Source organism: Lethenteron reissneri, chromosome 10 (assembly GCF_015708825.2).
Source record: "Lethenteron reissneri isolate LAM-NWPU_2019-01 chromosome 10, ASM1570882v1, whole genome shotgun sequence".
Lineage (NCBI taxonomy): Eukaryota > Metazoa > Chordata > Hyperoartia > Petromyzontiformes > Petromyzontidae > Lethenteron > Lethenteron reissneri.
Window position 1 is genome coordinate 8,292,650 of NC_083788.1, and position 124,344 is coordinate 8,416,993.

Consider the following 124,344-nt stretch of genomic DNA (forward strand, 5'->3'; position numbering starts at 1 on the left):
GCGACCCTTCCTATTGCGAGCCCTAATGCGCTTCTATCGCGACATGAAACCCTAAAGGAATTTCCGCTCCGATGATTTTGTGAACATCTCGCGTGCCTAATGTGTACAAATCCAGCGTAACTCCCCCCCCACCACCCACCAAAAGAAATATACAAGTCAGGGTTTCGAATTTAAAAAACTCGTTTAACGTCAAAACGATTTCAGTCACAAGACACGCACATAATTTACAAAGCTGCGTGATTAAAATAAACTGCGAAGATTCGATTGTGGGACCGGCGCAAAACGATGCGCCCGTGTAAACAGGCGTCACGTTCACAGCGTGGTCACGTCAACCGCGCCAGAACCTGCTGGAGCGCGTCAAGCGTCCTCTTGCGTTCCTCCTCGAGCAGTTGGCGCAAGCGGAGGATTCTCGCCGTGCCCAGAGCGCTCCGACTCCTGCAGCGACGAGGAGCCGCGAGGCGCTCGACGACAGCCGGCTGGCGCCCTCGTCCCGCAGAGAGCGCTCCTGGGGTCGCGCGCAAAGCGAAACAGGGTACTGTCTGACTGTCTGTCGGTGGGTAGTTATGAAAACTACTGGAGGACAAAGCAATCCAGGATCAGAATCGTTATTTATACTGGAGGAATCCGATGAGCTATGAAGCTCTTTTTTCACGCAGATGTCCAGTAGGTTGCACGGGGTCAGAAACTTACAACAACAAACAATGAAAAAACACATAGGGAGTGCAAAGTGAGGAAACATAAGCAAATCACGAAAACTAATTAAAATAAATGTCATTTTTTTATTTTACCAGGTAGAGCCCACGGAGCTATTTAGCTCTTTTTCAGAAGCAACCTGGCAATTACATAGCTCAAGGAATTGGCTTATCATCACGTGTAAATGTATAATAGGAGCCAAATACTCTACACGCACGTTCATTCTAAATGTGGAGGCAAAAACCAGAGGACCCGTAAAAAAATCCAAACGACCACGGGGAGAGAAACACGCAAACTCCACATATACAGGTGTCAGGGTCGGGATCGAACCCACGACCTCCTGCATACCAGGCGAAGGAGCTAACATCTTGTCACCACTGGCAATATTTCGATTTAAAGCTTTCGTGACTGCAGGGATTCATCTAAAACAATAGAAATAAAACATAATAAAATATTATTTTATTATGTTTTATTTTTATTATTTCATTATTTACCTTCTACGTGACTTTACCGAAAGAACCAAGAAGAAGAAACACTGGCAAGACGTTAATAGGTGATGGTTGGGGGGGGGGGTTCTCGGCATGACGTACAAGAGCACCGCTGGCTGTGGGGGTCATGACAAGGTCAACGTTGAATAAACGTTACATGGGGGGGTGGGGGGGGTGTTAAACACAAAAAGAAAACGAGCTAGCGATGCGATCTCCTCACCAGCTCCAGGCAGCGGCTGAGCTCCAGCGTCTGGGCGCGCAGCGCAGCGTTGTCAGCGCGCGAGGGCGGCGCAGTCCTCCGTGGCCTTGGCTCGGATCAGGCGCTCCTGCTCGCCGGAGAGCTCCCGCTCACGCAGCTGCTGCCTCAGTGTCCGCGCCTCCTCCCTGGCACGCGCCCCCCCCCCCCACCACCACCACACGTGAGCAACGTGAAGAGACGGACGAGTAAAATAGCCCCCCCCCCCCCCCCCAATCGTCGCCAATGCTCAGTTACCGGTGTCGAGGCGGCTGCTGTCCAGAGATATCTCTTGACTCTTTGGCTCTTTCGGTAAAGTGACGTATAAAGATAAAATTATGAATTAAATACTAGCATACGACGTTTCGATTGCAACACGAGCAATCGTCATCAGGTATAAATGAAATAGAAACACAAATCTAGTATGCTTAGAAATGTAATGTAATATAACAGAGAGTCGGATAACATAACAGTCAACATTGCTTGTGTTGCAATCGAAACGTCGTATGCTAGTATTTAATTTATTATTTTATCTTTATACGTGACTTTACCGAAAGAACCAAAGAGTAATTCCTGCAGTCACGAAAGCTCCAAATTAAGTTTGATATCTCTTGAGTCTTAGTGGAGGAGTCAAAAGGACCGGTTTGTGTCGGTTGTGTAAATTATCGCGTCACTTTCGAGAATGCATTTCACGCTTTAGGTTTTGACGGCAAAAGAGAATCGGTGCCAGAAAGATGTGGCACTACCTGAGCATACTGTCACAAGGCTGATGAGAGTGGAAACAAATGACGAAATGTGCAGTGGACACCAACGAGCTATCTGCCCACGGATAGTGATGAAGGTGATGATCTACGCTCAGTTCTCCGAAATATCTTGGTTTGTTGTGCCTCAGGGGTGACAAACCCCTTCTCGGCATTGTCGACGGTCATTGCCGAATGAAATGTGCATACAGACACGGGCCAGGGGTAAGTTTCATATTTCAATTCTTTAGGATTTTAGGATCAATTCCATTCCATACGAATACAAGTTTAAATGTTTTACGCCTGCTAACAATACTGACGTCACCCGATGCTACTGTGACACCACGTATTGGGGGGGAAAACCCAAAAGTTATCATGTCAGCGGCTTAGCTCCAGTGACCGGGCGCGAAAGACCCAAAGAATATGAATTCCTGCAGTAACGAAAGCTTTAAGCCAAGAATTATCATGTCAAATTTGATTCAACATTTTTTCATTAATCCAAAAAGCAGGAACATATCCCTAGCATGGGCGTGCTTCCTGTATCTCAACTCGGCAAACCCCACACATTACATGATATCTGCGTTTTGCACACAAATCGACATCGTATCTTTCAACAATTTAACTGCATTCGATTTCTGACCGCTGCGAGTCCATGCCCAGTGGAGTTGTAGTTGTACCTACCTCTGCCGATGGTGGCAAGCGGGCGGGCGAGGGAGCGAGCAAGCGGTAAAAACTAACGACAAAGGTCCCCCGTATAGCTGTTAACAGACTCTCGAGGCAAGTGCTGTTTGCAAGTAGCGCTTATGAAGGCTGCAACAGTACTCGAGGGGGTGAGTGGCCAGCATCACGCCTTTGTCTTCCCAGTGGCGATGTTTGCACACACTGCACCAGGTACTCGTTTGAGGCTGAGTCGACCTAGGGGTAGGCCCAGGACCGATTCAGATAATCATCGCCGATGTTTGTGGCCGTGAGCCGGAATCAAACTCGGGTCTCTGTCGGGTTCTTAGCACAGCGTGCTAACCGCTACACTGGTACGTAAACATAAAGACAAACGACCCCACCGTGTCGCTTACGTACCTCCGATGAGCACTGTTGACTAGGCACGGCGCGAAAGAAGTTCAACGTACGTACATGCATGTGCAGACGGATGGGGCAAGTGCTGTTAGCGGGGCACCTTCGAAGGCGGTGTGGCAGGAATCTAACTGGGGTCCCTGCCGGATTTGTGGCGCACCTGTATTCACGGGCGATCTGCTCCTGGAGCACCGCGCTACTGCTCAGAAAGTGCTCCTGGGCGGTGCCGAGCGCCGCTTGTGAACGCAGCAGCTGGGCCCGCCGCTCGCTCAGCTCGGCCTCCGTGGCTCGCTGCTGCTCGCCCCGCTGAGCCAACTGCGGCGATCACGGCGACACAAACGCACGAGTTGATTAGGGTTGTTGTTCCAATAAAAATGTTAAAACAGCAATACCCCATCTTCTTGGTTCTTTCCGTAAAGTCACATAGAAGAGAAATAATAAAATAATAAAAATAAAACGTAATAAAATACAATTCAGACGCTGTCTTTCCGACAGACCTGTTCATCACCTGAGGACGGCTGCTTGCGTTGTGGCTGAAACGTCGTGAGAATTTTATTTTATTTTGTTTTATTTTTATTATTTTATTATTTCCCTTCTACGTGACTTTACCGAAAGAACCAAGAATATGAATCCCTGCAGTCACGAAAGCTTTAAATAGCAATACCCCGATTTACGTCTCCTCCCTTCTACATCGTTTTGCAAATACGTTGTCACTTTGTTAATGCCGCGACCTGATTTTCGTGTGGCCTCAACCCACACTGACGTCGCCGAGAGCATCATCCATCCTTTCTATGACCAAAATTGAATCATTGTAACTGTGACGTCTGCCGACCTCTGTTGTATCCCATTATTTTTATATTTGAAGGTGCCCCATCTAAGTGTTGGTTCGCATTTAAAAGAATTATTAAAAAATCTCAAAGTACGTACAGCATAACATTTCTCTACGTGACAATCCCCCTTCTCAGCCCTGACTGCACACAATGCAGCCTTCCGTGTGGTGCCCTCTACTGACCGAGGTGCGACATTAACTTCGCACTCAGAGCAAGGGACATTCTACAAACTCAACTTTTTCATTTTACCAGGTAAGGCCCACTGAGCTATATATATTTCTTTCAGAAGAGATCTGGCCACAAATTATAGCTAAACGGGAGTGGCTTATCATATGGAAAATTCATAGCAGCCAAATAATCGAAACGCATGTTGGTTATAAATGTGGAGGGGAAAATCGGAGGACCTGGAGAAAATTTCACTCAAAACCAGGAAGAGAGAACATGCAAACTCTGAATATACAAGCAGGCATCAGGATCGGGATCGAACACATGACCTCCTGTATACCAGGCAAGGTAGTTAACATGTTGCCACCGTGGCATCCAATTGCGTATTTAAAATTTCCCACATTAGTGCAAAGAGGTTGGGGTGGGAGTAATTTGCACACCACCTCTAGACACGCATGGTGTGAGATTAACGCGGGGACTTCAGGGGCCGTGCAGCCTGGGACCTTGCATTTTGACGTGACCTTCAAAAACGATATACTGTACAGTAGATACACTACTTTATAGTGTTTGAAACACAATACAGGGCTGGAGCACAATTAACAAAAACGAATTCATTCGTCAATAGCCTTACGAGGAAAAAAAATAATCGATGACGTTTTGTGCGATGGCCCTTCTCGATAGTGCAGTGTTCCTCACTAATCTTTTGCCGATAAGATATCATCAGCGTGAGGGCCGTCACACATTTTAAACCACTGAGGTTTGACAACATGATGATCGGGGGGGGGGGGGGGTGTGGGGGGGGGTGTTTTCACATTTGTGTATTGTTGGCGGGCCACACGTCAGGGGGCCGCACTAAAGGCCACCAACGGGACCTCGCCAGTGGAGAACACTGCGACAGTACACCAGAGGTGCAACGGGGCCCTGTGATGGACGGGCGGGCGTGCGTGCGGACGGGCATCATCCCCTTAACTTGCCTGAGTCTCCAGCATGCGGACGCTGTGCTCGGCGCTGCGCAGCGACGCCAGCGCGGCCTCCTGCTCCTGGCGGGCGCGCGACACCTCCGCCTCCTTGAAGGTCGCCTCGCGGTCCCCCAGCTCTCGCCGCTGACGCTCGGCCACGAGCTCGGCCAGGAGTGCGCGCTTGTCGGCCGCTCGCGCGTCTACCGTGGCGAACACCGCAACGATAGCCTGACAAACAACAACCGCAACTCCGTATCTGCGGGGAACCTTTTTTTTGTTGTTGCCAGTATTAAAATGATGGGGGGAAAGATAAGAATAGGCTTTACCCTCTCCGGCAATAAAAGAGGGTGTTAAGATGTTCAAACACCAAATAAACACCTATTGCAAGACATCAAGTCTGCATGAACGACACGAGCTTGTGGTAAAACGTGCAAACAAACGTGATTTTTATGCCTGTTTACGAGTTTCTCATCGTTGAGAGAAAGCGTTCGCGATCGGTTTCATAGGGACCTAGCTTCTTCAGCGGGAGCGTGCGAGGAGGGTGCAGCACGGTGAGGTCATGGCGTCGTGGGGTTGTAGGGTCGTGGGGTTATGTGGGGTCATGTGGGGTCGTGGGGTCATGTGGGGTCATATGGGTTGTGGGATCATGTGGGGTCGGTTTACCATACCTTGTTCGGCTCGCAGCTGGCGGCTCAGCAGCTCGTTCTCGGAGCGCAGGGAGGAGACGCTCGCCTCCATCCGCCGCAGCTCCAGATGAATCCCCTGGGCCTCCACCTCCATTCCCTGACGGACGCGCATCACACGCAACATCTCAAATCATCGCCATCATCATCATCAGTCGGACACTGGTGGCTGAGTACACTCGCAAGCGAGCAATTATGATTGCAAGGTTTCGTGGGTCACACACGTTCCTGAAACTTCGTGCATAACCGTGGGCGCCAAGGTCTCCCGGCTTGCCAGGGTACGATGACAGCAGGGGCGGTTTCTTCATTAGGGCGATTGGGCGACGCACCACCAATGTCATTCAACCACAGAGTCACGCTAGCCGTCACTGTGCCTCTGGATATAGTCCAATCAGCGTCATGTCACGTTCTGTGGAGTACCGCCTCTTTTTGGGCGATTTCACTCCGGCTGAGAATCGCCCCGAGTGGCCCCATAGACTTACATTCAAAGATGTTTTTTTTCGACCGGGGGGCGCTCCAATGCATTCTCTATGACTTCCGGGAGGGCTCGCCCTAACGTGCTTACGTCATCATACGTAAGCACGTTTCATCCAACAATATAATTTGTCGCCACCTAGTGGAATCTTTAATAAAAGAAACTTGAGTAGATTCTATTAATAGTGAGTATAGAAACAAACAAGGAGATGTATTGTAAGAGTCACTTTATTTTTCATTAATATTAAAGAAGTGAAGTTGCCTTTACATGCTTAAGCTGTTAATGTATCCATTGCATGGGTGGACCTTATCCTTATCAATCATCCAGACATTTGCCCCCCCTGAGAGATTTTGCAGGAGCCGCCACTGGATGACAGTACAGGTGGATTAATTCCCATCTGTATTCCATCTGTACGGGGATTGAGTCTTACCCACTTACTCACCCTTGCACACGTGGGTTTATTTCTGTGCAGTCTGTACTCTTCTCACACGTATACGCACTCATTAATGGAGTTGATAAAACATGCCAACGTAGAATCACAGAGTTTTGGCAATTGTTGTGCTGGTTCTGGCTGCCCTCCCACTCCTCTATGGTTTCCTGCGTACATTACACAGGGATTTCGGAAGCAATTCATATCAATTATGCTGTATATAAAAAAATATATATTAATTTCAATGTATTATTACTAAGTATTCTAAAATAGCAGCTCACACAAGTATAAACAAATATTGGTCAAATACGTGGGCTGAGCTGGGTATCTTGCTTCAACAAGAAATATCCCTCGATTTTTATCAAATGAAAGATAAAGGGGAAGCCCTGCAACTTCTTTCTCACACCACTGCTGGTGGAAAGGCCTCGGCCTAGAGAGAGAGAGAGCTCTCAAGAGATGGGAGCGCCCACACTTTACCCCACCCCACGCGTGCGACCTGTCCCGGTTGACTAACCGCGGGGTGGACACAACAACAACAAAAAGTGTCTCCCGGACGACGAACGGCGTTGTGTGCACTGCGGCAGCGTGTAATCAAACTCAGAGAGTTCCTGTCGAGTGACATCATCCTACGCAAGTCACTCAAGGGTCATTGACGTGCACAGGCATTGCCTTGAGAGTGCCCAAAGTAGACTAGTGCATATGTACGTGTCAATCCACTGCTGGATGAGAGCTTTTCTATGAAACATGCCATAATTGTTTATTTAGATGGGCGGACGATTGATAGCGATGGATGTTCGCTGATGGATAGTCATGTAGATGATGGTGATGATGCAATGGCTGTGATATGAACAATTCAATGATTACAATTCGGCTTCATAAAGCATCTCGGCACAAATTGTATCCGGGCAAAACTTAAGCCACGTTTTCACTGGATATATGCCGGAAAGGGTTGTGGTGTCCCATGGATGAGGCTGATTATGGAATGGCAGCCGAAGAATACAGCAAAACTATGAAACTAAACTATATTTATATTACCAGGTAGACCCATTGAGCTGTATAGCTCTCTTTCAGAAGCGATTTGGCCATCACAAACGAAAGGTCAACGGAGTGGTTTATCGTGTAGAAATTTCGAGCAGCCAAATGCTCAACGGACATCGATTCTAAATGTGTAGGGTTAAAAGCAGAGGGCACGGAGAAACATCCACGCGACCACGGGGAGAACATGTAAACTCCAAATATACAGCAGGTGTCAGGGTCGGGATCGAACCCACGACCTCCTGTAGACCAGGCGAGGTAGTTAACATCTCGCCACTGTGAGGATGACCATCGCGGAGGTGGAGGGGATGAGAACCGCACACCACTCTGTTTTCGCAGCGGTCGTCCTCTCGGATGAGTGAAGCAAATTGGTTGCGAGCGGCAGGGGAGGAGTGGGAAGGAGGAGCAGCAGGGCACAAGGAAGAGGCTTCCTCACCCGCATCTTGTGTAGCATTCGCTCCGCCTCGGACGTCATCTTGGGCTGCAGCTCCGAAGCCTTCTTGGCTTGCTCACGGGTTCCACGAGACGTCAAGGAGCCGACACGCCAACTTGATCACTCACTCGCTCGCCCGCTCGTTCACTCAGCCTCTCGCTCGCTCGTTCACTCACCCTCTCGCTCGCTCATTCACTCATTCACTCACCCTCTCGCCCGCTCGTTCACTCAGCCTCTCGCTCGCTCATTCACTCACCCTCTCGCCTGCTTGTTCACTCACCATCACTCTGATTCACTCAGCCTCTCGCTCGCTCATTCACTCACCCTCTCGCCTGCTTGTTCACTCACCATCACTCCGATTCACTCACCCTCTCGCCTGATTGTTCACTCACCATCACTCTGATTCACTCACCCTCTCGCTTACTCGCTCGCACGTATGCTCACATATACGCTCACTCACTTGCAGTCACCCACCCACCCGCCCCTACTGGACGTGTGAAAAAGAGCTTCATAGCTCATCGGATTCCTCCAATATAAATAAAGATTCTGATTCACTTGCTCACTCGTCCACCCACTCGAACATTGCTCGCTCATTCACCCGCTCACCCATTCACCCACTTGCTCACTCAATTAATTGATCACTTGTTCACTTGGCCGCATGCTCAAATGCAGGCTCACTCACTCACCTCGCAGCCACCCTGCTCACTCAACCACTCGCTCACTTACTCGTCCACCCACCCGTCTACTTGCTCACTCATTCACCGGCTCACTCACCCACACGCTTACACACCTGCTCCCTCACGCACTGACCAGCGTGATGAAGTATGGTCAAAATAACGCCCACCACTCAAAGAGTGTGGGGAGGCCCTCATCCAGCAGTGGATTGACAAAGGGTGTGTAAATGTACATGTGACTTAGGTCACAATAAGCACGTCAGGACGGTGATAGCAATTAAAGGCTCTGTTGGACGTAAACTGAGAATTCCCTTTCTCTAAAGATGATTGTTACACTACCTGCATGTACGTAAATACTGTAAGTAAAGCAAATGCACACCGATTATGAATTGTACTTCTATTGTTGCATCTGTTGTGTGCATTATATCAGCACAATTCTCCAATTTGGCGTTTTCAAAGCGCGAACTCTGAACACAATATACGACCTTTACAGCCACAACGAAAACTCTGTTGCTTAACAACAGCTTATTTGCCAATGCACGCAGGTGAATATTTTTGAACGCGTGTCCCTATTTTCTAGACGTACAACTCCACGGTGTTGTCACATGCCGTGTAAATGTATGCAACCCACTGTTTACACAGGTGACGATGAGTAGAGATCGGTGGAAGGGTGACTCAAAGGAGGTGGAAACGGATGGAGCGAGTTCATTTTAAAAGGAAATATCTGGTCGAGAATAAAGTAATTTGGAAAAGTAACAAAACATTTTGATTAGGAATTCGTTTCCAGTAGTAAAAAAAAATAGTTTTTGGGAATACGTGGCAGGGTAGTTCAATACTCGGAATACTGAGATCCTGGGTTTCAATTCGAGTTCCTGCCGCCCGCGTTATCTTAAGTGCAGTGAGTTTACGGTCTAAGGCCAGTCAGCAATGATGCCGTTAAGAAAAAGAAGAATCTCACTTAGTTTGGAAAAATTCCAACAACAACAAAAATAGTTGAACCCCTTAAGTTTGGCAGAATTCCAGCCCTGAAAATAAAGCCACAAAAGAGGTGATGTGGGGGGATGGAAGGGTGGGAGGGAGGGAGGGGTGCGGCAAGGGAATAAATTCAGGAGCTCAGTCCTGGACAGCTCCAGCTATTCAGAAAGAGGCACCCCAACCCCAGGCTGCTGCTCAGTCGAACATTTCCCGCGACGCCTTGACGGCCTTCGAGGGCTCACAACGACGGGGATATAGGAAGTCCGTCTCCATCTCCAGCAGGTAGACTTGCTCCTGCAGGTTCCCGATGTACTCCGTCTCGATCCCCGCCAGCGAATCAGCGGCCACCTTGCTGTTGCCAGGCACACGCACGAAACACGAGCATGGCCCACAACACGCGTTCCCCAGGAGACGTCACTTGAGGCTTGCAGACACTGGGGCGGTGCTGACCGCACTTGAAACAACAGGACACACACACACGCACGGCTCCCCCTGCCTCTGTCTTTTAGCTGCAGCAATTTAACGGAGGCGCGCACACACACACACGGCTCCCTGCCTCTTGCCGGTCAGCTCTCTGTGCCTCTGTCTTGGAGCTGCAGTACTTTAAAGGAGACACACACACGTGCTGTCTGCATTTGTCTGTTAGCTGCGGAACTTTAAACTGAGAAACACACTGCTGTTTGCCCGTTAGCTGCAGTGTTAAAGAGACACAATGCGGTCTGCCTGTTGGTTGTATCACTACTGAGACACAGACACCGCTGTCTGCCTCTTAACTACACCATTACTGACAGATACACATAATGCTGACTGCCTGTTGGCTACAGCAACGACCGAGACCACACACACTCCTGTCTGCCTGTCATCTCCAGTGATGTCCTGGGACACATCTCCTGATGGCTCGTGCTGCAGATTGGATTCTGCATCGCCTATGACGAAGGAGAGAGGGCCGCGGAGTGAGGAGTTCTGTAGTAAATATGAAACTTTATGCAGGGCGATCCATTTAGAGATACCCCACCGATTTGCTGCAGTTTCCCCCACCCCACTTCGCTTCAATCTGGACGGGTGATTGAATGTGGTGAAAGCGATTCTGGCTTCGTACCTTACAGAGCAGCACAGAAGGAAGAGGACGGGTTGGTATAGCGTGCGTTAGGATAGCGTTCATATACAGTATGTATTGAGTGTTGAGATTGTGCGTGGAAAATCTAGAGGCTTGGGCCAACTTTGGGCCAAAGTTGACATGGTTTACCGGGTAGAGTTGTTTCTCGATTATTGTTATTTCTATTAACTATGATCGATGAGCAGTTGTATCTATGAATGGATCGCCCTGCAGACTCGACGTTTCGTGTGGATGGCTCGCGAATAAACGGGAGCACACACGTATTCGACAAAATATTTACATCGGACACAAAAGACGTTGTAAAAAAAATAACGCGCATGACAAAAAGGATTGAGAGTCACCAAGGCAATCGACACACACACACAAAGATCCCCCGTGTAGCCTGAACAGTCTGTTGGGGCAAGTCCTGTTGGGGCAAGCGAGCACCCGGCACACGAGTGGGGGTGGGTGGCCAGCAGCACCACGCCCGGCCGCCTTTGTCTCCCCAGTGGCGGTGTTTACTACACACCGCACCAGGCTACTACATTGTGAGGCTGAGTCGACCGACCTCGAGGAGGACCGATTCAGATCATCGTCATTCATCATCCAGCCCGTTCATTCTTAATTCTAGATTTGAAGCTTTCGTGACTGCAAGGATTCATATTCTTAGTTTTTTTTCGGTAAAGTCACGTAGGTAATCTCGAGAAGCTGTGACTTCGTATCTCGTTGTCTGTTAAAAACTCTAACAGATAGGTGGAATTCCTCCCCGTAGAGGGTATTAATTCTAGATTTGAAGCTTTCGTGACTGCAAGGATTCGGTAAAGTCACGTAGGTACCTAAACGTGACTTTACCGAAAAAACCTAAGAATAAGAATATCATTCTTAATTATCCACAGGCCCGTTCATTTCCCTGGGCACATGTCTTCGTGTGCTGCGATGCTCACGTTGTCCATCGAATACGGCGCAGATACAGCGGATTATAAGACGTTGCACTTTTGTTTGTTGTATTTTTTAAAGCTAAAAAGTTTAGGGATGGGTGGGTGTTTGGGTGCGAGACAAGATCTGTGTAAGACGTTTGAGATGCCGCGTAACGATCAGGAGCGTCTTATGATCCGGAGAATGTGAACTTGATAGTTTCAACTCGCCTGCTGCGATAAGAGTGCACACGTTTAAAAAAAAAAACGGAAAACGCATCTTTAAAAACACAAGTCGGGATGCACTCGACATGAGAACGCCGTGGCACTAAGGCGTGCACCTTAGTGACACGCAGTATATAGGGTATCGTTGTTTACGTCGAAACAAACAATACAAACAAGCCACGGTGAACATCAGTGGCGAAAAGATGCCTGCATCGGTCTTGTATGTATGTTGAACGTCTTTCGCGCCGTACGTAGCAAACCTTTGCTAATCGGAGGTGAAACCCCACCCCCACCCCACTGGTTAAATCTAGCTTAATGATTATAGTTTGAGTTCGTTTTTTTATCTATTTATTACACGGATGACTCCGTTTATCCAGATTTTACAAGGGAGAGGGATCCGTGGTGCGTGCTTGGAGAAACAAAAATACCCCCCCCAAAAAAAACCCCATCGATGTTGCAGAGACAGAGCACACAAATTGTTCATGAATATCACGACGACGACAACTCACGGTATTATCACTTTGACTGTCGGAGGAGAAGAAGAAGCACAACGCATGCATTGAAACCGACTTGTGTACGAATGACCTCTTGTGTTTTTTTGTAAACTTTTAACGCACCGCATGCGCTTTGAGGACTGTACCTGAAAGTCGGAGCGAGGCTGACTTTCGTCGCTTGACTCTTGGCAGCTTTACTCCCTGAACACAAAACACAGTGGCGCGTTCACACACCGCAACAGACACTGTGCGTAACAGGCGCTATAGGCTGCGAGACCACGCTGTGGACAGCGTCTATGCCCCCCCCCCCAACCCACGGGCAAAACCGCAGCCGGTCCGCATTGACCAACAGGGTGAAGTATGGTCACATAACCACCCAACCCCTCCATAACCCACACGGTGTGGCGAGATCCTCGTCATCCAGCAGCGGAGAGACAATGGAGGTTCCACGCACAGTCTGCTGTACCACACACACTAGCGCACATTGTACTTTGCAATGCACTTTACGCAGTGGTCAAAGACAAAACTGATCCCCCTCGTGTCGCCTTTAATAGACTGCTGGGGCCAGTGCCGTCAGCGAGCTCCGGCGAAGGCTGTGACGGCATGCGAGAGGGGTGGCCAGCTTGTACGCCAGGCCGCCTTTGTCTCCCCAGCGTTGATATGTACACACCGCAGCAGGGCCACTGTTGTTGTTGTTGGTCGTGCAGTGGTATCGAACTCGGAACGTCGGCCTTGTAACTCAAGTGTTGCTCATCGCCGCGGGACCGCATTCCAGCCCCCCCCCCAAAAGACAGTGTTTGTGCTTTCGTTACGTTGTCCCCACCTGATGAAGGCCGCTTGTGTTGCGCCCGAAACGTCGTGATTTAATTTAGTTGTTTTCATTTATTGAATTTCATTTAATTTTTTACCTACGTGACTTTACCGAAAAAAACAAAGAGTACAAATTCCCCCGTATCGCCCTGACAGACGGCACACTTTTACCCCGTAGGAAGATTTAAAAAACACAAATTGGGAGGACGTCTTATCATTAATCCGGTAAACGTGTGTCGGGGTGGGGGGCGAGGTAATTTTTGCAGTCGCATGTTTTGGGTGCCGCGTTTCACTTCGCGGAGCCGTCTTACAATCCGAAGAATCTGGTAGACAGAACAATTTGCTTTAAACGACGACCATGAATTAGACTCCATTGCTCGACTCCGACCACACAAGCGGCAGTGGAGCGCAGTGATTGTGCGTGTAGATATGAGCCGATAGATTGCGCACGGTTATGCTCCGTAAACTTACACGTGTGTGCGTGTGTATATGTGTGTGTATGTGTGTGTGTAACGCGGCTAAAACTACAACACATCTTTCTAGTCCAACATCAGAGCGCCAGTTACCCGTTCGGTGATGGGAGAAGTTTAAGTAGCGCTTTGCACGAATGAGAAATCACGCATCCTTACCCGACATTGCGACGACGACGATGATAATGTTGGTCGCGTTGAAGATTGCAAAAGCACAGAGTCAGCCGTGACGTTTGATGGTGAGCGCGCGTGTGATTTGTGTGTACACACGGGGGTGGGGGGTGGCGTCATAGAAGCTGCTTTGTTAGAATACAACGCATCGAGTCTGAAAACACAGTGCCGATGACTTCCAAGTGAACGGATTTCGCCACCACGCGAACCAACAGGGAAATTACTTTGGCGTCTCTTCGATGCAATTGTGACTTTTGGACTGCGTGCCCACGTGGGAGCCACGCTGGATGTCTTTGTACGTAGTGGGGAGCGGTGGCGTAGTGGTTAGCGCACCGCGCTACGAACCCGGCCACCCGAGTTCGATTCCCGATCACGGCCAACACCGATTATCTGAACCGGTGCTGGGCCTCCCCGAGGTCGACTCGGCCTCAAAACGAGTACCTGGTGCGGTGCGTAAACATCGCCACTGAGGAGACAAAGGCGGGCGTGGTGCTGGCCACTCATCCATCGTATACCGTTCCGGCCTTCACAGGTGCTCGCTAGCAGCACTTGTCCCTAGTCAGTTGAGGCTATACGGGGGGGGGGGGGGTCTTTGTCTATGTACGAAGCGGCAAATCATTACCCGAAAAGTCGCCTGTATTATGTTTTCTTCCCATTTTAAGGCCAGTTGAGTTGTTTTCATATTGTGCTGAGGCACCGCTGGACACAGCAGGCAACGTCGCCAAATAATTTGGATAGTAACTTTTTTTATTTAAAATAAAAAATAACTTTTTTTTTTTCACCTACGTGACTTTACCGAAAGAACCAAAGAGTATGGATCCTTGCAGACACGAAAACTTCAAATCTATAATTTGGATCGTGTTTGCCCGACTTGTATTGCCGCTCAGCAGTTTTGTCAATGCGCTGCTGGATAAATTCCTTATTGCCACGCCGTCTCGGTCGTGTTTGACGATACTTAAGGGGCCGTCCATAAGTGACGTCACGTGATTTTGGACGCTTTTTGACCCCCCCCCCCCTTCGTCACACGACGTCACAAAAAGTCAGACCACCCCCCTCAAATATTACGTCACAAAGCTCTGCCCCCCCAAAATAAAAATGCTTCAAATCGCTTTAAACTATTGCCATTGTAGTGCGTATTTAATGTGGCACTGCACTCTGATGTTGGAGAAAACATTTATTAAAAAGTCTATTTAATTAAGTAGAACGTGTTGTCTAAATTTATTGAAAATTGCGCATTTTTTATGTGACGTCACATTTCTCACCCCACCCCCCTAGGTGCGTGACGTCATTTATGGACGGCCCCTAACCACGCTAGGCAGTGCTTGTTGATGAAGGGGCCGAGAGGAGAGGGAAAAGAGGACCGGTTCAGACATCGATAGCCACTCCTGGTAGCCTTGGCCGGGAATCTAACTCGGGTCTATTTATGAATGAAGCAGTGCGATAACGAAATACTCCACTCCCAAAATTAAGCGTAAATGTTCTCGTATGCGTCTATATTGAACAAACTCACATCCGTCAATAACGCTGTCTTAATATGCACTATAATAGACGACGTTTTGGACAATGGGCCTATTTCATGGCACGTCGAAATATTACAATGATCCTAAATGCGATATTGAATTTAATGCGACGGAGCGCTGCCTGCACCCTTTCATCGCAGGCCACTCCTGCAATTGAGACTCCCCCGTCACCTGGCTAAACAAAGACTTTCATGAAGCTTTTTAGTTGTTGTTGTTGCGGAATCCGATAGATCACACTTGAGTCGAAAAGAAGGGGCCGGTGAGCTCACACCGACAAGAACAACATTTTATTAAACCATATGCAGTTACATTAACGTAACTAAGAAGACAAAAAAACACTCAATGGGCTTTGCATATCACTTAGTGCCGATGTCCACCACTGGTAAAATCCACAACAATATTCAATCCACCGTCGTGGAAGTTGCTCCACACCGCCAAATATATATATATTTTCCTCGTGCACGTGTGCTGTGTAAAAAAAAAATTAGGTTTGCGAATTGGGTAATCTACAAGCCGTGAGTGCGGTGTTCGTTGTTGGTCAAAAGCGTTTCACTCGGTTCGAAGTGGTGAAAAATGAACCCAATCGACGGTGGCGTCATGAAATTTGGACAACTTCAAACGCACTGCAACACCGCGATGACGCCGTGGGGCTTCATGAAGACCGCGTTCGTGAAGAGTTCAAACCACCATCGCCTTGACCACTCTTCGCTTTATTTAAAAAAAAACCCAATGGAAACTAGAAAGCATGAGCGGTTAATGGTTGGAAGTAACTGTCAATACCTCATTCACGATTACTTCTTTAAACACTGCGTCGAATTTGTAACTATGAAACAACATATGTCCGATAATAAATGCATCGTCTTTGAAACAGATTGGCGTCCTCTGGTCTAACACCGTTTTGAGACTGGGCTCAAAAGCAAGCTGTCTTTGGTGTGGACCAATCAGTTTCAAAGACAATGCATTTATTATGAGAGTATGTTTTTGGTTTGCATTCTGACCACAAGTATTGTGGTATAAGCAGACATGATTCCTATTCTCATGGTTTGCCGTTTTATTTTAAGCTGGGAGAGTAGACAAATAAAGGATGTTAAATATTTAATTGAGAAAAGTTGGTGGGTGGGGGGGATGCGGAGAGGGGGCAGGACACGCTGTTCGAAAAGGAAGATGGCCATTGGGTCGAGCCCAACGGACTGGCAGTCAAAGGAGAATGTCCAACCGCAGTTCGGATCGATACATTCAAGCGACTCGCGCACGCCCATGTGTGTGGCCTGATGGGCGTGTGGACCCAGTAGTCTTGACTGGGACGCCCCCCCCCCCATACTACCAAAACAACCGCAAACCACCGAGTTCAATGCAACACGTGGCTACTAGTCCGCTCAATATGGAATCGAAAAGCACAATTGACGAGACTTGGTTTTGAATGGATAAACCTTCGTGAATTATGCATACGTGCTTATCCAGATAAATTGAGTGCTGGACTAGTTTCGAAATAGCGGCAATTTACATGAATGCTTCATGATTTGGTAGGAAAATGGGAACTCTGTATTTGTATCGGGTTAATAAAAGTTAACGTACACCCCTTTTGTGATTCTACTCCAGGACGAAGACCTATATCCACGCCGTGTTGGTGAAAGAGGCCGTTGGTTGGATCATGCTTCATTTGCACTGGACAATGCGGGGTTAACGAAGGGAAGCGGGCAGGACCAGTTCGTGTAAGACTCGCCACTGCTCCACCCTATCACTTCGCACTGTACAACGCTCCTTAAAAGCCTTGCCAATAAGCCCAAGTGTCAACTTTTGAATTGTATCCACAGCTCGAAATTAACTTTATTCAGTTTTAGTGAACATGCATGCAACCACTAGGTGTAGGTACAGTATTCCCATTTGAAATTATATACGTACAACCAAAATGATGCAGGTAAATGTAAACACGACTTAATATTTTTCGATTTAAAGCTTTCGTGACTGCAGGGATTCATCTTCTTGGTTCTTTCGGTAAAGTCACGTAGAATGGAAATAATAAAATAATAAAAATAAAACGCCACAACGCAAGCAGCCGTCCGCAGGTGAAGAATAGGTCTGTCGATAAGGTCTGCCACAACGCAAGCAGCCGTCCTCAGGTGAATAATAGGTCTGTCAAGACAGACCTATTATTCACCTGAGGTCTGTCGATAAGGTCTGCCACAACGCAAGCAGCCGTCCTCAGGTGAATAATAGGTCTGTCAAGACAGACCTATTATTCACCTGAGGTCTGTCTTGACAGACCTATTATTCACCTGAGGACGGCTGCTTGCGTTGTGGCAGACCTTATCGACAGACCTATTCTTCACCTGCGGACGGCTGCTAATAGGTCTGTCAAGACAGACCTATTCTTCACCTGAGGACGGCTGCTTGCGTTGTGGCCGAAACGTCGTGAGAATTATTGTCGTATTTTTATTATTTTATTATTTCCATTCTACGTCACTTTACCGAAAGAACCAAGAAGACGACTTAATATGGCTACAAATCTCAACCAAGACTGGTCCAACTCGTATATAATGGGAGTAATTACCACTGGGTTGCCATTCTGTATGTAACGTATTGTAAACGTCAGGGGTGGCCAAACCATAGCTCGTGAGTCACACGCGGATCCCAGCTTAAGGCGCAGCTCGGCTCGACGAGTCATAGCTATTTGGCTATTTGTGTAGCTATTTCTCGTCTCAATATTTATTCTATTTGTAGCAAGAAGAATCGGGAAAAGTGGGAGCAGCCGGGGAACACGCGCGGCCCCTGACAGTGAAGCCAGACATGACTACCCCTCGGGGCTCTCCCCACAGATTTCTTAACTCAAATCTCTGCAGCCAATGAATGTGAGCGAGCCAGCCTGAGCGCTTGTGGCTTTCGGCTGTATGAAGATTTTCGGTTTGTGGCTCCGTTGGCCCAGAAAGTTCAGCCACCCCTGGTATATGCATTGTCACAAACCAATCGAAGACTATTTTGCATGAAATCGAATATAAAGTTATAGTGTAGTATTTATAGGAGAGCCTGGGAAAAGTGAATGTCAATCCTGTGGTTGTACATACTGCGTTAACAGCACACACACACATATGTTGGACCTGCCATAAATTTCAGAGTAGATAAATGTGAAAAGTGGAATAGTATCATGACAGTGATCAGACGGCCAGGGCATATTCCCTTCTGAACACGCTTCAAGGGAAAATGCATTCTTACAGCGATGCATGGTTTAGATCGTGATCAAGGCCATTCGTTTGCACGAGACATCTGGATGGTGACCAAGGGTTCAAGGACTGACATTTTTAACCACTGGCCCGTGAGGGCAAGTGCACCAATCTCACTTTAAGACTCGTGGGTTTTTAGTCCCTATCTCAACTAAATTCGAGGCAACCCTTAAATTTAAGAGCATCACCCAAATGCTGGCATGTTTACTGAAACTATAGCTATTTGAAAGAAGCAAGATACATTGTGCTACTGTCAAAGCTAAACGGGTACTATATAATTGTTGACTAAGAGTGGGACACGTAACGCGTAGCTCAGTTAAACCCAATGAAGCCACGGTCACTGCGAAGGCCTCTGAAAAGCAGGCGGATATAGGGTACGAAGCTAAGGAGCCCTAGCTTCTGCAGCCGTGGTTCTAAACTTCACCCTACGATTACATCGGGACCTCGTTCCGACTTGTCGTGTCAGCCTTTGGACAAACATCAAGCGTACACTGGGTATTTCTTGCAACATCTGACACCTGCTGACAGTTAACACATTGGTTGTTGTATGAACTTCTTTCGCACTGTACGTAGCCAACAGTGCTAAATCGAGGTGCAGGGGAAGGACAACTAAACGCATAGTTTGAACGTTGGGAGGAGAGGTCCGATAAATATTGCTCTAAAGTATGCACACCAGCTTGAATTCTTAGCAGCTGCACGGTGGACCTACTCAGCCGCCATAAAGTTTGCACATAAGCTTTACAAAATAGCCCCATGATGGAGCTACAGCTGACTCAATTACGTAGGGTTACAGGGTGCACAGACAACTCCAGACAAAACAAATATACGGACATGTAAAACAACGTAAATGACGAAAAAGATGGAGAATACGCTTGTGTATGTACGTTCAACTTCCCTACAAAGATGTTTGCGATCGAGCGGAGTCACTGACCCTCGACGAGTGAGGATCTTCCAATAAGATAACCAGCACACGGTGCGTAAAACGCGAGAGAATCGAGATCTCACAAATTATTTCCATGGTCTTAAAGGGAGGCTGACAATATGCAGTCACACGCGGTGACATACCATGGACACGTTTACTTCAAAATAATTTCAAGAAGCATTGAAAAAACCAAGCACGTCATCTCACATACAGTATCAACAAGGTATCCTGGCCTATGATTACAGGTACATCACACAAAGCGGCACTGCCTAATAGAAAGACGAGCAAAGTTACTGTCAGTTTGGATGCACTGTAGACTCACAGGACATAAATTAAGAGGTGGGAAAAACGCGTGTAAGTGCAGCGTCGCGAGTGTGGGCTGTGTTTGCACGTTCCTATGGATGCGTGTGGTATCGTACGGGAACAAGGTGTGTGCAGGTTGGTAACTGGTGTGTGTGACGTGGGTGAAAGTGCGCTGCAACACACGCGTGCATGCGGTGCGCATGCGGTTTCGCGGTCATGGGCTACGCGTGTTACTACGGTTGCGTGCGCATAAAGCACGCCGGCCGGTTGAGTAAGGAGAGGGGGGAGGGGCGAAAAAGGCTCTTGAGCAACGTGCTCACACAAGCGTCACGTTGGCCGCTTGCAGGTATCCCTGCAGGTAGCGCGCCGCGTCGACGTTCACGTCCGTGCTGATCATGGAAGAGACCTATACTCGTGCACACACACACATATACACGTATGTAATTAATGCGCACACGCAAAAAAACACCCAATGGACACAAAGATCCCCTACGTAGCTGCTTGTGGGCAAATGCTGTTAAGCGAGCACCTATGTAGGCCGTGACGGCACACGAGGGAGTTGGTGGCCAACACCACGCTCGACGATGTTTAGACACCGCACCAGCTATTCATTTAAGGTTGAGTCGAGCAAGGGGAAGGCCCCGAACCAGTTCAAATATTCATCACCGACGTTTGCTGTGAGCGGAAATTGAACCAGGGCTGCGAGTTCATGGTGCTGTGCGCTAATCAGCGCACTACTGCTCCAACGTATGTATGTAGAACTTGTTTCGTGCCGTACATAGCCAACCGTGCTAATCGGAGGTGCGGCAAAGGACAACAAATACCCACAGCGCATGCACTCACTCAGAAACAGTCCAACCCATCCATCCATGTCCCTTGACCGATTTAACGACACGATCGTTTTTGGGGGCACTGTAGTGAGAGCCCTGGTCGGGATATCTATTTCCACCTTGCCCGGTTCCCTTGGGCAAGGTTAAAAGTACGTGGCTGTAGGGGCTCCCCTCCCCACCTTTTACCTCCCCCCTCCTTTATGTGGTCCAGTTGCATAGGGACTGTCCTCTGACATTTGACACCTGGTTATGCGAGCCACGTGGCGTGCTGTATCGGGACTCGTGTTTTGTTACAATAAAAGCAACAAGAAAAAAGTGCGTGGGTGCGAGGGCTGCGAGGGTCTCACCCGACCGGGCCGCGCGGTGCTCAGCTTGCCGAGGCTCTGCGCAAGGTGGATCTTGGCGTTGGGTACCGAGGCCCCAAGCGGGTCATGCTCCTTGCGGCCGGCGAAGGCGAGCTGCGAGAAGGCGGCCTGGTAGCCCGGCGTGTCCTCCACCTCCACAAAGTGTTCGTCGTCGGCCACCGAGTCGTCTTCTGGAAGCTCGAAGAGCCCGATGAGGGATTGCAGCAATGGGGCCCTAAATAGAGTGATGTGCACGCACGAGAAGATACAGGCAAAACACAGGGTGGGTTCCGTGTCATCGGAAATGCCTGTGCAAAGCAACGCGTCACGTTTAAAGGAGCACACTTGTTGATACAATTATTATCATCCCCATTATGATAGACTAGTCTCTGAACAAACCACTCCACATGCGATATTCGCAGAACTGAGAAGCTACATGGGGTACAGCCTTGGGTGGGCGAGCATTGAACAAGTTCACGGAAGAATGAGGCCATGTGGTGGGCAGGAGAGTGCAGTGCAGCAACATCCATTCTTGTATTTTACTTCTGTGGTCCCACCTCACGTTTTCCACCTTCCTCAACTCACGCTGACCAGGGTAGTGAAGTACAGTAAAACCATGGATTGCGAGTAACTTGGTCTGCGAGTGTGAATATTAATTTGATAAACGAGCGAGGTCTTGCATTATGAGTAGTGCGTGTATACGCTTTGTCTGCCGAGCGTCACGTGATCACAACTGATATACGAGTGCTTTGATATACGAGTGCTTTGGATTACAAACACGTTTCCGGAACGAATTATGCTCGCAATCCAAAGTTTTGCTGTATCATCAAATAACTTCCAGGACTTGCATGGGAGGACCTTATCCAGCAGTGAATTGAAAAAAGGGCTGTACGTGTTTAACTCTTAAGGAAAATGATAGGCATGTAATGATGCATCAATTCATTAATGTATTTACATAAATTACAATAGGATTATATGTTAATGTTTCATTTCGGGTAACAGAAAAAAAGCATTTGGACAAAAGTGGTGGCACACAAGTAATGGAAAGAGGTGCATCAAAATATGACGGAGGGTGGCGGACGATAACAGATTAATTATGAGAGAAGCAGTGGATTATACGGACTGCACAGGAGACATTAGAAGGGAGGAGTGGGCTGTCAAGAGGAGGCAAGTCTTGGGCCAGGACCTGAACAAGAGTTATAGAGGTCAGTTGTGCGAGTGTGAGAACAGTCAGACGTGGGCATCGCTGAGTGCACACCCACCACAACTTCGTGTACTCCGTGTCCATCATGGCCGGGCACTCGGTGAGCTGCTTGGTGATGCCGACCGCACAAATCTTCTTCTCTACGGTGCCAGACACCTTCTGCACTTCCGGAATGATCAGCTTCTCCACAACCATGCCGAACATTCTAATGCGCGGTGGAGGTGGTGGGGGAGGGAGACGTGCGGGGACACACAATTGGGATCACTGAAAGTAATGGAATACAAGTATAACCCGTAAAAACAAAGTTTTTCACTATAAATCCTTTATATGCGTGGCGGCTAGAGTCCTCTCGTCCTCTGGCTTGAGATGGCTGCCACCTATGGGTCAGATGATTGCATTGCACCATTAAGCAATTGGTAATTAAATATAATATTTTTGTCCTAAAAAGTGTAAAATTTGGGGGGGAAAATTTAACGAACATTAATTGTCACGCACAACGAGTCTGTGTGGAAAATGTCAGCTCGATTGGATCACGGGAAGTGGGTTAAAAAACGACCGAAAGATTTGCACGGTCGTAAACAAGCAAGCGAACTTAATATAAAGGATTTAAAAATTAGGCAATTGTAATCTTCACCAATTTAATCCCGATCGTGCTACAGCGGCGTCACAGCTTGAGACACGGAGAATCTGTTTGGATCTCACGCACAGCCATTGCAACTCTTTGTGCTGGCGAATGGGCCCAGGGAAGCCGATATCACCAACAACCTCTGAGATTCCTTCACAATAGAGGTCAGCACTTTCCCACCCATTCTGCAACGAGAGGGCCATGTTCGTCCCATTACAGTGAAACCAATATATTTATGAGATTGCTGCCATCTCTGGCTTTCTGTACGTGCAGGCATTGTTGAGACCATCAATTCTACAAATGAAAATCCGGTCCCACTCAGCGCTCTGACATCCAAAGTCATTCAGCCACCTCTGACGTTCACCGATGACAATAATTATTCTATTGTGCCGAGCCACCCAGGGATCACCTATGCTTATCGTGTGAACTTAAGGAGCTTACCCCCCCCCCCCCACCGACTCAAGCAGTGCTATGTTACCCCAATGCATGGCCACTAAGCTGCCTTACTTGGGCTGGATGCTGTCCACCAGCTCCTGCAGCGCTATGGGCCCATACTTTATACAGAAGAGGTTGATGAAGACCAGGAAACCTGTGGAATGCACAAAGAGTAATCATCACCCCCAGCCATGTAACCACGGATCAGATTATGGATCATATCGATTCACACGCTCACGATACTACACATCGAGTTTTTGCGTGTACGTTTAGTATATGCTGCATGTTATTAGTTTATGTGCTCCCTGCAACCACTGGAGGTGCTACATTTATTACAATAATTAACATACATCTACATTTTAAAATGCAATAGCAAACCTCTGAACTGAGAATTGCAAGGGGAGTGAATCGTTACGTGCCTAATCGACACACAACACAAGTAACATCTTTGTTTACTGCATGAAAGCCAAGAAAAGTAACACTGCAGTTCCCTTGGTGGTTTCTCATCACCTAAAAGAGTTTCATACTCATGATAGGTTCAAGCGGACAGACGCACCCTTCACGTATTTGGTCGTCTTTGAGCTCTGCAACCGCTGGAAGAGCAGGATGAAGATCTGCTTTTTGAACTGGTTAATCACCTCCCTGCAAACAGCACCCCACATATGGCACACAGCAACGGACACAAATTAGTTATTATACCATTAGTCTCCAGATTAAAAGAAACATCAGAAAGTGAGGCGCGCCCCAAATTTTGGCTTATCTTGAAAAAAAATACATTTATATTGGTATTGGTTAGGGTGGTGGTACTCAAAATTCAAGTTCGTGATTTTCAAGGTCACGCCTTGTGTTTGTTTGTCATTTTCCTGTTAAAACTGAAGCACTGCGATTTTAAAAACCATGCCTGAATATTTAACCGGTTGCTCAACATTGTTGAAAAATGTATTGCAGTCAATACATAGTCATAGTAAGTACAGAGGCATAAACGCAGAGAAAGAGGGGATTACGGAGCAACAGATTAGAACGATAATCCCAGCAGTTGAGTATGGGTTAACGATATGTCAAATGGATGGCACCCTAATATAGATAAATATCACCTGGGCAAATGAACAATTACAAGATAGAGGTTATGAGAATGTGTCTGTTTAATGGTACTGTGTGCTTTTACTGGTACTACAATAGTTTTGAGACTAGCGGCATATAGCTCCATGTAAGACGCCGCTAGTCTCAAACGTGTTGCAGAATCGATAAAATCAGATTCAAAGAGAAGTCTGTTCTGTCTCCACACGTAAATAAAAACATATATATAAACAATATGAGTTTGTATGCAGTACCAGTCAAAAATGTTCCCTCCAGTCACTTGCTAAAACCTGTTTGGCAGATTGGACCACTAAGCGCAATTAAAACTTGCATCTCCGCATGCCAGTTGTCAAGTCAGGTACCGGATTCATAAGACTCATTGCCCAACTTTTGCTTTAAAATAATAGAAAAAAACACAAGTGCGTCTTGTAATGAGAATACGGTAATAAGCTGAATAACATGGACAGCTTTATATCATAAAAAACTGATTAAAATGATTAACAAAAGTAGCCAACTCTGGATATGGAATGGCACATGACCATGACCCATTCGGACATCTTGCAATCCACGTACAGAACGTTTACAACCAAGCTTATCAGAGTAAGCTGAACTTTAAAATCATCCAGATGTGTCCAGTTTGCCCCCACCAAAATAAATAAATCCCCCTGCGTATGTTATTTTGCATGCATATGCGCATGTGTGAGTGTGCGAGTGACTGTGTGCATGAGAATATCGTACGATGGCATGTGTTCGATGATGCTGTTGAGGAGATAGAAGCCTTGGTGGTCATTGTTCTTTGACGCGATCAACTTCTGAAACACTCCCAGTAGCCCTGGCTGTAAGAGACGCACAACCAGGTGTCATCATTAGAAGCAGGAGCATAGACTTGCAATACAATGGATTTGGATGGAGTCGTGTGGTCAACATGGCAATGTGAAATCCAACTGAATGTGTCTGAGCACAACGCTACCTATAGGACATAGCCAGGGCATTGTTTATTATGACTGCAACACGAGTTGAATTTAATAAAACGTGTGCATCAGCAGCCATTTTCATATACAGTAAAACCTTGGATTGCGAGCACAATTCGTTCCGGAAACGTGTTTGTAATCCAAAGTACTCGTATATCAAAGCACTCGTATATCGGTTGTGATCACGTGACGCTCGGCAGACAAAGCGTATACACGTACTACTCGTATTGCAAGACCTCGCTCGTTAATCAAATAAATATTTATTTCAAAAATTTGCTCGTCTTGCAAAACACTCGCAGACCAAGTTACTCGCAATCCAAGGTTTTACTGTACTGTTGGACGAGGCTCTCACTGTGCCGTGCGAGATGCGGAGGACATTTGACCATACTTGACCATACTAGTCCGGGAGTGTATACACGAAGGCATGGCTACATTCCCCTCTGCTGGCCACTACATAGCACAGCCCAGCATTTTCTACGGCAACCTGATGTCAGAGTGGTCACCCATCCAGGCAATATCCAGGCTCAACCCCCTGCTTTAGTTTCTGATATCTGATGAGATTGGATGCATTCCAGGTGGTTTCGTCAGGCAATGAAACACACACATACATTTTGACTTAAAACTTTCGTGACTGCAGGAATTCATATTCTATGGTTATTTCGGTAAAGTCACGTAGATAGAAAAAATAACAATAAAATAAGAAAAATGAAGTGAATAAAAATAATACAAATATCACGATGTTTCGATCGCAACACACCATTTGTTATTATTTTTTCTATCTACGTGATTTTACCCAATACACAGATACATATCTGCCGTGTTGCATACAAAAGCTGTTGGAGAAAGTGCTGCGAGCACCGATGAAGGCTGGCATGACACACGAGGAAGCGGTGTGACAAAGCACCACTTCCAGCTGTTCTCATCCCCTCCATTGCTAATGCTTACACACCGCACTGGGTATTCATTTAAAGCCGAATTGAACTTGGCGAGGCCCAGGACCGGTCCAAACATTCGCCACGGATGTTAGCCGCGAGCAGGAATTTAACTCGGTTGGTCACAACACCATCACTCCCCCCAATACAATTTTAATTTTACCAGGAAAGGCTCACTGAGCTATATAGCTCTTTTTCAGAAGCGACCCAGCCACAAATGATAGCTCAATGAAGTGGCTTGTGGAATTTTTTAGCAGCAAAATACTCTAAACGCACCTTTCTAAATGAGGCACGGAAAAACCAGAGGACTGAGAGAAAACTCCACATGACCACGGGGAGAGAACCATGCAAACTCAAAATATACAGCAGGCGTCAGGGTCGGGATCGAACCCACAACCTCCTGCATACCAGGCGAGGGAGTTAACATCTCGCCGATAAACACACACACTAAACAAACAGGTCCCCTCACAATCTTGTCGGCATTGCTGGAGGCGATGGTGACCGACGCCTTCTCTAACAGCGCTTGCAGGAGCCGGACGAGTGGCGGCACGTTGCCCACGCGCTCCCACAGCGTCGGCTGCAGCAGGTGCGGGAACAGCTCCATGTAGCTTGGGGGTACCTCGGCCCCACGCATCTCCAACAGCAGCGACATCACCTGGAACACGTATGGAATGAACTCTGCATGCACAGAAAGAGACACACACACACATAAGTCAAAAAAGCAAATGGCCACATTAATGGACGCGCCAACACGCACAGACCACAACAACACGCACGTGCGTCCGTATGCATGAATACACAGAAGACAAAGATCCCCATATAGCCTTGACAGACTGTTGGGGCAAGTGCTGTTAGCGAGTACCTATGAAGGCTGGCACGGCACACGAGGGAGTTGGAGGCCAACACCACGCCCGATAATATTGATAGAGCAGTGTATAAATTACCGTGCCGCCACTCTCCTCCATGTTTTAAAACATATTGTTCCCTGTATTTAGATAATCAGTGACACACGAATAGTGTGAACTGTAGTGGAAAGATTTCACTGGTAGGTTATAAGAAGCACACAGATCTTCATTTGAGCAATTTACTGTTTCAAGCCCTGTGGTGACGTCACCATCACTTAGTGGCACTTGCCCCAACAGTCTGTTAAGGCTATACAGGGGATCTTTGTCTGTGTGTGTAAGATTATGTCATGCACACACCCTGCACGTCGTTCTGCAGGATGTCCGTGAAGACGGGGAAGAGCGCGTCCTCGAAGCCGGACACGGCCGCGGGCGTGGCGCGGCACGTGATGCGCACGCACAAGCACAGCGCCTCAAACAGGTAGTGGTTGAAATGCGGCTTGCTGGGGTTCTGCGGGCAAGACGACGCATGGCAGCGTTCATGGAGTGGGGGATCCCATGTGACCAAGCCATGCAGAACATGCGCCCGACCTCGTTATATGTCGGGAGAGCTGAGCATGGTTGAGCCCTGACTGTGCTTGGATGGGTGATCACCATACACAAACACAGGTTGTCACTTTATGCAGACAATGTCCTGTAAGTGCCGAAACTGCCGACCGGTCCCGGGCTGCGGGCGTATGGGTCCTCGATCTAACTGTACGGATCTCGATGCAACTCTATGTAACTGCAATATCCTTTAACTGTTGCCACTGTCGATGGACTTGGGCTATGGTGGTCCTTGTAGAAGAACTGCTGAGCTCAATGGGGCCCTGCCAGCTGAATGAAATAAAAGCCAGAGTGCGAGGCTTTATTATGTGGGGCTACGTGGTGGGCAGTGCAGAAAAATACTTTGTTGTCTATCTGTTGAGTTCCCTGCCTTCACCAACGCACACTCACCCACATGGTGAAGTATGGTCAAATAAAACTACCAATGATACTTTGTGTTAAAATATTCTGATTAATATCCACAATTATTTAAGCGATTACATTTATTGCATATACAATGAAAGTTATAACAAACATTTTATCCGAATATACTTAATACATCTTAAAGGTAGGGCCTCAAAATTGAATTCCAATGTCACATCTAGTGTAGGCGGTGGACACTTGGTGATCTTATGTGCTATGTGAATGAAGGCAGAGTGCTGGGATACCTTGCTGACAGCATGCAGCTTCTGAGCGAGCTGCATGGTTAACGTTGGGACGTAGGGGATGACAGCCTCTTGCAGCAGTGAGAAACTCCTCATCAGGGCTGCGTCAGGCACAACACAATCGTCAACACCAGTGTCAGGCACAGCTATTTTTCAATGGCGACCTGGCAGAACGGCGAGCATGTGACATGGAAAGGGGAACTTTAAAACATGACTTACCAATGATATTAATGAACAGCCAAAACTATGAAAAATTATAATATCGTAATCAATCCAAAATAACATTATGCATGACACTCGTGAGAGGAGCTTGTATATTGCATTTAAAATGTGATTAATAGGGAATATGACCGGACAGAACACTTCCTGTAAAGCAATGATCATATTAAATTTAAACTTGAACACAAGCACTTTGCTCAGGTATGTTTTGCTGTTTTTTTAAGTGGTACAACCAAATAGGAAAAGTTAAGTTTGGGTTGAGTCTGGATAGTGCTTGGATGGATGACCACTGAGGTTTACGTGGTGGGCAGCAGAGGGCAGTGCAGCAAATTATATTTCTGTGCCATACATCTATGTTCCTACACCTATGCTCCCCCTGCCTTCACCAACCCACACTGAACAGCGAGATAAAAATATGATCTAATAACCCGCATGAGTTGCACGGCATAGGGAGAACCTCATCCAACAGTGGACTGACCGTGATAAGCAGTAACATGCCTGAGAGTCCAAATAGTTTTTTTTTTTACAAATCATATATGTTCTGATACTGTAGAGTACATTTTTTTTTAACGGTGTACTTGTGATGTATTTAGTGCAGAGGAACGGACTAGCGCGGGGTGCCGAATGCACAGAGCACGATAGGATTGTCAGTCACCCTTCATGAGGTACTCGTTCTCCGTAGACGAGGGCATGGTCATGGCCTTCAGGAGATTCGTCAGGAGTGGCTCAATCACCGGTGACACCTCTGCTGCGGTCAAGCTGCACAACAAGGCAAGGACAAAGTTACCCTTGTAGCCTTAACAGTGTTTGGGAGCAAGTGCTGTTAGCGCACACCTATCAAGGCCGGCACAGCACACAATGGGAGGTGGGTGTCGAGCGTCACACCTAACCCTAACATCGCATAGTAGTCCTCATTTTGAAGACCCCAGAGGGTTGATGGGCCGACTCAACCCCGAACCAGAAATTGAACTCGCAACCTTCCAATCGTAAGCTGCTCGCCCTATCTCTGAGTCAATCTGGCACTAAGACAAAAGACAAAAATCCCCCGTGTAGCCTTAACAGACTGTAGGACAAGTGGTCTTAGCGAGCGTCTATGAAGGCCGGCATGACACAAGAGGGGGTTTGTCTCCCGAGTGGCAATGTTTACACACCACACCAGGTACTCATTTGAGGATGAGTCGACCTAGGGAAGTCCCATGACCGGTTTAGATAATCGTCTCTGGCGTTGGCCGTGAACAGGAACCAAACTCGGGTCACCGGGTTCGTAAGTGCAGTGCTAAAGGCATACACACACACCGGAGAACCCCTTCCCCATTGAGAAAACAGCGCACAAACCGCGCTCCCTTTTAAGTGACTCGGCCGGCAGTTAACGGGGAAACAGATGGTGAGCGAAGACTTACAGGAGCGCGTTGCCAGGCCCGCGCAGCGTGAAGATCCTCTCGAGCGAGTGCGCAGCGTAAGTGTGCACCACCGTGCTCTCAGACTGCAGGTGGTTCACCAGCAGAGGCAGCACGTTCAGCAAATGCTCCTTGGGCAGCTGCAGCACAGCATAAACACACACTGTACATGGGGGCATACGTACACACACACACATGAATCTAGTTTCCATTGACTGTCATAAATGACTTATGTCAACTAAAAGAATTGGACACAGATGCGTGTCAATACAAAGTTACGGCCATAGATGCATGCACAATAGGGTTTGTGCAAATAAAACACAAAAACCCAACATTTCAAATTAATTACTCGCTGCATGATAGCCTCGTGATATAAGAATGGCAAGGACCAAATGTACGCGGTTAATACTGCGCGTGTATTAATCATATTGCTAATTCAACATTGTAATTAAACTGGTACACACACACACACGCGCTCGCGCATGTGTAAATACCCACACACACAAACCAAAGAACAGCAACCTTACAGACGTTGCACGCACCTGGCTTCGGAAGATCATGACGTATTTGATGGCATCCGCTTTCAACACAGGGAACTGGTTTACTGGAAAGAAAGAAACAAACACCGATCTGAGAAGTTCCACTTACTGGACTACATTTTTTCCGCCTGAGGACGACCGCTTGTGTTGCGATCAACTCGTCGTGATATGTTATTAAATTCTTTATATTAAGTTCACTTGCTTGCTTGCGCGCTTACGACCGTGCAAATCTTTCGGTCGTTTTTTAACCCACTTCCCGTGATCCAATCGAGCTGACATTTTGCACACAGACTCGTTGTGCGTGACAATGTATTTTCGTGAAAATTTTTTTCCAAAATTTTACACTTTTTAGGAATTTTTTTTAAATATTTAATTACCAATTGCTTAATGGTGGCACGCAATCATCTGACCCATAGGTGGCAACCATTTCAAGCCAGAGGACGAGAGGACTCTAGCCGCCCGTTTCAAAGACCAATGTGGGCTGGGTTGTGGCCCATTGAACACGCATATAAAGGATTTATAGTGAAAAACTTTGTTTTTATGGGTTAATTTTTTTTTTGTTTTATTTTATTTTTCTACCTACGTGACTTTACCAAAAGAACCAAAGAGTACAGTGATAATACACTTGCTCTCAGTTGTCATTAAAAACAATGCTTGTGGGTGCTTGGTTATACAAGCACATAGAATGAAATAAGAAGCACATTGGGACGATGGCAGGGAAAGCTGCTTTGCACGGTCTGCACACTTACCGTTGGGAGACTGCAGATCTGTCTGTATGTGGCTGACGAAGAAATCTGTCAGATTGACGAGTTGATTGGCCTGGGTAATTCCAAGCTGCGGGGGGGGGGAGGGCACAGACGAATACATCGCGTTAACCCACCCCCTCCTCCCATAAGCTTTAGCACATTACGCAGCATGCGCAGCCACGCTTTCCGATGGTGTCGTGAAAGCAACAGCCCCACCAAGCAACTCAGTTTTACCAAACATTTATCTGGTTCAACATGGGGTCATTGTTTAAAATCGATACCAGCAAGCTAATTATCGACCACAGATCAATAACAAATATCAGCTGCTCATTCACACTCCATTCACAAAATTTTAACTCATCCAAACCGACAATAAATAATAAGTATTCGACACGATATTGGCTGCTCGCCAAATATGTAAGAAATAATAATCGATTGATTTAAATAAGTCTACAATGGTCATGATACATTCATCAAATCCTACACCTAAGAATGATCTACAAAGTATGCAAAGTATGTACATGTAGAGCCCTTTGCTCAATCCACTACTGGATAAAGGGACGTTCCCCACACCGCGCAGGTTAATGGGGGTTATTTTCCCGTACATCACCATGCTCGTCCATACCGATTGGTGAGAACAGAAAGAATATACGTGGGAGTAACAATGCCTTTTGCTGCACTGCTTACGAGACCTGACGAGATTGGGCACATTATGAGTGATTTGATCATAGGCACATTCAAAGTAGATGCAAATTATGATGGTACGAAAAAACCTTCATTCAGAAAACACTAAAAGAAAAAATTGAATTGATTCCCGAATCGCAACCTATAATTAAAATGGCCCATCGGTAGCTGCTTGTTGCAGGGGTTCGTTGCTCAAGCCACGTGACTGGGATGCGCTGTCTGCTTCACACAGTCGACGTTCAAAATCCCGAGACGTTAGGCCACGTGTGCTGGCGTCACGGTCAAAATTGTACCAAATTTGACAAAAAGAGACCCACGAATTACCCAGTTGGGCAAAACCCACAGAGTAACCCTGCTGGCAGACGAAATCCGTCTGCGAAACGCATCACCTCTGTTACAGCTGTGTGCTTCGAGAACGGCGAGAATACCAAATGTACCAAAATTACTGGAAGCGTAACAATTCACCGCATCGCCGAAAAACTGTCACAAGGGCAGCGCTCACCTTCTGCGTCTGCGCCTTGGAGGCAAGCGAGGTGACGAGGTAGATGGCGGCGTCTTTGTGCTTCCAGTGGGCGGCCGGGTCCTTGGCGTACTGCGACAGCATCGAGTGCACGTACACCGAGAAGATCTCGGTGACGGGCCCTTCGAAGAAGCGGCAAAGCCCCCGCACCAGGTCGCAGGCCGCGCGGCGCCGCGTGTCCACGTCTGGCGTCGAGACAAAGGCCCCCCCCCCCCCCCTTGAGTTTCTCAATCCCTTCCAAAGCGAGATCGCGGCTCTTCAATGCAAGAGCGGTTGTTTGTCCTAGCCTGCTACAGCCAGTGGTGTAGGCGAGTGGTGGGACCAGCGCAACCATTCGTCGATTTAACCCAGATTGCCCTTACAAAAGAGGCAATGTTTTGTTTCTCAACAGGTCTATATTTCATCTCCTGGTTAAATAAAGGATACTAACTTACAGCTGGTATTTAAATACCTGCATCGTGCACCCATTATAGGCATAGTATTAGTCATAATAGTCCAGCCCTTTATCAACGCACTGTTGGATGAAGGCATATCCAATACCGTTACATTTGACCACACTGGTCATCACGGTTGATGAAGGTGGACAGACAGTACAAGTGAGCAGTACAGCAATGGATTTTGCTGCAGTGCCCTCTGCTGCTCACAACATATTCCTGCAGCACCCTTGAGCATAGGATGTGCTCTTGAGTGTAAACATGAGCCACTTCTGCAGAGCGGTTGCTCACCAGAGCCCTCGATGTCCCGCCGGATGTACTCCTCAGGGTTGTCCTCGAAAGCCTCTTCGTCTGCAGCTAAGCAACGACATCGCAAGAAGATTTCGTTGTAGCATTTTTTTGTTCTTAAAACATTCCTTTCATTTTGTTGGGGGGGGAAGTGCGGTTAGTCAGGAACGAGGCCTAATATGCCTCATGCTGCACTTTGTTTTAATTTAACAAATACCAAAAACTGCTTTGTGTTTAGTTTGTTGTTCTTTCCCACAACTCCAATGAGCACGGTTGGCTACGTACGGTACAAAAGAAGTTGAACATGCATCCATATAAATGCGCTACCGCCCATCACTCGGTCTCGTACGTTATAAAAAAGCATCATCAAAGCTGCCCCCTAGTATTGATTGTGCTGCGGAAATTGGTAGCTTGTACAATACTAAGCAGAGCTACTCCATTCCCAGTAGTTGTGGATGCTATTGACCAACTGCAGTCTAATCAACCTTTTCCATTGCTATGATTACCCAAGGGTCCCCAACTACCTTGTTCTGAGTGCCAATGGCCATACTGGAGGCTCATCTGCCTATGATAGTTGTACTCTACTCAGGGTCCCCTCAACCCTGTAGTCAACCACTTTGGATGAAACCACCTGCAATGAAGGAAGGAATCGATGGCAGGGGGTGGTACTGGCTGCGATGGCCTCTTGACTGCGATAATTGATCGTACAACAACGCGGTGGGGGAGGTGGGGGATGGGGGGGTAGGGGGATGGGGGGTCTCACCTCTGAACTCCATGTTGGGCACGATGACCTTCTCACAGATGCTGGTAAGGGTGGCCTGATCCTCAAACAGGTGCTTGTAGTGCGGCCGCTCGCACACCGACGCCAGGAACTGGATGGCATTACTCACCAGCTGGAGGGTGCACACAGTCATGCTCGTTCCTTAACATGCGGCAACAGCAGCAGCACCAGCAGCTTCAGTAGTGTGTATGCATGTTGAACTGGGTATGTTGAACTTCTTTTGCACCATACATAACCAACCGTGCTCATCAGAGGCGCAGGGGAAGGAAAACCAACTAAACTCCCTGCATATAATGGCGATTTTTAGAGACCCCCCCTAAATGTTGGGAAATAAATTTGAGTAAAATTGACATCTCACATCCGTAGCTCTAAACTGTGTGTGCGTGGTGTTCTCGAACCAGGTCGTATTTGACGCCGGGGCCCGTGGTGATGAGCAGGTTCCAGATGGCGGTGACAAACTGCGGCAAGTACGGCTGAAACTCCTCATCGTACTTCTGCGCGTACAGTGCCACGTTGTCACAGATTTGCGACTTGAGCAGCTCCAGGAGACCGGCCTCATCATCGTCCTGTCACACGTGGGCGGGCGAGCTTACCACTGGACCAGCACTCCCCACGTACTTTACATATACTTACACAAACGCCCGTGGATACATTGTAAGCAAAAGCGTTTGCAATCATATGTCCATACATCAGCAAAAAGACCCATGCGTACAATCTTGTGTGCCAGCCAACATAAACACAAGTGCCTCTGTGTAAGCAGACAAACGCCGATTAAACATGAACAATAAATATGGTGTTATTTATTTTGTAATTAACATTCCCTACAACAGCGCTTTATGGTTACTTTGTGAAAGGTATTGTAGATTTTGCATAAACATTGGACAGCTCACAAACATTGGAACAAACAAACCTGACTGCTGACGAGACAAAAATTCTCAACCGGTGCAGAGTTAGCTTGTATGGAACCAATGCTGCTGATAAAGATGCACTGCCAGAAGGCCGTGCGACCAATGCTACGTGAACAAAATACCGAGACCTTATTTACTCTGTAAGAGAGGATAATCTGAAGCCTCCTTTTCAAAATAAGCAAGAGAGAAGTAGAATAAAGTTAATCAAATAAAATGTTGAATTACTTGCAGGATTTCGTCATGACAACAATTGACCATAAATAGCACAATCTCACAAAGAATAATTCATGGCGAGACAAGAGGGAGAAAGGACGTCTCACGTCGGTTTGCAGAAGCTTGTTGTCAATTGTGAGAAGGCTGTGGAAGTTCGTCATCCACGTGGCCATGTTGTCTTCAAAGAACTCTGGGAAATCCTGTGGGCGCAGAGATATTTTTGTTATAACATGCACGTGAAAAGGCATGTACGTGTACAGCCACTGGTGGACGAGGACCTCCTCGTGCAATGTCAATCATAAGGGTTAATTGACGTTGGTCAGAGCGGGTTCGTGAAGGCAGGCAGCATAGACGTAGCTCCATATTAACACATTCCTGCGGAGGGGGCTGGTAGGAACGTTGGGTTGCTCGTTCAATGGTCAGGGTCAACGGCGGCGTAGTGTATGCCGCAAATATGGCCGACTGTGAGGGCGGGCACAAGCCGGCGTGAGTAGGTTAAACGTTGAGTTTTATAAGGGCACCACGGGGTGACCAGCCCCTCCCCACCCAGCCCCACCCCTCCCACCCCCCACCCAGCCCCACCCTCCCCTCCCCACCGCTCCCATTTGTGGATGCACGACGGACACAATAATCCCCTGTGGGCTGGTATAACCAGGTTCCTACCAGTATTACAGTACAATGGATTTTTGGCTATGCTGCCTTCATCGTAGCCCCGCAGCCTACAGCATCTGTTATGCATGGTGGTTGTCCATCGAAGAGCTATCCAGGCTCAAAACTGCTTAGCGTCCATGATCTGACGAGATCAAACACATTGTGCAGTCACAGGCAAGTGAAAAAGCAACGACTAACAAAAGGCCCCAAACGGTAGCTGAACTCGCAACCAACGAGATTGCAATTTACAGCAGTGGCCACTTCATACTTGAAGCCACGGCTTCAGGAAGGGAGAGGGGCTGACAGGGAAGAGGACAGGGAAGAGGGCACCTGGAAGTTGAGGCTGTAGAAGAGCTTGGCGATGAGGATGAGTGAGCTGAAGAGCACACGCAGTGCGTGCACATCGGCAGCGTGCGTCTTGCATAGCTCTATGGTGGCCTGCACGCAAAACACGTGTTACACAACAATAGACACACATATCCGTCTCGCCTTATATTACGCCGGAGCAAGAGATGCCACGGTGGCGAGATATTAACTACCTCGCCTGGTATACAGGAGGTTTGTGGGTTCAATCCCGACCGTGACACTTGTGTATATTTGAAATTGCATGTTCTCTCCGTGATCGCGTGGATTTTTCTCTGGGCCCTACGGATTTTCCCTCCATATTTAGAAACATGCGTTTAGAGTATTTGGCTGCTATAAATTTCTACGTAAGCCACTTCATTGAGCTATCATTTGTGGCCAGGTCGCTTCTGAAAAAGAGCTATATAGCTCAATATGCCTTCCCTGGTAAAATAAAATACGTTTTTAGTTTTGTTTATATTTACAAGCACCCATTAACCCTTTCCCATTCCGATGACGTACGTCTATGTCATCAGTTATTCTTTCGATTCTGTTCCGATGACGCACTCGTACGTAAAATAACCTTAACAGTACCGAGGCTCCCACAAGACCATGTGGGAAGGCGTGGCACACTTTGTCGCCAGCTGTCAGAGTGCGATCGTGGTGCTACAATTCTCTGCGGTGAGCAATATCTTTAAAAACAGTGCTCTACCTCTCTAAATAAAAATGTACGCGAAACCGCTTGTGCGTTCTGAGATTCAGTGGTGAATGGGACCCCCCTGCAACTTGTAAACGTCTCGGAGTTGCAAAGGGTTAGGTGGCACGATACTTAAAGGGGTGGCGAGACAATCTTTTGTCTCCCCCTAGTGCTGACATTTAAACACTGCACAAGATAATCAAGATCTGAGTGGGCCGAGGGAAGGCCAAGGAAAGGTTCAGAGATACCACTTTGCCTCTTCCATTACCCAAACAAGATATCCAACCCCGACGGCCAGCATCATAGCAGTGCTTTAACTATTTCACCATTATTTCATGTTATGTGTGGAGGAAGACAAAGATCGCAAAGTATAGCTTTTAACAGGTCATTCTGGCCAAGTGCTGTTAGCGAGCAACCAATTAAGGCCAACGTCATACTGATGTTGCCTGTCGTTAGTAATCAAAATGAGGTTACTGCGATCACAGCGGGGTGCACTAATTATGACCCCACCAGTTTTCCCGACTGCGTGTGTAGTTACAGGTTTCACTTCAGCTCGAATTCTGGACTAATTTCACCAGATACTCATTGACAACGCGAAGCTCACCAGTGAACCAATGGGTACGTGCGAGTGAATGACCAGAGAACACATGAGGGGTAATGCACGCGATGCTCGCGTCTGCACGAAAACAAAGGTGGGGGGGGCGTCCGATAGTGGAAACCGCAGCAACGCGGTGAGAATGGCGACGGTGAAGAAGGTCCCCACCTTGAACAACTCCGTGAGCGGCGCCGCAAAGGTGTCGAGCACGAGCTTGATCTCGGACCACAGCTCGTTGGACTTGAATTCATGTCGATACCTAAAGTCCAGCAGCATCAGCACCACCATCACACATCAACCTTTCCAACATCAACCTTCAACCAAGTAAGGCCCACCGAGCTAATTCAGCTCTTTTTCAAGAAGCGACCTGGCCACAAATGATAGCTCAACGACGTGGCATATTATCACGTGGACATTTATAGCAGCCAAATACTCTTAAACGCAGTGATGTTGATTCTAATGTGGAAGGGAAAAACCGGAGGTCTCGAAGAAAAATCCACACGACCATAGGGAGAACATGCAAACTCTAAATATACAGGCGTCAGGGTCTACATCGAACCCACGACCTTTTTTATATCAGGAGAGGTAGTTAACATCTCGCCACCATGGTGCCCAAAGTGAGAAATTGGAGACACACGCAAATTAGTCGCTGGACAATTTATACTGTGAGTGTTTTTCTAATGAGACACAGTGCAATTTATGCAGATGGATGAAATGCAACGAGTTATTTTTTCACAATTCCTTCAGGTACACAACCCTTCATCAATCCATTACTTGATGAGTGCCACCACATATCACCGAGGTCTCGGGGATTATTTGACTACATTTCACGACCCCGGTCAGTGTGGGTTGGTGGAGGTGGGGAGCATAGACATCGAAGTAAAGTACAATAGAACAATTTAAGTTGCGTAGACACTTAACATCCAATTTCAATTTGCACATGGTAATCAATTGAAGAAATACCATATTCTCTAAATTGTAGATAATTTTTTACAGATATTTTTATTAACCAAATTGGGGGTGCGTTTTATAATCCTTAAGGTGTGTGTGTGCGTGCAAGTACAAATCTACGTCACTTTATTCACATCAGCCACAGGTTTTGATGTGCGTCTTACTTCTGGAGTGTTCTCTTAATCCGGAAAATACAGTACTTAATTGTTAAATGTATCCGTTATTTATCATGTGGGGGTGAGTACCTCTTGAAGAGAGAATGTGCGGTGCGCAGGACCCCGTTGATGACGTGAAAATCGCCGCTGTGGAAGCGCGCCACCATCTCCGATAGCAGCTCGGGCCACTTCTGCGGGAAGTCCTCACGTCCGATGATGCTGATGGCATCGCTCAGCTGCCAACATAAACGACAAAGATTCCCTTAACTGACTGATGGGGCAAGTGCTGTTAGCCGGCACCTATTGAAGACTGGCACGGCACACAACAAGTGGGTGGGAAGTTAGCACCACGCCCAGCCACCTTTGTCTCCTCAGTGGCGATATTTACACACCGCACCAGATAATCATTAGTGGCCGAGTCGACCTAGGGGAGGCCAGGAACCAGTTCAGATAATCGTCACTGGTGTTGGCCGTGACCGGGAATCGAACTCGGGCCACCGGGTGTGTAGCGCAGTGTGCAAACTGTTGTATTAGTGGTCTTTGCCAATATAAAACACAAATATACACGTGGCCCAATGCACACATTGCCATTAAAATGTGTTATCATGTAATAATAATTGAAAGGCGCTTTCTGAACCCAGGCTGTGTCAGTCAAAGGAGTTTTTTTGTTTAGCATACTTCACCACGCTGGTCAGTGTGGGTTGGTAAAGAGGGAGCCACATGACCGATTCAGATGTCATCCTCAACTGATGTTAGCTTAGCCATGACTAGGAATGAAACTCAGGTCGCTGGGTAGACAGCACAAGAAACTAACCACTTTGCTATTGCTCCACCCAATAAAATATTTAGTAAAAGCGTGAACTATGACCATCATTGGTATGTAAAAAAAAATTACAATCAAGATAGGAATGCAAAATACAATCCAAGTTCCATATTTTCAATGTGGATTTTTCCCCCCCAAAAATTGCTGTAAACACACAAATCACAGGTGATAGGAACACACACACGTGGCTAAACACACACAGGGCCACCCCCATGTGAATATAAACCCACACACAGAGGCTGGGCATTCATGAGTGCATGTGGGTGCAAAGTGGACAGGAATGGCCACGTTAGGGGTGGTCAATATATTAAACCTGGCTTACACGGAAAGCCATCCATCACTCAACTTGCTGTACTGGACACACCTGGCGCAAGGGTTCAGGAAAACCTGGGCTGGATCATTAATTCTCAACATGCGGACTAAAAACGGAAACGCGCATGCATATGTGCGCGCACCGCAACTCCCAATACTCACATGTCCGCAAATACACTCGTGCATTTGCAGACGTTTGCACATAAAGTACTAATAAAAGTGTTTTCCTGAATTTGAACAAGTTTATGATTACACTTGTTTACCCATGGAAGCCTCGCTAAAACTCGTCCGTAAAGGGGTGGTTATTGCTATATATATATTCCCGATTGAGTAGTTTGCAGGTAGTTTTTTTTATTTGGCAAAATTTGGACCATGATACTGGCAGACAATGGCCAACTCCTGTGAATGACTTCAATGGATCTTCATAACGTCACACTGCAAAGAAGGCACTTACTTTTCCAATACACCCGACGTTAATAACCAGGGATGCCGCTTTTAGTCACATGACTGCAACAAGTGGTAATCGCTCCACCGCACAAGATTGGCAGATGTGATTGAAAATTTTAGTTAATTTGAATCAAGTGGATATTAATGTTTTTCCCTCCTGGCAATTCTATGAATTATCACAATTTGTAATTGTGGTTTAATTCAAAAATATATATTTTTTTCAATATTGTGGTGAACGGTAGTGCCTCGAGTGGCTCCAGGGGTGACGTTAACCCATTACATACAACATATCATATTATATTATTAGTTCTTTCGGTAAAGTCACGTAGAAGGGAAATAATAAAATTAAATCATAAAATTCTCACGACGTTTCCATTGCAACACAAGCAAACATCATCAGGTGTGAAAACCACTTTTTTATTTTCTTGCTGTGGTTTTCACACTTGATGATGATTGCTTGTGTTGCAATCGAAACGTCGTGAGAATTTTATTATTTTATTTTATTATTTCCCTTCTACGCGACTTTACCGAAAGAACCAATAATATGAATCCCTGCAGTCACGAAAGCTTTAAATCGAAATATATTATATTATTTAAAAAAGGTTTGCTTGCTGGCTGGCATGCGGGCAGGCAAGCGCGTGGTGGTGACGTCACACCTCGACCCCGGCCATGTATCCCGCATAAATGTGCGGCCCTTGCTAGTGCAAACTGGAAAAAATCCATTCTTTGCACATAGATCTAGCAGTCGAATGCATCACTAGACTGCTAAGAAGCAGGCAATGTTGAGGGTTTTAATTTGGCATGCACGTACTGCGCTGAAATACTATCTAATTAACCAATCTGGCTTAATACACCAATTTAAGTTAGTCATTTTAAACTATTATGAAAATGTCAGTAAGACTCCTGATAAAATCAAATTGCTAATCAAATTCCAAAACACCGGCCTGTCACACGGGTACACATATAGAGGTAACCAATTCCTTAGGGTCTGTAAGTATAACATTCCTGAGCATAATTAAATCAAAACACTAACTTCATTAACCCAGCACAACTTTTCCATTAACAGAGTAACACGTTGTGAGTTTGAAGTGCGTGCCAACACCTATTCCTTATTCCTTTACAAGAAGGTAAGAAGGACAGGGAGGGGAAAAGAGAAAAAAAATCCCCCTAAAATAAAAAAAACCGACCAATCTCTGTAATAAAACACGACAGTCCTGCAGGCCTTTTCTCAGAAGCACTACTAGTTTCCTCCCCGTCAAACGACGCCTTCCACAAGGCCTGACAGCACTTGCACACCACCCATCAGTGGTGTCAATCTGGACAGCTCGGTCATTTTTTTGAGAGCCTACCCAAACCATTCACCCTGCCGATGAGTGCAAAACGATCATTTATAAGTTGAGCTCGGCATCCGTTTATAGCCTTCGCCCCCCGATGGCCATTTTTAATGTCACAGGATGCACATTTTCGACAATACAAATGTACGTTTTATGCAGCGCACACGCAAAAAACCCCTGCCACATTTTGATGACAGTAGGAATTCCAATCAAGCTGCCCGATGGTTGTATTTCTGTTGGCACGAGGCAATGCTAAATGTGGACACAATAGAAAAATTCTACCGCGACTGACACGCCGCTCGCTCTCGGCTAAAGTAAACTCGAGCGTGTTCAAAAATACCGCCAGTCCGCTGAACTGTAGTGCACTGCAAAATCAGCGGTTTGCCGCAGCCGAGTGCGGCTTGTTCCACAAGCGCTTGACTGTTTCGGCACCTCTCCTCCTCCGCCCCCGCTACTCTTCACGCGACACTCCGATTTCATGGCCTGGCGTTTTTTTTTTATAAAACAAATCACCGCCGTAATTCAGCCGTGCGTTAGCCGATGTCGGGGCCGCCACGCAACCGGTGTAGGTTTTCCCGTGCGCGTGCGGGCCGCTTTCCAAATCCCACGACGGTCCATATCATTCAAGGTTACTTAAATCCCAGCCGCCACGCTCCTTAGGGAAGGGGGGGGTGGGGGCGGGAAACGCCTTTACTTCTCTTTCCTTAAAACTTCCCCGGCCCCAACCAACGCCCCAACAAATGAGCTGCAGTTTGATCGTAGCAGTCTTCTTAAAAATAATAAATTAAATTATCACACGCACCGTAATCACTCACTCTCAAACAGAGAAAAACTCAGAGGCGAAGGGAACCACAGAAGTAGGAAGGCAGCCACGCAATAGCCAGCGGCAACATTTGCCCAAGCTCTGCGGTCCTCTATATTTAGGGATTATCGGCCAATTAATGCGTGTTTACATGACGGGGAAAACCCGAGCACCCGGGGAAAACACTTGCGTGCGAGAGTCCACGTGATTGCTCGACTGCATTCTCCTGGCGAGCCAGGGTATGGCATCTCAACGCCCACGGGAAGGTAGAGTTTTGCAACATTCGTGCAATCAACCAATCCTCGCTTGCAGTGCTGGATTACCAGGCACGCGCCACCCCCATGCGTGCACTTACATTTAACGGCACACTTCTTCCAGGAGATCCAAATACGACAAAAGTAGGAATATCACACGCATGTACCTGTACAGTTTTTTTCGTCAATCTAAGAGGGCCTCACCACGCCACGTGGGTTGTCGGGGTTATTTGATTATACTTCAGCAGGCTGGTCAGTGAAGGTTGGCAAAGGTGGGGAGCATCGATGTGGGAGCACGGAAGTAGAGTGACAGAATTTGCTACACTACCCTCTGCTCTCCGCCATGCAGCCCCGCAGTCTATAGCTGCACCTCCAGTCAGCACGGTTGGCTACATACGGTGCGAAGTGAAGTTCAACATACATACATACACTATAGCCAATAACAACCTGCTGTGCATGGTGTTGGCCCATCCAAGCACTCTCCAGGCTCAACCCTTTTCAGGTGCCGAGAGTGATTTGGTCATAGAAGCAGGCAATGTAACGCCTTCACGATAAAGCCTGCACACTCGAGGTGGTTTGTTCCTGCAGCCACAATAACTCTGTTGGCTCACTATCCTAAATGGGTATTTAATGCCATCTATGTTTTGTAAAGTCCTTTTTTTGTAGGCATTCCTTCATTATGTTTTTTAAAAATCTTGCAACTAAGGTTGAAAGTGTGAATACATTTGAGGGTGATGACTAGAAATCACTTTAAGATGATCAAATATACACAATACATTATCATAAGGTTGTGTTGCTAATAGGGATTTACCCTATTTAAAAAAAATCAGTGACATTGATCAAAGTGTTGCCCAAAACCAGTGCTCAAGAGCTAAGCTTTTTCGAGTCGATGTCATGTGCCACATGTGTCATATCATCTCATTGTGTGGCTCATTATAGCCTTGTCAACAATTCTGAGGGCAATGGTATGTTTGCAAAGCACTACAGAACCCGTGCCTATGTGCGACTTTTATTTCTTGTTTTAATCTCAATCGGCCCCTTTACCTTCCTTCTTGTTTACCGTACCCTCAAAAAGCGCCGAGGGTATGGCGAAGAAGACTCGAGGGCACACCATGGATGCAGCTCTCACCTGCTTCTGCATCTGCTCGGGGCTGCTGAGCATGAGATTGACGATGTTGGCTTTGATGGCCGTGCGGTCGCTCTCGCTGATGCGGTTGGGCTCATCCTCCACCTGGATTCACAGAAGCACATGTGTGCGCACAGCTTCAGCACCATCGTTCACACCCGGGTATTGGCATTTGTTCCATTCGTCTGTCGCCATCAACGTTGTGATCTTCGCTACCATCGCCGCCGCCACCAAAACAATCAATTTCAATAAGAGTAATACTACACGTGACATGGCGATTCCTGACAACTAATGGGCACAATTGCGCCCATTGGAATGGCTCTCCCATCACCGAGTAAATTGTACTCAGCCTTTGTGTTAAGACTACCAACTTAAGTCAAAATCGTGGGCATATTTATTTTAAGTTAATCTAAAATAAGCCTGTGTGCATTTTACATACAGTACGGTTATGTAATTTGGCACGCAAGGTATGATTGGAAGATGACAGAAGGACCAATCTCTATTTTGCTGCATTACTCCCATTTTATTTCCAGCCTTCATATATTTTCTGTCTGGTGAATTTTAAACCACAGAGTGTGTTAGAATTGGCGTACTATTATTATCAATAAAATGACCTTCTTCACCATCATCTAAAGCAGCTCCATAATAATTTTATACAAAAGGGCTGCACGTGTGCATGCGTTAAGGCTAAGTTTAAACTTAGGCACGACTGTTAGTCTCTCCAATAATAAGATCAGCATTTGACATGGTCTGTCCCACGGTGCTTCCCGTACAATCCTCCAGTTGCGCTTGACGTAGTTCTTGAAGGTGACGGCGGCGCACACTCGGATCACGCTGTCTTGTGACTTCTCCAGCAACGTTAGAAGTAGCAGCGGATAGTTCTGGTTCCCCTCGACACTCTCCAGAAACTTCTCCGCTACAGCACAAGGAAAAAAAATCATCGTCATAATTAGTGATCATTGTCCTAATCGAGGCCCGGTGGCTTAGAGGTCAGTGCGGTGAGTTGGCACCAACAGACCCCCCCCCCTAGAATCACGTCAAGGCAACTGCCTGTAATTAAACCGGGTTTTTCATGTGCAGTGCAGTTGATAGCCTCAGCCTGTTCACCAATGACAAACAAAACAAGTTAAATTTGGTTCTAAATTCTAGCTGATAATTAAATATCGATTTCACTATGATGCGAGAAACATTACTCTTACGTGGCAAAGTGTGTGCCAAAGTGCTGCCCTCTAACGTGTGGACCAGAGGTCACTTAAAGGCATCTCAGTGGTAGTTCTGTGATATCCATTTCTGCAAGCCATTCTATCAAATGAAGGGATGCACTGCTCTGCAAGAGATCCGATTGCTTTGGTCGTCTCATGCCATGAAAATTTTAGTTAAAAACAAATAACAGAGTACAATAGAGGAAAATGTAAACGAAGATTTTTGTAAACAATAAACATCACTTCATCTTCTAACATATGGCAAGTCGGTGTAAATTATACGTCTAGGTTTAAGCTTTTGAGCAATGTGATAGCTTCGGGAGTTGCACGACTAATACTGTATAGCCCCCACTATAGGCCAGGCGTAGCATTAACTTGTTCGTGGCATGGTCCACTGTTTGGTTCGGGTGGCCGCAGACAGTGTGGGCCATCTTTAATTTTTACTTGTGCAAGGTGTGCACGCAGCGACCAGTTGGAAAAATATATATTTTTTTCCCAATGCTCTGCCGAATATTTTGTACAGCACTGCCAATGTCCACATACGCATTGCTTCTAATCATGTCAAAATCGTCAGCAACCCCGACTGCCATCTGTCGTAATACCAGAATTAGGGCAGCGCATATCCATTCCCCCCCAATAGTATTTCAACCGCACATGGCACCACACACAATACCATCCCTGGAGCGCACTACTTCAAAAGCGTGAACATGAAAATAGCTTTCCGAATTCAAGTGTAGAGGCAGGAGGCTCAGCACTGAACCAACACAATTGAGATCCAAGTCTAAACCCTGGGCGATATAGGTCACAATGTGCAACAACTTTACTGGTCATAACCTGACCCAACAGAATAATATTGTAACATTAATTTAATCCTGCACTTAACAGTTTATCCCAGCTCAGAGGAATCAAGTGGGAGAGACTTTTGGCAAACGGGAGAATATATACCATTCAAAAATATTTGTACTGCCCCCTTATAAACACACCTGCGTATGCCAGTGTAGCGTACCCGATCACCCCGTGGCACTTGCGTGAAGAAAGGAGTTATGTTTACAGGTGCGGTAACTTTAGTGCACGAATGTCAATTAAAAGCAAAACGGTTCAGTAATAAAATCAAAAACGTCTGGCTTAAATGCTCGTCCGTGCTGCTAGGTGCCGTGGATCAGACGTAAACGTGTGGGGGCCGTGTGTAGCCATTAAAAAAAAAAAAACTCTGCTTTTTTAAATATATAAGTATTATTTTACCACTCGACTTTTTGATTAATTTGTTTTCTTACACGCATACATTACGGCGATGTCAAGCGTGAGTAATGCGTTGTATACAATGGCTGTTATTGTGCACTTTATTTAGGTTAGGGGGCGTAGGAAGTGCCGTGGGTACTGCCGCCCTGCCCGCGCGATCGTCTACGGCTGGCGCCGCCTCGGACCAATGTCTCTAACCCACGAAGAAGAAGAGACGGGGCCAGGGGAAGGAGCCAAGAAAAAAGTTGGGGGATGGTTTACAACAGATTTATTTTTTAAAATTAAAACCATTAAAGCAGATTTCAGCAAAGAATAACACATTATTTCTTAACTATATTACCATACGTGTTTTTGTAACGTTTCTTCCACACTTCTCAAAGGACAACACAAATGCCAAGCGTGCAATGCATTAATAGCATTCTCAGTGCTATTACGATTATTAATAATTATCAATGTTCCAATATTGCTCTGCTAAGAGTAAAGAGTACTTGTTGCTATCAATAAACTGGCCACTGCTATGAGAAATGTCAAATTTCCACCAATGGCTCACGAGTCACCATTGCAGATTACCGTGGGGATGAGACATTGCTAAACACGCCGCTCACCCAACCCTCCTCCACTCCAAAATCTCTTCAATCACCACCAACCCAGAGTTAATTAGCCGCTCAAGCCCTCAGAGCCCGACTGCGTGTACACACACGAGTTGGCGTCAGTCTCAATCGGTCGCCTTTTCCCCTCGAGAGCTCCCTCGCCAGTCTGCCCGGTCGCGACGTCATATGCAAAAACAATCATTTATTTCTCAAGACATCTTTGCTTATGAAGCAATGAGTTCAGGTCAAATCGTAATTATTTTGACAGCCCTTGCGGCTAAACGGAAGTTCCATCATCTTGACGCCGGCAGACGGACGGGTCCTCGTTAGACACTCCCACAGGAGCAAACCCATCGACAGCTGTGAAAAATGAGCACACTTAGCGTCACGGCCAAACTCAACTCGGAGAGACAACGCGATGTCATGATTGTAACCTTGTCAGCGGTAAGTGGCTTGGGATGGATGCCCTTGGGGCATGCCCAGTGACAGATTACGGCTCATTAAAAAAAAGTCGGCCTCTTAAGATCAAAATTAAATGCCCTGGGCATTGCTTTTGATTCGCTAGGATGAAAAAGAAATATCATAAACGTGACACATGAATGAGATAGATCTATACAAATATTTTTTTATCCATTGTAAGAGCAATAAATTAAAAAGATGAGTGGACTGGTGGAGAATTTAATAATTCTCACGATGGTAATGCAGTATCTGAATTTTTTTGAGGTATCATTCAAACGGCACAATGTGTTAACATTGCCATCAGCAACCAACCGTGAAGAAACAAGGACAATCATTACTCAAATGGGTCCCACGAATGTTTGCACAAAAATATTGTCCTACCGTGTTTTGTAAACGTATTTTAATGCTTGTATACAGTATAGGAGTCGTAAAAAAATTGGTAATTTATACAAAAATCAATCCTTGTTAATTTTGTTCCCTTTCCTGTTCCCTGAATAGTGCTTCTCCCTTGAATAATATACATGTCTCAAATGGATACTCGAGTGGTAAAAAGTACTTACATTGAGTACTTCAAACTGCATGGTGCAATTTTTATTCAATTTAGTCTCTCCTCAATTAGTATCACCATTATCATTCAGGATTTAGTGAGTGCTTAGTTCGTGAAAGAGCGCCTCAATGTCCATCACAACTAATATAAGCATTAACTCCTGATGGGAAAAAATAATGTTATTATGAAATGAACATGTCAATGGCAAACACTCATTGAATGGCTAGATGTGGCTGGGAATCAGTCAGGCTGGCAGATTCATAACGTAGTGCACTAACCACTTATGCTACGACTTCGTACCAAGAAAATCTTACAAATATTAAAAGTAACTCACACTAATTAAGGAAACTAATTCAAATATATGATTAAAAAGGCAGTGGCACACATCGCAGAACCTTGCCCCGGCCATTTTTTTTGTTCCCCGGGATATGCGAAGCCCAAACTTTCCACTGAGAGCACCGACTCATCCATCATAACCCATCACTCCTGCATCTCACCCTACTGCTCCACTAGGGCAGCCCCTTGGGACACCGCCTCCAGCCCAAGTTCAGAGGTCGTTTAAATCACATGGCTCCCGAGGGCCAAAGAGTTCATGCCACCCTGCTCCCAAAAATACTTTCATAAAAATAACTAGACCAACTTTTTCCCCCTCCTCTCCACATTTTGTTTTTTTGTTAAGAACCCCCTAAATCAGGACCAGATGATGAAGAGCATCGACTTTCCCATTCACGCTCTGCAAATGACAAATTTAGCTATCTTAATTGCTATGCCCTCTGTACAGGGCGCCGAACTTTGGTCAAATACCACATGTACCGGGCTCCACGGCATATTGTATTTTGCACTGAAGCCAACAGGGGGATGCAGCAGACATTGATTGCAAGCGCAACACAATTTTACAAACGATAGCCCCTGTCTGCAGGCAGTCTCACATTACCCTTTTAAAATAAATCACCTCCCCGGGTCCAAAGCAAGGCCATCGCTGGTTGTGGGGCAACATCGCTGTGGGCGAGTCAAAATTGCCCATTAGTTTTCTGCTTTCACTTGCAGGCCATCTGGAACTTCCTCCTCTTCTTCATCTGAAAAAAGCTGTTCGACTCCAGGGATATTTTTTTTGTCCTACAGAGATTTACTAAATAAATGATTTCACAAATATTAAGCTTGTATCTCGATCATGTTATGGTACCATCTCTCTCCCTAAGGGCTACACCATTTTTAATTGCCAGTCAGTCAAATTTATCCTGCTTTTACTGCTTGCTATGTCTTTAATCATTTGTGTTGTGTTCCTGAAATTTTCGAATTTTATTCCGAATCGTCTTACAATTCTGTGTATTCAATTATTGTTTTAACATCTCCATCCTTATGTATTTCAACACTTCATCAACGTGTTTTTTTTCTAGTTTCAGTTCAGTTGATTCTGATTGAGTTTTAAACTCCCCTCGCCCCTGACTTTCAATAACTGTCCTAATGCTCTGTTAGCTTTGATATTAAAGTAGTGACATTTAATTTCAAACATCTGAAGTTATTGCTTAGTCCAAAATTGGCTGCTTCCTGACCTAGATTGTTTGTTAACTATCTGTTTGTCATTATGTTGAGGGACAACTTGCATTGCATCAGCATATTCGACATCTTTGTCAATCTGGGATTCATCTGTAGGAATCAAGTTTATTTTGTTTTTAACTTCATCCTTGTCCATTTCTTAGATTCCTTCTTTTGAAGGCGCTCATTATTTTCACGCCATCACTGGCTGTGAACTTGAAAATAGACACTCGCATTTCTCATGACTCACTTTAATATAAAACTTACCAATCACCTCTCTACCCTTTGAAACTATTACCTATTTTTGCAATAACAATTTTTGTATGTATTTTTTAGTGTATTTTAACCACATTGTCAAAGATTGTTAAGTAATAATGACATTCCACGATTTTTGATGCTGAGCAAACTAAGAATCAATTTATGTGTCTATCAGAAGTTGTCCCATATTAACCGTTTGGGCACATTGTCAAAATTACTCTGAAAGGGAATCCGACTGCAGAACAAACATTTATCAATCGGCAACATATGCACAAGGGTTATATACTTCCATTTTAGAAAAATCAGTTAACTTCAACTGTGTCACTAGAACACCAGGGTTTACACCTACATGTACTGTCGATTTTGTAATTACAATACCATTGCATGATGGGACAGTGGATTCTGATAACGAACCAAAGACTTATTTAAGGCAGAAGTGTGACAATGCCCAGTTGTATACAATTAATTAGCCAACTCGAACAGCAGATGTGTGAACCAGCACTTTCTTCAGCCATACAAAATAATTATTTTTAATGATGTTGCTGGTCGGTTAGAGACTCGACAGGAATCGTGTCCTCAGGGGCTGATACAGCTCAATGAGTACAACACTGACACTGACCTCACGGCCGCGCTCCCGTCACGTTATTGATCCTCGGTAAATCCGCCGTCCCCTCCCATCCCAAATAACCCCCAATACCGTGTAAATAAAGGGAGCGGAGACGCAAGCAGGGTCATTCATCACCGTAGCGCTGCGCTGTGATTAATGGTGGTGTGCCAGTGAGCACACACGGGCACGGCCGTGATGAGCCGGCTGATCACAGGGCATTTATCATTTCTACAAGACCTTCAACCTCAAGAGATAGGGGAGAGGACGAGGCACTGCTGCTTCCACAGCGGTGTCTTTCCAGGCGCTCCTCAGCGAGCTGTGTCCTTGAAGGCTCACGTGGCTGGCCATGAGCACAACCCGCATTTATTACAGAGAAAGGGACTGCTGCTGTCCACGGTTACAGCCATAGGTTTTACTTTCACACATCTTGCCCATTGCAGGTACCTCAGCAGTGTGAAATGCAAAGATATCCCGTATATATGTACAAATTGACAATGCAGCTCAACATTGTGTGTAGCAAGACAGCATTGCAGCAAAACCCATTGTTGTAGTGTACTATGCACCCAAGTCCATCTTCGTCCATTTTCCCCACCTTTACCAAACCTCACTGACCAGTGGGTCAAGTGTGATAAAGTAGCCACCACGACCCACACGGCATGGAGAAGCCCGCATCCAGCAGTGGATTGACAAGAACGGCTGTGCATGTAGATTTATGAACATATGGTTGGGATAAATCTTCTGCAAGAGCAGAAACTTCTGCCCTTGCATTTGGATTGGGTGTCTTGGAGAAGAATGGGTCAGTAGTGGTGCTGGCCCCCATTGAGGGCCCTAGCCTTAAATTAGTTTCATGTCGCCTTTTGATTGATAAATTCCTTGTGAGATGACAGAAGATATATAGACCAGACATAGAGATAGTGCAGTGAGATGAGATAAATGTAGGCAAATTAGATAAGAGAACACGAAATGATATGAATTAACTTACTATCCAGGAAAGCAAGACCGAGTCCACAGACTTTTCTCTGGAGGGTCTTGTATCAGGAAACTATATTTTTTATGCAGTGACTTTATGAGTATTTATACAGATACAGACGACAGACGCAATAAAATGAAAGACATGTATCTCAGAGACATAGGTGGGAGTTAGATGACACAAGACAGAGACAAGATGTGCATGCGAGAAATTAGTATACTTTCTGATGTTTATCATTAGTATTTTAATTCGATCTTGATTTGAAGCTTTCGTGACTGCAGGAATCCATACTCTCTGGTTCTTTCGGTAAAGTCACTTAGATAGAAAAAAATCATATAATTTTTTTAAACATAATTTTTTCTATCTACGTGATTTTACCGAAAGAACCAGAGTATTTGAATTTGAGGTGACACTTGGTTCCCCCTGCTTTTGTTCATGCATCCAGCTGCTAGGGGCCCTAAGTTTTGCTTCGTTATTGTACGCCTCACACCACCACTGACCTGGGGTATATTTCAATTATAATAACAGCGGCATAGTTAGCCAAAAACACAACCACATTGTGATTGTCATACATTATGCATGACACAATCACAATTCTAATGTGCTCTGATTGTCTTGAGTGTCTAAGGAAGCCAACGTTGGAGCTTCCTTGGAATTTCCTATAGACACCGCAGGGGCTACGATTAACAAATTACAAAGTTTGCAACGCTATACTGTAAATGCAACGTGTCTCATGCTAAAGCTAAATTACACAATATATTAATTTCAGTAAGAGACACGTGCAGAAGAATTGTGTATTTTGAAAAATATTTAAGTATTGCTCAGGACACTGCTAAAAGCCTGAAACAAATGTATACCTAAACATATTAAAAACTAAGTTTTAGCCACTTAAAACAACTGTCATTTTTGTGAGTGACAAAAAATTAAATGTGCACAATACACATAATTGTAAACGCTCGGCAAAATGTTTACTTTTTTTATCCCAGCACTCATGCATACATGTGGATGTGTTTTATAGTTGGTGCACGTATCCACACAACCATAAACTACCCAATTACCACAGTGTCGGTCAAAACCCTTCTTTTTCTGCCTCCTCCCTTGCACTACTCACATTTGGAATTCCCTTCCATCATCTCTTTACCAAGCGCTTATAATCATGCTCAATTCAAGAAACGTATTAACTCTGATAAATTACAACTTCTAACGGTGACGTTTGTTGCAGCCCGTGGTCAGCAAGCGTTATAAAAAAAAGAGTTGAGATTTAGGGCGATGCTTAAGTTTCACATACAACCTTGCTTACCAGGCCTGCGTACGGCAGGGTCAGGAGATAGGGTCTTGTGCAGGAACTCCGTGAGTGTCTGCAAGTTGGCTTCGTTGAGCTCCATGGTTGCACAGCCAGTCCACGGCACCACTGGCAGATATTCTTTCAAACAGGGCCTGTAGTAGTGACAAGACAACCAGTAACACAACACAATCAAAATGAACCTCATTTCTTTATCTTTAGTGTTATACCTCAGTTATTAACTTAATTTATAGTCGATAGGTCTCACCAGTGAAATCAGTTTGTATGAACGTTTGCGCATTTTGCAATTAAGTAATGTTAAGTGTGTATTAAATGTAACACAAACTCTCACCATAACGATCTTCGTATAGCCCATGTTTTCAATTTTAACAATTATGGAGTCGTCCCAATTTCTTCTCACCTCATTTAAGGCCAACTATGCCCCCATCCATTTACTCATTGTTGTCTCCAATTGTAATACTTTACAAGTTCATGTGAGCCTATTGAGACAGGGTTCTGGTGCAATTTTGCTAGCTACTGGTCATTTTAGTTGAATACGCGTCGTGAACAGTAACGTCACTTTTTTTAAAGTCACTACTGTCCCCACAAATGATCAGATAAAGTTAAAGACTAGCCTTCCGTTCAATAGCATTTTTAAAATTCAGTAGAGAACTAAATTACATTGTCTTTGAGGTTGATAATAAACGACAAAATTATTATTGCAGTTTGATAATTTTTTGTAAGTTTGTGTGAAACACCAATTTTTTTGCCAACAAAACACCCCTTAATTTGAGCATATTTGACCTTATCATGTATTTCCGGGGCAGAGTAAAGGCTGACATATGTATACTGTACTGTACGTATTAAGACAATGGGCCGGGTCACACTTTGACAACAGAACTCGACTCACGGATCAACTCAGCAATGAATGGAATCAACTCGGCCAGCCCCCCTTGTTCGCCATTCCATCGAGCACCACTTTGTCACTGTACTCGCAACCACAGCAACGCGCAACTTCTAGCTCACCGTTAAACTGAAGACACACAATAAAACGCAAACGGCTCACAACTCAATACAACACGTGCATATTTAAAAAAAATAAATCATCATCGTTCATGGCCAATCCACTGCTGGATGAAGGAAGGCCTGTCAGCAAAAAGCCGCCGCCGCCACCTCTCACGATCCAGCGGTGGATTGACCACGACAGTGCCGCTGTGCTACGTAGCAGATAATTCCACACAGGCACGACATTACATTCATTCTCGTGAACCTTAGACGAACTTTTATTGAGCGCGGTGCCGCGGTTGAGCATGAGGACCCCCCCCCCCCGCCGCACTGCCCGGCACCACTAGTCGAGCCGCTCAGGCCCGCATCTCGACAAAGCCAAGAAAGCCTCTCTACGGAGAAACCTCCGCCTCGTGGCTCACCGGCTTGGGGCGAGGCCGGGGCGGGTGTCGCTGCCGCGTAAAGAGAGAGGGGGGGTTGGGGGTGAGGAAGCCCGAGGGGAGAGAAGAGAAGAGGCGAGGGACGACAAAAAAAAGCGACCGGCCGCGCTCAGTTTCAAACGCAAAATGGCGCGCTCCGCCCCGCGCGCATGCGCAGTGAGGGGGAGGAGGAGGAGTGGGGTGGGGGAGGGATGGGCGAGGCAACGGCGCGCGGTGACGTCACTCGAGCGCGGGGCCAATGGGCGCGCGCGATTGGCGGGGCCGCACGCGATTGGCGGAGCCAGCACGTGGGGCTCCTTTGCCTGTCGTCGTTTGGAGCTTTTGGTGGTTGCCTCGCCCCCGACCGTGGGGCGGGCTGAGCTCCGGAAAATATTATAAACAAACAAGTAAACCCGTAAAAACAAAGTTTTTCCCTATAAATCCTTTATATGCGTGGCGGCTAGAGTCTTCTCGTCCTCTGGCTTGAGATGGCTTCCACCTATGGGTCAGATGATTGTCTGCCAGTATTAAGCAATTGGTAATAAAATATTTAATTTGTTTTCCCTAAACAGTGTAAAATTTTGGAAAAAAAATTTCACGAACATTAATTGTCTCGCACAACGAGTCTGTGTGCAAAATGTCAGCTCGATCGGATCACGGGAAGTGGGTTAAAAAACGACCGAAAGATTTGCACGGTCGTAAGCAAGCAAGCAAGCACGCAAGCAAGCAAGCAAGTGAACTTAATATAAAGGATTTAAAAAATGAAAGTGCGAGAGGGAGGTGTGGGAGGGGTGGATGTCCAGCAGGCTGGAGATATTCCATGAGAAGTTAAAACTTGAGGGTAGCCATGAGCTAAAGCTGTGGTGGGCGCCACGGTGGCGGGATGCTATCTATACTCTTAGTTTTTTTCGGTAAAGTGTCACGTAGGTAAAAAATAATAGAAATAAAATAATAAAAAATGAAAATAAATCAATTAAATAACGACGTTTCGGAGGCAACTATCAATTACTTTATTGATTTATTTTCATTTATTTTTTATTTTCTTTCTATTATTTTTTACCTACGTGACTTTACCGAAAAAAACCTAATAGTATGAATCCTTGCAGTCACGAAAGCTTCAAATCTAGAATTAAGGGATGCTATCTGCTATGCCTGGTATGCAAGGAGGACTTGGGTTCGATCCAGACCCTGACGCCAGTGTATTTGGAGTTGGCGTGTCTCTCTCTCCACGGGGTCGGGTGGATTATTCTCCAGGTCCTCTGGTTTTTTTCTCTCCCCGTGTATAAAATGCGTTTAAAGTAATTGGCTGTAATAAATGTCCACATGATAAGCCACTTCTTTGAGCTATCATTTATGGCCAGGTTGCTTCTGAAAAAGAACTACATAGCTCAGTGGACTTTACCTGGTAAAATAAAAGTTGTTTTTTTATGATTGACCGTGTTGGTTTTAAGGCTGCCGACAGCTAAGCTATTTACATTTGTCAAATGTGCAGGGTTTCTTCAATGCCTCTATTGTTCTATCATGATCTATCCGCTTTCCAGAATGTATATATTTCTGGTATATTTAATTCGTATTAAGTGCAGTCTTCCTTATTATTATCCTCATGTTTACCAAATTATATTTGGCCTTTAGGCCGTAAGTGCTTTCGTGAATAATTTTTTTAAAATCAAAATCCCGTCAAATCCTTCCCAGATAAATGTATTCCAGATTTTTAAAGTCGATATATAGCACAAAAGCAAACGTTACATCAACGCAACGTACTATAATTAGTTTTTACCCTTTAATGTTTAATGCTATATATGTCCACGTCATTAGCCACTTCGTTGAGCTATCATTTATGGCCAGGTCGCTTCTGAAAAAGAGCTCCACAGCTCAGTGGGCCTTCCCTGGTAGTAATTTTTTTTGGTCTAAATGTGCCTTGCTCTTACAATATAATGTTGATCCAATGAAGGGTCTTAAAACGCTATACGGAAATAGTGGGCATGTTTATGTCATAGAAATACAGGCGCTGGCAGTCAGCCCGGCATGGAATCGACCGCACGGATGGCAGAGGGAACGATGCTAAGCACTTCACAAGAATGTGCCACTCCATGTCAACATTATTGTTGCGTGTTTTTACTGTCGATTTCATTTTTCGTGGCCGCATTGCTCAGATGCTGAACATTTCGCAGTGTAGCTGAACAATGCCGCAAAGGAGTGGAACTTCACACACCCACCCACACACACACAAATAAACACAACGCCTCGCTCTGTTGCCCTCTGTTGAATCGTTTATTGCGCGTCCTGTTTGTATTTGTGTTGTTAACGAGCGACGGGACATTGCAATTCATCACGTTAATTCATCGTTACATGTGATCGAGAGGTCAGGCTGCACCGTTATGAACCGCATTCATTCGGTCGTGTCCGTGTATAATATGCATATTGTATATGTACAGCGGCAGGGTAAGTGGTTCGCGTGCTGTGCCTCGAACCCGGCGTTCCAGGTTCCATACCCGCTCACGGCCAACACAGTGACGATTATCTGAACCGGTCCTGGGCCTCCCATAGGACGACTCAGCCTTGAATTAGTACCTAGTGCGATGTGTAGCACTCGGGAGACAAAGGCGGCCTACCCTCGTGTAACGTGCCGGCCTTCATAGGTGATCCTTAACAGCAACTTACGCCAACCGTCCGTTATATATAGCACACTCTGTATATATGGTTCGTACAATGCGCTGCTGTTGCAAACCCGGTCACCTTGGTTCGGTTCCCGGCCACGGCTTACATCAGTGGCGAGCGATTTCAGAACTTGTTTGTGGGTCCACCCCGTGTGTAAGCATCGGCGCTGGGGAAATAAAGGCGGTCAGGCATGGCTACACGCAACCCCATCTCGTGCGCTATGGCCTGCCCCTAATACAGGACTGAATGTTATATCTACCGAACCACCGGGACAGCCCTTGTGAGTCGCGATGTCCCCTCCCCTTAACAAAATGCCTGGTCTTTGTGACAATTGCTTTTCTACCGATTTATATTTGCCTCATTGCTTTGCTTTTTTTTTGTTTACTTTCGTCATTTTGCTGTGACCCAGGGCACTGTTGCGAATAAGACTCATCCTGGCATCTTGAGTTACCACTTGGTTAAACAAATCAACTTTTAAAATGTCAACACCACTACTCCAAACACGTGCAATTTCCTAACGCGAGTAGCGTGCGCGCGCCTGCTGTGTAATACCCGATGACACGCAAAAGACATAAGACGGCAGCAAAGACACAGAGGGTATTAGACAGCAGGCAGTCCTTGCAGAAATTAAACTTCATGTACACATCTGTGCGAGTTACGGTCTACATCCACTGCTGGAAACCGCCAATTCAATGCGTTTCAAACATTAACCGAGACTCCCCCGAACGTAAAACGCACCCTCCAAAATTTGTGCCAGTTACCTATGAAGTTATATAATTATTTCACACACATACGTATACCAATTTAGTTATGAGACGCAAGCCCCAATTTTTTTCATTTTAAATAGGGGGGGGGGGGAAACGTGCGTCTTATAATTCGGAGAATACGGTAACAATTGCGCTGGTAGGCCAGGTACAATTCGTATCATTGCGTCTGTATAAGCTTTGTGTTAAGAACGTTAAATAGTAACAAAAAATCCAATATCTCCATCGTAATGCGAACGGCCAAAGCACCCTGAATGCGTTCGATCTGAGTGGGATCTCGGGAGTTAAGCAGGGTTGATATTGGTTAGTAGGTGAATGGGTGACCAACCACCACCAGGGTTTGCCAGGTGCTGCAGGCGCTGAGTGTTGTGCCCTCGTGTTACGCGTGGTCGTCTTCCTCCGTGGTTCTCTAGTTTATTCCCGCATTGAGCCAAGCTATCAGAAATTGAATTGGCCAACGATTCCAATGCATGCATGCATGCAGAAAAAAAATAGTCTGTCGTACTCACTTTCATATGGGTAAATCGTCGGGCATTATTTATTATGTTGCATAGGCCATGACACACGGCTTTTAAACTATCTTACACTTAAAGCAGGTGGGCGATTAAATCGGACACACACGCAACAAGTCACATAATGTATTTTCCATAGACCATATCATCATCATCAGTTATGACCAATCCACTGCTGGATGAACGCCTCCCAAAGACGCCGCCGAGCCCCACGATACTGTGAAGGAGCAGTCCGTAAACCCCATCTCGAGGTGCTTGCCGTCTTCTTTGAGAGGCAATGGAACCGAATGGAGACCTCTCCAGAATCAGAATATTGATTTATACTGGAGGAATCCGATGAGCTATGAAGCTCTTTTTTTCCACAGATGTCCCACCTGTTCCTCTCGTGCACCAGTTTCACGGCTTCTTTTACTTGTAGCCCTTGTGGTTCGGGGATAATTGTTCGCCGTGTCAACGCAGCTTCACCGCGTCCAACAATGCCTGGTTAAGTTATTCTTAATGTTTACCAGATTCAAGTCTATATTGTGACCAGACGTCGAGTTTCCGATAATAATACGAAAGGGTCTCCCTTGTGAGTGCACTCAAAGCTCGCCGATTGTTTGTTGCGGTTGCACCCGATTCAAGAGCCGAATGGCTCACAGGGCTATACCTAATAAATGAACTTGAACTTGAAGGTACTGTCCTTGAGTGCGCATTTGTTTTGGGTCTCGCGATTGTTGATCAGGATAAGACCCACGATGATCCGTTCACCCTGCGCAGCGATCTTCTCCAGTTTGTCAACTTGTGTCCGTTTCACACGGGAGTTTAACCCAGGTTCTCCCAAGTCCGGAAGGCGTGACTTTGAGAGCATTCACAAAGTATGACGGGTACATTTCTGAATCGCTGTTTGAACACGTAACAACACAAGCCACGATCTATCCACTGCGGAATGTTGTTCATTCTACTGCCCGAAACGTCGGCTATCGTGGGTCTTTTTTTTTTCGGGTCACGGTGTTCTTTTTTTTGACGAATGTATCGAGTCTGTGTTGTTAACTGTGCTCGTGCACCACTGCTAACGCAGCAGTATCACCAAGTAACGCTGCAGTAGTCGTGAGCTTGATACATTTAGCTGTTCATATGTCTCAATGTGCCACAGCAGCAGCCACAGCTACCTCCTTTCAGTACAAACTGCTCATTCCCTAATGTTTTGGATGGCTGGTAAACTTTAGTAGGTGGCGCACGTGCCGAGAAGCCATGCACGGCTAAAGCGAGATGCGTACTGGATGTTTGCGTACCAGGTGCCGAAATATTTTCCTGGTCGTCCACCCGGGCGGGCAAGACTCGGATGAAACGTACCCCCGATTATACAATGACGAGAATGGTAAATGCGTCTAGAGCAGCGTTCTTCGCTGATTCGCAGAGGGGGTGGGGTGGGGTGCACTTTCGCTGATAAGACACCATCGGTGTGAGGGCCGCCACACGTTTGAAACCATTGGGGGTTTGACGGCACGATGATCGGGGGGGGGGGGGGGGGGTCACATGCTGTGTCTAGTCGGGGGTCCGCACGTCAAGGAACCGCCCTAAAGGCCACCAGAGGCTGCTCGTGGCCCGCGGACCTTGCAATAAAAAACACCGGTCTAGGTCAGGGGATGTTCGGCAAACTAAAATAACAAGGAGAGCCATTTCTTTTTTATTCGGTAAACAAAAAAAACACTCAATAGATCAAGAGCCGCACGTGCGCGTGTGAACAACGTTACGAAGCTGTCCTTAAAGAGCCGCATGCCACTCCGGAGACGGAGGCTGTCAACCCCCTGGTCTCGATGCTGCGGTGTTCCTCCAGCAAAGCGCAAACGCTTGGGTTCTGCGTCTGCGCTTGCACTGCTCGATTTTGGAATTCCCTCCCATCGTCTCAGCACCTTGCTCAAATTAAGACACGTATTATCTCTGATCGATTACAACTTTATTACTGACGTTTGTTGCTGCCCGCTTGGTGTGTCTTGTTGTGGAGGGGGTGGGGGGGGGGGCTTTGGGCCACTGTGCTCACAATGCAACCGAGAACTGGAGCAAGACGCAGTTATAGACAAAATGGGAACATGTGTATAGTGTCGTGAGTAGAACTTCTTTCGCGCCGTACATAGCCAACCGTGCTAATCGGACGCGTGGGGAAAAGTACAACAGACTAAACACAAAAGCAGTTTGAAAGAAATTAGTTTTCAATCTGGACGATTTAAAAGTGCACAGCCTCAGTGGCTTCCTCATATCGGAAGGAGAAGAGCGTTCCAGGCGGCAGCAGAGGCGCATCTGAAAGTGGCACGCGATGCAAGTGACCGTGTTCGTTCGATGGCAAGCAGCCAAAAGCGGCTTGCTGCGAGGATGGCCAGAGGTCGCGTGATGATGGTTTAGGGCTCCTTGACGAGATCAGCAAGGTGTCGTTGTTCAAAAAGCTTTCGTGGAACAATGTCCTTCGTGCAGGAAGGAGAGAGGAAGCGTGCTCTGTGCGTCAATACGTCTGGAGAGCGTCCGTCCGTGGAGTAGCGTGAAGTGGCTGGCTGTGAAAAGGGGGTCCCAGCCTCTATACAATTAACCCTGAACCCCTCTCTTCTTCGTATCCCAGCGCTCGGGCACACACCCTCCCGCCCGCCCGCGCCTCTTCTCCCCTCCAGCCAGCGTTTCCCTGACGCAGTTGCACCGCCTGCACGCTCGATAGCCTCCGCCTCCGCTGCGGGTCACCACGCCGCAGTCTCTCTCTCTCTCGCGCGTCTCGCGTCCCGGCGCCGGCTACGACGCGGGCGTGTGGCGACTGGGACCGGGCCCGGCTTGGCGTCCTCCCGAGGTCGGCTCCCCGCCGGCGGGCGAACTGCTCAGCAAGAAGTTCCCGGTGGCTCCCATGTAGAGACGCGAGCGCAAAGGCCATTTCTGCAGCGACACAAACGACAAAGGTCCCCGCATGTAGCCTGAACCGACCTTGTTGGGGCAAGTGCTGTCAATGAGTAAGCAGCAGCAACAACAACAACAGGGCGTTTGTTTGTGCCAGGCTATGTGCACTTTAAGCGCGCACACACACACAGGCTGGTGGGGGCAAGTGCTGTCAATGAGTAATCAGCATCAGCAACAACAACACGGCGTTTGTTTGTGCCAGGCTGTGTGCACTTTAAGCGCGCGCACACACACAGGCTGGTGGGGGCAAGTGCTGTTAGCGAGCACCTATGAAGGTCATGAAAAAGGTAAAGATCCCCCCCACACCCTCCTCCTATAGGCATACAGAGTGTCGGTATGCTGATGTTTACGCAGCGCACCATGTACTGTACTCATTTAAGGCTGGGTCGACCGACGGGAGGCCCGGCACCGGCTCGAATAATCGTCGCTGATGTTGGGCGTGAGTGGGAATTGAACTCAGGTCGTCGAGTTGCGCTGGACACTAATCTAACACGGGTGAACCGCTCGGCATGGATACACATTCTCTCCGACGCAGCGATGCAGGCTGTTGGGGTATTACAAACAAGAGAATTGTAACAATCCCCTGTACAGCCTCAACAGACCGTCGGGGCGAAATGCTGTCAGTCTGCACCTGTGAAGGCCGGCACGGCACACGAAGGGGTGGGTGGCCAGAACCACGCCCGACCCGATTTGTCTCCCCAGTGCTGAAGCTTCCACACCGCCCTCGGTAGTCATTTCAGGCCGAGTCGATCAAGTGGAGGATCCAGGACATGTTCACATAATTCGCCACTGTTATATTGGTCGTGAGCGAGAAACGAAATCGAGCGTTGACCACAGCGCCAACAAAGACAAAGATCCCCCGTCTAACCTTAACAGACTGTTGGGGAAAGTGCTGTTAGCGAGCACCTATGAAGGCCGGCACGGCACACGAGGGGGTGGGTGGCCAACACCACGCCCGGCCGCCTTTGTCTCCCTAGTGGCAATGCTCACACATCGCACCGGGTACTCATTTGAGGCTGAGTCGACCTAGGGGAGGCCCAGGACCGGTTCAGATAATCGTCACTTGGAATCGAACCCGGGTCGCCAGGTTCGTAGTGCAGCGCGCTAACCACTACACTACCGCTCCCCACTGCGCCCCCCCCCCCCCACACACAGACACATAAACGCACGCACGGACACGTACCCACTACGAAGACACCCCAGGCATTAGTAACTATCATTTGAATAGGCAAATTGAATTAATCTTCGAACGAGTGCGATTGGTAAACATGGAAAGGCTGACCGTGGCGTGTCGCGAGGGCCGACGTGTGGGCAAACCCTGCGTTCAGGCTGAGTCGACCTAGGGGAAGCCATATAAGGCAAGCTCAGTTAGAACTCGTCCACTGGTGTTTAGCCGTGGCCAAGAGTCCAACGTCAAGTCGCCGGGTTCGTATCGCAGTGGGCTATCCATTGCACCGCCGCTCCCCACGCAGTCACTCTGTCTCATGAATGTGCGGCTACGTGATATCAATTCACAGGGTCTGCCGTTGGCTACCCCTAGACCAGGGGTCGGCAACCTACGGCTCCGGAGCCGCATGCGGCTCTTTACGGGCTGCTTCTTGACGATGAGTACGTATACTCAGATGCATTGCGGCTCTTGAAATACTGAATTTTGTACCGATTTGGAAAGAAATGGCTCTTCTTGTTATTTTGGTTGCCGACCCCTGCCCTAGACCCTCCTGCGACCAGTCGGCCCTCTCGTCTCTGCAAATCGCCCAGTCCAGTTCCCTTTCATTTCACGTGAAGGTGGCGTGCAATGGCTGTGGGGTGTAATCCAGATAAGGGGCCGTCCATAAATGACGTCACGCGATTTTGAACGATTTGTGACCCCCCTCCGTCGTCATACGGCGTCACAAAAAGTCAGACTCCCCCCCTCAAATATGACGTCACAAAGCTCTGCGCGCCCCCCCCACAAAAAAATAAAACATGCTTCAAATCGCAAAATCGCTTTAAACTATTGTCATTGTAGTGCGTATTTAATGTGGCGCTGCACTCTGATGTTGTAGGAGAAAACATTTATTAAAAAGTCTATTAAATTAAGTAGAACGTGTTGTCTATATTTCTTTAAAGTTGCGCATTTTGATGTGACGTCACATTTCTCACCCCCCCCCCCTCGTCACACATCGTCACAAATGTCTGACCCCCCCCCCCCCCACCTAGGTGAGTGACGTCATTTATGAACGGCCCCTAAGGAGGATGCGATGAGTGGGACACCTGCACTGTGCAGAATGGAGGGTGGCGAGAGGTCAAGCGACATGGAGGTTGAGAACAGATGGTGGCAGGAAAGCGCTGTGGACTTAAGTGATGGGTGGGATACGTGTACGTGGTGGAGGTGAGGACACGCTACCGACAGCGGCGTTGAAGTGACCAAGCAGAAGATGAGTACCTGTAGCCAGGTGGTGGTCGTGGTGGTCGTGGTGGTGCTTAGACTGTCGACTTAACAACGGCCACGGGAACTGGCCCGTAGGAAGGAAGCGATGGCGAGGTTTTGGCGGCATCAACGACACCTTGAACAATCCTCCGTCGTCAATCAACGACGCTCGTCACGGGCTTGAACGAGGAGTGTTTTTTTCCGCCGTTTAGCCACCAGGGGGCTACAGCGAAATCGTGCGACACGAATTGCGTTGCACGCACTGCAAGCGTTACCATTCCCGCCTGCTCCGGGTTAACGTGAACAACGCGATTGGAAGCGATTCCCGCTCGCGAAGGACATTGGGGGCGGTGCCACGTCTCGCGTTTTACCGCCCCGAAGCCAGTTGCGGAAATGCCACGTGCCTAACCAGGTGAGAACTCGAGATATTTATTGTGCAGACGTTGGCACGAGTGACCTGGGGCATGATATTCGTCTGTGGGTAGGGGGAGGGGGTAGGGGTGGTGATGATTTCTGCTGTTCCTGGTCGTCCACCCGGACAAGGGCAGACTCGGATGAAAGGGACTCCACGAATACAATGACGGCACCACGTGGAGAATGGTGACTGCGTTGAGGGCAGCGTTCTTAGCTAATTTGCGGGGGACACTTTCGCCGATAAGACATCATCAGTGTGAGGTCCGCCACACATTTGAAACCATTGGATTTGACAGCACGAGCGGGTGTTTTCACATTTGTGTATTGTCAGGGGCGCGCACTAAATTTGGCTAAATTTGGACTCTGACGCCGGCACGCAACGGACCTGCCCTTGTGAGCAAAGCAGACTGGCGCCTTGCAGTATTATCATAGTTATTACATACACATGTGTTTTTTTTATTTTACCGGGTAAGGCCCGCTGAGCTATATAGCTATTTTTTCGGATGCGACCTGGCCACAAATGATAGCTCAACGGAGTGGCTTATCGCGTGCAAATTTATAGCAGCCAAATACTCCAGAACGCACGTTTCTAAATGTGGCGGGGAAAAGCCCAGAGGACCGGGAGAAAAATCCAATTGACCAAGGGGAGACAGACATGCAAACTTGAAATATACAACAGGCGTCAGGGTCGGGATCGAACCCACGACCTCCTGTATACCAGGCGAGGTTATGATCAGGGCGAGGTTATGATCAGGGCGGCTGCTGTATTCGAACCGTGCACCCTCTGCAACAAGCCGGGAAAGCGCTACCGATGAGTCACAACGCAATCTTCTCCCGAGGTGGGGGTGCGTCTCATAGTCCGAACTCAGACAGCCGTGTTCATAGCGCAGTGCGCTAACTAATCACTTGCGCCACCGCTCCCAACAATACACGCAAAGATACGTGTTGGGGCTCGTGCCGTTCGCGAGCACCTATTAATAATACTGTTCACGCGCACACGTGTCGTTGTCGAGACGTGACCCACCCTGTACACGTCACGCAAACAACTCGGCACAGTCGTCACTAGCATTGCGTCACCTATTATATATCGTGCAATGGCCCTTCTTCATAGCAGAAGGGTCATTCCTCGAAACGTCTGCTATTTGTTTGAATTTTGAAGACCACAGTGTTATTGCTGTTGAGTTAGTGTTAACTGTGCTTGTGCACCACTCTCAAACGCAGCAACATCAACGCATAATTTGTTTACTCACGCAGCGTTAATGATAGTTTACTTTTTTTAAAGCTATGCTGACTTTTTACTGTATTATCCAGATTATAAGACCCCCACCAACCCTGTCAGTTTGGTGGAAGGGGTACGCCCAGAGCCGCCCAGAGGAGGTAGGAGAGGGCAAGAGGAGAAACTCACCCCGGGCCTCTCACAGAAGAGGGCCCCCCCTACAAGGGTCATGTCGACGGTCGAATAGGGGGGCCCACGTGGGAGTCTGCCCTGGGCCTCCGGGTTCCTCTTGGGCGACCCTGGGTGCGTCTTATAATCCGGTCGGGGTGTCCGTGCTTGTGTGTTATGACCATATTACGGTTTGGATGAGCCAGCTATATCGTTGCCGGGCCGCTGAGTGGAGTGGAGGAATTACGTAATGGAAAGAAGGGCTGATGATTATGAGCGAGTAAACAGCTGTTTCCTATTAACGTGTTAAGATCTACAAACACTTTTCTCTGTCTGCCGTCTTCCGTTTTAGAAGTACAAGACACCGCACGACACGATCTGCGTCGTCGGTTCTCAACCCGTGGCCGCAGGCGGTGACATCGACAACGTGCAGGAGAAATGTACGCGGTGCTGGGTGGGGGCAGTGCCGGATTATTCTAGTAGCACAAGTAGCTACATATGCTATACGGGCCCCGCACTTTCAAGGGCCCCGCGCTAAATGCTTTCAAGCTATCAATTTCTACGTGACTTTACCGAAAGAACCAAAGAGTATGGATTCCTGCAGTCACGAAAGCTTCAAATCAAGATTGAACTATCAATTCCGGTTCAGTGATTCTGCACTTGCTCTATTACTATAGTACTATACCGCCTTCAACTTTTACGAACGACCGGGTGTTTAAGGTTCGCGATTTGTCGAATTATCTGGCTGTTTAGAAAATAAAAAAATATAATTATTTTACTATGCAAGTTAAAAATTTGTGTTTTAGTATTAATGGGGTTTTTTTAATTTAGGGCCCATTTATAACATTTGCTACAGGCCCCGCACTAGCTTAATCCGGCACTGGGTGGGGGGGGGGGGGACATTGCACAGGGGATGGAGACCCCCCCCCCCGTCCCCCGCTTTTTTTATTCCTTCTTGTACCAGGGCCATGGCCAGCCTCGCTCTGCCACGTGTCGACTCTCTCGTTGTCTCTAAAGAATGGAGCTCGTCACTTTCTCTTCCCCAGAAACCTTCCCCCATTGGTTCATCTGCCGTCCCGCGAGATGGAATCGAACCGGCGACATTTGGATTGCAAGTCCAGCGTGTTAACACATTTTTCTTTTATTTTAATGTGCGGTTGATCAAAATTTAAAAATGTTGGTGTATACCAGTGTTCTTCACTAATTTTCGAAGGCTGCTCACTTTCGCCTATTAAGGCATCAATCAGTGTGAGGGCCGTCATCACCGCCTGCAGGAGGGTGTTTTGACGTTTGTGCGTTGTAGGGGGCCCGCACTAAAGGTCACCAGGGGCATCCAAGTGGCGCGCGGGCCTTGCAATGAAAAACACCGCTGTGTGTACGGAATGATAAATGTATGCTCGCACTGCCCGCCCACGTGCGCGGAACACACGGCCGTGGTGGAGACCGCGTGGGAAGCAGCCGTGACGTCAGCGCGACGCACAAACGCTGTGGGATGCGAGGTGACGTCACCGCGTATGCCTGCCAGCCAGCCAGCAAAACTTGATCTTCTTTACTTAAAGCTTTCGTGACTGCAGGAATTCATATTCTTTGGGTCTTTCGGTAAAGTCACGTAGATAGGTCCAAAGCATGACCCCAAGAATATTGATCTTCTTTATTATTTAGTATGACGTTCAAGAAGACTGTGGTTGAGCCAAGCGTGAGCCTCCTTGTCCCTCTCGACCTTGATTTGGAATGATAACCCGGTCGACTCGGTCAGCATCGTCTGTCTAAACGTTACAAGCTTATCCACCCACGCACACAATGCCAAACGCAACGGCAGCACCCTCCTGAAAGAAAGACCCGAGACGCACGAGATTATTGTTTGTCTTATTTATATTTCACTGGTTTCGTGTCCACGCTCCAGTAGCGACCAGGAGTTTTGTGCCGGGCTTAATCTCTCACTTTTGATATGTTTCGGAACGCTGCTATAAGCGGCTGGTTTGCAGTCGGGATCATCGGCGTAAGGCACTACCACTAGAGTATCACGGAACGCCCATGCATAATATTAATATAATATTGTGCCCTATGTGTTTATAATAAAAAGTACCATGCATGAGGACAAAATAGGGCAATGAGAATGCGGCACGCCAGAGTAACTATCGGAGTTATTGCGATCCCGGACTGTTAGTATGTATTATATACGTGCATGTATAAGCACTGTCTATATGTCTACACGCGTGTGTGTGGTTTTGTGTCAGGGTCTGGTTCCAATTCGATGTACGAAACAGTGCCGCCCTGTACATCAAACGTTTATAGCTACCGTATTCTCTGGTTTATAAGACGCACTGGAAAGTAAGATGAACCCCAACACTTATGCCCGGTGTCAATACAGTTCAAAAACTCTGGTCATGCGCAAATATATATTCGTACCGGATTATGAAATGCATCCCCAACGTTTGCTTTAAAATAAATTGAGGGTAGTGGTGGTATTGGTGGTGCAACGCGTGTGCATTTATCTGCTTACAAGCACCCGTGAACTGTTCACCAGCACGACAGCGCAGTGGTTAGCGGAACTGCGCTGTGAATCCTGCCATACATGGGTTCGATTCCAGACCACGGCTAACATCAGCGACGAGTGACAGCTGAACCAATTTTGTGTTAAGCAATTCCCCCCCCCCCCATTCACCAACCCGCACTGAACCAGTGTGGTGAAGTATGGTGAAACAACCTCCCGTGGGAGAACTTCATCCAGCAGTAGATTAACAAAGGGAATGTAAATTAGAATTTGTCATTTCACGTTTACACAATGATACGAAACGTGAAATGTTGACGTTCAATTCAGTCATGGAAAGTCTTGAGCCACCGGGGATGCACGCCTTAATGGTTACCATTTGATCAACACATTGGCCACGTACGTACAGCAAGTCCTCGCTTAACGCGCATTCACGCAAATGCTGACCGACGCGGAACGCGCGCCGTTATAACGCGGTTTCTGGGCGGCCGACGACGAACTACTTTCTTTCGACAAATATACGTGTACGAACTACTTTCTTGAGTTGCCCAGCTGAGCCCGGTACGGTGATACAGCACGCGGAATGATCGAGTAACTTCGGCGGCGTGCCCGCAGTTATTTGTTCTCGCCACCCGCGTGCGTAATATCGGTGTGAACGTGACCATCTTGTAGGCTGGTGGATGGAGGGTTCAGGACAATAATGTTGTACATAGAACCGCCACGTGAAAAAGAAGGGCCATTGCACCCCGAAACGTCGCCGACCAACCACCCTCGCTATACAATGCACGCACACCGCGTGTTGTGATTGACGTGGGTGGGTGTTGCATTGTTCTGTTGGCTGTTCTTGTGCACCACTGCCAATGCAGCAGTAGCAGCAGCCGCAGCGTGAGCACCCACATAATTATTTGTAATTTACAAGAAAATAATAATATACAAATAGGGATCATTGCATTAGCTACAAAAAAATCTTGTTTTTTTTAAGTTGACAAATATACGTGTACGGTGTTTCACGTGTTTAAATAAAAAATAAGTTAAAACATAACTAAAAAAACAATTCCAATATCGACCACAGTGTGTACTGAACATACACAATACAGGGCGAATAAGGCGCGGTGGGCGTTATTGCAAATGCAGTGTTGAGCCTGCACGTTCATATTACTGTTCTGTGTTTTTATTTATTGCAGGGATCTCACACGTGTCGGACTGGTAAACAACAACTGTCCGTCGTGTGTTTGTATATCTGCTTTACAAGGCAATAATAGAACAATAAAAATTTAATTCTAGATTTGAAACTTTCGTGACTGCAATGATTCATACTCTTAGTTTTTTCGGTAAAGTCACGTAGGTAAAAAAAATGAAATTAAAATTAATAAAAATATTATTATTTTATTTTTTACTAAAAATGTATCTCGAAAGCGGCCGACTTTATTTAATTACAAATATAACGATCGGCTTCACACGACCTTCGGCGTGCTATGTATTTGCGCAGGTTTCGCGACTCATCTGGGTCCATTGCAGAAGAATGTCCCTGACCATACTTCACCACGCTGGTCAGCGCCACGCGGCGGAGGGGCCAATGCCGGGCAGAACCGGTATTCTGGTATCCACTCGTCTACTGACGTTAGCAGTGGTCGGGAATCGAACTTCATTTTTCCGTGGTTCATATAGCGAAGTGCGCTAACAGATGTACCACCGCTCCGCCTCCCCTCCCACATATATATGCTATGCCCCAACAGCCTGCAGAGGCTATTACGAGTGCTGGTTGTGAACCAATGCTGGTGAATTGCCCGATGCTAATAATGAACTATTACCCTTTCTGTAACACAGACGTGTGATTAGTGACGCGGCTGCGTTGGCAGTGGTGCACACGCGAAAATATCAAACAAAAAACACATTCGTCAATAACACTGTGGCCTCAAACGGAAACGAGATATAATATTCAACGTTTCGGGCAAAGGTCCTTCTTAATAGCACATACATACATAGGGAGAAGCCAGAGAGAGATTATATATATTTTTTAAGGTAGCCTTATCAGAATCAGAATATTAATTTATACAGGAGGAATCCGATGAGATATAAAGGCTATTTTTCAGAGATGTCCAGTAGGGGCGGGTAAGAACGTCACGACAGCAAACAATACCAACAAAAACCACGACCGTAGCGCAAAGTAGAAGAAAGGCAAACAAATCTCCCAATACACGTGCAAATATGTACGTGCTGTGAAAATGTTTGCTTCGTCTGAACCGCCACCTATAATGTATATAATTTTTGTGTGTTCTCTGTAACGTCTGTTGAGAAGCATGTTAAGAACACGAGAGCTTAACTAAAAAGCTACAATACGTACGTGAACTCGACTTCCAGCCAACTCTTTCGGAGGACCCCGTGAAGACAAAATGCCCCTTTAGCACGCGTGCCAAGCCCAGTATCAATATTGTGAGAAGGGATTTGCTGCAGGAGCCTTGATTAAGGGGTTGACGGCTCAATGTCGAACTGCTCGTTGTTTATATTCGGACACTAAAAAAAAGTAACACGTTGACGCTGTCTAATCTAAACGGTGACATTTCATTTAGGGCTACGTGCAGCCTTAATTAGACGGTGACAGTTACAGAAAGTGAATACCCTCCATAATAGAGGTTTTTTTGTTCGGTTATATCGCGTAAATATATAAATGTGTCCTTAAAACCCGCCACCACCCGACACAGCCAACTAGTAAGGGTTGTCACGTAAACAGAACGTGGCCAATTCGTCACTAGTACAACACACCGGTGTGTTGGAGAGCCAAGCCACAACATTTACAATCTGAGTACTGTGTCGGGTGGTGGCGGGTTTAACGACACATTTATATATTTACGCGATCTAACCCAAAAACCTCTATTATGGATGATATTGTTAGCGAAAGCCTCCGTGTTAAAGTGAATAACCTATTCTCCGGATTATGAGACGCAGCATTCTCCACGCACCGCGCCATCTGTCCCACACCCCTCTTTATATTTTAAAAGTAAAGTTGTAGGTGCGCCTTATAATCCGGCGTTCGCGAATTTTACACGGTCTGACGCTAGAACCGATATAAAGCGAGCGAAGACCGCTACCAATTTAAGTAACTAATGCACGTAGAGAGAAAAACAAGACAAAGATCCCCCGTATAGCTTTTACAGACTGTTGGGGCAAGTGCTGTTAGTGAGCACCTATGGAGGCCGGCACGGCACGCGACGGAGTGAGGTGGCCAGCACCACGCCCGGCCGCCTTTGTCTCCCCAGTGGCGATGTTTCCAAACACCGCACCAGGTACTCATTTGAGGCTGAGTCGACCTATGGGAGGCCCAAAACCGGTTCAGACAATCGTCACTGGTGTTGGCCATGAGCGGATAGCCGGATTCGAAGCGCAGCGCGCTTACCGCTACACTAACATTATGCACAACCAACAATATCAAACGATTCACTGAACATCAGGAAACTCATACTCTTAAGTTTTTTCGGTAAAGTCACGTAGGTAAAAAATAATAAATAATAAAATAAAATAAAAGATACAATTATAATAAATGAAAATAAATCAATTAAATCGCGACGTTTCGGAGGCAACACAAGCTTCCTTCGTCAGGTGTAAAAAGGCACAGCAAAATAACTGTTATAAAGGCACAGCAAAATAACTGTTATATGAATCCTTGCAGTCACGAAAGCTTCAAATCTAGAATAAACTCATACTCGTGTGCTTTATAAATGCCAATATTCTATTATACGCCATATACACAATTGTGCATGCTGCTGTATATAATATATAGACACTGTATACACATCCCATGAGTCAATCCACTGCTGGATGACGGCCCGACGGCGAGCGCTTCGTGGGAAGATTAATTTGACCATATTTCACCACGATGGTCAGTGAGGCCTGCCTGCAAAGCGGGGAGCATAGACGTCCCGTACAACAATGGACGTCGCTCAGTGTATTTGTGAATACAATGAAAGCTACACTGTGTGGCACAGGGGTGGGCCACGTGCGGCTCCAGAGATGTTGTTTATTAAGGGACCGCCGTCTCGTATTCACCACAGCGCATTGCGCCTCTTGAAATGTTGAGTTTCGTTTTGGCGAATTCGAAAACAATTGCTACAATTGTCTTAATTTTGGTTCCCTACCCTAAATCTCAATGGCGAGAAATACACGACACATTTAAACGTGAATCCTTGCTCAATTAAACACACAGCTCTATAACGAGTCCTTCACATAATCAGACAAATGAAGAAGAAAAAATATATAATGTATAAATTATATTCGTCATTCTAATGTTGTTTGTTTGTATTCGAATCGCTTTTTTCAAACAAGACGTTGGATTTTCACCACCCTCTGCTATACAGATACAGTATATGAATTTGAGTTGCCGTATTAACATATGTATATAAGGATACAATAATTGCAGCGTCACAGACGTGCATAAAGTAATTCATGTTATATGAAGCTACCGTATTCCCTGGCTTTTAAAATTTACGACGCTTTTGCCCCTGCGCCCCCCGTCGCCTCCGCCGCCTCTGTATTTAAACGCAAATCTCGGGTGCGTCTTCTTCTTATAATCCGGTAGCAATGTTGTGATGTGTGACCAAGGTACATTTCTCTATTGACACCCGGCTAATACGTTTTGGGGGTACGTCTTGCTTTTCCGTAGCGGTCTTATAATCGGGAGAATACGGTAGTTCGTAGCCTCAAACTTTGTGTACAAAAACTTGACGATGTAGAACGGCAATGGATGCATCAATCAGAGATCATCGCCATTGCTCGGAGCGAGAGTGTTTTGAGCGACGCCTTTCGATTGAACCTGGACACAATTCCGTCCCGTTATTCGTATCGCAGTCATCAATAACGTCGTGGAGCAACGTGACGGCAAAAAAAAAATGCGGTCGTTCAAATGATCAGATTTGTATAACATTTCTTACGCACGTTGCTATACGTATTACCGCTCCGTCACACGTGGGAGAGCAAGTGGGTGATCGGCGGTGGCAGAGAGTGGTCACCACACTTGCGGCATGAACCCTCAAGGTTGACCGCGCTGTGATTCGCGCACCGTGCCACACACACCACACACACCACACTCATGCGGCCCGAGTTCGATTCTCGGCCATCAAGGATGAGTCGTCGCGGACAAAGCTGTTGACGCGACCGCGCATCGGCAACGATCCACGACCCCCCCCCCCTCCCTCCGCCAGGTCAAGGCCCATTGAGCTATAAAGTTATTTGTCAGAAGCGACCTCGCCACAAACGATAGCTCAACAAAGCGGCTTATCGCGTGGAAGTTTATAGCAGTAGTCGAATACTCTAAACGCGCGTTCCTCAATGTGGAGGGGAAAACCCCGAGAGATCCCAGAGAAAAATACGCACGAGAACACGCACACTCCAAATGTAGAGCGGCGGGCGTCAGGGTAGGGATCGGGATCGAACACCACGACCTCTTGTATACCGGGCGAGGTAGTTAACATCCCTTGCTGACAGGTCCCCGTCCATCTGCCGGACTCAGGGACATCATCAGTGGCGAGTGGTATCCGTGAGAGGTGGTCGTGGCTTCGTCCAGCAGTGGATTGACCATGACTGATGATGATAATATTAACAACAAAAGTATATGCATTCACTGGGCTATGCGAAATGTATTATAGCCACATAGCACATCGCGTTTGACCACGCCGCGGGATGATGTCTTTAAAATCATTAATTCATCGGCCCGTTATCCCTTCTTAAAGAGACAATAAGAACAAATTAAAACAATAATGAACATGATAATAATGATGATAAGAAGAAGAAAAGTGGCAGCCCTTTTGGAATCAAATGCTGGATGAAGGCCTCCTCCGCACGTTGTGTCGGTCATGGGAATTATTTGACCATACTTCTCCACGCTGGTCATTGCGGCTTGGTGAAGGTGGGTGGGTTGTGGCTCATCGGAGCTGGTGGTGCAGGCATTGTCACTCGCCACCCACGCGGTTGGTAACCAGAACCATGCGGGCATCGCACCAGAACCTCAGAGTTCATATGGCAGTGCGCTAACCACTGCGCCACCGCTCCACCTCATGTCATTAATCTCTCTCTCCATCTATCTCTTGTGCGCAGCGTCCTTTCTCAAGGACATCGCCAATCGTGGAACCTCCTTCCACGTAGCCCTGTCCATGACATTGACTCAAGAACTTGTGAGTCTATGGGCAATGTTAGTCTGTGGGCAATGTTAGTCTATGGGCAATGTTAGCCTATGGGCAATGTTAGTCTATGGGCAATGTTAGTCTATGGGCAATGTTAGTCTATGGGCAATGTTAGTCTATGTGCAATGTTATTCGATGGGCAATGTTAGTCTATGGGCAATGTTAGTCTATGGGCAATGTTAGTCTATGGGCAATGTTAGTCTATGTGCAATGTTATTCGATGGGCAATGTTAGTCTATGGGCAATGTTAGTCTATGGGCAATGTTAGTCTATGGGCAATGTTAGTCTATGTGCAATGTTATTCGATGGGCAATGTTAGTCTATGGGCAATGTTAGTCTATGGGCAATGTTAGTCTATGACCAATGTTAGTCTATGGGCAAAGTTAGTCTATGGGCAATGTTAGTATATGGCCAATGTTAGTCTATGGCAGGGGTCGGCAACCAAAATAACAAGAAGAGCCATTTCTTTCCAATTCGGTACAAAATTCAGTATTTCAAGAGCCGCAATGCATCTGAGTACATACTGTACATACGTACATATCGTCAAGAAGCAGCCTGTAAAGAGCTGCATGCGGCTCCGGAGCCGTAGGTTGCCGACCCCTGGTCTATGGGCAATGTTAGTCTATGGGCAATGTTAGTCTATGGGCAATGTTAGTCTATGTGCAATGTTATTCGATGGGCAATGTTAGTCTATGGGCAATGTTAGTCTATGGGCAATGTTAGTCTGTGGGCAATGTTAGTCTATGGCCAATGTTAGTCTCCGTGATGTTTACTCAACAACTCCGCATCTCCTCCCAGTTACATATAGTTGCTCAAATTGCTCTCACGGTGGAACTTAAATAGCCGTCTTCCCCAGATCAGTGTTGTTGTACCTACAATTTCGCCAGCCAAAACATTTATATCCAGTCCCTTGTTTTCTCATGACATACCCCAGAAATCTAAGTTTGTATTTCTCTCCGTATCCTTGTAAATGTTCTTGTTGTACCTATAATACAAGTTTTTTTGGGGTTAGATCACGAAAATGTTTAACACCCTCGATCTTAAAAAAAAACATTTATGTTGCATACAGTTATAGATTTTTTTTTGTTTCATTACTCGAGAGTAAATACACCACGCGCTACTCCGCCGTTTCAAAAGCACCGTGGAGGACACTTTTGCGCAAGGAAGGCTTCACTCAGATATTTCTACAGCTTCGAACAAATAACCAGCGGAGAACCCGCACGTGTTTAATATTACTACGATACAGACCACAGTCTGGCCAGGTGGCTCGCAATCGGGACGGTTGAGAAAATAAAATTCCTGGCCGGGTGTTGACGCAGCCCATCATCCCTCTGGGGTCGATAAAATAAAATAAAAATACCGGGAATGTGAAATTTCCGCCACGAGGCTCAGAGCTGTGAACGGCAGATGAGCACAGCTGACATTACTCATCTCGGCCAAGAAATCACTTTGACTTGAGGCTGCAGTCACTCTATCAGTAAGTACTACGAATAATATAATACACGCATAGTATAAATGATGTGATACTACAAACAGGTATGTATATATATACACACACAGAATAAGTACTTTCATACGCATGTGTGCGTACGTCTACGCTACGAAGTGCACACGTACACTACATTCAGTACTAAGGTGGACGCATGCGCGTATCGACTGGTAAAGTATGTCCATAACAAGCGTGGGGAAGTATGGTCAAATATCCCTGACAGTCCCGCACAGAAGCGGTGAGGTCCTCATCTAGCAGTGGATTGACTCTAAGTGTACATTTGTGTACTGTATTTAAATGTCCTCATTTTTTTTTCATCATCCTCATGGACCGAATATTCGTACGAGTATTGCATTACCGTATTCTTCGGAGTCAACCCCGCTCTGGAAAGTAAGTCGCACCCCCAAGTTATACAAATGCAAAGATCACCCGTATAGCCTTTACAGACTGTTGGGGCAAGTGCTGTTAGGGAGCACTTATGAAAGCGTAACGATCTACACACATCCGGTAACAAAGACAAAGATCCCCCGTATCGCCCGTAACATGCTGTTAGGTCAAGTGCTGTTAGCGAGCACCTATGAAGTCCAACACCACGCTCGGTCGCCTTTGTCTCCCTCGTGGCGATGTTAGTGGCCGTGAGCGGGAATCTAACCCGGGTCGCCAGGTTCGTAGCGCAGTGCGGTAACCGCTGCAATACCGCTCCCCACATCCGGTAACACATATACACAAAAAAGATCCCCCGTATAGCCTTAACATACTGTAGGGGCAAGTGCTGCTAGCGAGCACCTATAAAGGCCGGCACGGCACACGAGGGGGTGGGTAGCCAACACCAGGCCCGACTGCCTTTGTCTCCCCAGTGGCGATGTTTACACATCGCACCAGGTACTCATTTGAGGCTGAGTCGACGTAGGGGAGGCCCAGGAGCCGGTTAAGATAATCGCCACTGGTGTTTGCTGTGAGCGGGACTCGAACCCGGGTTGCCGGGTTCATAGCGCAGCGCGCTAACCGCTACACCACCGCTCCCCACAAACACATATACATACACACACACATACACACACATATACATACACACATATACATACACACATGTACACACATACACGCACCTACCGGATTATATAAGATGAACTCCCACTCCCCCTGACCCATCCCTCCCAAAAAAAAAATTTGCATTCAAATCCAGGGGTGGAGAAAAGTGCGTCTTATAATCCGGAAGATGCGGCACATCGCAGGACCGTGAGAGATGGTGACGGCGGCCTTTGTGGTGCGGGGCATTAATCCAGCAGTGGATTGCTCATGGCAGATGATCTCGACGATGATGATGATGATGATATATACGTGATAAAAAATATATGTTTGTGAGCTTCTACTGCCGAAGGCCTTGTGACCGGAACGTCACGTCCGTCACTTTTATTTGATGGAAATGTTCTAATGTATATACGATGTGTAACGGCTATGTGTTTAACACTGCGTTGGTAATTCTTCTGTAGGGATGATGCGTTTGTCGAGTTGAATTTTCAGATCACGGCTAACATCAGGAGCCGGGAGTGATGTCCGAGCTGGTCCTGCCCCCTATAACCCTCCCCTCCCATCACCCCCCGCACTGACTGACCAGCGTGGTGAAGTATGGTCAACCCCCCCCCTCTCCCCCACCCCTTACACGAGCGACACGGCGTGCGAGTGAGGGCCTTCATCCGACAGTCAATAATTGTTTTTATTTAATAATTGTTTTGTAATAATTATTATTTACCGTATTATGATTATTTTGCCTTTTAAAAGTGTTTTAACGTACATATCCATTATATATACAGTGCTGTACAGTGTTCACAATACATGTGAGTTATGTATATGATAATACATGTTTACTTACATATAAATAACACACATATAAAATTATCCAAATGTACTATTTAAATCACTATAATAATTATAATATTAATAAACGAGTGTTTAGGTACCATTATTTTTTAAACCATTAATTTAACTTTAACGAGGATTCAATTATACATATTTCGATGTCGTATTTCTTGGATCACATAACGCACATTCCCCCCCCCCCCCCCCTCTATTTAAAAGCAACGCGGTTCATGGCTGCGTCTTATTATCCGGTGCGTGCGCACTCGCGCGCGTGTGTGTGCGCGTGTGTGAGTGGGTGCGTGTGTGTGGGTGCGTGTGTGTGCGTACGTGTGTGTGGGTGCGTGCGTGAGTGTATGCGTGTGTGTGCTTGCGTGTGTGTGTGTGCGTGTGTGTGCGCGTGTGTGTGCGTGCGTGTGTGTGGGTGCGTGTGTGCGTGCGTGCGTGTGTGTGCGTGCGTGTGTGTGCGTGCGTGTGTGCGTGCGTGTGTGCGTGTGCTTGCGTGTGTGTGCGTGTGTACGTGCGTGTGTGTGCGTGTGTGACCATATTTGTTTAACTTGATTGACTACGGGGGGTACACTTATTTTTTGGTCGGGGGGGGAGCGGGGGGCGGTGCGTCTTACTATCCGGACATTGTTATTTATTGTCGTATATCCTTTATTGGAACCTAGATATGAAACCAACTCCTTCGACACACGTGAAATAACATTTGCCTCTCACGCCAGTGCGACCTGGGAACGTTAGATTTATCTAGGCCCCATATTGCCTGTTTAATACATTGTCCGATATACACTGAATCATACTCACGCTTTGATTTACACAATAACTGAGTGATTCATAATTATCATACATGCATCGGCAACGCAATGATAGATAGCCCTGTAAAAGAATACCAATCATTGCATTACACCCGTGAAACCAGAGAGACCAAGACGCCGGCAATCTGAACAATTTGATGCAATGGGAAAGCGTATCCGATGCGAAGTTGTCATGCAGACGTAAATATCACGGACAGAGCGAAGTGGAAGGGAGCAAGGCCACACGATCGCGGACGTCTTTGACAAAAGACACGGCTCACATAAATAAAGTCCAGATAACGCGCAATCAATATCGTCCAAACTGCTAGATAACATTTATTTCTCGCGTGTTACCGTATTCTCCCGACTATATTATTTTTCAAAACGTTCCTTGAAGTAAGACGCGCGCATTCAAACTTGTCTCCGGTGTCGATACATTTATACAAATCAGATTTAAAGCACACACGTACACGCAATTTAACACGCACGCACGCGCGCGCGCGCACCTACTGGACTATAAGACGCAGCCCCAACTTTTACATTTAAAATACATGGTGGGGGTGGGGGGGAGTAGGGAATTGCGATAAGTGTTTTGACAAGTTGGCTGGAACGCTGACAACTCAACGCGTGCCAATCTATTAACGGCTCGTGCAAATAAATCAACATCGCGATGGACACATTTGATTCTTGCGGAACAAAAATATAATTATCGTCTGATTTTTTTTTTTTACGAAATGCGCGGACGACAATTGCTACGTGGTTCATCCGGTCTTGGATTTATTACATATATATGTTGACATTTAAAATATCACCACCCGGATAATATGTTGAGAATGAACACAAATGCCATATACCGTACTTACGTTCTGACCTGCCCCGACTGTGTGGACATCTGTGAAGAAGAGCTTGATAGATCATCGGATTACTCGAGGAAAAATAAACATTCTGATTCTGACATTGCGAACATACCTCCGAAATGACACGCACACACACACACATATATATATACACGTACACACGAACATAAATATGTACAGAGTTTACGTTTGAACAGCGTAGAGATTACGTTCGAACATTGTGTCCATGCACGTGTATTTTAGAGGCAGGATCAGGAACAGACAGTCGCGTTGTGACAGCAACAGGCGCCTAGCCACACAGAATAGACGCGTGAATGATTTGGTGATGTTCATGGTGCTGCTGCGTTAGCAGCGGTGCGCAAGCACAAATAACAGCAACAACAACAGCAACAACACAAACTATACACGTTCCGTGTCAATAACACTGCGTTTGGCCTGAAAGAGGGAATATATAGAAGTGACGTTTCGGCCAATAGGCCCTTCGTCATAGAACGTAGGAATGTGTTATTGGCTGACGCGTCTTTTGTTGTTGTTCATCATCCTCGCAGCAACGGCGGCGACTTTTGGCGAGCGATCTAACAAAGACGGCCACTGCATCGCTCGCTTTCAGATGCGCTGTTACGGCCGTCTGGAACGCTCTTCCTTACGATATTATCTCGGTTGAACACTCGTTTCTTTGGAACTGCTTTTTGTGTTTAGTTTGTTGTCCTTCCTCCGCACCTCCGATTCGCACGGTTGGCTATGTACGGTGCGAAAGAAGTTCAGCATACATACGACTAATTCCAACCGCACCTCCGACTCGCACGGTTGGCGACGTACACACATGCAATATACACACACACGCATCGTACACATCGAGCCGGTGTGGATAGAACGTGCTCTGCAGCTGTGAGCGTTATAAAAGTTGTGCGAGCGGAAGTTTTGATGAACGTTTTTCTGTTGGGTTTAAACGGCAATAAAAATGATAAGCAAACACCAAACGCAATTATCAAACTAATTATCTGGTGGTGGTGGTGTTGGTGATGCGTTGGCAGTACTGAACAAGCACTGTTCACAACAACAACAACAACGCAATACATTCGTCAAGAACACCGTGGCGTTAAATATAAAATAGATATACAGTATATAGGATTGGCGACGTTTTGGGCAATGCCCCTTCTTCATAGCACATACACTTACTTAATTGTCCATTAGTTTGTCTTCTGAACAATGTATGTGCGTCGAACTTGTTTTGCACCGTACGAAGCCAACCGCGCTAATCGGAGGTGCGGGGCAAGGACAACAATCTAAACACAAAAAGCCGTTCTAGAGGAATGAGTTTTCAATCTAAACCGATGATAAATATTTAGGAGACATCAGTACTCCATCGAGCGGGCTTGTAAACACCCGCAACTGAGGCTGAAGAACACTGAACCTCATTATAAGCAAATATAAATAAATAAAGTCAATACATAGGAGCTGTATAGTAGCACTCCGTTATCTGTCTCCACATATGAATAAAATATATTTTAGTCTCTCAAACCTATTTCAGATTTCCAACGCAAAGTTATCAAGCAGCCTTTGTTTGTAAATGTTGTGGAATTACTCTCCAACACACCGATGGGCTGAAGTAGCAACTAATTGACGTGTTGTTTACGTCACAAATCGCTTACTAATTGGCTGTGTCGGGTGGTGGAGGGTTACGACACATTTATACTTACGCGATCTTACCCAAAAAATATCTTTACGATGAAGCCTTCGTTTTAGCAACAGCAAATCTGGAGCGGATTCATTCCATCTTCCGTGTCTCATCAGAGGAGCCGAGGCTAGTTTAAAACAAACGCTGATGGACTGCCAGATGTCATTGGCATGAACGCTACATATAAAATACGGGACCCCCGTTCCACGTAAAAAATAAGAAGATGCAATAACACAATGTGTCGGTGAACTAACACATTTACGGGGCGTGAAATATCGAACCAAAGACACTCGTTAATGGCATCAGCCAAACATTCTAACGCAGGACCCTGCTGAAAATGAGCGTTGAGACTCAGCGAGGCTTTCTTTTTGTAAATAAAGAGCATCGCCGTGCTTATGTAAATACGCGCAGTACAGATCGATTTAAGGAATTTCCTACTCTCTATACCAAAGACAAAGACCCCCCTATAGCCTTGACAGACTGTTGGGGCAAGTGCTGTTAGCGAGCACCTATAAAGGCCGGCACGGTCCACAAGGAGGTGGGTGGCCTGGACTACGCCCGGCTACATGTCTCCCTATTGGCGATGTTTACACACCGCACAAAGTACTCATTTGAGGCTGAGTCAACGTAGGGGAGGTCCAGGACCGGTTCAGATAATCGTTACTTGGTGTTGGTCGTGAGCGTAAATTGAATTCGGGTCACCGGGTTCGTAGCACAGAACCATCAACATAATCAACCCAACTTAACCATCACCACCAGCAGTACATAATAATAATCATCATCATGAGCATCACAATCTCCACAAGCATCACCATCACCATCACCCTACACAGCAGACATCTCGGCGTGACCCTTCACGACCCCAGAGCACCCCTTCCCCCCGTCACCTTTACGGGATGCAGGTACCCCTCGGTCTTGAGACTCTGTGCGCGGCTCCCCGTCTGCGCGCTCCCGGCCCTCGCCGCCGCCGCCGCCGCGGCTCCCGGCGGCACGGCACCCGCGGGGGCCGTCCCCGCGCCCTGTCCTGCCTGGCCGTGTCCTTGCCCCTGCCCTTGGCCCTGCGAGCTCGGTCCCTGCGGCTGGTCCAGAGCCCTGGTGAGGTGCGCGATGTAGGTGGTGGCCAGCAACAGCACGTCCAGCTTGGAGAGCTTCGTGTCGGGCGGCACCGCGGGCAGGGCTCGCTGCAGGGCGAGGAACGCGTGGCGCAGCGTGCGCACGCGGCTGCGTTCCCGGGCCGCGTTCGCCACAGCGGGGCGGCCCGCCCGGCCCGCTCGACCCCCACGCGCCGAGCCGGGCCCCGCGACATCCAGATGTCCTCCTCCTCCACCCAGACCGGAGCCACCAGCATTGCCACCTCCATCTCCGTTGCTACCGCCACTGCCTTGCTGGGTGTCATCATTGTCGGAGTCAGGTGAGCTCATGGTGGCGTGGGCGATGCAGACGGGAGCGGTGTGGTTCATGAGCCACCCGTGGTGGCTGCTGCTGCTGCTGTTGCTGCTGCTGTTGCTGCGGCTGTTGCTGCTGCTGCTGTTGTTGCTGCTGCTGTTGCTGCGGCTGCTGTTGTAGTGCGTCTCGAGGCGCCCGCGAGTGAAGAAAAAGAAGAAGAGGGGAGCCAGACCCGGTGCACGCTGAGTTAAATAATGAATTAAAGGCGGCTGCGGCGGCGGCGGTGTTGGTGATGCTGGTGGTGGCGGTGGCGTCGCACACCATGGCAAGAGAGAGAGAGAGTTCACTCTGCATTCCAGTCGAGACGCGGCCGCCGGCTCATAGGATGCGCGCGTGGACGAGGGGTGGGGAGTGCAGGGAGCGGAGGGAGGGAGGGAGGGACATGTGTAGGAATATGGATGGATGGAGGGAGGCATAGGAAGAGGGGAAGGAGGGTTGGAGAGAGGGAGGGAGCGAGCCACCCGGTAATGGGGAGGAATGATCGACGATCGAGGACCGGTGGGAGCGGAGTGTGGGATGGATACAACGAGAAGGGTTGGGAGGACAGGACAGGGGGGGGGGGATTATTTCACCGTCGACTCGAGGCTTCTTCCCGGACTCCCTTCTGACACCGGCGGCCACGCTGCGAGCAGCTTCACTCACTCGGCGTTCACTCACCGCGCGTGGTCCGGGGGGGGGGGGGGGGGTCCGAGCATCGCACGCGCGCCTCTCTCGTCCGCCGCGAACCACCCCCCACCACCCACTTCGACCCCGAGGTGCAGTGGCTCAGCACTCGCATCACCGCCGGAGCGTCGACGCAGCGCGCACGGGAGTCGCGGTGTAGGCGCGCGTAGAGGCAGGAGGGCCCATTTCCATTCTCCACGGCTATGGAGGTGTTCGCGGTCGTCGGTTTGTGCTGCGGCGGAGTTGTTGTCCGCCACGATGTCCGACGTTTCGCTACACTGTACGTGCTGGGAATGTATCCTGAATCGACCAGCAACACCACCAACAACAGCAGCAGTAGTAGTAGTACCCTGCAGGCAGTGCAACATAATGAATAAGCTCCCTGCACGTGGAGCGAAACGTCGGACATCGTTCCGGACAACACGAGGTACGACCCGAGCACACGTGGGGAGAGTCTGCTGCTGCATTCTCGCGGGGCGCGCTCTCTCTCTCGAGTGTCAACTTCCCTTGCGAGACCTTACCGGTGACGTGGTCCTGCTCGGTATGGAACCCTGGTGCCAGCGATGGATTACATAGTGGGGGGGGGGGGGGGGGGGGGCTCAGTCGTGAACCAATTTCCAAGTCCCCCCTCCTTGCCTGTCTGGCCCCCTCCGGCCGGCGGTTCCCCGGGTGGTGCAATTCAACCGCCTGCACACTCGACCTAGACTCGCTTCGGCTCGGCGTGAACGCGTGTTACGTGACCTTTGTGTTGCGCGTGTGTATGTGTAGACATGTGCGTCGCGTGGATATTTTTTGTCGGGGGTTAGTGGTAATTCATCGAAGGTGGAGGGGTTACCAGCCCCTCGCACCAAGCCCAGAGCCCCCATTTGGCCGCTGTGGTGGCTACAAACGACGTGAAAGGAATGGCCAATCGCAATTGGCCCTCCCATGGCACTGCTCACCACAGCGTTACCGTCCGGCACCAACGAGGAGGTAGGGGGTTGTTTTGCCGGACACGTGCACGTAGCCTGGCACAAGCGCCGTGGTGACGTCACCGCCACTTAGGTTGTTGTATCGCGTGGGGAGTGGCGGGCGTGGTGGTTAGCGCACTGCGCGACGAGTCACGCTTCACGACCAATAACAAGTGGCCAAGACTGTATTTGAACCGGTTCTGGGTGGACTCTCCTAGGTTGACTCAGCCTTAAGTGCGGTGTTTAAACACCAACACTGTGGAAGACAAAGGTGGCCGCGCTTGGTGTTGGTCACCGACCCTCTTGTTGTGCCGTGCCGCCCTCCATAGGCGCTCGCTAACAGCACTTGCCCCAACGGCCTTTTAAAGGCTATACGGGGGATCTTTGTCTTTGGAGTAGCGTGAGCTGTGCACTGCCAAACGCGTTACGCTAAGACGAATCTGCACCCACGGCGTGGAGAGAGGGGAGGCCATCATCCAACAGTAGAATCGTACACGTAGGTGCATCATACGAACAATGCATTGAAAGGTATCAGCATCAGACAGCATCACGCAAAATGTGTATCCGTCATTCCGCTGTTACCGTATTCTCTGGATTGATAAGGCGCAATTACACCCATCCCATATATTAAAACGAGCAAAATGTGGGGCGTTTGTGTGAGACGAGCTGTGTACAAGTTTATTGACACCGTGCAACAACGTTTTCTGTGGGGTGCGTCTTTACTTTTTTTGTCCGGTGCGTCTTATAATGCAGAGAATATGGTGGCGTAACTCGAGATCCGATGCAGTGGCAGGAACCCCACCCTTCGCGTATAACGGAACCGCGGTGGCGAGACGGTGCCAAAGACGCCGCCCAAAAACATGGGAGTTCGAAAATGTCATGCATACGCGTGGATTCTATAACTGTACGGTGGTGGCTATGCACGTGCTCTGTTATCCAGCGGTGGCGAGATGTTAACTACCTCGCCTGGTACACATGAGGTCGTGGGTTTGATCCCGACTCCTGGCACCCGTATATATTGGAGTTTGCATGTCTCTATCCCCGTGGTCGCGTGGACTTTTCTCTGGGTTCTCCTGTTCCTCCCATCCACGTGCATCTATTTGGCTACTGCTATCAATTTCCACATGATAAGCCATTTGATTTGAGCTATCATTTGTGGCCAGGTCGCTTCTGAAAACGAGCTATACAGCTCAGTGGGCCTTACCTGGTAAAATAAACAAAATAGTTTAGGGAAGTAATAAAATAATAAAAATAAAACCTAATAAAACATAATATAATAATATAATATAATTGTGTTATTTTTATTTTTATTATTTTATTACTTTCCTTCTACGTGACTTTACCGAAAGAACCAAGAAGATGAATCCCTGCAGTCACGAAAGCTTTAAATCGAAATTTAAAATAGTTTAGATTCGTTTACTGTGGTGGATCACCGCACGAATGTTGGGAAACTCCATTCCCACGGGCCATCAAGGAGGAGGTTCCATATCCCTGGCTGGCCAGCAGAAGTTAGTACAGCAAATTAACTAATCGACGGCTGTTTCCATCATAGAGCGTTGGCCTCTCGCGCAAGGCGTGGGAGTTTTCTCCGGGGTGCGTCGGCTTCCTCCCACTTGTATAATAAACATTTACCGTCATTCATTGACTGAAAACATCTTTAAATTAGAAAAAAAACCGTAACGTAGTGTAGCAGCAGGACCTTTCTGAAAACGAATGATACGACCCAGTGTGGCTCACCTGGATAAATAAGCAAAGTATTATATTATAACGCGGTCGAACACGTGTGTCTCTTAAGGAAAACCTCTCTCGCAGAGTCTCCAGACCTTTGTAATTAGAGGGGGCAAACAAATACGAGCACATTTTTCAAATTATCCTTTTTAGCTCTGGATTATGTCGCTTTAATTTTTTGAGGCAACCCATTTTTTTTTTATAAATACACGCGCTTGTTTTGTAACAATAGAGTAATTCCGCAACATCAACACAACTTCGTTATGAAACGTCATTCATATCGGGTCATATTTATAAAGTTATCGTGACCCATCCCCCCCACCACCACCCCGTTAACGACGAACGAACAGAGCCAGTGCATGAACGCGCTTGCAACTTTACTTGGAAAGCGTTGAAATAAAATAATAACATTACCCATGATTTGCCAAAAAAAACTTCACTTAGTCTCAAGACTCTTTTTTTTCGGGAGGCTTCGGTTCTACATAAGAAAATGTTTTCTTGCGTTAGATCGCTTAAAAAGATATCAAATGTGTTGTTAACCCGCCACCACCCGACACAGCCAACGAGTAAGGTTTGTCACGTAAACAACATTTTCCAATCAGTTACCACTTCAGCACACCGCTTGTGTTGGACAGTAAACCCACAACATTTACAATTTCAGTAGTACGACGTTTCGCCGGTGACTACAACAACAACAACAACAACCAGTCTCATCAGGCGATTTGCCAGAATTGAGAAGCAGTCTTCGAAGACCAGAGTTAATCTGACGCCTGCTTCTTTTTACATTCGGGGAGGACACCCGGAAAATCCGGAGAAGACTCAGCATGCGCGCGCCGAGGGGGTAACGCTCAAAGCTCCCGCACAGATGAATGGAGATCCCACTTGCTGTATACAGGTCAGTCTCCTCGCCACGGTCTAGATGCCTTACAAATGATGTCTGCGTGATCCTGCAACCCTTGCCCCCAATGTGCACCTCCGCGATTGGCACGGTTGACTACGTACGGTGCGAAAGAAGTTCAACATACATATGATGGATCACGCAACACGTAGACAATAAAAAGATAAAAAATATAATAAAATAAATGAAAACAACTAAATTAATTTTATTGTATTTTTTACCTACATGACTTTACCGAAAAAACCATAGAGTATGAATCCTTGCAGTCACGAAAGCTTCAAATCTATAAACAATAAAAATAACACAATTATATCAAATAATTAGAAAAAAGCGAATGCAGTTGGCTATGACACGTGGCTAGCCTGAGGGTATTGGCAGATGGACGAGATTGGCGACTGAGTGGTAGCACAAAGGAGTTTTACAAGTTTTGCTTAACGCGTTTGCTGTTGTTGTACACCATTCTCGCAGCAGCAGCGGCTTCTGGCTCGCCATCGAACGAACACGGTTGCTGCATCGCGCGCTTTCAGATGCGCTTCTGCGGCCGTCTGGAATGCTCTTCCTTCCGATATCAGGAAGCCACTGGAGCTATTCGCTTTTACGCCAATCTAGATAGTAAAGTATTTATACAGAACTGCTTTTTGTGTTTATTTTGTTGTTCTTGCCCCGCACTTCCGATTACCATGGTTATCTACGTACGGTGCGAAAGAAGTTCAACATACATCTATGCAGGATGAGCCTGATTTGCAAGAGCGACCTGGGTCGCCAAACAGACAAAGATAAATAAAACATTTAAAAAGTAAAAGTGCAATCAATGACGTAAATATAAATCAGCGTCGAGGTTTTGAACCCGGCTGGCCGGCTTCAGGGGCGTGCGATCCACGACAGCACGGGGACATTACAAAATAATAATAAGCGAACGTCATGGACAGGATTTGAACCTGTGCGGGGAGACCCCATTGGATTTCGAGTCCAACGCCTTAACCACTCGGCCACCATGACTGACATGCCCAAGCTAACGATGTTTTCGTTTTACCCAGGTAAGGACCATTGAGCTCGATAGCTCTTTCTTGTTTAGAAGCGACCTAGCCACGAATCATAGCTCAACGAAGTGACTGATCACGTGGAAATTTATAGCAGCAGCTGAATACTCCTAACGCACGTTGATTGTAATTGTCGAGGGAAAAAACCCAGAGGACCCGGGGAAAAAATCTACGCGACCACGGGGAGAGAGACATCCAAACTCCACATCGACAGGCATCGTCAGGGTCGGGATGGAAGGCACGACCTCCTGTATACCAGGCGAGGTAGTTAACATCTCGTCCAAGAGGACGACTACCGTGGAGATGGAGTGATGAGCACGGGTTGGTGTGCAGGACTGAGTGAGATGTACTTGGGCAGTACGCGGCACTGGACCGTGAGTAATAGTGACGGCGTGGGGAGGCCTTCATGCAGCAGTGGATAGACAATGGCAGCTGCTGCTACCACTGCTGATGATAATGCATTACTCTGTATGTTGCACTTCTACCTAGCCAACGTGCTAATCGGAAGTGCGGGGGGAGGAAAGGCTATTCTAAAGAAACGAGTTTTAAATCTAGACGATGTAAAAGTGCATCGCTTTCAGTGCCATCCTAATATCGGGAGGAAGAACGTTCCAGACGGCCGCATAAGCGCGTCTGAAAGCGCCGCGCGATGCTGTGACCGCCGCCTTTGTTCGATGGCCGAGCCAAAAGCCGCCGCTGCTGCGAAGACGACCGGAGTTTCGATTTAAAGCTTCTTTCGTGACTGCAGGGATTCATCTTATTGGTTCTTTCGGTAAAGTCACGTAGAAGGGAAATAATAAAATAATAAAAATAAAACATAATAAAATTTCGATTTAAAGCTTTCGTGACTGCAGGGATTCATCTTATTGGTTCTTTCGGTAAAGTCACGTAGAAGGGAAATAATAAAATAATAAAAATAAAACATAATCAAATTTCGATTTAAAGCTTTCGTGACTGCAGGGATTCATCTTCTTGGTTCTTTCGGTAAAGTCACGTAGAAGGGAAATAATAAAATAATAAAAATAAAACATAATAAAATTTCGATTTAAAGCTTTCGTGACTGCAGGGATTCATCTTCTTGGTTCTTTCGGTAAAGTCACGTAGAAGGGAAATAATAAAATAATAAAAATAAAACATTTCGATTTAAAGCTTTCGTGACTGCAGGGATTCATCTTCTTGGTTCTTTCGGTAAAGTCACGTAGAAGGGAAATAATAAAATAATAAAAATAAAACATAATAAAATCATTCTTACGACGTTTCGGCCACAACGCAAGCCGCCGTCCTCGGGTGAATACCAGGTCTGTCGGTCGAAACGTCGTGAGAATTATTTAATTATGTTTTATTTTTCATTATTTTATTATTTCCCTTCTACGTGACTTTACCAAAAGAACCAAGAAGATGATGACCGGAGTGTCGCGTGACGATGGTTGCATTGCCCCTTAACGAGATCAGCGAGGTGTTGTGGTCCATTCGTGGCAAGCACTTTGCGCATAACTGTTCGAGTTCACCGCGTCGCGTTCTCTCATCAATGCACATCTCGAATCAATTTAAACATTTTACAATCGACGACAAGTTCCCGGACGAATATGCAGTCGGTAGCCTTACCGCAGTTTTCAGGATTTAAATCGGCTACCGGGAAGGAAGACGCACCCCGAGTGTTGAGATAATTACAAGGCCAAACCCGCGTCTTATAATCCGTAGAATAATACAATACGGGTGTAGTACCAACGTGTCGACCGAGTTAGTTCCCCGATCCTCGATGAGTTGCCGCACGACTCAGGCAAACCGCGACGGCGCCGACCGCCTTTCGGGAGGTGCCGATGTTCGCCTACCAGCACCTGGTGTTCATTTAAGGCCGAGTAGACCTGCGGGAGGCCCGGCAGCGGTTCAAAATACTCGCCACTGCTATTGATGGTCGTCAGGCGAGGTAATCGAACTAGGGGTCGCCCGGTTCGCAGCGTCGCGCTAACCACTGAGCCACCGCTCCCCCACCGTACGGACGCGCACAATTGGACATGCACTGAAATGCACATCAACTACCTAAACACGTAACTAGTTACACAATTGTGCACGTTGCATTGTTACGTGCATACAACACGTGGACGTGTGTACCCGGTGCAATAAACATAACTTATGCAACACACAAAGCCAAACGTCCCCCCGTGTGTAGCCTTAACAGACTGTTGGGGCAAGTTCTGTTAGCGAGCACCTTACGAAGGCCGGATTCTTAGCGCAAGGCGCGCTAACCGCTACACCACCGCTCTCCATCACCCCATCACCACCCCCACACCCCACCCACGCTCACCTCCCCCAGGGAATTTTCATCTCCAATCCATCCATTAACCCTTTGGCGCCACCGCTAATTCGAGTTTCCCGTCGTGTTTTAGTTAAACAATACAACGTAATGAGATTCGCAGAAATAATAATAATCACCGCCGTGGAGCAGTGGCGCAGTGGTTAGCAGCACACTTGGTTGTGAACACGCTTACCCCGAGTTCGAACTCTCGGAATAAACGTCCGCTGTATATTTAGCGGTCCCCATCCTTCACCTTGTTCCGCTCCTCTCCGAAAGGCTCGCCTCTTCTCCGTGGCCCGTTCTCTTCCATCTCCTCGCCCCGCCACTGATTCCCATCCCTCCCCTTTAGTCCTTTCGTGATCGCTAAGCAGTAGCCCCTCCATCGCTGTCACTCACTCTTCAATCCTCGCAGCACTGCCCCTGCCAACTACATCATTCCATTCCGTGTCACCGGTGTGTAAGCTATGGTCATATTCTTGGTTCTTTCGGTAAAGTCACGTAGAAGGGAAATAAAAAGTAAAAAAATATGTAAAACAATAAAAATTCTCACGACGTTTCGACTGCAACACAAGCAATCATCATCAGGTGTGAAATCCACACCTGATGATGACTTTACTGCAACACAAGCAATCATCATCAGGTGTGAAATCCACACCTGATGATGACTTTACTGCAACACAAGCAATCATCATCAGGCGTGAAATCCACACCTGATGATGATTGCTTGTGTTGCAGTCGAAACGTCGTGAGAATTTTTATTGTTTTATATTTGTATTATTTTATTATTTCCCTTCTACGTGACTTTACCGAAAGAAGCAAGAATATGCATCCCTGCAGTCACGAAAGCTTTAAATCAAAAGCTATGGTCAAAAAAGCGTCTTGAGTGAAGGCGCTCTATAAATACATAAATACAATGACATTAGATTATCCGAAACCGGTCCTGGGCGCCCATCCTTTTTCCATCAACCAGCACTGGCAAGGCCTTCATCCAGCATGTGGATTGGAAAAAAGCTGACAATAATAACGATTGTATTAAATTATATGATGATCACTACCACCACCACCACCATCGTCGTCATCTATATTCTACGAACTGCGTGGCTGATGGAGACGTGCGCATGAAAAATGTTTCGTAATAATCTTGGAACATCGTCATCAGCCACGTTCATTCCACTGTTGGATGATGGCCCTCCACCTCTCACGATCCCCCCATGCAGTCGTAGTAGCAATAATAATAATCTCAGCTTGCACCGCACCGTCGCACAATATTCGGTCATTTTCGAAGAGACACAGAGAGAGAGACTTTGACTTTTAAACAACTTTTATTGCCGCCAGCAGCAAAAGCACTGGAGGCGATTTCGATATGAAATGCACAAAGTCACCAGCAAACAAATGAAAGTAAACGCTACAAATCCACGCGCTGTGGCGCTAAAAGCACCGCGCACAACACGAAAGAAAAGTCACGTGGTGGTGGTGGTGGTCATCGCGGACGCCACGGTGACGAGCGAGCGCTTCAGAAGGTGAACACGAGGGTGCCGTCCACGCTGGTACAGAGGGCTTTTACGGCTCCCCAGCGTTCGAAGAAGACGTGCACATCACCGGCATGTGTGTGGTACGCGTGCTGCAGCCGGAGCCGCGCCTTAAGCAGGCTTCTGAACACTGGAGAGGGAGAGCGGACGACTCATGGACGCGAGGAGGAACCACATCCAAAGTGGGGAGAGACAGCATCCAAGCGGTGAGTCGGCACTACCAACCATTGCCCAAGCTCTGCAATCCTCTCTATACACTCAAAGATTTTTTTTCCAGCCAAATAAATAAGTGTTTTTTTTCCTACACGTGGGACAAAATCTGAAGTTGCATCCACTTCGTCTCCAAGTGGGATGTCCTTGTCGGACGCTGTGCCATGTCTATTTTTGTTGTTATTGAAACAAATACATTTCCGAACGGATTCTGAAATATGATCATTGCTGTAACGTCGGCCTATTATTATATAGACAGCGTGTGTTGGTTACAAGGCAATGCTGCCGATGATGAAGTGGAGAGAGAGAGAGAGTTTATTTTTAGTTATTTTCTCGAGAGCTGCGTGGGACGAGAGCCGCAGGTCATAAGTTCCATTCCCTTCCGAGTGTGAGTGTATATAGTATCTACAGTATACATATAAGCGTCATTAATTATATTTGTTTGAAAGTGTACCTAAATAAATAGACGGTTATTTATTTATTTCCCGAACACATGTTTGCTTGTTCGTAACCTATCATCGGCTCAGAGCTTAGTCGAACTCGTGGAGTCGAGATGTAATACTTTAATAAAGTCGTACCCACGCTACTGAGACGGTGGCATGGCCTGGCCGAGTCGTCGTAGCGCGTTTGCCGCTCGTTGCAGAATCTCGCGGTTCGAAACCCAGCGGCCGCGCTGGTTAATAACCACGGGTTTATTCACCATGGAATTCGCGCCGTCTGCTTCGCGGTGAATACTTTTTTTTATCACCCCCCCCGCCCCACCGCCCCCAAACTCCCTTGAGTAGGCCACGTGTGACCAGCGTCACCTTTTAAATATTTTTCCCAAAAATGTCTTTTAACAAAAATTTTTTTTTTACGCACACCCGACCAACGCAGTTTCAGACAACCCAGCGACACTCGGGACTGGTTTCCCGTCGCTCTATCGCCGAGCAAAAGCAACCACGCCTCGTGACGAGCCACGCTTTTGCAAACAGGTTGAGCGCGGCTCAACCAGGTGTACGAGTCGTTGACGGGAGGGAACAGCCAGAAAGTTCAAGCCACCCTTCCCCCCAAAGACAAAGATCCCCCGTATAGCCTTTACAGAGTGTTGGGGCAAGTGCTGTTAGCGAGCACCTACGAAGGCCCGCACGGCACACGAGGGGGTGTGTGGCCGACACCTCGCCCGGCCGCCTTTGTCTCCCCAGTGGCGATGTTTACACACCGCACCAGGTACTCATTTGAGGCTGAGTCGACCTAGGGGAGGCCCAAGACCGGTTCAGATAATCGTCACACTGGTGTTGGCCGTGAGCGTGAATCGAAATCGCCGGGATAGTAGCGCAGCGCGCTAACCGCTGCACCACCGCTCCCCCCCTTCCCCTTCACCACCACCACCAACTTCCACCACCGTAGCCTGCGTTGACGGGAACACGGGGAGGTCGCAGTGTGTGTGGTGGTGGTGGTGGTAGGTGGAGGGGGTTGTGGGTAGGTGTAGGGGGTTGTGGGTGGGTGGAGGGCGGGTGGTAATTAATGAGCGCAATTACGCAGCCGCCCGGCCTCGTTAATGCGAGACGCTGTTCAGCGTCGGGGGCCGGTGGCCTTCAGCGATCAGCTGACGTCAAAGGTCAGGCAAACAAGAGGGCGTTCTATCGTGGATTGTGTTCAGTGGGGTGCGCTGTGTGTGCTGCGTGTGCGATTTTGGTGGAGGGGCGCAGCGCAGCGCCTGCGACGCAAACCGCGGCGGCCCGAGTTCGATTCACGCTCACGGCCAACACCACCCGTGTGATGATTATCTGAACCGGTACCTGGGCCTCCCCTAGGTCGACTCAGTCTCAAACGAGTACCCGGTGCGGTGTGTAAACATCGCAGCTGGGGAGATAAAGGCGGCCGGGCGTGGTGCTGGCCAGCCCCTTCGTGTGCCGAAGCGGCCTGCAGAGGTACTCGCTAGCAGCACTTGCCCCAACAGTCTGTTACAGGCTACACGAGGGGGGGGTCTTTGTCTTTGTGTGTTTACCGCAGTGAGCGGGGAATTCGGCGGGACACGTCGCGGCAAGATGATAACGACGAAGGCCGGTGGTGACGCGTAATAATTATAATAATAACAATGATAGCGATGTATGTGTCGTGAATATTTAACTTTACTCATTGGTTCTTTCGGTAAAATCACATACGTGAGTATGAGTATAGTAATTCCTGCAGTCAGCGAAAGCTTCAATCCTAGATTATATTTAACTTTTCTCCCACTCGCGCGTGGTCGACCGTGCTGATCGGAGGCGCGATGACAGCGGCGGCCGTGGGTAACAATGACGAGGATGGTAACGGGAGAGTTTGTGCCGGCCAAGGAACGGAACGCGTCCGAGAAGACCCTCCTCCCCCCTCCACCCTCTCCGACGAGGATGGAGCGATGGCATCACGATGGTCACCGGCTGCGTGGATCGTCACGTCGCAGGGTGGCGAGAACTGGCGGCGATGAATCGGCGGAGGGTTGAACACGGCCGACGTTGACGACTTGTAACGCGCCCACGTCCACGTGGCCGCGTTAAGTCATCCGCCGCCCCCCCCCCCCCCTATTCGCCAAACTCCCGGTTGATGCTCATCCAGCGGCGGGTCAGAGGACTGTGCGCGCGCCCGCCCGCCCGCAGCATCGCCCCGGATTATAAGACGCTCCGGAATGTAAGACGCACCCCCACTTGCGCCCGCTGTCAATAAAAGTTGACCAAATCTGGCCACGCGCAAATTTACCGTGTTATGAGACGCACCCCCCCCCCCGACCCCCAAAACCGTTGCTTGAACGCACAAGGCGGGGTTGGTGGGCTGGGGGTACGTGGTGGGGTAGAAGGGGAGTTCGTCTTATAATTCGGAGACTATATTCTTAGATTTTTTTTCGGTAAACTCACGTAGGTGAAAATTTTTAATTAAAATTAATGAAAGTAAAATACTAATAAAATAAAAATCACGACGTTTCGGAAGCAACACAAGCGATCATCATCACCGAAAAAACCTAATAATAGGAATCATTGCAGTCACGAAAGCTTCAAATCTATAATTCGGAGACTACGAGTGTGTTTACTTCGTACGAATGATATCTCCCCACGCTGGCCAGACGTCTTGGGGTCTTGGGAGAGGAGGGAGGCACCCACGCGCTCGGCTCAGCCAGAGAGCGCGGGTGCCTCCGCGCCTCCGATTAGCACGACTGGCTACGCACGGTGCGAAAGAAGTTCAACATACATACAAAGGCAAATTTCCCCCGTATAGCCTTGTGACCGGCTGTCGGGGCAAGTGCTGTTTGCGACCACCTATGAAGGCCTGCACGGCACACGAGGGAGGGGGGGGGGGTCGCCAGCACCACGCCCGACCGCCTCGCCCAAGTGGCGATGTTTACGCATCGCGCCGGACACTAATTCGAGGCTGAGTCGATCTAGGGGAGTTCCCATGACCGGTTCAGATCATTGCCACTGGTGTTGGCCGTGAGCGGGAATTGAACTCAACACACGTACAACCCCCCTTCTCCCACATCCTTCTCGCCTCGCTTACTCGGTCCTTTACACCTCATCATAGACTTATAGTAACATAAGCTGCAATAATATAAGATTATTACGGGGAGGCATGCCTACTACCACGTGCCTTGTACTCTTAATGGCAGTGCCTTACGCTGACAATCTCTATTACCAAACCCAAGGCCAATGGCGGTGTTCCGGATAACACCGAGCGAGTGAAACCATCGCCGTATGCACATAAAGTGTAATCGTGTACACCCACCGTGTATGATTTGTATACAGCATTGGTGTAAGCGAGAGCTGAGACAGCGTGCCCACCGCGCGTACACGTATCGACAGACAATGCCGTGCCGTGCGTGTCGTGCGTGCCGTGCCGTGCCGAGCCGTGCCGTGCGTGCGCCAAGCGGCACGCGGCCTCGCCTCTGCACCGCGGTGAGTGTGCTCCGATCGGCACTCCCGCTCGCTCGCTCGCTGTCCCCCCCCCCCCGCCAGCTCCGATTAGCGCGGTTGCCTACGTAGGGTGTCGAAAAAAGTTTCAACATGCATGTATGTTGAACTTCTTTCGCACCGTACGTAGCCAACCGCTAAACGGAGGCGCGGTTTGAATCTGTCGTATGTATGTTGAACTTTTTTCGCATCGTACGTAGTCAGCCGTGGTCAGCGTGGAAAGGAGTGGACCAAAATAAACGCCCTTCCGCCAGCGGTGGCGTTCGCAGGGGCACTTGCAGGGCCGCACCTTTGCCGCGTACACGTATCGGGTCCGTCCGGCTCGTAATCGGCCCAAGCTGCGTCCCAATGGATCCTCTTTGAAAGGCGTCTTGAGACTCGTTGAAGATTTTCCTTCGGTGAGTATTTTAAAAGAACAATGTGTGTATTGTCACGTGTGTAACCCATCGTGTCTCTGTGTGTGTGCCCGTGACGGTGGAGGCCACCCACCCCCTCGTTGCTCGCTAACAGCACTTGCCCCAACAGTCTGTCAAAGGCTACACGGGGGATCTTTGTCTTTGTCTCTTCATTGGTGCTGCTGCTCGCTGACAGCACTTGCCCCAACAGTCTGTCAAAGGCTACACGGGGGAATTTTTATCTTTGTGTGTTGCGTAAGTTACGTTGATTGTACCGAGTGTTGTATTACACATTGTATGGTTGCGTGTATGTCGATGTGTAACGAGTTACGTGTTGTCGTACTGATGCGTGTTGCAGCGCATGGCCAATTGTGCGTGATGCATGGTGGGAAGCGATTACCTTAGTGGTTAGCGATTCTCACTCACGGCCAACACCAGCGACGAATATCTGAACCGGTTCTGGGCCTCCCCTAGGTCGACTCAACCTCAAATGAGTACCTGGTGCGGTGTGTAGTAAGCATCGCCACTGGGGAGACAAAGGCGGTCGGGCGTGGTGCTGGCCACCCACCCCTCTCGTGCGCCGTGCCGGCCTTCGTAGTGTTAAGTTTTGGTGTCCTTCCCACGCACCTCCAATTAGCACGGTACGGTGCGAAAGAAGTTTAACATGCATCATACATGCGTGCTCGCTAAACAGCACTTGTCCCAACAGTCTGTTAACGGCTGTCGGGGATTCTTTGTCTTTGTGGTATGGTTAACATACAACACACACACACACACGAAAAAATTGGCAAATGGACCGAAACGTTACGTCTAGAGTACACATTCTATTCCATCTCACCGGCACGGCGGTTGAAATAAGGGGGGAAACGATCTAAAATCCCTGCCCCATCAGACCGACCTCAACCCCCCCACTCACACAGCAGCGTGCAGTCCACGTGTGGATTCACCGCAGTTGGATAGGTCGCGGGTGTCGTCGTGGTGGGGTGAATTGTGGGTAACGTTCCACCTCTTCGACCACGAAATACACTGTAATATATAGATCTGTAATATAGTGTGTAGCTAATTGTGTGCGCGTGCCGTGCTGTGATGTGTATTAGTGGTATTTATAATTGCGTGTTTCATACGTATACGTTCAATGTTATGCGTGACTAATTTAACATATTGTATCGGGTTCCGTGTATTATAATGTGTGGCCCACGTTGTGTATTGTATCGTTACGTGTATCGTATTGTGACGTGTACCTAATTGTGTTGAACCCGTTGTGTGTATTATAATGTAAAACCAATGTTGTGTCTTGCACGGCTACGCGTATTGTAACGTTTAACTAATTGCATTGTACGGTTACGTTAATTGTCAGCAGTCAAACTGATCGACTGCGGTAAAATATTAAACGCCAATGACTACTAATATATGCAAATATACATCTGACTAAATCGTAGCCTGCATTGCACGCGTGGTATTTATTCGTGTGTTGTAAAATGCACACTTTTGTATACTTATTTTTTGTATGCGTCGCTGTGTTATAATTATTACACGTGCATGTGCGCGTGTGTGTGATTTTGTATAGCTGTGTTGTTAGATTCACAATGAGAAACGCATACGTTTATAATTGTTGCATTGGAAGTTTGTGGAACGCATGTACTCATATTTGTTGACTTTCATCAAGGGAAAGTTGCATTCAATAATGCCCCAATAATACACTTTATGTCACTGCGGTATTCTCCAGATTTTAAGACGCAATTCACCCCCCCCCCCCCCCCCACGTGTCTTTTAATGCAAAACAAAAATTGGATGTTGCGTCGTATAATCCGGTCGGTGTGTGTGTGTGTGTGACGGGATTGGTAGAACTTTATTGACACTGGGGACAAGTTTCTGTGGTGCGTCTTACTTTCCAGAGTGTCTTATAATCTCAATCATGCGGTAATGTCAATAACTGCACGCGAATTCACCGTCCGCTGCCCGTCCACAGCTGGACTAGATTAAACCCATCCTTAACGGTGTCAACCAAACCGTGGTTGTTGTTTGACTATACTTCACCACGCTGGTCAGTGCGGGTTAGCGACGGGGCGGTGGTGAAGGTGGTGTGCGCTAACCACTGCGCCACCGCTCCATATTCTTGTTCTTCTGAAATCTTACGGCTCACGTAGACGCAGAGCGACAACTAAAATTTCAAATTCAGATGGCCAAGCCCCTACGGATAAACTGCATCAAGGAATAGACGGCGGAATAGTGTATCGTTGTTATGTCTCATTCGTATTTATGTATCGGGGCATTGCATCGTTCATACGTTGGTTGTACCGGTCACTTCTCGAGGGCCACAGTCGCACTGCTCCTGGAGAGTTTTGAATTTTCCATCTGATGCGCACATTGATAGGTATATAGACGCAACTGTTTGCCTAACCGTGCGTAGCAAAGCGTGTATATGTATGTGTGTGTGAACATGTATACCTTTATTTGTCAGGAGTTTACGGTGTCGGCTAGACGAAATATTGTAGTAAGAAATGTGAGTTTAACACTTAGGGTTTCGCGACCAATATCATCCTAAGCAGAGGTTTTTTTTTTATTTGGGTTAGATCGAGTAATTATATAAATGTGTCGTTAGAACCCGCTACCACTGCATTGGCATTGGTACACAAGCACAGCTAACAGTGCAACTCAAAACGTTCGTCAATAGTGCTGTGTTCATGGCCTTAAAAGGAACACAAAATATATATAACAGGACATTTACTACGTAGACAATTTCATTAAATTACTGTGTCGAGTGGAGGAGGTTTATGCGACGCAACCTATTACTTACGCGATCTGTACCCACACACACAAAAATAAAGCAATTATGAATTGTAATAGGCGACGTTCCGGTCAATGGCCCTTCTTCGTAGCGCGCACAAACATCGTTCGTAACCCTTTAGCTTTCGGCGATGATCGATGCTCCGAGTGAATCGCGCGAACGAACGTCTGTGCTGGAGTCTAATCCGTGTTGGTGTTGTTGGTGGTAAATCCACTGGATCTCTCAAGCATGACTGTCCAGACAAAGGCAGTTACGGGCACAATAACATTAAAATTACAAACTGCCGGAGTGATGCAACAGAGATACAAATTGTCAATCGACTACTTGGTCGTGTAGGTCGCGTAGAAGTTACATTTCGATTTAAAGCTTTCGTGACTGCAGGGATTCATATTCTTGGTTCTTTCGGTAAAGTCACGTAGAAGGGAAATAATAACATAATAATAAAATGTATTTCCCTTCTACGTGGCTTTACCGAAAGAACCAGGAATAATAAAGAATAAAGAACCATATAAGTTATTTAAATACCAGTTGTAAAATACTATTTTAATGCAATCACATCATTTAAATTACATGCACTGTATCTATAAATAATAGCGCTGCATATCTGCCAGAGGTCAGTAGGCACAGCTGTGTGTTTTGCGTGATTGTCTCAGCCCGACGTGACATTGATTCCAGATCTCACGCACGTGGCATTGATCTCGAGATATTATCGAGTGCAGTGAACAAAAAAAATCCGTCGTTGTACTGCACTCGATTGCCACTGCATCGCACACCTTACGTCACCAACCGTGCTAAGTGGAGGTGCGGGGGTAGGACAAGAAACTAAACACAAAAGCAGTTATAAAGGAAGGCCCGTAATCATATATTGCTTTAAACACTATTTTTTAAAAATAATAATAATTGCTATGCTATGTAAATAAAAACAACAATTTGCTAAACCTTGGCCACAATATCTTGACTTGTCTTCGTATAACAATGCATCGATATATGTTTATATAATTGTGGTTATGGTTGTACTTTATTAATCCCCAATCTCTGCCATTACATACAATGAAAGAAGAAAAGGTAAAACATAAAAAAGACAAAGCAATGTAATACAATAAACTATTAGACATCATTGTAAAAAATAAATAAAAAGTCCATCCCATGTGTTAGTGAATGTTTTAATATTTTAGGCAGGAAATTAGTTTTAAAATGTAGAATTTTTTTCTGGGGGGGAGGGGACCCCTAAACCCCCTGGAAAATTTGGTCCCCCCCCCCCCCCAATGTTGACTCCATGGCTACGGCCTTGTGATAAAGAAATGAGTTTTCGATCTCGATGATGTAAAAGTTGACAGCTCTAGTGACCATCCACATTGGATTCCCCCTCCCCCCTCCAATCTTCTCTCTTCCCCCACCCCCAAGCCCCGTGCAGTCCAGGGGGTCGGCTACCTGCGGCTACGGGGTCCGCACGGTGGCTCTTTAAAGCCAGTGGTTCTTCACCTGTGGTGCTTCACCTGTAAAGGTGCTTCACCAGTGGTGTTTCACCTGTATGTGCTTCACCTGTGGTGCTTCACCTGTGGTGATTTCCACCTGTGGTGCACGTAGCCCCCTGGGGGTGCGAGATGCCCTTCTGGGGGGTGCGAGACACGGCCAGATTTTGTTGTTTTTCTTTGCAGGTGAATCATCGAAAGACAAATTAAGCACGGGCACGTAAGTACATCTTACTTTGTTTCATCAAAACCCATGGATTTATTAACATTGTGTATATTGAGATTGAGAACCAAAGGGGATGCAAGGCTGTAAGTAAAGATGAAGAACTGCCGCTTTAAAGGAACTGATTCTTCTTCTTCTTCGTGACGATATTGATTAGGGACGATTCACCCTCTCGTATTCGCGACGGTGCATTGCGGCTTTTGAAATATTGAGGGTTGCTTTTTTTTTGTATATTACACCGAGCGCGATAAAAATGGCTCTCCTTATTTTGGTTGCCGACCCTTGGCTCGCACCAACCTCGTTGATAGTGCTGTTTGTTGCTGGCCGCTTGATATTCTTGATCTTCGAACACTTCGTGCTCAGCAAAAAATATAATAATTATCATTACTATCTAGTGCATGGGGTTAGCGGTCGTCAAATATGTATGTTCGTGTACAACAAGTGACATCACTTTGCTTGATTCCACTGCTTAGATGAAGGCCTCCCAGGGCCATGCCGTGTCGCCAATGGGAGCTGTTTGACCATACTTCACCAGGCTGGTCGGTTATCGCGCGCGCCAACGGTGGTATCCGTGCCCTGAGCAATCGAACTCAAAGCATCGACGGCGCGGTGCGCTAACCACAGCGGAGTTGCGTTCCACGTGAATGTAAACAAACGTGCACAGCCTTTTGTACATCCACTGCTGGATGAAGGCCGTCTTGCACGCCGCCAATGGCTGTCGAACCATACTTGACCGCGTGCTTCAGTGCGAGTGGGTGAAACCGGGCGGTAGGAGACTGCACAGAGACCGGCTCAGATTGTCAGTCGCCACTGATGCTTGCCGTGGCCGGGAATCGAACTTCGGTCGTCAGGGGTATGGGGGGGGAGTGCGTCTTCTAATCCGGTGCGTGTGTTTGGTGGGGAACGGTAGCGTAGTGGTCAGCACACTGCGTTCCGAACCCAGCGAGCCGAGTTTGATTCCCGCTCACGGCCAACACCAGTAACAATTATCTGAACCAGTCCTGGGCCTCCCATAGGTCGACCCGGCCTTATATGAGTACTTGGTGCGGGTGTGTAAACATCGCCACTGGGGAGACAAAGGCGGCCGGGCGTGGTGCTGGTCACCCACCCTCTCGTGTGCCGTTCCAGCGTTCATAGGTGCTCGCTAACAGCACTTGCCCCAACAGTCCATCACAAGCTATACGGGGGATCTTTGTCTTTATTAAAGTTCGTATTTATTTCTGACACGGGTCGGTCACGTGTGTTTTGTTTTGGGGTGCGTCTTACTTTCCACAGCGTCATGTGATCCGGAGAATACGGTAATGCAATACGAGTACGAATAGTGGCTTGATGATTGATGATGATGAAAAAGCCCGCTTTGTCAATCCACTGCTGGACGAGGGCATGCCCACGCCTTGCGCGCAGGCTGCGAGGGATATTTGACCATACTTCACCACGCCGGTCAGTGCGGATTGGTGACGCGGTGGGTTTTCAAGGTACCTATCCAGGCTCAACGCCTGCTTAGCTTGCGATAATCTAACGGGGCTGCGTGAGTGATGTGGTCGTGCGTCAAATAAGAACGATATTGCAAACACAAAGCATGCCGCAATAAATCAACAGCGGTACGCCGCCGCTGCTGCTGGTGACGATGATGATGATGCGGAATAAACACTTGGCTGAAAACATCTCGTTATCACATAGAGGACTGCAGAACTTGGGCAACTGTTAGCAGCGCCACCGGCTCAGCGCCTGGCTGCTGCTGCTACCTTCCGGCTTAGTCTGTGGTTCCTCAGTGATGGTGGGATGCAATTGGAATGAACGACGTAATAAAATGTACGTAACTAATCTAATAAAAAAATTATGACGATGACTGGAAATCGTCCTGTACGGGTGCGTGATAACGCGCGTCTCTCGCTCTCTCTCTCCCCGCCCGTGTGTGCTTCTCTCTCTCTCTCTCGTCTCTCGTCTCTCTGGACATGCAGGGCTCGCTAATGAGCGATGACGACCCCAGCTCAACACTCACTCGTCTCGAGCCCAGCACCTCGGGCCAGACGTGGTGGCACGGGGTCACGGGAGCGAGAGGGAGCGCCGGAGAGAGAGAGAAAGGGGGGTGGGAGGGGATATTTGTACGTGTTTATGTCATCTTTATTTAACCAGGTAAAAAAAAAACCTTGAGGTTTAAAAACCTTTTTTTTTGCGAGGGGGGCCCTGGCAAGAAGTCAGCAAAAATAAATCATCACACATACACAAAAGACAAATTTCCCCCGTATAGCCTTAACAGACTGTAGGGGCAAGTGCTGTTAGCGAGCAACTATGAAGGCCGGAACGGTACACGAGGGGGTGGGTGGCCAGCACCACGCACGACCGCCTTTGTCTACCCAGTGGCGATGTTTACACACCGCACCAGGTACTCATTTGAGGCTGAGTAGACCTAGGGGAAGCTCCCGGGACCGGTTTGGACAATCGTCACTGGTGTTGGCCGTGAGCGGGAATCGAACCGGGTCGCCGGGTTCATAGCGCAGTGCATTACCGCTCCCCACACATACACACATACGTACACACATACATACACACACGTACACACAATACGAAATAGTACAATACAAAAACATTAAAAAATTACAATGGTTCATGACATTTTCTTCTATCAGAGCTTTGAAATCAGACAGCGAAGCCCACTTCTCCAGTTTAAAAATCTTCTGTAATTCATTCCAGGACCAACGAGCATGATAGGGAAGATGATGGTTTCCCCATTTTAGTGCTTGCCCTAAGAACTGTTGAAGAGAGCACGGACTGAGAACGAAGGACGGGGAGGGGGGGAAGGAACAGGAAGAAGATCGTCTGTTCTCTCGCGCACACTCGTCGCGTTGAACGGGATCCCGTCGTTTATGCGGGACGGGCTCTTGCCATTGACATGTCGCAATCGAGTGGCAATCGCCGTTGGACCTGGCGGCGGACTCCAGACGAGACGCTGGAGATCGCAAACCGACCGATGGGGGGGGGGGGGGTTGCTCGCGTGAACAAATGCCGCTCGATAACATTGTCCTGGAGAGGCGATTGTGGAGAGGTCACGGGAAATGAAGTCTTGGTTCTACTTGCTCTTCGGCACGCACATATATATATAGATGCACTTGCTTGTTGTGTTTAGTTTGTTGTCATTCCCCCCCGCGCACATCCGATTCGCAATGTTGGCTACGTACGATGCGAAATAAACGCAGCATACGCACACACACACACACCCAGCGCTGCTTTAAAATACCACGATCAAGTGTACAGCCCTTTTTAAATCCTTTATATTAAGTTCACTTGCTTGCTTGCTTACGACCATGCAAATCTTTCGGTCGTTTTTTAACCCACTTCCCGTGATCCAATCGAGCTGACATTTTGCACACAGACTCGTTGTGTGTGACAATGTATATTCGTGAAAAAAATTTCCAAAATTTTACACTTTTTAGGAAATAGTAAATTATTTTTAACTACCAATTGCTTAATGGTGGCAGGCATTCATCTGACCCATAGGTGGCAGCCATCTCAAGCCAGAGGACGAGAGGACTCTAGCCGCCACTCATATAAATGATTTATAGTGAAAAACTTTGTTTTTACGGGTTAATTTTTGTAAATCCATTGCTGGATGAACCCCATCCATTCGATGTTATGCGGATTGTTGAATATATTTTTTGACCATACTTCACCACTCTGGTTGTACGAGTAGGTGAAATTTGAGTGCCAATGACCGACTCAGAGATACTGTATATATCACTCGCCACTGATGCTGGGCGTGGCTGGAAATCGAACGAATTCAAGTGTTCTAATTTATAGCGCAGATATAGAGGATTCACTGACGACATGCAAGGCGACGTTTCGGGCAATGGCCCTTCACATATTAAACTCAACAACTTTTTTATTTTATCAGGTAAGGCCCACTGAACTATAGAGCTCTTTTTTTCAGAAGCGACCTGCCCCACACAAATGATAGCTCACCGACGTGGCGTATCGCGTGGAAATGTTTCGCAGCCAAATCGTCTAAATGCGTGTCGATTCTAAATGTGGAGGGGGGGGGGGAAAGCGGAGGATCCAAAGAAAAAATCCACGCGACCACGGAGAGAGAGACACGCAAACTCCAAATATACAGCAGGCGTCAGGGTCGGGATTGAACTCACGACCTCCTGTATACCAGGCGAGGGAGTTAACATCTCGCCACGGCGGCGAGAGTCATAGACGAATGTATTGAGAGTTGTTGTTGTTGTTTGTGCACCGCTACCAACGAAATTATTATCTGACGATATGGGCAATTACATCAACCAAAACCTGACAGGAAATGAAAGTACGTAATTAATAGGCAAAGTCTTCCAAGTGGGGTTCCGAATAAATCTGATTTCATGAAACCAAACAGGCGGTCGGGAAAATTCGTCAAACAGCAGCGGTGTCTGTCGCAGGGACTCGACTGACGAATTACTTGACAGCGAGCAATATAAAAAAGATAAACTCCGTCAAGTTACCGGCATTTTCTGCGTAGTAGCCAGAATGCTTCTGTGTTTTATGACAACACAATATGCGGACCATGTTATGTCGATTTTTTCGTTTGTTTACAAATCATTGCTGTAGATTTAACCGTCGTTATACTTAGTTGTAGTTACATACAGGGGTTGTAATTCTATATGGCTGTTTGATCCTTATGGCGGTACCCCGGTGTACCAAATAATACAAAATGGGCGAGGCAATTAAATATTTTATTTCTGGGACACATTTTTCCCCCAGGGGTGTTACTTAACTCCGCGACTGGGATACCAATCAATCCGAAATCGGTGCCACACTCCGCGTAGTCGAAACGCAGCGAGGACGATTGCGTCGGAACCCTGAACGCACGTGGCACCGTGGTGGTGCATCGTGTACAGCTCGTCGAGATGAGTCGATTGACGCATCGCCGACCATCAACACACACTAAAAATGACTGCATCATGGACATTATGCGAGAGCCGGGGTTCATATACCCAGGGCAGCTTTTGAACGCGGGCGGAGATTTTAAAAAATGTTCAGCGTTAGGCAACCGAAATAACAAAAAGAGACTTTTTTTAATCGGTACAAAAAAAAACCACTCAGCATATCAAGGGCCGCAATTCTTGTTAATACGAGACTGTGATGGTCCTGATTAAATAACGTCACGAAGCAGCCGCACGCGGCTTTGGAGCCGTAAGTTTGTCGACTCCTAAACATGATGAATAAATATACACACAGTGGCGAATGAGAGCAAAGTTGGAGGAGTCCTCTTCGAAAAGGTGAACTTCGTGAAATGAAAACGAACAACGCGGCGGTGAGTGGCGAGAGAAGACGACGTTTGCTCCGGCGACTATTACCTCCTGCGACACATAAATCACGCGAAGCACGGACGCACGCACGGACGCACGGAAGCACGGGCGGGTACCTTCGACATCAGAACAACAACGCTCGCTCGGAAGTGCGCAAAGAAGCGTGGAGATGCGCACGGCGCGTGACGTCTAATAATTACCACCCAGAGGGACACGCAAGAGCGACGCATTCCGAGTGAGAGAACGCAGCGAAGGTCAAGAGGCATCGTCGCGTTGCGCCTGTTTCAGCGGGCTCAAAAGACGTCGCTACGGGGAGGCGAACCACCGCTCGTCCATCGCGGAGACGGAGCGATGGAATCGGGCTCGCGTGCGCGTGATGCGGTGCGTGATCAGGGGGTCAGCATCGTGCAGCCCCGTTGCCGCACGCGGCTCTTTAAGGGACTCCCTCGTGACCGTTATTTAATTATTTATTAAGGACCATCGCCTCGCATTCACATGGATTGTGGTGGCTCTTGAAACATTGACTCGAAGCTTTCTTTGAACCTATCGATGTGACTTTACCGAAAGACACAGGGATATAATCTTGAAATATTTTTCAGTTTGTTACCGAATTCGGAAAAAAAGCCTCTTCTCGTGATGTTGGTTGCCGATCCCTGGTTGTGATCAATAAACCCCGGTGGGGAAGGGAGGGGAAGGGGTGCAGGAGGGTTGGGGTAGGGGGGGGACCCTCATCTAGCAGTGGATTCCCAGCAGGGCTGCTGAGCGCCTTGCCGAGTGACTCGGCGATGTGGAGGAAGCCCAGTCTCAACTCGCGCGTAGTGTTCTCTCTCGCTCGGCCTCGCTCTCTCTCTCTCTGTCGTCTTGGCTCTGACTCCCCCTGGCCCTGTGATACATTATTTTGTACGATGTACGGCCCCGTGGGTACCCAAGTCGAGAGGCGCGTTATAAATGTAATTCGTTATTATTAATATGATGACTGTACGATTGACGAAACATCTCAAGAGCACGGTTGTTGTTGTGGGTTTTTTTGTTCGCCTAGGTGACCCCATGGCAGCTTGTGTCCCTGAACTCACTCTCGTATCGTAGTGGGATAAGATCAAAGGTAGCAGCAGCAAGCGTCGTGGCATCACGCCACGTGCTCGCGGCCCCGTCTCAAGCCAACAATAACAGAGGCGCTGTCGAGCTATAGAATTGAGTCCATGCAACGTGGTCCGTGCGAAGTAGGGAATAGGATCGACGTTTTCCGGTTGGGTTTGTTGACCCTTGTGGGCTGCGTTAGGCTCATGCGCGCACGGGTCACTCCGTAATTCAACGGACTCGTGGCTGTCATGTTTGGGTGAACGATCAGATGGACGATTTTCAGAGTCGTTAACGGGAACGAGGAGATGAGACGCGGATAGGCTGTGCCCGGAGTGGTAATTTTAAAAAAACCCATCCTTCTCGTGATCGGGGTTGATCTCCAACGCGAGCGGACCGAGGCCGCTGTTCTGAGCGAGAGTTCCTGGTGGATTCATCGCCTCGCGACACGGCGCCGAACAGTGCAATCGGAATAACATTTGCCAAGAATAACATTTTAGTCTAACTCCGAGCCCTCCCGTACGTCCTTTGGACGTGTCCGTCCATCTGCCCGTTCGTTCGTCTCTCCCTCCCTCTAGGCAGCCAGCCAGCAAGACTTTGAATATGTATTTAGTATGCTGATGGAGTGCGCAAGGATGCATGCAGAGATGCATTCTTGAACTGTCCTTCAATCCCTCCTTCCAGTCAGCCAGCCAGCCAGCAAAACTTTGAATATTTATTTAGTATGCTGATGTAGTGCGCAAGGATGCATGCAGAGATGCATTCTTGAACTGTCCTTCAATCCCTCCTTCCAGTCAGCCAGCCAGCCAGCAAAACTTTGAATATGTATTTAGTATGCTGATGTAGTGCGCAAGGATGCATGCAGAGATGCATTCTTGAACTGTCCCTCAATCCCTCCTTCCAGTCAGCCAGCCAGCCAGCAAAACTTTGAATATGTATTTAGTATGATGATGGAGTGCGCAAAGATGCTTGCAGAGATGCATTCTTGGCAATTACTTCGAGAGGAATACGCGCGAACACACCCAGGTGAATGTTGTCATTCCATTCTGATAGGATAGCGAAGACGTGGCTTGGTGCAAGGACGCGCGTCACGGCTGTAGAAGGGACGCTGATGATGATGCTGCGGTGGTCAGGAATATTATTTGATAAATAATAAAAGCTACAACTTGAGAGGAGGATGGCTACGGAGGAGATGGAGTGACCCGTTCGTGCGCAGGTGGTGTCGAGCCGTCGCCCCAATGTTAACTGGCTCACCGCTCGGGAAACTGCCGATGCAAGGTGATTCATTTCGGGTGGCACAATTACTCGAATATCGATTAACCGATGAATATCGATGGGTTTGTTTTTTGTAAAGCTCGCAAATCGCGCGTGCTACAAATAGATGCCCCTTCGATTCGTATCAACCGCACATTAACGCAAGGGGTTAACGTCATAGATTTGAAGCTTTGGTGACTGCAAGGATACATACTCTTTGGTTTTTTCGGTAAAATTCACGTAGGTAAAAAATAAAATAAATGAAAAAAACTAAAGTTTTCAATAAATAAAATCAATGAAAACAACAAAAGTTTTCATTAATTTTTTTACCTACGTGACTTTACCGAAAAAACCAAAGAGTATTGTTAACGTCATCTTTGCAGCCGCTAGAGGCCGCTACCATCTACCACGATGTTGAAAAACGGGAAAAAATTCGGTTACCCAATCGTGAGCCTGGATCGTAGCCCTAAATCGCGACGATTCGTCAAATCGATTGCACGTTGGCTCGCAAATGCACAGACGAGGATCAATACTGCAGCACAAGCAGCCTGACACGTGCTGCATTTCCCATCAATAAATGACTCGAAAAATGTTGTATCCGTTCGATAGAAAGTATGGGGAAAGTCGAATGAGAAACGGTGGCGGGATGTTAACTACCTCGTCTGCTATACAGGAGGTCGTGGGTTGCTGTACGTTCGGAGTTCGCATGTTCTCACCTGTAATGACGCGGACTTTTCTCTTCCCTCAACATTTACAATCAACGTAGGCATTGAGATTATTTTTTGCCGCTGTACATTTCCACACGATGATAAGCCACTTCGTTGAGCTATCATTTGTGGCCAGGTCGCTTCTGAAAAAGAGCTATGTAGCCCAGTGGGTCTTACCTGGTAAAATAAACATAACTTTGTTTAGTTTTAGAGTTTGATTAAAACACGTGTTCCGTTCGCAGAGTTTCTGTACCCCCCCCCCCCACCACCCCTTACATCGCGGATTGTGCAATGTACCGGGCTCCTATTGATATAAAAAACTATTTTAAACATAAAAAACCGCACGTGTTCCGGACGGCGATGCTTTCTCCGGGTGAGAAAATCCACCCCCAGCTGTGTTGTCTGAAATACGGGGAGGGAGATCTCCACTGCGTGTCCGAACGAAAAGGGTGCTATTTAGAATGGGGCATTTAACATATGCGTCGATACCACTGTGACCTTTGAAAGTAACGGCGACGTTTCGGGCAACAGCCCTTTCTCACGTCACCTCCGATTAGCGCGGCTGGATACGTACGGTGCTAAAGAAGTCCAACATGTAATAGGGGTTTCCCCATTTTTTCTGGCAACAAAACTGAAACATTTTTACAAGGAATCACGTGTGCATTAACCACAATACTTGTGGTCAAAATGCAAAGGGGAAAACCCCTATTATTATATTTTGGTACTGGCAAAGGAGTTCTAATGAAGTCCAACATACATACATACACGTACACGGTGCATGTGCTATAGGGCAGCGGCGGTGCAACGGTGAGCGTGCTGCGCTACCAACCCAGCGACCCTGGGTTCGATTCCCGGCCACGGATATCATCAGTGGTGAGTGACATCTGAATTGGTGCCGGGAAGACGACCCCCCCCCCCCCAGGGGCGAGCGACACGGCGTGAGGAGGCCATTGTCTTTGGTTCTTTCGGTAATGTCACGTAAATAGAAAAAGAAAAAAGTGAATAAAAATATCGATTTAAAGCTTTCGTGACTGCAGGGATTCATCTTCTTGGTTCTTTCGGTAAAGTCACGTAGAAGGGAAATAATAAAATAACAGACCTGTTCTTCACCTGAGGACGGCTGCTTGCGTTGTGGCCGAAACGTCGTGAGAATGATTTTATTATGTTTTATTTTTATTATTTTATTATTTCCCTTCTACGTGACTTTACCGAAAGAACCAAGAAGATGAATAAAAATAATAAAAAATTAAACCCCACGACGTTTCGATCGCAACACAAGCGGTCATCATCAGGAAAAGGGGGGTGAGGGAGGGGGGAGGCGTGAGGAGGCCTTCATCCAGCAGTGGCGAGACCACAGACTCCGCGGAGTACGCAAATCACGTGACGCACCGTGATTGGTGTGAATGTTACTTTGTTTTGACTTTAAAAAAAAAACAACTCAGAAACGCCAGGGTCTCAACGCTTACACAAGCAATTGGGGGGGGGGGGGTGATGCTCATTTCCGTTGGTGGCCCTGAGTCAATGGGTGGAAATTCCACATTGCGATGGCGGATGGATACGCCGTCGTCTGTCCGCGAGGAAGAACAATTTGAAGCCTGAACTTGAGTGAGGGCTCCAGTCACAACGCAGGCCCAGCTGGCCATGTTTGTGTGCCGTGTGTCGTCGTCGGGTGGTGAGGAATGGTCGGACGACCTCCGTGACCGACAAAGCGCGGGGAGGGGCCTTCATTGCTGCATTTGGATGGCTGTAAAATGATTGTTTTAATACTGCAGTTGCGTTCAATAAAAATACACATGCAAGCGACATGGGTGTTGCACTTCGGCTATAACTCAGAACACGTGTGGCTGTGCACTCTGGTATTTCGAAGGATGGGTCTTGGAGTGGGGATGCTGCTGCTGCCACGTTGAAAACGTTCTTAGCAACGACGGACTTGTGCTCCAAAGGTCGCTGGTTCGATTCGATCACCCGGCGCAGCAACTGAAGCAATGTACAGATTTATTAAACCCCCCCCCCCTCCCCCAACGAGAAATATAAACAGATACAGCACAGTCCATTGTATGTATGTTAAAACGTCTTTCGCCAACCGTGCTAATCGGATTGGCAAGGTCACGCGTGTGGTGGGGTCAAATGTGGGTAACTTGTACCGAAATTATTGACACTCAGAAGAACGTGGGGCCGGTGGATTGTTTAAAAACAGAATTCTCTTTTTTTAAAATGTGGAGTGACAGAGAAGTGAACGAGTCATGCTGTCACGTTTTGGGTTAACGATCAGATAAAAGCCGATTGCCAGAGTCGTTAACGGGACGAGGAGATGATACGCGCGATACGCTGGGCTGGGGTGGTAATAAAACAAAAACATCCTTCTCGTGATCGGCGGTTGACCTCGAACGCGAAGGGGCCGCGGCCACCGCTCTCTGTTGTCGTTCAGATTCTCCGCGACGGCGCTGACGATCATTTCGACGCGTCGAACTCGGTCGCTGCGAATCGCTGAGCGACCGTGAGCCAGCAGTTGCCGCGAACCGCAAGAGTCGGCAGGCCACTGCGTGCCGGCGTCAGGGCCCATATTTGTCAAATTCGAAAATTAGCCCGCATATTACTCCATTGGCATTATGCATCGCTATCATCGCCCCCTCATCCCATCCCCCACACTATTGGCAGACTTATGCCCGTTTTCAGGCCCGGTGATGAGTCAACATTATGCCGCACGGGGACATCTGCCACTGGGGGTGCCCCTTTCAAATGTGTTGAGATGAGACGCGTGATGTAAGTCACTCTGAGACGCCCCGGCGTGTTGGAGGGCGCTCTATCAGAAACAAAACAACACAATAATTCAACACATTCATCGATAACACTGCACATAGCTTTTAACGTGAAAAACATATTATAGGCGACGTTTCGGGCAAAAGCCCTTCTTCATAGCACGTAAATGCTATTGATTGTGCTCTGTTCGCCACTGCCAACGCAGCAACATCGCCAAATAAATGACATCAACGACAAATGATTATCGTTGCCACATTTGTAAGCAAACTCGAATGTGACTGCGACGTCGCAAAACGGTAAAACGGCGAAATAATCCATCGAATCGCGAATCGCGAGCAGAGCGGCGCTAGGAGGTTGGCTATCGGTAGATGGGGGAGGAGGAACATCGTGGCGGAATTGACAACGCTCAACACGGCGCGTTGTACAAATGTCAACCGAAAAGTGCGCGGCGCTGCACGTTCATGCTCGAGCCAGTGAGATTAACATCATAAAGTACACAAAGACAAAAATTCTCCCCCCCCCCCTATGTCCCTTTGGCGGACTGTCCGAGGCAAGTGCTGTTCACGAAGCACCTATGAAGACCGGCACGGCGCACGAGGGAGTGGGTGGCCAGCACCGCGCAGGGGCCCCCTTTGTCTCCCGAGTGGCGATGTTGACACACCGCACCAGGGTATGGCCGTGAGCGAGAATCGTACTCGTGTGGCACGGGGTATCGTAGCGCGGCGCGGCGCGCTAACCATTGTGCCACCGCTCCCTGCACTCACCCACCCACCCCAAGGGTGGCACAGTCGGGTTTTTTACAATCGGGTTTAATTGTTTTTTTTTATATTAAACCCGATCATCTGAGATTGGGAGAAATCAGGTTTAATTGGTTCTAATTGCAGAACCGCACTTCTCAACGATGGGCTTCATCCATTCCCCAAGCTAAGGAACTCACTGGCGCCCATGATTGCGGAGGAGAAGCTCCTCGTGTTCATCAAGACCAACCTGCCCGCCGCATTCTATGACCACCCCGTGCCCGACGGCCCCCCCGAGTACGATAGCAGCACCGACGAGAAAGCAGCCTAAGCCTTGGATCAGAGTTTCGTATTCATTAAACCAGCATTTAATTCCCATGAAATCGGGTTTAATTGTATTCAAGAAAAAAACCCGATGCCTGCCGCTGGAAAAATCGGGTTTTTTTTCCACCCATCACCCACCCAACGATCATTGGTGCTGAGTCTCGCGTCTCTCTCCGTGCGCGAGGCTTGCGGAGTTTGTTTTCCTTTCTTGGCCACCGCATCCACGCGAGGCGCGCACATCGCGGGAGGAAGAGGCGGGCGAAATGGAATAATTTGTTACAATCAGCGCGACCCGCTCAGCGCTCTATTCAAACAGGAAGCGGTGTCTACGCCGTTTCCTCATTTACATTCCTCCTACGCGCTTCAAAAAGCCCGGACTTGCTCTCTCTCTCTGAAATATAAATATATATTTATTATATATAAATATATGTGCGTCTGTGTATATTGTGGGGCGCGGTGGTGTGGCGGTTAGCGCGCTGCGCTACGAACACCCGCCGTCCCGAGTTCGAATCCCGCTCACGGCCGACACCAGCGACCATTATCTAAACCGTTCCTGGGCCTCCTCCCCTAGGTCGACTCAGCCTCAAATGAGTGCCCGGTGCGGTGTGTAAACATCGCCACCAGGGAGACAAAGGCGACCGGGCGTGGTGCTGGCCACCCACCCCCATCGTGTGCCGTTCCGGCCTTCAGATGTGCTACTCGCTAACAGCACTTGCCCCAACAGTTTGTTAAGACTATACGGGGGAGCTGTATTCATAGTTTCGTTAGTAACAGGATTGTGTTTTGTTTCGTGCTGTGCAGACCTGTTTATCATTTGTTCAATGCCAGGCTTAAACTCGTGGTTATATATTTGTCATGCTCATCAGTTGAAAGGTAAAAAATTAACCCGTAAAAACTAAGTTTTTCACTATAAATCCTTTATATGCGTGGCGGCTAGAGTCCTCTCGTCCTCTGGATTGAGATGGCTGCCACCTATGGGTCAGATGATTGCTTGCCACCATTAAGCAATTGGTAATTACATGTAATTTTTTTTCCTAAAAAATGTAAAATTTTGTAGAAAAAATTTTCACGAAATTTTTTTGTCACGCACAACGAGTCTGTGTGCAAAATGTCAGCTCGATTGGATCACGGGAAGTGGGTAAAAAAACGACCGAAAGATTTGCACGGTCGTAAGCACGCAAGCAAGCAAGCAAGTGAACTGAATATAAAGGATTTAAAAAGGTGCAGTCCTGAAATTGCCTACTCGTTCACGCTGGAGTTACCCACACTTTACCCCACCGCACGCGACCTGCCGACAGACGAATTTCGTCTCTGAGACGAAGGCACTTTGTAAGCCCCCACTGGTGATGAACAAAGATTCGTTCATGAAGCCATCCATATACACAGACACAATTTCAACCGAGAGGATGGGTGGTAGAAACTCAGCAATCATTGGAAGGACGTCATCAACCAGTTGAAGTCGGAACTGGCTGTATATTGATTCATACTGGAGAAATCCGATGAGCTATTAAGCTCTTTTTTCACAGGTGTCCAGCGGTTTTCACTGATGTTCCAGTAGAGACTAAAAGCAGGGTTGATCTTGGACGGGGCTCGGGTGGGTGGCCACCACGCATTAACAGGTGTTATAGGCTGCGCGCCTACGTGATCGGCAGCACAGGGTAGTACAGAAACATCACCGTTCTGTTGTACTGCACGTATATGCTACCCACGGTTACGCTCTTCGCCTTCACCAACCCGAATGGGTCCCTCGTTAAATCGTCTGGTGAAGTATGGTCGAGCGATCTACACGACCCGTACGGAGTTGGGCGGCCCTCATCGTCCAGCAGTGGATTGAGAATGGTCGATTCGTGCGCTGATAAGCAGCGATGATTTCAATTGACATCGACGACGAAGCTTCCCGATACTCATATTGATTATTGAAATTAATCTCGACCCTGTTCCTGTGCGAGTGAGATGAGAGGGGAGAGGCAGGAGAGTGCGTGGAGGGGAGTAGAGTGAGATGAGCGGGGAGAGGCAGGAGAGTGCGTGGAGGGGAGAAGAGTGAGATGAGAGGGGAGAGGTAGGAGAGTGTGTGGAGGGGAGTAGAGTGAAATGAGAGGGGAGAGGCAGGAGAGTGCGTGGAGGGGAGTAGAGTGAGATGAGCGGGGAGAGGCAGGAGAGTGCGTGGAGGGCAGTAGTGATATGAGTGGAGAGGCACGAGAGTTAGTGGAGGGGAGTAGAGAGGGATGAGGGGGGAGAGGTAGGAGAGTGCGTGGAGGGGAGTGGAGTGAGATGAGAGGAGAGAGGCAGGAGATTGCGTGGAGGGGAGAAGAGTGAGATGAGAGGGGAGAGGTTGGAGAGTGCGTGGAGGGGAGTAGAGTGAGATGAGAGGGGAGAGGCACGAGAGTTCGTGGAGGGGAGTAGAGAGGGATGAGGGGGGAGAGGTAGGGGAGTGCGTGGAGCGGAGTAGAGTGAGATGAGAGGGGAGAGGTAGGAGAGTGCGTGGAGGGGAGTAGAGTGAGATGAGAGGAGAGAGGCAGGAGATTGCGTGGAGGTGAGAAGAGTGAGATGAGAGGGGAGAGGTTGGAGAGTGCGTGGAGGGGAGTGGAGTGAGATGAGAGGAGAGAGGCAGGAGATTGCGTGGAGGGGAGAAGAGTGAGATGAGAGGGGAGAGGTAGGAGAGTGCGAGGAGGGGAGTAGAGTGAAATGAGAGGGGAGAGGCAGGAGAGTGCGTGGAGGGGAGTAGAGTGAGATGAGAGGGGAGAGGTAGGAGAGTGCGTGGAGCGGAGTAGAGTGAGATGAGAGGAGAGAGGCAGGAGATTGCGTGGAGGGGAGAAGAGTGAGATGAGAGGGGAGAGGTAGGAGAGTGCGTGGAGGGGAGTAAAGTGAGATGAGAGGAGAGAGGCAGGAGATTGCGTGGAGGGGAGAAGAGTGAGATGAGAGGGGAGAGGTTGGAGAGTGCGTGGAGGGGAGGGGAGTGAGATGAGAGGGGAGAGGCAGGAGAGTGCGTGGAGGGGAGTAGAGTGAGATGAGAGGCAGGAGAGTGCGTGGAGGCGAGTAGAGTGAGATGAGAGGGGAGAGGCAGTAGAGTGCATGGAGGGGAGTGGAGTGAGATGAGAGGGATAGGTATGAGCGTCGTTGTGGAGAATACAAGTAACAACAAATGATAGCTCAACGAAGTGGCTTATCATATACAAATGTAGAGCAGTCAACAATTCTAAACGCACGTTTAGACCCGGAGAGAAAGATTCACGCGACCACGGGGAGAAAATGCAAACTCCAAATATACAGGCGTCAGGGTTGGAATTGAACCCACGTTCTCCTGCATATCAGGCGAGGTAGTTAACATCTCGCCCGATGTCATTCATTCCTCAACCCTTGCACCGCCCCTGCCCACTACATCATTCCATTCTGTGTCACCGTTTTATAAGCGATGTCAATCAAGCGCCTTGAGTGAATGCACCCACGGGGGAGGGAAAGAGACACCACACACTCCAAATTTACAGCAGGCGTTACGGTTGGGATCGGACCCACGACCTCCTGCATACCAGGCGAGGGAGTTAACATCAAATAAGCATACGCTAGGTTTTCACCGCCGCGTCAATGTCCAACTGAATGGCAATTGCCACGATTGCAGAGGGAGAGGTGATGATTGGAGGACGGTGCAGGGGCTGGTCGCAGGGAAGGCACGGGGGGTGAGTAGGGCGAGGGAGGGGTGAGTAGGGCGAGGGAGGGGTGAGTAGGGCGAGCGGAGGGGGAGGAGATGATGGGAGGTGTTGAGAGCCCCGTGGGAGTGGGAGCGAAGGAGGGGGGGTATAAAGGTGCACGGTTTAGAGCGAGGGGAGAGGGGTGAAGGGAGAGGAGGAAGAGGCGCTCACGATGGTAGGTGGGGCTATGATGGCAGAGTCGGAGGGGAGAGGGTGGGGAGGAGATTACAGAAGGGAGGCGTTGCGAGCGAGATGAATGTGAGAGTCGGAGGTGAGTAGAGCGAGGGGGTGGGGGGAGAAGGGGGATGATGCTGACGGGAAGTGTTGAGAACTTCGACAGGGTGGGAGGGAGGGGAGATGGATGGGAGGGGGGGGAGATGGTGATGGGAGGTTGGTGTTGGTAGACGGCGATGAGAGTGGAGGATGCGATGACGATGGGTGGGGAGCGGTGCGGTGGGTAGAGAGTGAGTGGAGGGGGGAGGAGATGGTGATGGGAGGTGTTGAGGGCCCCGTGGGTGGGAGAGAGGGCGGGGAGGGAGGGAGATGGATTGGGGGGAGATGGGGGGGGGGAGATGGGGGGGGTGCCCACTGAAGCGTGTCCGTGAAATCGCGTGGACGCTGCGAGGGGAAGCCGTGCAGCCAGGCAGTCTGCGCTCAACTCCCCAGCCGCGGCGCGCAGGGGCTCCGGGCACGGCCCGCACGCACGCACGCTCACACACACACTTACTTACATACATACACACTTACACACACACATACACACATACATACATACACACATACACTTACACACACTCATACACACACACTTACTTACATACATACACACTTACACACACACATACACTTACACACATACACACACATACATACACACATACATACACACATACACACACTCATACACACACACACTTACATACACAACAACAACAACAACCGCCATTCGCCACTAAGTGGCGGTGACGTCACCACGATGCTTGTGCCAGGCCAAGTGCACCTTGAGGCCACGTGAAGTGTCGAAAGCCCGCTGGCAGGAGGTCACGGGGCAGACCCAGGTGCCACTGGTCGACTGACCGAGATGACCGAGATGACTGGCTGATGCACCACCTGTGCCCCCTACTGTGCCAACTTGCTGTGCTTTAGCCACCCGGCGCTCCGCTCGTTGTTGTGAGCGTCGCTCCTCCGCCCTCCGTTGTTGTTGGAGGGCGACTGCCTCCAACTGCCCAGTAGCGTCCTTCACGAGCCTCCTCCACTGAGGCCGATCTTGACACCGCTGGTACCAGTCATCGGCAAGTCCACTCAGCTCCACGTCCTCCTGTACCACATCACTCCATCTCTTCTCCAGCCCGTGCCGCGCCCGTCTAGCCCCCTCGATCCGGCCGAACAAAAGCTGTTTAGGCATGCGGTGGCTGGGCATGCGGGCTACATGACCCAGCCAACGCAGCCTTGCCTGCCGGAGGAGCTCACTGATGGGACTTTGCCCAGATCTTTCAAGGATTTGTGAGCTCCTCACACAATCCAGCCTGGTTAAACCCAGGATGGATCGTAGGCAGGCCAGCCTAAATGTTTCCAACCGGCGAAGATGCTCCACCAGGGGGGTCCACGTCTCGCAAGCGTAGAGAAGGGAGGGAATGACCGTGGCCGAGAAGACCTGAAGCTTCGTGCGGAGCGACAGACCAGGTAGCTTCCACACAGCGTTACGCAACCGATGAAAAGATATTGCCGCTCGACTGATTCGGAGTGAGACCTCTGCTGATAGACTGGAGCCGGTCATAAGCATACTGCCCAGGTATGGGAAACTCTCCACTCTCTCCACAACTGCCCCATCACCAATTGGGAGTTGTGGGGGTGGAGTGTCCGATGGTACAAAATACCCAGGCAGGTGCTTGGTTTTGGTGGGGCTGATGGTAAGGCCCCACCTCTTAGTGGCACGCTCCAGTCTCAGCAACAGCGCCTCCAACTCCTCTTCTGAATGAGCAGCTATTACCAAATCATCGGCATACATAACGTGGTTGACCAATAGGGAGCCATCCCTTGATCGCACCCGGGCGTCGATCAGCCTCCCATTATATCTGTACCAAACGGAAATTCCCCCGGTACAGCTATTGAAGGCTTCACGAACTACGCGATCAAAATAGATGTTAAATAATGTGGGAGCCAGAGGACATCCCTGTCGCACCCCAAGGTGTACAGGGAAAGGCTCCGACTCCCGGCCACGTAGTTTTACCCGGGCCCGCTCACCATCATGAAGGTCCTTAATGATCGTGAGCAAAGGGTCAGGGACTCCGAAAGCACGAAGAACAACCCAGAGTCCAGTCCTACTGATGGTATCATAGGCCTTGACCAGGTCAATAAAGCAGAGATGTAGGTCTTTTTGGAATTCCCTACACCTCTGCTGTAGCAGACGGACAGAAAATATGGCATCTGTGCAGGACCGCCCTTTCCTGAAACCGCATTGGGGCTCCGCAAGCCCCTCCTCAGCGTGCCTAGCAAGGCGATGTTGAATAATCCTTGCCAGGACCTTACCCGGCACACTGAGGAGTGAGATGCCCCTGTAGTTGTTACAGTCTGTGCGGTCCCCCTTCTTAAAGAGGGGGACCACCAGGGCATCCTTCCAGTCCTGCGGAACCCGTCCAGTGGTCCAGACTGTTGTTATGATGTCATATAGGGCAGTCTGTGCACAAACGCCACCCTCCCTCAGCATTTCGCTTGGGAGATCATCTCTGCCCGGTGCCTTCCCTGGTCTCAGACTCCGGATCGCCCTCAGTACTTCCTCAACAGCTGGAACCTCAGCCAGCCACTCACAGGGGGTGACCTCTTCCAATATTTGAGGCACCGCAGCCTCAGCAGGGTTATCCCCACTTTGTGCCATGATGTTTTCCTGGCTGAGAGAATTTCCCTCCCCCAGGACCTCACAGAAATGCTCAGAAAATCTGCAAACCTGTTCCTGGGGGTCGGAGATTGGATCACCGTTTTTTCCTCTAATGATGGTAATAGGTGTGGCGCTGCAGGTTACTTTTTTGATGGAGTTAAATAGTGATTTGTGATCACGGGCCACTGAGGCAGACTCCATCTCCTCAGCAACCCGCGACCACCACCCATCCTTACAACGCCTTACGGCTCTCCGAACTTCCGAGCGAAGGCTGCGGTAAACCTCCTCATTCTCTGACGTGGGATGCTGTAGGCGATGAGAGTGGGCCTGTCGCTTTTTCTCAATTAACCTGAACACCTCCTCTGTCAGCCAGGGTTTCTGGGGAGGTCTGGACCGCGTACCCAAAGCAGCCATTGCAGCTGCATGAGTCACAGTCTTAAACCTCGCCCATTTACCCTCGACATCAGGTGGAGTGGGGGACGATGCCAACCCCAGCTGCAAGCGATGATGAAATTCTCGCTTGCAACTTTCATCAGCTAACTGAGACCAGGCCACTTTTGGTTGGAATGGGATCCTGGGTGTACACCCACCACCGGAGTGGAAGAAAGGCAGGCGCATCTTACAGATGACTAGTCGATGGTCAGAGGACAGATCAGCTCCACGGTAGGTCCTGGTGTCAAGGACATGGGTTCGCATCCGCTGGTCCGTCACTATGTAGTCCAGCAGATGTTCTTGCTTGGACCCGGCATGTATCCATGATGTTGTGTGGATGCGCCGATGCCGGAAGAGCGTGTTGGTAATTACAAGCCCATGGGCTGCACAAAAATCTAGCAGCCTCCTACCGTTATTATTGAGCTGATCTGGCCCATGCCTTCCAATCACTCCAGACCAGGTGTCAGCATCATGACCAACTCGGGCATTGAAGTCACCCAACAAGATGACTCTGTCCCGAGTGGCCACTTTAGCCAGCACCTGTGACAGGAGGTCATAGAAAGCGTCTGACTCATCGGCTTTGCTTGCATCCCTCCACGGATGTTCGTCTTCGGTGGGGGCATAAGTAACCACGACCACCACTCCTCGCCTCTGGTTGATGGGAAGGCGAGCCCAAAGTATCCTGGGGCTTACAGCTTCCCACACCTCACCGCCACGCTCCCACGCCCCCTTCATTCTTTTGTTCAGAAGAAGAGCCACACCCTGTTGTTTGGCAGTCTCCTGCCCCGAGTAGAGGACTGTCCACCCCTCATGGTGGCAGGAGCCAGAACCGGTCCACCGGACCTCCTGAATGCCACAGAGATCCAGGCGGTACCGGTCCAGCTCCCGACAGAGGAGTGGCAGCCTCTCCTCCGCAGTGAGCGTTCGAACATTCCACGTGGCCATCCGCAATGGTTTTTTGTTGTTTCTGGAGGAGCCCCGAGGGTGAAAATTCAATCTCCTGGCTCCGCCAAATGGGGTTTGGCCAGGAGACGTCATAAAAGCCTGACCCCCCGGGGCCTCCGGCACAAGCTTATTTGTTACAGGTTTATGTTTAATTCGTGGTTTAGTGGTGGTTAATTGAAGGTGGAGGGGTTACCAGCCCCTCACACCCGTCCAGAGCCCCCGTTTAGCCACTGTGGTGGTCACAGACGCCATGAGGGGAGAGGCCAATGGGCATTGGCCCTCCCCCCACAGCACTGCCCACGACAGTGTTGCCCGTCCGGCACCGCGAGGAGGTAGGAGGTTGTTTTGCCGCACTTACATACACACACACACTTACACATACATACATACACACACTCATACACACACTTACATACATACACTTATACATACACACACACATACACACACTCATACACACACACTCACACACATACACACACACGTACTCACATACACTTGCATACACTTACATACACATACACACACATACACACACACTCATACATACACACACTCACACATACTTACACACACATACACACATACATACACACACACTAACATACACACATACACACACACTCACACACATACACGTACTCACACACACACACTTACATACACTTACATAAACACTCACACACATACACTCACATACACACACACTCATATACACACACACTTACACACAACAACCGCCATTCGCCACTAAGTGGCGGTGACGTCACCACGACGCTTGTGCCAGGCCAAGTGCACCTTGAGGCCACGTGAAGTGTCGAACGCCCGCTGGCAGGAGGTCACGGAGCAGACCCAGGTGCCACGGGTTGACTGACCGAGATGACCGAGATGACTGGCTGATGCACCACTTGTGCCCCCTACTGTGCCAACTTGCTGTGCTTTAGCCACCCGGCGCTCCGCTCGTTGTTGTGAGCGTCGCTCCTCCGCCCTCCGTTGTTGTTAGAGGGCGACTGCCTCCAACTGCCCAGTAGCGTCCTTCACGAGCCTCACATACACATACACACATATACACATGCTACATACATACACATACACAAAGACAAAGATCCCCTGTATAGCGTCAACAGACTGTAGGGGCAAGTGCTCTTAGTGAACACCTATAAAGGCCGGCACGGCACACGAGGGGGTGGGTGGCCAACACCACGCCCAGCCGCCTTTGTCTCCCCAGTGGCGATGTTTACACATCGCACCAGGTACTCATTTGAGTCTGAGTCGACCTAGGGGAGGGCCAGGACCGGCTCAGGTAATCGTCACTGGCCGTGAGAGGGAATCGGAACTGGGGATGCTGGGTTCGTAGGGCAGTGCGCTAACACACACATATACACACACAGACATACACACCACACATAGGCAAACACATAATATACATACATATACGTACGTACACAAACACATAATACACACATACACACACCAGCACTCGTGCACACACACACAGATAAACACATGAAAACATTAACACTGTGGCCTGGATAGGAAAACATAGCAGGCGACGTTTCGGGCAATGATCTTTATTCATAGCACATACATGAATGCAACACACATCACAATATACATACATGCAGTACACAGATATACAATCACATTGATCCCACGTGCAGCCCGCACAGAATGTTGAGGGCAAATGCTATTAGCACGGCGCATTCGGGGTGGTGTAGCCAGAACCAAACCCGGCCGCCTTTGTCTCCCCAGTGTTGACATTTTACACACTGCACCAGGTACCGATTTAAGGCTGTGTCGACCTAGGCGAGGCACAGGACCCGTGCAGATACTCGCCACTGATTCCTGGCCGTGGCGGTGAATCGAGCCGAGGCCGCCGGGTTCGTATAGCGCCGTGGCGCTCACCACTATGCCACCGCTCCCCACGCACGCACACACACACACACGTGTAGGCACGTGTGTGTGTGTGCGTGTGTGTCAACGTATTATCTACCCGTTACGTGCGACATATACGAGCTTTCGAGTCGACAACATTATTCATCGTTCCCACTTCTGCCCAAATTTATGATGAAACGTCGATTTACGATCGTGCAATATTTTTTTATTTTTAAAGTATCATCTTTATCACACGCGGTTGCTTTTGCTGCGATTGCCATTTGCTTCGTCGGCGTTCATTTATTTTAATTTATTTTTTTTCTTTTGACATTTTGGCGACCCGTGGCGACTCTTTACAAATGACACTTAACCTGCGGCTCTCCTGAGCTCTCTCTCTGCCTGGTTAAACAAAATCACCTTAAGCCGAGAAGCAGGGCGACCCGTGTGTTTGTTGAGCATTTCTCCGACGTACTACGAACAGCAACGTGGCGAGAGAGCGAGGCGCCCACACGCTGCGTCTGTGAGCGCGAGTATCCGGTGAGATGTGTTTAAACATCGTCACCCGGGGAGACAAAGGCGGCCCCGGGCGTGGTGCCGGCCACCCAGCTCCTCGTCGTGTGCCGGGGGGGTCTTTGTCTGTGTGTGCCTCTGCGCGGGTGGTGGAGGGAGCGGTGGCGCAATGGTTAGCGTCGCTGCGCTGTATGAACCCGGCAACCCGACTTCGATTCTCGCGCTCAATGTCCGATGACAGCGGCGAGTATTTGCACCGGCCTGGGCCTCCCCCAGGTTGACTCGGCCTTAAATGATTGCCTTGTGTACACACGCCTCGTGTACAAGACACGTGTGCGCCCGCCTGCCACGTGATTGTACACGCGTGCTCGTGTTCACTTGAAGCCTGCATCCTTACAGATGGCTCGTTCATATGCTAAAGCAATTAGAACGTTAAAAAAATATACAATTCGGAATGTATAACGTATCTACTTACCAATGCAATTCTCAGGACGCTGCCACACTATATATAATATCCATATATATTTAAATATGTAAATTGTAAAGGATGCTGAGGACAGGCCCCCAAAGACACAGTCCACCCCTCCACACGCCAAGCGGCCAGCAACATACGGCACTACTGAGTGTGTAAACACGTCAGAGCGACTGAACAAGGTTACGAGAGGCTATGAGATACTTGGGGAAAATAGACGATGTGAATTCTCAAGTTGAGCATTGGAAGGTGAGCAGATGTTACCTAAGGTGCGGTGAGCGGGTGAGTGGGTGGGTGAGTGTTGTTGTGACCTGCAGTGTGGTGAGCTGGTGAGTGAGTGGGTGAGTGAGTGGGTGAGTGTTGTTGTGACCTGCTGTGTGGTGAGTGGGTGAATGAGTGGGTGAGTGTTGTTGTGACCTGCTGTGTGGTGAGCGGGTGAGTGAGTGGGTGAGTGTTGTGACCTGCAGTGTGGTGAGCAGTGAGTAGGTGAGTGTTGTTGTGACCTGCAGTGTGGTGAGCGGGTGAGTGAGTGGATGAGTGTTGTCGTAAACCTGCAATGTGGTGAGCGGGTGAGTGAGTGCGTGGGTAAGTGTTGTTGTGACTTGCAGTGTGGTGAGCGGGTGAGTGAGTGGGTGAGTGTTGTCGTAAACCTCCAGTGTGGTGAGCGGGTGAGTGTTGTTGTGACCTGCAGTGTGGTGAGCGGCTGAGTGAGTGGGTGAGTGTTGTTGTGATCTGCAGTGTGGTGAGCGGGTGAGTGAGTGGGTGAGTGTTGTTGTAAACCTGCAGTGTGGTGAGCGGCTGAGTGCATGGGTGAGTGGTGTTGTGATCTGCAGTGTGGTGAGCGGGTGAGTGAGTGGGTGAGTGTTCTTGTAAACCTGCAGTGTGGTGAACGGCTGAGTGAGTGGGTCTTGTTGGTGAGCGGTGGTGGTGGTTGAATACAGTGTGTGGGATGAGACGAAAATACAGACAGTGTATGGTGACCCAAGTCCTCCTCCATTCGTGATGGAATCAACAAGTGAAGACTTTTTCAGGAGCACCCTGTCTCGAGACGAGTTGTACGGCGTCATGTGCATGAGAGAAACCCGGAGTGAACCCAGCAGGGCGCTGTATACGAGGGGGTGACACTCGGCCACTCCCTTCTCATCATCGTACCTCGCAGCCCCCCACGCTTACGACACAAGTCAAAATATTGACGAGGTTGAACAAAATCCTGATGAGATTTCGAGATTTGACATCGGGCGCATTCAAGGTCAATTGGCCGTATAAGAAAACATCACCGTATTCTCCGGATTATAAGACGCACTTTCACCCCCCCCTCCACCCTGTATTTTGCAGAATAAGTTGGGAGCGCGTCGTATAATACGGTATGTGTGTGAGTGTGTGTGTCTTTATTTGTGAAACTTTATTGACACCAGGATAACGCAGTGCACACTACCAAACACGGCTAACATCAATGGCGAGTGAGACATGGCTGATATCTGAGCTGGTACTGACCATCACTGACAGGCGTGGTGAAGTATGGTCAAACGGCGATGAGGCCATCATCCAGCAGGTAGCTTGACACGGGTGGGGGGAA

At 48.1% G+C, this 124,344-nt stretch overlaps 3 protein-coding genes and 1 non-coding gene across 6 annotated transcripts; all 4 read right to left on the bottom strand.

Annotated features, from left to right (window-relative positions):
- Nucleotides 1–347: 347 nt before the first annotated feature.
- Nucleotides 348–14,268, bottom strand: LOC133340933 (uncharacterized). The gene is made up of 9 exons (XM_061549435.1): nt 14,055–14,268; nt 12,762–12,816; nt 10,143–10,238; nt 8,241–8,319; nt 5,850–5,964; nt 5,197–5,381; nt 3,388–3,542; nt 1,402–1,565; nt 348–505 (listed from the first exon to the last, which is right to left on the bottom strand). Exons 1-8 carry the CDS (start codon nt 14,059–14,061, stop codon nt 1,454–1,456), a joined length of 804 nt encoding a protein of 267 aa, XP_061405419.1. The 5' UTR covers nt 14,062–14,268; the 3' UTR covers nt 348–505; nt 1,402–1,453.
- A 3,678-nt stretch (nt 14,269–17,946) lies between these two features.
- On the bottom strand, nt 17,947–53,999 carry CSE1L (chromosome segregation 1 like). 3 transcript variants are annotated; one of them, XM_061549436.1, is made up of 26 exons: nt 53,875–53,986; nt 53,358–53,433; nt 52,466–52,602; nt 44,531–44,673; nt 43,761–43,862; nt 38,750–38,895; nt 37,722–37,812; nt 36,250–36,357; nt 35,376–35,468; nt 34,546–34,713; nt 34,130–34,259; nt 33,370–33,435; nt 32,627–32,829; nt 31,444–31,528; nt 30,698–30,759; nt 30,159–30,295; nt 29,414–29,517; nt 28,543–28,640; nt 27,650–27,800; nt 26,917–27,125; nt 25,283–25,380; nt 24,024–24,109; nt 23,540–23,621; nt 22,466–22,612; nt 21,207–21,438; nt 17,947–20,435 (listed from the first exon to the last, which is right to left on the bottom strand). In XM_061549436.1, the coding sequence occupies exons 3-26, from the start codon at nt 52,548–52,550 to the stop codon at nt 20,346–20,348; spliced, it is 2,916 nt and encodes a 971-aa protein (XP_061405420.1). In that variant the 5' UTR covers nt 52,551–52,602; nt 53,358–53,433; nt 53,875–53,986; the 3' UTR covers nt 17,947–20,345. The 3 variants fall into 3 exon arrangements, with proteins under 3 accessions (XP_061405420.1, XP_061405423.1, XP_061405424.1); XM_061549439.1 differs by lacking the exon at nt 53,358–53,433 and having other exon boundaries at nt 53,875–53,999; XM_061549440.1 differs by lacking the exons at nt 53,358–53,433; nt 53,875–53,986 and adding an exon at nt 53,729–53,865.
- A 2,192-nt stretch (nt 54,000–56,191) lies between these two features.
- On the bottom strand, nt 56,192–82,030 carry LOC133340767 (transcription factor 24-like). The gene is made up of 2 exons (XM_061549151.1): nt 81,159–82,030; nt 56,192–60,700 (listed from the first exon to the last, which is right to left on the bottom strand). The coding sequence occupies exons 1-2, from the start codon at nt 81,729–81,731 to the stop codon at nt 60,563–60,565; spliced, it is 711 nt and encodes a 236-aa protein (XP_061405135.1). The 5' UTR covers nt 81,732–82,030; the 3' UTR covers nt 56,192–60,562.
- A 4,843-nt stretch (nt 82,031–86,873) lies between these two features.
- TRNAS-CGA (transfer RNA serine (anticodon CGA)) lies at nt 86,874–86,955 on the bottom strand. Its single transcript has one exon. It is a non-coding gene; the product is annotated as a tRNA-Ser (tRNA).
- Between the last annotated feature and the right edge of the window lie 37,389 nt (nt 86,956–124,344).

Excerpts from the sequence above, each read along its gene's own strand:
- LOC133340767 (XM_061549151.1), bottom strand. The coding sequence starts at position 81,731 with ATGAACCACACCGCTCCCGTCTGCATCGCCCACGCCACCATGAGCTCA. Across the intron at positions 60,701-81,158 it reads GGTACCTGCATCCCGTAAAG|AAATGGCCTTTGCGCTCGCG; the intron begins GTGACGGGGGGA and ends GTGTCGCTGCAG.
- CSE1L (XM_061549439.1), bottom strand. The coding sequence starts at position 52,550 with ATGGAGCTCAACGAAGCCAACTTGCAGACACTCACGGAGTTCCTGCAC. Across the intron at positions 30,760-31,443 it reads AGATCTGCAGTCTCCCAACG|TAAACCAGTTCCCTGTGTTG; the intron begins GTAAGTGTGCAG and ends CTTTCTTTCCAG. Across the intron at positions 23,622-24,023 it reads GACGACCAAATACGTGAAGG|GTTTCCTGGTCTTCATCAAC; the intron begins GTGCGTCTGTCC and ends TGCATTCCACAG.
- LOC133340933 (XM_061549435.1), bottom strand. Across the intron at positions 10,239-12,761 it reads AGCCTCGCTCCGACTTTCAG|CAAGGTGGCCGCTGATTCGC; the intron begins GTACAGTCCTCA and ends GCCTGGCAACAG. Across the intron at positions 3,543-5,196 it reads TCCGCATGCTGGAGACTCAG|TTGGCTCAGCGGGGCGAGCA; the intron begins GCAAGTTAAGGG and ends TGATCGCCGCAG.